Below are 114,019 nucleotides of genomic sequence, written 5' to 3'. Positions count from 1 at the left end.
TAGCTCAGTGGTAGAGCATCTGCTTTGAATGCAGAAGGTCCCAGGTTCAGCAACTCCGGGTGAGGCTAGGAAAAGACTTGTCTGAAATCCTGGAGAACTGCCGTCAGTCAGTGTAGACAAAACTGAGCTTGGTGGAATAATGGTCTGATTCAGTGTATGGTTGCTTCCTATGACATTTTATGCAACTGAACCTGGGAAGTAGGCCAGCCCAATAAAGTAAAACTTGCAGTTCTTCCAGATGTGATGGCAGCCTTGAGTTTTAAAATCTATATATTTTTCTCATATTTGCATACCTCTTCATAACCGATGCTTTCAAGGATTTCACAGCTGTGAAATAGCCCATAAGAAGGTACCTAAATAATTTCACTTTGATGCCTTAAATTGTGTATTTAATTTCAGTAGGATTACTCTGAGTAAAACTCAAATGAATACCACCCATCATATTCAATCAATTTTTTTCTTATGTGTATTAATAGCCCCCAATATGCTTTCATTTCTCCCCCTCAAGATGTTCACTTTAAGGCATTTCATAACAAAAAGGGAAATTTCAGGGATGGCCCCAGATGTTTCCCTCCCTGAGGAAGAGCAGTAAATACCACCTTCTCCCTCTCCCTCTCTTCTGTCTCCTCTCCCCCCCCCCACCCTAAGCCCAAACCTAGCTGGTTTATTTTAGCATCTAAGACATAAAATCCCACAAGCACTTTTCCCTGGGTACAAAAATATAATAAATAATAACTTGTTGCTCTTCCATGACACTCAAAATCCACTTCCTGTGGTCATCAACCCACTCTAGTGCTGATATTTTAGATTCCCCTGCCATTCCCTTCCACAATCATTTAATAATGTTAATATTTTATTTTTATTTAAGCAACAATCCTGACCTCATACACTGTGTTTATTTAAAAGGTGTATTATACATTACCAAAGTATAACAGATAGCTTCCCTAGCTGTCACTGTAAGTGTTGTGTGCCTACTTCCTTTTCCCACAAAAAATGTTTTATAAATGACCGAATTATTTTAGCCGCTTTGTTAGCTGGTGACTTCTCAGCACTTTTATTGGAAATGTAAATAATAATGAATGTTAATATTTTTCCTACACATGATATTTTGCAAATTACTTCAGATAACAATGGCTTTCTTTAGGGAAAAGCTGAGGAAGCTTTGAAGGCGTTTGAAGCATTAGTCAACAAGTATCCCCAAAGCCCACGGGCAAGATATGGAAAAGCGCAGGTAAAAAATGAGCAAGCAATGTATGGAAAGACAAATTGTCTAGTTGTGTGTGTCTCTATTTGTCCTAGACTATAAATCCAGTCATCTCCAGGATGAACACAATGGGAAATGTGAATGATCTTGCAAAAGGCGGCTCTTATTCAGTGAGGCCAGGACATTTCCCCCAGAGCTGTGAAACTTGCAGGTGGTTTACTGAATGTTCCTTAATCCTAGCACTGGGGTTTTTTTTCATGCTCCTGTAACTGCCAATTTCTTCTGAAAGAAGGGAGCAGGTGACACTTCCTTTCATGAATAGAAGAGGCTTGGTAGCTCCTGTCTTTTCTCCTTTGGATGTCTCTCAGCTTCTTGTGTTACATACAATTAAGCAATGGCATTCCCAGTGATTTGTGCTTATACCCCATATTTTGTAGCCTTAAAATAACTTGCACAACACTATAATCAGCTTGCTTGACATTACACGATGGAAATATGGAGGTCTTAACTGTGTCAGTTCTTCAATTGACAGCCATCTTAAAATAAATAAATAAACCAAAGCCAGAAAAGCCAGCAAAATTCACCATATTAACCCTTTGTTAAAACAACTTTCTATTACAACTTTACATTCAGCAAAGTCATTCTGAAGTGAAAACAGATTTATAACTACCTCTGAACAAATACTCATGATTTGGTGAATGAATTCCAGAATAAAACAAAACAAAGCTGCAGGCATTTCAAAAGATGAGCACGGAAACAAAATACCTGTTTATTTTTTCAAGTCAGTGTTGTGGTTGGCTATGTAGAGGCTGTTCGCTAGCTATTAAAATACTTTTTTCCCATTTTCCTTGCTGCACATTTTGGTGTATGTAGCCACCAAAATTCCATTTGTACAATCAGGAATTCTTCTTCTTCTTTAAAATGAAAGCAGTTTGTCTCCTTTTCCCAATGACATTTACCAATCTCAAACAACTACCAATTGAGTAAAAACATGTTTTTAACAAACAAAAAAGTTAAGTGGTGACTTGGGCACTGATGAATGATTTATGGTCACACACAGAGTGAGGATGACTTGGCAGAGAAAGCGAGAAGCAATGAAATACTACAGCGATCCATCAGTACCTATGGTGAAGTTGCTAGTCTACCAAATGTCCCTGATGATCTGGTAAAACTCACATTGAAAAGAAGGGCAGATCGGCAACAATTTCTTGGTAAGGATCTTAAATCTGTACTTACTGCAGGTCAAATGTTCAAAAATGCCCAGGGGTTTTTTTAAAGACTTTGTTGTTTTATTAAATGGATGATACATACAGCATATGTTTGTAAAGTTACATGAACGATAAACAACAAAAGAACTGTTTGTGCAATGTAGCTTAAAGGGTAAGTACACACTAGAGATGTATATCATATAATGCCAAGAAGATTTTGAAGGAGACAAGTTTTGTTTACTGCAACTGAAACCTATTTGGTCTCAAAAAATCCTCCTTGTGAATTTTAACATCATTTTTTCTACAGATACTGCTCAGTTGCTTGAATATTCTTCCAAATGATTTCTATCTGGATTTGACATTGATACTTGGTTTTAATATCCTGATAGGGGTGGGGGTTTTTTGCCAGTATTTGATAATGCATATTCAACAGTATACAGCTGTGTTACCTCTACAGTGGCACCTCAGGTTAAGTACTTAATTCGTTCCGGAGGTCCGTTCTTAACCTTAAACTGTTCTTAACCTGAAGCACCACTTTAGCTAATGGGGCTTCCCACTGATGCCGTGCCGCCGGAGCATGATTTCTGTTCTCATCCTGAAGCAAAGTTCTTAACCTGAAGCACTATTTCTGGGTTTCATTGTGCCAGTTGGGTCTGTAACCTGAAACGTATGTAATCCGAGGTACCACTGTATACAGCTTCACAGAGTCAAATCATATTGTACAGACCACAGATATGCTTGTACAAAAAAACCCAAAACCCTGTGTACATCACTGCATTTGTGTTTTAAACTGTTGGTCTCTTTCCAGTGGCATTAAATCACAGGCATGACTTGAAATGAACAGAAGTAGATAGAAACAGGGGTCTCCCAGATTCATGGAAAGGACAAATGTTAAGCAAATATTGTGAGCAACTGTCTTCCTGTGAGCCAGGAGGTCTGAACATTCCCCCCCCCCACTTGAATTAATTGCAGTTTATTTATACCCTTAATTAATGTAGTTGAAAAATAGCAGCAGCTTTAAACATGCACTTTAAAGAACTGGAGATTAATTGCTGGCATATCTATCCACACTGTGAACCCCCTTATTACCACTGTCCAATGAAAGCTGTGATATGAGGAATGCCACAGTTGTCCACAAGAGGTCTCCATAAGACTGACTGATACAACCCACCAGCTTGCTTTCCTAAGGCATAACTGTTAAAATTAGTAGTAAAAGAGATCAGTGGGAAAAATACTCATATATTTTTACGTGCATATTTACATTTTGAGTTATCGGTCTTTAGTAATGTACACTTTTTATATATTTAATCACTTGAGCCCATTTAACAGCTGAACATACTGTATTGCAGGCATGAGCAACGTGATGCTCTCCAGATGTTGCTGGACTCCCATCAACCTCAGTCAGGATGGCCAATAAGCAGAGATGATGGGAGTCCAACCACATCTGGACGGCACTGGATTGGCTACCTCCTCTGCTATATCCCAGACTACTCCTACTTGTAACCAAGCTGTTGTTGTTGTTGTTTGTCCAATTCAATTAGGTCGCATGAGAGGCTCCTTGGTTACACTGCAAAAACTTGTTAGCCTGTTTCCCAATGATACTTCATTCAAGAACGATCTAGGAGTGGGTTACCTTTTGATTGGCGACAACAGCAATGCCAAGAGGGTTTATGAGGAGGTGAGCTTCTATTAAGAATATGTAAACTTTTTTTTTAAAGTACCACAGGTTGATCAAGGCTTAAGAACATTACAATTTTGAAAACAATAAAAGTATGCATCTGCCTCTTTATAGCATAGGTGGTGAACCAGTGGGCTGAAAGGTGATTGCCGCAGCCCCACCATCCCACAGCAAAATCAGACACATCTCCCTCTGCAAAGGCTCCATTGCTGGGTGGTCTTACCAGACAGGAACCAGGAAGGAGCATTCTGTGCTGTTTCCCCATAGTAACGATTCCCGGCAAGAGGGAGTATGACTTTGCAAATTATGCAGATGGGGGCTTTCTTTTCCATTGTGCCAGTTGGGCCTGAACTTCTCTTCATTACTGCAGTGGCAAAATCTGTACATCACAGTCCTGGGCTGAGAGGAAAGGGTTAAACCTCTTCATGCAGCCCAATACTGTGATGCCCAATACTGCCCATGACAGGGATGAGCTGAGGAGAGTGGTTTAAACTTCCCTGCCCGGCCTAGTGATGGACTTTCAAAGCCCTGTGGTGAGGATGAGTGTGTGTGCAGAGTGTGTGTGTTTTGTATGTGGTGCATGTGTGATAAATATGTGTTGGCAACGACTACCACAGGCATGGATGAGTGTGTGTGCAGAGTGTGTGTGTTTTGTATGTGGTGCATGTGTGATAAATATGTGTTGGCAACACCTACCACAAGCATGCAGTCCTTGGATTAGTTGACTATCAGGGTAGCCCTTCAGCTGAAAAAGGGTAGCCACCCCTGCCTTTTAGGCCATGGTACCCTCATTTTGACCAGTCCAAACACTGCAAATGTTTCCTCTTACGGTTGCGCTAAAGTGTGCATAGGCTATGTGTTGTTTCCCTGTTGTGTAGCTTCTTGTTCAAACTACAAGATACTTGCCTTTTCCTCTTCTAACTCTTCATTCCTTCGCATGGGAAAACTTGGCCTACTAAAAAGCATGTGAACAGGATTGTACCATGACTCTAGGTCCTGCTTGGACTTCTGCAATGTGCTCTACGTGGGGCTACCTTTGAAGGTGACCCAGAAACTGCAATTAATCTAGAATGTGGCAGCTAGACTGGTGACTGGGAGTGGCCGCCGGGACACATAACACCGGTCCTGAGAAATCTGCATTGGCTCCCAGTATGTTTCCGAGCACAATTCAGAGTGTTGGTGCTGACCTTTAAAGCCCTAAACGGCCTCAGTCTTGTATACCTGAAGGAGCGTTTCCACCCCCATCGTTCAGCCCGGACACTGAGATCCAGCGCTGAAGGCCTTCTGGCGGTTCCCTCATTGCGAGAAGTGAGGTTACAGGAAACCAGGCAGAGGGCCTTCTCGGTAGCAGCACCCACCCTGTGGAACACCCTCCCTTCATATGTGAAGGAAATAAGCAGCTATCCTATCTTTAAAAGACATCTGAAGGCAGCCCTGTTTAGGGAAGTTTTTAATATTTAATGCTGTATTGTTTTTAACACTCGATTGGGAGCCACCCAGAGTGGCTGGGGAAACTCAGCCAGATGGGCAAGGTATAAATAAATTATTATTATTATTATTATTATTATTATTATTATTATTATTATTATTATTATTGGTAGACATTAAAATCTGACTGTATGATAATGCCACTGAAGGCAACTGAACCTCATTGAAAGTGAGGGCATTGCTTCCTGAAGCAGTCACTTACATAATTCCAGCCAGCTGCAGTTGTACATCAATTTAAAAGCATATCTCATTTACAAAATGCTCAAAGATGTTACATTTTAAAAGTTAAAGAATACATGTGAAATGGACTGATGAAGAAACAAAGTTAGGTATCCCAGGCGGAGTATCATAACTCATTTCAAGTTTAAATATAAAGTATAAAGTAGCTAGTTCTGTACCCTATAAAATAGGGATGAGGAATGTGTGGTGCTTTGGATGTTGTTCACTACAACTCCTGTCATTTTCTTTGCCATGCTGGTTGGGGCTGATGGGTCTTGGCACCAAACAACTTCTGGAGGACCTCAGGTTCTCCACTGCTGTTATGAATAGAGTCTTGAAATCTGACTAGAGGCATTGCAATGTGGTTGAAGACCCATGAAGCACCGTCTGCTGATGCCCAACGAGAATCAGAAAATCCCTGCACCCTCTCTTCACCTCCCTTCTGTTGGCAAAAGGGTAGCACTAGAATGAGAAGTTGTGGGTCAGCAGTAGGAATAACTTCTAGGAAATCTCTGTGTTCATGGTTGACCTAAATTCTGTTTTCAGCAGTTTGGTCATGTTGAATCTTTTTTCCTATTTCCCCTGCCACACACACCTTCAGCAATGAACCTAAACAGTGAACTTTGAATCAAAGAATTTTATTCCTATAGTTGGAATTCAACCCGATGGGAAACTTGTCCATTCTTGGCAAACAATTTTTTTAAGATCTTCCATTGTATCACAGCTTGAGGGCAGTGTCAAGAAAGGGATAGCATTTCATTTTTCTCCGATTAGCTATTTCCCCTTTGAATCTAGTAGTCTGGCACTGAGACACAATACATTAAATATAGGCTTTGTAAAAATCAAAGCTGCTTTTGTTTTCAAAGCGCAATAGATCTTGGTTTAACTTTCTTCAAGGGATTTCTCTAGTTCAAGAAATTTGAAGGCAAACGCTCTGTCTCCCAATCTGTGCCACAGATAGACGAGTGTTTTGAGGTCAGTCCTGAACTCTGCATTAATTATAGTTAAATGGCTGAAGGAGACACAGTAGCAGGAAGAATTCCCTTCCTTCTCTGCTCCCACAGTTCTGTGTACAGTGGTACCTCAGGTTAAGTACTTAATTCGTTCCGGAGGTCCGTTCTTAACCTGAAACTGTTCTTAACCTGAAGCACCACTTTAGCTAATGGGGCCTCCTGCAGCTGCTGCTGCGCTGCCGCACGATTTCTGTTCTCATCTTGAAGCAAAGTTCTTAACCCGAGGTACTATTTCTGGGTTAACGGAGTCTGTAACCTGAAGCATATGTAACCTGAGGTACCACTGTACTAATTAAACATTCTTTTCATAAAAATCCATTGTGCAAATGTCAAAGCTGATGTTTGGTATGTTGTTTAAAAATGAAGGTCATACCATGAATATCAGCACAGCTTCTTGTCCATGGCTGAGGATGGAACGGCACCTTACATGCAGCATGGAAGTATTGCCAAAAATGGCTCCCGTCCTGTTTGAGTTTCCCCCCTCTACTCCATAACATTTAGGCTCACTTAACCCAGCAGGTGCCCGCCACATATTTTTTTTAACTACAACTCCCATCCGCCTTGGCTATTGACCATGTTGTCTGGGACTGATGGGAGTTCTAGTCCAAAATATCAAGGGGGGCACCAAATTGGGGAAGCCTGATTCAGTCTATATCACGATATCACCAAGTTGTGAGTTTCCCTGCCTTTAGCAATGGAAGCCAATAATATGGAGTGAGACATGAAGTCTCATGACTTGATAAAAACACATCACAGGGTATGTTCCTTATTTTCTTATTTCTTTCTTTCCTTCATTATTTCATCTTTCTCTTCTCCTGTCTCCTAATTTATCCCTTCTCTATCTTCTTTTCTCTTTCTCTTTTCTTTTTAGTTTTTGGTTTTATTTAGATTAACATTTTAATGTTGATAAAAAATATAATAAATAATATTTGTGTTCCTTTTTCCAAACTCTAATAATTTTTTTAATGCAGTTTTGAAGCATCTCCATGTGACACACAATATGTAATTCCAGCCTATATGACTGTGCTGAATTAATCCAAGAAGTCTGCTGCATGACCTTGCAGGCAAGAGAAAAGGCAGGGACAATTCCAATTAGACATACATGTTCAATAATGCATAGTCAAAACCCTTAGCCAGTGGTCTGCTTGTGGACTACTAATGGAAATAAATCCTTATTTTGAGCCAAGAACTAATATATAGCTATGTCTCTGTAAACAATTCAAAATCACTGCAGAGGTAAAGCCCTAATTATTTTTTGTTTTGCTTTTTCACAGGTTTTGAGCCTGGCTCCTAATGACGGCTTTGCTAAAGTGCATTATGGCTTCATCCTGAAGGCAGAGAACAAGATTGCAGAAAGCATTCCCTATTTAAAAGTAATATTTACATTAGGTTCTCCTTCTTTTGGAAAGCACAATAAATGGAGGAAATTATATGTGAAGGGTCAAAATTGTACTATTTAATATTAGAGGGCCGTGAAAACCTCCTTTCCCCATATGAACTGACCCAGATCCTGTGATCACCATCTGAGACCCTTTTTCATGTGCCTCCTCCACGAGAGGTTCAGAAGGTGGCAACACGAGAATGGGCCTTTTTTGCAGTGACTCTCCAGTTGCAAAATGCTCTCCCCAGGGCACCAGGTGCCTTTGCTACTTATCTTTAGGCACAAGGCAAAACAGTCCTCTTCTCCCATACCTTTGGCTAATTAAACAATCAATGGACTTTTTAACTGTGGGGGGTCTTGGGGTTTTTTGTTACAAAAATGGTATACATTTTTGTGTTTTTATATTGTAAACTGCCCTGTGATCCTTGGATGAATGGTGGTATAGGATGATGATGGTTATTGTTATTACTACTGCTGCTGCTATCACTACTATGTTGATCCATCCCCTGGATGAAAGATCTCTTTTCCAGGATGGGGCTTCAGGTCAGTTATTTAGCACTGCAACTTACTCCCTGCCCAGTTCACACAACCACGTTTGAGATGGTTCTTCTGAAGCAAGTTCCCATGTAGAGACATTTTCACAAGTCCATATAATCATGTGAACATTTGTGGGGGAAACACACCATGGCCACTCTCCACCTCCATTAGAAATAGTAGAGTTGACACACAATAGCAGAGAAGACATGGGGAAAAGAGAGTGGTAGATAATTGATTATGCATCCTTTGAAGGAACAGAAAGCGTGCACACTATAATACATTATAGGAATTTTAAGATAATATGTCTTTGAGAAAGAATTATATAAATACAAGTATACTATATAGTAGTAATTGACTTACTGTCTGCATGTGGGTCTTTAGGCAGCCCAAATGACAGTACAATTTAATGTATAAGCAGCCTTGGGGGATCCTTAAAGTTTTCAGAAGTACAAGAAATCTTTATGGTGGAGGAGACTCAAAACAACTTGATGGACATGGAATGATGGAAAAATTGAAAGCTGAGGAAATGGAATAGAGTTTCCTAGTAAAGGGCATAGCTGGCTCAAATCCTGAATAGCAGCTATCCACACTGCTACATTTTGTTAGCTGTGGAACTGAAAAGCTTTTTTAAAACACAAAAATGAATAACTGGTATTCTTTTCTGATCCCTCTAGGAAGGTCTAGAATCAGGAGACCCAGGCACTGACGATGGGCGCTTTTATTTCCATTTGGGTGATGCCATGCAGAGAGTTGGAAACAAAGAGGTAGAGTTTAATGGAGGTTCAATGAGTTTCATCTGAAAAGGCAAATAAGATCTGAGTTGAATTTGACCCTAATGTGTCCAGAGTGTGAGATTGGTCAGGAACCTGAAGCACGAAGCACAGCAAAGAGCCAAACTCCAAATGTCATCAGAGGCTATGATGAAATTGCAGGTTGTTAAGCACACAGAAGGGTTCAAGGGAAGACTTGGAAATAAATAGGGCTGTGGTCCTAGTCAAACCAATTAGAAGAAGCTGACTCTACTAGGGAGCAAGAGCTGGGTATAAATCCAATTCAGTTTTTGCATTAATTCACACAGCCAAAATTCCTAAAGCTTTTTACGTGGACCATAACAAAAGGCTGAATGGTCGGAGGCACCCTGCATAAAGAAGTGGGAAATTCCCAGTGCAGTGTTGTCTGAGATGGCATTGCAGTGGGTGAAATCCAATATAAGCTACGTTTATTTATGAATACACTTAGCTGGATCACACCAAACTGCTTCCTAGTTACTGATGTTTAAGTAGGATTCCCCCACCTCATTTCTTCTGTAAGGAAGTGCATAGAAATGGCTACAGAGAAGAAGCTTAGTTAATTGCCTTTGTTAAAAAAAAATTCTAGCAGCATTGCTGCAAAGACAGCTTAAAACCTATTTCTCTGTACCTCTGTGTCTTTAGAGTCCAGTATATTGAGTTCCTTTCTTTGTGATGTAGTTGAGCGGGTTACTGGTTATAGGATTGTGGATTGACATTAGGGACAAAATTTTAAAGAAAACTTTCAGCATATGCTTTTTGATTAATTTCTGCACTTCTGGTTATTTACTGAAGTAAGGATGAGGAATCAGATTCAGCTGCAAGGCCAGACCCTGGCATCCCACAACTCTCGTGGGCCACTGTGGGTGTGGTTTTGCAAAATGGCCTCACCACTTAACTGCCAATACTGGTATCTTCCCTGCAGATATTATCCATGGAAGGCAGATAGATTTTTTTTTTTACAGGAGGTGACAAGAGAACACTGTATGCTGGTAGAGAAGCTGTCTTTGTTTTTTGTGTTTTATTACAAGATGGGCAGAACTGGAGCAGCATCCTAGTAGGAATTTCTATAGGCACATCCATATTCCACGTGGATGGTGGGTATGCTTGAGTGCCCCTGAATTCTTTGGTGCTGCAGGTTTTCATGGAAAAGATCTGAAATTGTTTGTACAGTGGTGCCCCGCAAGACGAATGCCTCACAAGACGGAAAACCCGCTAGACGAAAGGGTTTTCCGTTTTTGAGCTGCTTCGCAAGACGAATTTCCCTATGGGCTTGCTTCGCAAGACGAAAACGTCTTGCGAGTCTTGTGATTTTTTTCTGCTTCCCCCCCTTTTTCTAAGCCGCTAAGCCACTAATAGCCTTTTAGCCGCTAATCCGCTAAACCGCTAATAGCGCTAAGCCGCTAAGCCGCTAATAGGGTTGCTTCGCAAGACGAAAAAACCGCTAGATGAAGAGACTCACGGAACGGATTATTTTCGTCTTGCGAGGCACCACTGTATCCACCTCTATTCTCTTTTCCCAAATCACTGCATCTCAGCTGGTTATTTGTGATGATGCTATAGGGGAACAATCACTAAGCAGGCTGATAGCATCATTAGCATGCACAGAGGAATTTGCTAGCATATGATATTTGTTATTGATTTATCCTTTTCTGCTGAAGTGTAACAAATGTAAATGAGCTGTTAACAAATTAAAATCTTCTAGGCATACAAGTGGTATGAACTTGGGCACCAGCGGGGTCACTTTGCATCTGTCTGGCAGCGCTCTCTCTACAATGTCAAGGGTTTAAAGGCTCAGCCATGGTGGACAGCAAAGGAAACAGGTTATACAGACCTGGTCAAGGTGAGCAGTATTACTTTATAGATTGTTATCAGCAGAAATTTCTGCATATTGCATGATGCCAAAAAGAAAACTGAGATCATTTGCAAGCACAATGCATACATAGAAAAATGCAAGAGGGAAAATATAGGAGATAAAAATACAAAATAATAATAATCAGGATAAAAATCTACATTTCATTAATTCTCCTATATAGATTTTTGTCTGAAGTAGATTCCACAGCTCCAGTTCTCTGAATACATACCTGGAATTAAATCTCATTAAACACAGTGGAACTTACTTCTCAGTAAGCATGCATAAGATCAGACTTCAGCAGATAGAACAATATGCTGCTTTATTCCTTGTGACTGACACCTAAGCTTGGTTCCAGACTTGAGTCATACTTAGAGTAGACCAACTGAAATCAGCAGGACCTAAGTAAGTCATGTGACTAACTTGATTTCAGTGGGAGCCATAGTCCATTGTGTGGCATTCCTTCTTCTGCTAAGGGAATGAGTTGTGGAAGTGAGCGAACACAAAAAAATGTACATGCTGGACCACTTGAGTTTTTATGGCCATAGTAAGTCTGTAATTTACACTAATTACTGGGAGGCAAGCCTTAAATTGCTGAATGTTGTAATTAGTGGATAACATGCCGGTTTGTTTTCCCTTGTGCTCTCATAACTCTTAGAGGCTTCACTGGGACGTTTAATTGCAGAAGGTAGACAACATCAGACCAACTGAATAAATACAAAACTCAGACGACAGAGAAGAAATTCATCACTGTTTGTAGCCCTTGAGATAGACAGCTAAATTATTTATAATCACTATTCTCTGCTATTGTTAAAATACAATTTAGACTCTGTTATTAAATCATCAATTATTGTTCTTTTTTCAAAACGTCAGTGAGATTTCCATTTCTAGAACAGATTATAGAGGAACTTTAGAGGCTGCCATCTATTTTACTTGTTTGCTTTTTTTTCTTAATGCTCCATGTTAATAAGAAGAAGACTTATTCTCCCTCCCCATTTTAACAGGATCACACACATTATTAAATTTTGTTGTCCCTGTAAAAGGCTAAAACATCTGGTTTTACTGAACATGCTTTAATGTTAGCATGGATAATGTTCCCTTACAAGAAATGTTCTCAAGCATGAATATCCTCATTCATTTTGACCATCACCATGCTTTCTTATAGGAAAGCCCTGTTGAAATCAAAGGTCCGTAGGGTAAGTTTGCACACTCAAAGCTCAGGTGGGCTTCTTAAATCTGCATCCCATGATGGAATAGTCTGGCTATTTTGGAGACTAAATGAACCTTGATTTATTTATTTTTGTTCCCCCTGAGAGAGCTAATGCTTGTGTTTGGCCATAAGGTGCTACATCTAGTTGCACCTAGTGGCACAATGTAATCATGACTAGTTACAGGATGCCAGTCAGAAAAGGGGAAAGACACCCACATCTTCTCATTCAGACACAGATCATGAAACAGAACCCATGGGTGCCTGCTTCCAAGCTGTAGGCTCATAAGCATGTATATTCCAAGATGCTCATTATCAGCCTTTTCTTTCCCAAGAAATATTTATAAGACTAAGGCACCTGCCTTATTCAAGAAGTAGCACACAGACCTGAAAATAACTCAGTTTCAGAGCAGCAGACATAATCCTATTTCTTTGGAAGTGATTCATTTTTGTTCACTTCTACCCACATATATTTATAGGTACCGTATTTTTCGCCCTATAGGACGCACTTTTCCCATCCAAAAATGAAGAGGAAATGTGTGTGCGTCCTTTGGGGCGAATGCAGGCTTTCGCTGAAGCCTGGAGAGCGAGAGGGGTCGGTGCGCACCGACCCCTCTCTCTCTCCAGGCTTCAGGAAGCTCTGCGCAACCCACGGGAGACCGGCTCCGAGGGTTGCGCAGAGCTGCCTGCCGCCCCAGGATCAGCGCAGCTCTGCACGGCCACCGGGAGCCGGGGCGAAGTCCCGCCCCGCTCCGGATGGCGGCGCAGAGCTGCCTGCAGTCCCGGGATCAGCGCACTTCTCCCCATCGCCAGCCCCACAAGCTCTGGGGACAGCGGGGAGGCAGAGCGTGCCTTCCCACTGTTCCCCGACCTGGTTCTTCCAGCCCCGCACCTGGGGGGGGAAATAATTTTTTCCCCCTTTATTTTCCCCCAAAAAAACTAGGAGTGTCCTATGGGGCGCAAAATACGGTACATACAGAGAGAATGAAATTCTTGCCCTGTCTGGAAAAGATTTGAGCTACCTTAAAATACTTGTTGCTTTGAATCTTCACAGGTTTTTTTTTTTTTTTTTTTGCTAACAAATATATCCACAAAAGCCCAAAACTTCTAGAAGCAGAGGTAACAAAAACATTGTCTTGGATCAAGGAAACTTTAAAGAGCCATTTCCCACTCCCACCTGCTCCCTTTTGCTCCCATTGTGGGTATGTTAACTTTTTGTAGACATACTTTTGAACACTTGGGTCCATTACATACAAAACTTACATAGACAAAGACGCAAAGCATTGGAGTACTTGGAAGATTTTTTTTTTAAAAAAAAAATCAGTATATCATTTTCACAAAGACAGACCAACTGCGTGTGGGGGCACTTTCTTCTTTCGTTGCTGATTTTGGTAACTTAGTTTGAGCCAGGTGGGGTCTCATTGTCCAAATTCAGTCTCCCCAAGTCTTCATGATTGTAATTTTCTATTAATTTGTATATGCACCCCCAAAAAATCTTTCTGGAGAAAGTACCAAATAATGCCTTACATCTCCCAGCTCAGATTTTATTTTAAATGAGGGAATTGGACATTATCTTCAGGTATCCTGGTATTCTTTGCAATGTTGCATATTTCATGTTGTTCTATTTTTAGTCAGAAGAGCAAAAAGCTTTTCTCCATGTGGAATCACAGCTTTGTAATCAGTCTAGCTAATATTTGCTAACTATAAAAAAGAGAAATCTGAGTGAGATGCATGAAGCATCATGATGAAGCAGTGCAGTGATATAGTACTAGAGGGGCTGTTCCTTGGGTAATACTGTCAACTGATGTTTATCTGTGCTGTTTTGTATGCATAACAGCCTATGCTTCTGCTGATGCACGTATATATTTTGCTCTAATTGGTGTTATGTTTTAGATGCCTGAAGTAGCTTGCACAGTTGGAAGTTTGCCTAAGGAATTAGAAATATAAGTTGCAAAGACATATGAGAAGAACATTTGTAGTCCTCATGCTTCCATGTTAATGCTGTATAAAATTATTTCAATATTTGAAAAAAGGTAATTCTAGTAATGAGCTGTGTTTTTGCTGCAAGCGAAAAGTGCCATAACGTTCTCAGGAGAGTAGTAACAAGCTTAATAAAGACAGCTGTTTCAGTCATTTGTGCTTCTATTCCTTCTTACTTATTAAAACTGAGAAATCCAGACAAGTTTTCTCTCTGAAGCCCATGCAATCCAAATTTGTGAATTTGTTTGCAGAAAAGGTGCTCAAAACAAACTGACTTGGCGGCCTTTGACCTTATGTACAGTGCAAAGTATTTGTCTTATTCATATTCAGTCTATTCAGTGTTGAGCCCGGTTTATAGACTAATGTTAAAAATGTATTTTAATGTGAGTCTGTCCTATTTGTATGTAAATCTGGCTGTGGAGTGTAAGATGCAAAGCATTGAAGAGGCATAACAGTGCTGACCCTTCCTTGAAGCTCCCACACTCACTTCCAATTGCTTTCTTCCCAGCTGGCCCTACTTCCAGTATCAAAGCCCACTTTGGAGCAAAGCGATTCAAAGGATGGACTTTGAGAGTAGCAGTGGTGGATTCATCACTCCATGATCATATGCCTGTTTGGTCTTCTGAATCACACTCTCCATGCTAGCTTTCCATCTAAATAGGGTGGGTCTGTGTTTGGAAACACAGTTTTGCTCACATCACATGCTTTTTGTGCCTCCGTTTAACATCATGGAAGTTAATATTGCTTAATAGGGGCTTAGGCACAGACTAGATGCCATGGTTTGCACATGACGGGCCCTTATGTGCTTGATTTCTGGGACCAGGATTATTCCTTTCATGGTCCTAAGACAGGTCACTCCTCCCAAGCTATTTAGTAAAACAAAAACCCCCCAAAAAATGCAAGGGAGAAGCATGGGCATACTGTGCTGTCTAGTTTGGCTTTTGACTATGGTTACTGTTTAGCCAAGACTAAACCATTTCACCTGTGCTTCAGTTCAGGTGTATCTGACAGTACTGGTGAGTGTGTTCTGAGAATAATCAACTTGAACCCACTTTGCCCCACATCCAGCCCTTCAAGGGATACATGTCCCAGCCCCAGTGTGCTGTGTATGCCTGCTCCACTCCTGACCAAGCCCCACTGATGTGCTGATGTGAAAAGAAATGCTGCCTTTTACTTTGCCCAAAATGATATGTAAAAAGCAAAGTTTTCAGCCACCCCTCATGGCAGCACTGGAGTGGGGAGAGCTGGAAATGCTGGGTGTGTGTGTGTTTGTAATATATTTGTATACACACATACCTAGCCCACACCCACCGCTATCATGCAGCTCTCAGAAAGGAAGCTGACCATCGGTGAGGCTCTCAGGCTGAAAAAGTTCAGCCACCCTTTGTCTGCACAGACTGGCACCAGCTCCCCAAATTTCTCTGCGAGTGCTGTCTGGAGATGGTTCCTGAGAGCTTTTGCAAGTGAAGTATGTGCATTTTGTTTTCGTATGTTCAGGCTAAATACTTGAAGACGGCTAGCTATTTCATTTATTTTTCTTAAATTCCTTAGAAGTTCAAAGTGCCAACGATTCAAAAAAACAGTAATATAAAACAATCACACCTAATAATGAAATATTAGCATGAGAAACTAGGACCACAATAACAATTACAAGGCAGCCATCAGAATTAAAACATCAGCATACCAAACATACCCCAAAGGAGGAAGTCTTCAGCCAAAGGCCACCCAAAACAGTTACACCCGAGGGAGCCTGGCACAACACGCTTGGCAAGGCAGTCCAGGATTCATCCTTATTGAATCGCAGCACTGCACAGGCCATAAGGAAATCACCATCCTTATCTGTGTTTCAGATAAGGAAAGCTTGCGTTTAACTTGAGTAAAGCTGTTCCCTGTGTTGGTGAATTGATATTCCCTTACCTGATCCTTTCAGCTTCTGTTCTGACATCCTATAGTACATTATTATTGATTCAAGCAAATCAAGTGGTACCTTTGTCAGTCCTCAGTATATTGTTTAGATTACATACAGATCATTAAAAGTACCGTCAGTTTATTCTAGTGTCATCAGAAATATTGTTGGCAGCAAAAAGAAAGCAATAAGGCAGGTAACTTTGTACATTTTCCTAATAATGCTGCTTTGACATTTAGGAAGGATCACAGCAGTGCCATTCTTAGATAATAACCAAGTAACTGGAAATGATTGATTAAACAATGTCCTATATTGTCAGTTTGCAAAGCAATCTGGAATGTCTTTGACCTGTGTGATTGAGTTAGTTACCATGCAGATTTCTTTCTACACTTGAGGAAGGCTCAATAATGGTGCACATATTTCACACAAATGAGGATACCTGAGCTTTCCCCAAGCTTTTCAGGGAATGAATCTCAAGTGACTGAATAACTAGTATCCATGTAGAACTGAAATTCATATCTGTTGACCACCAGAGTTGACCATTCTGCATAAGAGAGACCATGATTCAGTTCCCTTTTCTCCAACACCTTGTTACGTTGGGCATTGCCAGGTGCTGGTATCAGTCATTAACCACAATATATTTGCATGCTCTTTGGAAATGAAAGCAGTGCCCAATTAATTGCATGGCGCATAATCTGGCTTTGCAAGTGCCTCTGTGATGTTAAATAGCAAAAGAATTGCTTGGCAGACTGATGCACAAATTAAATCATTTAGGCAACAGAAGATAAAGATTCTGTTTTGCTGATGAAATTAAGTTGTAAATTAAGAGGATTAACTCTGCTTAACATCAATAAGTACATAGAGAATCTGTGGAAAGCTTTGTCTGGGAAAATGTGATGGTGGCAAGTGCTACTGGTTGCTTGAGTTAAGTTTGTGGACTAAAAACAATGCCATTACCCTTTCTTTAGGGAATTCCTGTAATGCCATTAAACAGTATGTGGGTGAGATAGAGGTGGGAAGGCCTTGGGATCTCAACATTTGTTGAAGTCATATTGCTGTAGGAGTTACTCCTTCTTGATGCTTTAGCAGCAAATCAGAAATTTGAGGGAAGTGCTCTGGAAAAGAGGTGCTCCTCTAACTTTGCACCTTGGGCTATGGGAATGTTCTGCTCTCTCAACTTGTCTGGGGCAAACTCTTGCAACAGAGTGAAGTGGGGGGAGCACTGAGGATTTCACATGTCATTACAGACTTAAAAGACATGTGTACATTGTGCTGTATTTATTTCTGGAATTCAAAGTATTGTTCTCAATGCTCTGTTAGCTCTCTTGGTATTGAAAACTTTGGTGCGCTGTGACTGTGAAGATCGATACTCTTGTTAGCGCATAGTATAAAATGATCTGCTGAACACCCCCCTTGGCTAATCAAAAGCAAATTAAAGTGGAGGCCACTTTGGTAGGTGGCTGGGGATTATTGAAATTTTTATGATGCGAAGGTAATTGAAACTAAGAAACTACATGGATCGTTTTGTTTTAAACCCTTAACTGAATGGAAAATGGAAAATGGAAAGCTTGTTAACGATGCTAAATGCTTTCTTACTGCTGCTGTGTATTTTTAAGGTAAAAATAAATAAATCAGAATGCTCTTTAAATACTAAATTAATGTATTATTTGGTATTTTTTGCCTTTTCAGTCCTTAGAGAGAAATTGGAAGGTGATTCGAGATGAAGGACTTGCTGTGATGGATAAAGGAAAGGGGCTCTTTCTGCCTGAAGATGAGAACTTGCGGGAGAAAGGTGACTGGAGCCAGTTTACTCTCTGGCAGCAAGGTTTGTAAGCGCTAATTTCCCCCTCTCTCCGGTCACTCAGTTTCCATTCTGCAATTTGAATAAAAGCTGTCATTTTAATGGAAATGGGTTTGTTCCTGTGAAGTCAGACTGCAATAAAATGAAAATGCATGGCTGTTCTACAGCAAGTGCTGGATCCAATCTATTTGGACAAGGTGGCCTCAGTGGGCCCACATCCCCCTTGACACTATCACCACTTTTGGTTCACCTGTCCTTTCTCTCTGTGGCCAATACATTCAGCCTCACAAAGGGAGGGGATGAGGCAAGTGGAAGCTGCTTACCCCTTTCATTCTTGCCATTGCCCACTTTTGTGCAAGGACTGGGGGAAAGGGACTGACAGCAAAAAAGAGGAACAGCAAGTCCAATAGGCACTCGAGACTTCCTGATACAAGGATCATGCTTGTCCATATGGCAGCAAAAAGTTAGAAATTGTCCTATGCATGTGACTGTTGTGACATATTTTATAGAGACATAAGAAACAGTCTTCTTTTTCCCTTGATCACTTCCTTTCCAGCAGAGTGATGTACTGACTGTCTCCTCCCCCAGTAGCATCAAGGATCAAAGAAGAAACAAGAAAGTTCATATTTGTGGTTTTATTCAGTAATCGTGGAGCAAGGAAAGCAATCCAGTCCTTAACTCCATGGTGACGTTGCTCACTCTGAGCCCGTCCCCTTCTTTCTCCAGCAACAGCCTGTGGCTCTATGGGAGGCTTCAGGAGTCAAATGTCGTTGAGCCCTTTGCTCTTGAATTCTAAGTGAGTGACGAGTACGCGGTGGTGGAGGAGCTTCTGTTCTCTCCAAGGAAGTCTCTGCTGGCATTTCTCCAACTCCTCCTCCTTCTCCTAAGATCTCATAACTTGGAAGCTCTGCATTCTGCTGTAATATAATCCTGTATCCCTCTTCTCTTGAAACTACTGGAAAAGGAGGGGCGATCCCCCCACTACCTACCCCTCCTCCGCCAAGGGAAGCAGAGGAGGAGGAGGAGGCAATTTCCAAACCTCTTCTTCAGTCCAGTCCCTGACATGTACATAATAACATTAGAAGATTGGGCCCGAGGCCCATCTAGTCCAACAACCTGCTGTTTGCACAGTGGCCAACCAGCCACCTGTGGGATGCCTGCAAGCAAGATATGAGTGCAACAGAACTCTGCCCACCAGTCTTCCTGGTGTACACACACACACACACACACACACGTAACTGAATCAGTTGCAAACTTTGTATACCAAGCTATTTAGATTTATAAGAAACTTGTACAGAATTTACAGAGATACTATGTTTTTGTCCTACTATGTTTTTTGTTCAAATTATTAACAATGAAAAATGTACTGTGGATGGGCTTTCTCATAATTTGGAAGGCTTTTCCCATCAATCCCTCTTTGCGTAGAATCAATATTTGTTTTTGGAATTAGAAGGTCTGTGGACTTGTAATAGACTTAAATAAACTTATGAATTTTACAGAGAGAGAATTTTCAAGTGTTTGAATAACTTTGAAGGTTAACGAAGGATAATTTAAAGGTTGATTAATCTTTTGTTTTAAGAATTCAGATTCCTGGTGCTTAAGTTGTGTTTCCCCCCCTTCTTCTAGGAAGAAAAAATGAAAATGCATGCAAGAGTGTTCCCAAAACATGTGCCTTATTGGAACGATTTCCAGAGGCCACTGGATGCAGAAGAGGACAGGTACTAACTGATATAGAGGGGAAGAGAGAGGTGGAGTGTTATAGGGAATGTTGAGTGTTTAATGTGCATAACAGGCCATTGTGCATATTCCCCAGGCCTCATTGAGAATGTGCACATTATACTTCAGTGAAGAGGGGATTGTGCACATTTCCTGGTTATTATGCATCTTGGGAAATGTGCATATTGTGGCTTAATTTTTAACATTCTTTTGCCATTATGCATAATCCCCAACAGGCCTTGGGGAATGTACATATATTGACTGCATTTTGTACGTTCCCAGGACAATATGCACATTATCTGATCTGTATGCATAGGCTCCAAGAAACCTGCCTTTTTTTCTATTTCTTGTTCAGAAGTGTGCAATCTACACTCCCCAGGTTGCTTCTGGCCCACTGCGTGGCATCTACCTGGGTCACAACACTACTGATCACCTAAGTCCCCTCCCCCATGTAGTTCTCCTTTCCACCACTCTCAGCTGTTTCTCAGTCAGCTGAGCAGCACAAGGGGGGGGGGTCATATAGAGATGCAAGTTTTAAACTTTCCTTCCCACTCCTACAATTCTGATAGAAATACAATCCCCCCACCCCTTATTAAGTGTGCTCCTGCACACTGCAACAAACCGTTTTTGGTGTGACCTGAGGGTGGGATTGTATTGGAGCTCTAAAGTAACTCTAGGAGATTCAGCTCTAATTAAAGCTCCTATCATGTGCTTTGGAGAAGTTAAAGAACCTTTATATCAAGGTTCCTGGACATAGTCATGAACAGGCTTGCTAACACAAGATGACATAGCAGTGCTGGCTTGTCAGCCTGAATTGGTGGTTTGAACACAGTCCTATACTCTCTGCAAGTTAGAGTAATTGAACTGATTTATTTTTAAAAAACAAAAAACCCACAAACTATGCCTCTCTCTGCAGATCAAATATTCTGTCATGCACCCAGGGACTCATGTCTGGCCTCACACAGGGCCTACAAATTGTAGGCTGAGGATGCATCTAGGCTTGGTGATTCCAAAAGAAGGGTGCCAGATTCGGTGTGCTGAAGAAACAAGGTATCGCCCTCCTCCCTTATCCTCCGGTCTGGGGTTTATGGTGGGCACGTTCATGTACTATAAGAGTGGGGACAGGAGCCAAAGGGGAAGAGCTCCCTAGCAAACAGAGTCAGTACTCTGTTTAGGGAAGCTTTTAATGTTTAATAGATTATTGTATTTTAATATTCTGTTGGAAGCCGCCCAGAGTGCCTGGGGAAACCAAGCCAGATGGGCAGGGTATTAATAATAATAATAATAATAATAATAATAATAATAATACAGAACCTGGTGAGTCAGGGCAGAACCAGGTTTTTTTTTGGGGGGGGCTGGATTAAATCTGGAAGACAAATCTGGGCAAAGTTGTCAGCATTTGGTTACTAGACAGAACACACACAAGTTAAAAGCACTGGCTGGTTGACATGCCCTATCATCCATCTATCTATCATCTATCTATCTATCTATCTATCTATCATCTACCTATCATCTACCTATCTCTATCATCTAGCTATCATCTCTTTATTGCAATCAATGACCTCTTTCTTCAATTTTCTCTCCCTCCCTCCTTTCCAAAACCAGCACGTGTATAATTATCATTCATTTATAAATATCAGTCAGCAAATAAACCTTTTGAGGCCTCTCATTCCAGAGAAATTTCTAAACAATGTCACAGTTATGTCTCTAGGCACTGAAGGAGTCCTGAGAGGTGGTAAATATAATACTAGCTCATATGATACAAAGAAGTTATAAAAGCATACAGGTGAGAGCACCAAGAGAAACTGGACCTTTCTTTTGAGGTTTTTCCAGCTGCAGCTCCTAATGCCCCCAAAGGTAATCAATTGGCCATTAAACCTTAAAAATGGCTTCCCTCCTCAGCTCTTGGAAATGCTGATCCAGTTGTGTGTATGATTCTGAACTGCTGACCCGGTGTATGGAAATTGTGAAAAAGGCAAATTCCATCCTAGGGATTATTAGAAAAGGACTTGAAAACAAAGTTGCCGACATCATAATGCCATCACACAAATCTATGGTGCAACCACTTTTGGAATACCATGTACAGTTCTGATCACCTCACCTCAAAAATTATATGCTAGAGTTGGAAAAGGTTCAGAAAAGGACAACCAAAGTGATCAATAGGAAGGAGTAGGACCTCAGCGGGATTTGTTCCGTGGAAAGTGAGCCTAGGATTGCAATTTAAGGCAGTATACAGGGAAAAATCTGAAAAAGCTAGTGTTGTTTTCCAGTCTGCCAATCATGTTTTGGAACTGTTACTATTGTAGAAACCCAGTTAGTGGTTTTTGTGGGGTGGGATGGGGAGGGAATCACATGTGCCAATCATCTTCCTAACATGTAAAAATAAAAATACATTTTCTGGGGGACATGTATTTTGAAGGCAGGATTTTTTTTCATCAATTAATAATGTGATTGCAGCTACTTCCACCAGAAATTTGGGACACTTGCCAGCATATACCTAATTTAAATACTGCACCACACATGTCAGTTTGTGGCAGCCGTTAGCTCCTATTGACTAGTCATTGACAATAATATTTGTTTCCAGGAGTTTGAGCTGAGTTAGGTGCAAAGGGATGTTGCTCAGAAATTTGATAATGAGAAATTTAATGAATGTTTAGCTTCTCCTAGTCATTGTTTGTCATTTCCATTCCAAGTTTTTACTTATTACAAAAGAGAAAGCCATTACACAATCATAATATATTACTGCAGAAAAGCCCTCCAAAAACCCTACCCAGCCCTTTTACAGGGATAAACATGATCTAGATCAGATGCTGCAATTCAAAATGTAATATGAAATATGACAATACAAATAATTTAAACTTAATAAGCTGTCAAAGGAGAGTTCCGTATAATACAGGAGTGTCTAGTGCTACGAGATGGGCATTAGTTGATGCAACCAACATAGCCCAGTGTTGACATAATTCTAATTGTACGATATCATGTTGTGATGATCACATTATGGTACTTTTCATTCACAATATAGTGTGGCATACACACACAAAAACCCACATTTATTTGCATTTCAGTGGTAGGTCCAATTAACGGCCCTGGCAATTCTGTAGCTGTTTTGTTTTGATTGTGTGTGTAGCAATCTCTTTCAAGGCTATGTAAATGACAGAATCCTCTTCAAATTTTCGACAGCAACACTTCCCTTGCACTAGTGTTTTTCTCAAGAATCAGAACTTTTGGTGGCTAATTAATGCAATTTTTAAAATAAAAACAAACAAACCTCCCCCCTTAAAATAGAGTCACTTTCTTACGCAAGTTTGTCTCTTGCTTTCCACCAGAATTAGACAGAAGCTAAATTTAAGACCTGGCATGGTGTTGCCTATAATCCTGCAAACCAGTTTACAGGACTGACTATTTTAATCCTTGGGTTTCGTATATCTGCATTAGAATTAACATTTATTCCCACTTTTCTATTAAAACAACACTTGAAGCAGCTATCCAAAGTTCTGGTGTGTAAATTTAGGATCGTGGTTCCTCATAGCCATCACTTTTTAAAATCAGTTTAAATAAATGAGTTTTCTTTCTTGATTATGACACTTCCACTGTATTGTATTTTCCATTAGTCAAAGTATCAGCCAAAATGTTCAGTGCTATGAATTTAGTTGAAAGAAGGTCCCTTTTAAGTAGGGTGAACAAAACACTTCTGAACATCTTTCCAATTGTGAAGCTTAAATCCTTTCCTCTAATTGCGTCCTCTGTTTATTGCTCTCTCTTGAATTTTCTTCTCTTTAAATCTTTATGGTAATGTGATGTCCAGGGCTGTTTGCAGTATTTAAAGCTCAGTCTTGTTCTCATCAGAGATTAATTATGAGAAGACTGTGGCCTGCTCTCATTGTAGAACTAGGGCAATGTTGGAGTGAGGTGAGCGATGGATATTCTTGCCTATTGCTCTCTGCTTCCATAGGATAATCCTGAAGTTGAGAGCTGGGGTACAAACTCTACTTTCAGAGTACTAATCAGAGACTTTGCCAGTCGCAGACTTTGGAGGACTTAAGAGATCGTCAGGATGCTCCTAAGGTTTCCTGTTCACAGAATCATGAAAAAAGGAGGAAATGGTGGTTAGAAATATAATGTGTTCTGTGTAAACTTGAACCTTATGGGGGAAGCCTTGCAGTGTCCCATCAAGAGGCCCAATTAATGGTGTGAATCAGGTATCAAAGAGAAAACTCATCTGACCCAAAAAGGTCTGTCATTCTTGTGTATGGTAGAACCAGCGAGGCAAGGCAGCATCTCTTTCCAAGAAGGTCGGTATCACTGGAGAATTATTATTTCAAAGAGGTCCAAGGTTGTCACGTCCCGCAAACTGAAATTGGGGGATGGGGAAAGGAAAAGTGGGCCTCAGTGGCAGCTAGATTAGACAACACTGGGCCAAGCTCAGGAAATATGCTATGAACTGATATAATGCAACTCTGCAAAGGGCACGATGAGACCTCTGCAAATACTAAAAAGCCGGTCATATTTGCACTGATCTTCACCATGGTGTAAGAAACTGTTTTCAGAAATAGTGCTTCTTGAATGACTCAATCAACATATATCTCACAGACTGAACACATGTCATAAGCCAAGTTTTAGGTTTCTAGTTGATTTTAAAAAATAGGTAGATGATGACCGTATTTTTGTCACATAGAGGTGACAGACTTTTATTGGAAGTTTTTAAGTAGAAGTTGGATATGATTTAGTTGAAATTCCTGTGTAGCAGAGGGTTGGACTAGATGGCCCTTGGGATACCTTCCAACTCTACAGTTCGATGATTCTATGAAATAATAGCTTCATTGCTCCATTATAGCCCCATCCACATTAGATAAGTACCTCTTGATATTTCCATGAGCCAACTGGAAACAAAGTTAGGATAGAAGCCATATTCCCATTTGAACACTTTTCACTCTAGCTCTGCCCATCATTGACTCTGGCTCCTGTGACACCTGGCATGCAGCCTATGACAGATTACCTTTGAGGACATGTGACCCTCATCGTAGAAAAGGAAAATTATTCATTGGTGGATTATAAGTTTATTAACTTCTGCTTCGGGTTTTGCTAGTAAGATGGTTTCATAAAAGTGAGACAAAGTGAGTCTTGTGTGTTCATTTGCTCTTCTAAGAATTAATTTGTACATATTGCTTTATTAGACTAGATTTGCTTTGGAAAATTACCATACTTGTTTTCTTTTTCCTTGATATTGATCTTTCCTCTCAATGTTTTTCACTATGATGCTTAAACAGATGAACAGTTCTTCAGACTTACCGAACTTGGTTGCTGAATATATTACATTTGCACCCTACCTTTTCTCAGCATATATGACACTATCTCCATTTCATCCTACCCAAACCCCTGTGTAGTAGGTTAGCTTGAAAGACAGGGGCAGATTTGTGAGGGGCACAGCAGAAGAAAGGGGAGATTTTGTGAAGAGCCTTAAGTTAGAATCTAACCCAATCAAACAATAGGTAAACACAGTGTAGAGAATCTGTTACAGATTCTGGATCAATGTGGATGTGCATTCTACCACATATTTTATATCATACATCTGCCTTTATGGAGTAGTGCAATTCTCATTTTTGTATGGAAGAGCTAATATCAAGCTATTCCAGAGTAAAGCTACTAGCTCCAGGGTAGTTTGGTCATCTGTGCATGGTTTTCATCTAGAATGGAGATGTGGTTCTTGAGGCAGCAAATAAAGGATGGCTTCTCTGTCTTTCAGGTTCTGGGAAGAAGGGAAAATCCTTATCTTTGATGACTCTTTTGAACATGAAGTGTGGCAGGATGCTGATGCTTATCGCCTGATATTCATTGTGGATGTTTGGCATCCAGAGTTAACATCGCAACAGCGGCGCTCCCTTCCAGCCATTTGAAGGATGCTTGAGGCCTTCCCTGTTGAGGTCTACATTTTATGTTTGGAAGTGCTGGTCTCATTGAAAAAGAAAGAAACCTGAATTTGTATGTATGAAGTAACCTGGGCATGGACTTTAAAGCATCCTATTCTGTGCTTTATAAGGCACTGATCTGATAGCTCTGTATTCATGCTGCAAGTACAGATTCCTATTCTTTTGTCAGCCAAAGAATATCCTGTGCCATATATCAAAATAAGACCTATGCTAATATTTGTTATGCCAGCATTATGTTTACCACTGCTAAGCACACACTTGGTGTACTAGTCACATAACTACTAATGCTTGTGTGTAAACATAAAGGACACAGATTTTCAGACACTGTGAGTATGCAATTTCTGTTCACATGAAGGAAAGTTGTGCAGCTACAGTACTTGGTGAATTGCATCTCACATCAGTGCTTCTATATCCTTCTAAGGACACTCATAACCAGATACTCGCAAGCATCTTGGAAATTTGTCATACTAGAATGTGTAGAAATGAATTTAGATTTAAGTGAATGAACTGATAGTGTGAGCTGTAGATAATGTGAGTGGATGATTTGGTATTGTATTTTTTAAAAGATCATAGTATTTTTGTATCGTATATGGATACCATTTTCTTTATGAACCACTTTCCTTTTGTAAATTTCTTTTGTAATAATGGCAATCCATGTTAATTTTGCAGAGATGATGCCTTATGGAGCCGCTCTTCATTTTATTGAGTTCGGCCTTTGTCTTTCAAGTGAGAAGGCACAATATGCATTTGCCTTGCTCAGTTTCTGCTGAACAGTACTTATAACCCAGCTCTGATATGTCTGTGTCTTCCTCATAATAAAGGTTTGGTGGCCCTTTCCAATACAGCAAAAAGAATTTCACTTAAATGGGAAGCACATTTTCTTATTAAGGGACTGTGCAGGTTGTGAGGAGGATCACATTTGGAACCAATTTGCTTCCAGTCTATTGTTATGGCATTTCTATTCTCAAGTGCGGTCAGTTTCTTATTGTACAGTGGCGTATGTAGTAGAAGCATTCAGTTTGGATACAGGTATCGTCACATGAAGTGACACCCACATTGTTGTTTCAATCCACCTGAGGGGGGGAAGTGGGGGCTGACCTCCCTTTCATATTCACTTCTCAGTTTTGCCTTTGAATTAGTGAAGTGCGGTGCACAGGATCAGCACCAAAGCAGCTTTGGTTAGACTTTTTACAATTACGACCAACAACAAGACAGTTCACACTCTCTGACCAAAATATACATTACAGTTTTAATTTCATGAGCAGAAACGTGCCAATGTATACATGTGCTGGGTTTTATAGTGCTATACTTTTGAAATTATAGAAGCCGAAGTTCTGAGATGTTACCTAAACTGATGACATGAAAATAAATATTTGCCACGGCCTTGACGGAGTAATATTTTCAAATAGAATGGTCAGTATTTTGTACAGATTGAATCCAGGGCCCTGTTGTTGTCATTTGTTTCATTGAATGGAAAGATTCCTATGTATAATGTTTATAAATAGCTGCCTTTTCTTTCCTAAGTGCAGGTGGAAGGCCTAAAATGAAAGTGTGAACAAGTATGCGTTGTTCCATCTGGGAAACCACAGGCTACATTTTTCTGTAGCCCTCATTAGCTCAGCATTGTTCAGTGTTACCTTATCTCAGTTTTGCCTGAAAACAATTACTGCACGTGGAAGGCAAATGGAATATAGCAATCTACTCTAAATGTGCACCTACAAGCTAATGGTTGCCCATTACGTGCTGTGGTATATTGTGCATTAAACAAGTGCCTTCTTTGTGGCAGTGTGGATTTTTTTTATATATGTTAGTAGCTTCAGCCCTGAAAGTTTCTAATTTTTGCATTGATGGCAAAAATTGCTGTTGCTGCTGGAATAAATGAAGCTTACATAAAAACAAATGTTGTGTTGGCCTTCTTCTGTGTTTTTTCTACCATTCCTCACCAGTGAGAAAAGGAACTGCATTAAAAAAAAATTATCAAAGGAGAGAGGAAATTCTGTTTAAATTCTCATGGGTAGAGTTGGTGGGGGGGTGTTCTCACACTTATTTACTTTTGAAGTAGCAGGAGGTTTTCTGAGTCATTTGTTTCATTCTACATGTCATCTTTCTACAGGTCTGCACTGTACAGACTTGCAAGGGGCCCACACTTCCTGAAAACCTCATGAGGAGTTGTTGTTTTTAAGAATTATTTTTGCTTTGAAAGAAATCAGTGTGCTAAGTTTGTGCTTAATAATAATATAGCAAAAATAAGGAATTTACTTAAAAACAAAACCAGCAAGTACTCCCATCTCAGGTGCTTGGCAGCTACCCTCTCAAGCTTCCTGTACTTCATTTAAACTTCAGGGGAAGGTGCCATGCGGTAACTTCTCCTATGGGCCTTTTTTCAAATCAGGAAACACTGGCAGCCAAGGAGGCTGAGGAACACAGGTGAAATGTTTTAATGGAGGGGGGACCTCCCCCACTGCCATCTGCCATTCAGTGGTGTGCAGTCAGTGGACTAGGGGGACTAGACTAGTCCCCTAAATGCTCCTGGTAAATTAGAGTATTAAATTATTAAAGCCTGGCACCTCCTTCCCAAAGCCCGGGAAACTTCTGCCCAGTTTAGGGAGGGAGGTGCGATGCTCATGCGCACGATGTCAGGACGTTCCGACATCACGAGCACAGCGTCAGTCCCCCCATTGTCCTCGCAAGCTGGCACCTCTGGCCCTAAGTCTTCTCCTATGAAATAATCACTGCATGCCACTACTGCCATTGTACAATGAGCACTGTGCAAGTTCACCTCCAGCTGAAATTATCCAACATGCTGTCAGTGAGGCAGGAAAATGAAAGCTTTCATGGGGGGGAAAAACATTTGAAATTTTGGAGGAGAGGTTTTGGCACTATACTAAAAAAACACCAAATAAAGCCCTGCAGAACACACAAATATACAGTGTATACATGAGTCAACCTTGACCTTTCCTTGTTACCATTGTACGCTTCCTAGTTCTGCATCATGCTGCTAATGGAAGAAGCACTTTCAAAAGCCACATGTCCAACTAACACTGCCAGAAATAACCTTTTAAGCACTATCCTTATGCTAACCTTGGCAGTTGCAAAAAAACTTCCTGTTATGTTCTGTCCTGGCCTTTTGGGTACATTTACAATCCACACAAAGGTCTACTTATTTATTTTTCCATTTTAAGGTTTATTATCTGAGTTGAAATTGCTTGTTTGGGTACCCATGGATGCTATTCCATAATGCTTCTTTTAATACTCTTGGGCTATAAAAATAAATTACATGGATCTTTAGCTAAGATTTTAATACTTGTTGCAACCTTCCCCAAAATTTACAATGCATTTGGTCATCATTTCCAGAGGGTACAAAGTCCATGGTGGTAAGAGTGAGAGTTAAGTACAGCAAACTTTTCTGAAAACAGATACAGTGGTAAAAGCTCAGTTTTTCTGTTATGAATAATAAACAGCTTTTTTATGTTGGCCCCTGTGACAAAGGATTAGTAAACAATCTGGACTTTACCAGCAGAAGCAACAGTCCAAAGTAAACCTGTAATAAAGGTGGAGACCCTGTATTTCACTGAGAAACAATAAAAGGCTGACTTGATAATTACTGATTTGATAGAACTTTGATTTTACAAAAGATACCAAGTTCATTTTTTTATTTGGCCCTCTGGAGCAATAGAATCTGCAACTAAATTATATCTGCTGCAACTCTGTACAAGCATCTTAGCTCTACACAATAGATAAAACAGTTTCTGAATGATATCCCTAACAATGAAACATTATGCCAGTAACATATCATGGCTTTATTCATTACATGTGACTTCTACTAAATGACTGCAATTGTTTCTCAGCTTCACCGAAGGCAGGGATGAAGGATGTGGCCCTCCAGATGTTGTTGTACTCCAGTTCCCATCATCCTTGGCTATTAGCTATGGTGACTGAGGCTTCTGGGACTTGGAGTCTAATGACATCTAGAAGGTCACAGGTTCCCCATCCTTGACTTTAGAGTTACTTGGCCATCCTTGAGATAGCGAGCAAATCCTTCAGGGCATATGGCATAAATGTACTGTTTGGCTAAGGATTGCTAACTGGCTGTTACATACTATTGCAAAATGTCAACAAACATGTTTCCAGCTCTTTGAGGAAATAAAGCCACAGATATATATATATATCTGCTCTGTTCCAGTAACAAGAAGCCGAAAGCACCAGCCTGAAGATGACGAGTGAGACCTTGTCGAAACGTCGCACAGACACCCCGACTCTTACACAGGAAGACACCCGAAGACACCAAAACCTGCATTCCTGTACCCGTGAAAATCTACGAAAGCATATATATATATATATATATATATATATATATATATATATATATATATATATATAGTGGAGTCCCCCCCCTTTACTATTTTCGATGCAAGAATGGGATTTGCTTTTGCAAGTAGAGCAAAGACGGGAATAGCAAAATGATCTTTGGCATTTCAGTTCTATGTTTTTCTGTTCTTCCATGGTTCCTTCTAATGGAGGCACATTGAATAATTCATTCCAAGTTTTCCCTTTCCATTATAAGCATAGCGTATATCTGCAGTCAGCCAGGCCCTCTGGCTACACCTTTAACTGATTGCTGGAGAAAAGATGGTTAAACAGCTCTGCTGAGCTTTCATTTGCCGGAATGACCTAAATGAAAGGACCTGGAGTGGAACATTAATCACCAGTAAGTATTCTCATTGAGCTCAGACACCTCCTCCCCCCCCCCCAACCAACATATCTACCCCACATACTGTACGTAGTTGCCTTGGGGGGGGTGGATCCCACACTGTTAAAATTAAATAATTGCTTTTCAAATTGCCTGTGTCTGTTTCCAACTCCAGTCATTACATTGAGCTGACAGGTTTATAAGGACTTTTAAAAGTTAAGAATTTATTTTCCAGGGGACTGTAATAAGTGACCCCTGCAAATAGCTGAGGTGATGAGATCACATATTGCAGAGTTGAACAATTTTCTGCTGGTGATTGCTTAGTGTGTGCGTGTATGTGTGTTGTGTGTAGATAAAACGCAGAGGAGGCAGCTTTGTAAGGACTTACGGGTTTCAAGGTGTTCTCTCCATGCTGCAAACTAAATTATGCCTGTTGCTGCAATATTTAAACTCAAGACACCTTTACTTGAAATGTATATATATATATTTGTGTGTGTACTGCATCTAAATTTCATTTTAATAAAACTGGAGAATATCCCTGCTTAAACAGTATGGGAAAACCTCAACTGATGTATCTTTGAGTGCATGAACATACAAAGTCATCCCTAACATTTCAACCATTGTTAATATCATAAACCATAAAATTACAAAGGGGGGGCTCTGCTTTGCAATCAGGCTCATTAGCTTAAAACTTGGGCTGCAGGGCATCTCCCCATTGGCTTTGGCCACACATACAGATGGCTGGTGATGATCATTTACTTGCTCTGCAAAGACCGAGAGCCTTGTTTCAAGCTGAATGTGTGTTAATGTGTATTAAACCTGTCTTCATGGGTATCTTGTACCATTGAAGTCTGATGGTGCAGTTGTGCGCTTTGCGGTGAATTCAGACTCAGTCCAGAGCCAGCAGTGGCTGGGTGTTCTCATTCTCATGCTGATCCTCGTGTTTCAACGTTCCAGATTCCACCACGGACTGAGACCTGAAAACAAAGAACAGCGGTTAGCATTGCTTAGGCTTTAAGGCTTCAGCTGCCATTTGTCTTTCCAAGAATGTACCGAGTCTTAGTATTTTATTGACTTTCTCAATATAATCTCAAGGCCATTAACATTTCCAAAAACATCTGGCTTGGTATAAAAAAGGTAGTGGGCTTTGTGTTGATGATTGTGAAATTATTTTGCAAATTCCAACATTTGCAAAGTGCTGATTTCTATCAGCACATTGGTGGGAGTCAGACTGGAGGAGGTCATAGGCAAAATTGGTAGGTTCCTGGTAGTTTACCTGATGTCAGGTAGTGATGTTCCAATTAACACTAAGCCTCTGAGTTAATATGCTATTTTAAGATGAAGTGGACTCTTACTTTGGGGGTATGACAGGTGGGTGTTCCTGCCCACCTGTTAAAATTGACCTGCAGGGACTGGAAACAAGGATCCGACCCACTTGTCAGATCCAGTTTCCAATCCCGGCTTTAAACATACAAGCTGGTGCCCACATGTGCAGCACTGGATTTATTTGTTTATTTTAGACAGTTGTTGACTGCCCATTAGCAACATATTCTGGTCAGTTCACACAAAATTTAAAACAATAATATCGATTTTGAAATATCAAAAAATGTGAAAGCACTAAAATCAATACAATTCCTCCAGCAGCAGCAGCATGAAATAATTCTATAACAGGATTTAAAGCTCAGCTAAAAATAATTTCTCCCAGGTACTAAAATACACTATAACATGGTTCTAAATGGCAAGTGGCACTAAAAAGGACTTTGAGTGAAAGTCCTTAACTCAAGCACCAGGCAAGCCCCTCTGGGGAGGACATTCCGTAATTGGAGCAACAACTCTGAAAAGGCCCCTCCCTAGTGCCTCACCCATCAAACCTCGCCAGATGAAAAAAACCTGAGAATATCTTCCAGCAAAGATCTTTAGGTCTGGGCAGGTACATACAGGAAGATGCTATCCTTTAGGTAACCTAGCCCCAAGTTATTTAGGGCTTTAAAGATTTAATGCAGTACTGATTTCCCCCCTCCCCCCTCATCCTCCAGAATCTCCAAACTGTGTTTAAATTTCTCTCAAATCCAGGAGGAGTTCAAAGACATGGTTTGTGAATTTTTGAGAAAGGAAACATTGGAGCGCAAATGCACCGTCTGCTACCCTCATCCCATTCAATATCTAAAGCATTTGAAGCAGCCTGAGTCACCAAAGAACAAAAGAATTGATGGATGAACGTTACGGAAGAGTAATATTTTAAATGCAGCCCTTTAGATTTCAGGTATCGTCTGTCGCAGGAGCTGAGCACCATGTTCCAGCTTCACTGTGGGATTTGGAACATGCCTTTGAGTTAATATTAGTTAGTGATTCATTCAGACTGGATGCCATCTAAGCATTAGCTGGATTTAGAAAGTACAAATTATGTTCCTCATAAAAATCACCAGCAGTTCCTTCAGCAACACTGCAGTGTAAAAATAGAACAGCTAATCAGAACACTAATGGGAACAGTGTTCTCTCTTCCTGAAACCCCTAATCTAAAAGAGATTAGTATTCGGAATTGAGTTCTAGCTGGCGGTTTCTTTCCAAGGGCAAGTATATGCTTCAGTGAGAGAAAATAAAAAGCTTTTTTTTTTTTCATTCTGGAAGGTTCTGTCTCTCAAAGTAAGCTTGTACCATACGCCATGAACTGAGGGCACCTTTAGCTGGTTTATAAAAGTATCAGGCTTAAACCTGAGTTAGCGGCATTCCAGTAAAAACATGATGGTTGGACAGGAGAACTGGGCTTGCATCCATTGCAGAGCTAACTAGCTGTCTTGACATACAAGGATTTACACCCCCATCCCTTCATAATCCTCCATCACCCTGTATCAGGAAGACTCCCCTGTGGTGAGTGCCTGAGGGCCCTGCTCTTGCCGCTTACCATCTGGCTTGGGGCGGGGCCTGGGGCCTCACAAGGACTGCTCTGCTGCCCAGGAAGACTCCCCTGTGGTGAGTGCCTGAGGGCCCTGCTCTTGCCGCTTACCATCTGGCTTGGGGCGGGGCCTGGGGCCTCACAAGGACTGCTCTGCTGCCCAGGAAGACTCCCCTGTGGTGAGTGCCTGAGGGCCCTGCTCTTGCCGCTTACCATCTGGCTTGGGGCGGGGCCTGGGGCCTCACAAGGACTGCTCTGCTGCCCAGGAAGACTCCCCTGTGGTGAGTGCCTGAGGGCCCTGCTCTTGCCGCTTACCATCTGGCTTGGGGCGGGGCCTGGGGCCTCACAAGGACTGCTCTGCTGCCCAGGAAGACTCCCCTGTGGTGAGTGCCTGAGGGCCCTGCTCTTGCCACTTACCATCTGGCTTGGGGCGGGGCCTGGGGCCTCACAAGGACTGCTCTGCTGCCCAGGAAGACTCCCCTGTGGTGAGTGCCTGAGGGCCCTGCTCTTGCCACTTACCATCTGGCTTGGGGCGGGGCCTGGGGCCTCACAAGGACTGCTCTGCTGCCCAGGAAGACTCTCCTGCGTGAGTGCCTGAGGGCCCTGCTCCTTCTTGCCACTTACCATCTGGCTTGGGGCGGGGCCTGGGGACTCACAAGGACTGCTCTGCTGCCCAGGAAGACTCCCCTGTGGTGAGTGCCTGAGGGCCCTGCTCCTTCTTGCCACTTACCATCTGGCTTGGGGCGGGGCCTGGGGCCTCACAAGGACTGCTCTGCTGCCCAGGAAGACTCTCCTGCGTGAGTGCCTGAGGGCCCTGCTCCTTCTTGCCACTTACCATCTGGCTTGGGGCGGGGCCTGGGGACTCACAAGGACTGCTCTGCTGCCCAGGAAGACTCCCCTGTGGTGAGTGCCTGAGGGCCCTGCTCTTGCCACTTACCATCTGGCTTGGGGCGGGGCCTGGGGCCTCACAAGGACTGCTCTGCTGCCCAGGAAGACTCTCCTGCGTGAGTGCCTGAGGGCCCTGCTCCTTCTTGCCACTTACCACCTGGCCTAGGGAGGGCCTGACAGGCCTCACAAGGACTGCTCCTGCCACTTACTATCTGGCCCAGGGTGGGGCCTCACAAGGATGGTTGTTGCCATTGATGCTGCTACTGCCCAGGAGGACCCGGAGGAGTGCAGAGCCCTTTTTAACATGTTTTGTTTTGTTTTTGTTTTTTAATATTTCCTTTCCTTTTCGATTCTATATATGGGGTGGGATGGATGTTTGGGTGGGCTGGGGAATTTGTTAGATTTTGATGAATTTGTAATTTTAGCAGTTTTTGTTTGTATTGTTGTATTGTTTTCTGGGTTGTTTTTGTTTTTTGTTTTTACTGTTTTAAGGTTTTATTGTTCTAGGCTGCGAAAGAATAATATTAATTGCCATCAATGGAGGCCACTATGAGGCCTGGGATTGCTACCGTGGAGGGGCGAGGGAGGTATGGCGGTGGGGGCAGATGTTACAGGCGAAGGGGATCGAGATATGGATACGCTCGTACCCTTTCCAATCTGCGCCCCATCCCGAGGGACGAGGGTAGGGTGAGCAAGGATTACTCACCTCCGTCACTGGTGCTGTGCAATGCCAGGTCTATAGGCAATAAAACCGCCACCCTGCGAGATTTCTTTATCTCGCAGGGGGTCGACCTGGCTTGTGTGACGGAGACCTGGGTGCGCGAAGGGGCAACAGTTACCTTACGAGAGATGGCGCCCCCGGGTTTCTCTGTCCTCCACCAGTCGCGGACTGTGGGCCGGGGGGGAGGGGTGGCATTATTAATCCGGGAAGATTGTCCTTTCAGGGCTCTACCATCGCCATCGATCCCCGGCATTGAATGTGTTGGCCTAGTGTGGGGCTCCGAGGAGAGCTTGGCTGTCTGGCTGGTGTACCGGCCACCTAGCGCACCAGCAGCCACCCTGTCAGGCCTGCTGGAGGCGGTGGCCGGCTGGGCCTTGGAGTTCCCTAACCTATTGGTATTGGGGGACTTCAACATCCATGCCGATGCCACTCCCTCCTCACAGGCTCTGGACCTGGTGTCTTCCATGGCGACACTAGGGCTCTCCCAGTTTGTTTCGGGCCCCACACATCAAGCAGGCCACACGCTCGATTTGATCTTTGGCGTCGGTATAGATGTGATCATGTCTCCTCCGACGAAGGTGCCATGGTCTGATCACTACGCTCTGAAAGCCAGGATTGACTTTCCACCCCCACCCTGCTTAGGTGGCGAGCCAATTTGGGCTCGCCCGCAGAGGCTGATGGACCCCGAGAGATTCCGCCAAGCCTTGCGGGACCTTGCTCCCCCTGGCGACTCATTGACTGAGCTTGTTGAGGGCTGGAATGCCCAGCTCCAGGCAGCCATCGATGAGATCGCACCTAAGCGCCCTCTGCGACCCCGCAGAAACCGGGCTCCCTGGTTTACCGAGGAGCTTCGGAAAATGAAGCGGGACCTCAGACGGCTAGAGCGAGTATGGCGGGGTGCCCGTGACGGAGCCTCAAGAACATCTTATAGGGCTTTTATGAAAACCTACGAGATGGCGGTGAAGGCTGCTAAGAAGTCATACTTCTCGGCCTCCATTGCATCCGCTAGCTCTCGCCCAGCGCAATTATTTAGCATAATCAGGTCTTTAACGTCCCTTGAGGGACAGCCAAATTTAAATAACAAATTGACACACGGCTGTGAGGCATTTGCGAGCTTTTTTGCGGAGAAGGTCTTGTCGCTCCGCCATGACCTCCCTGCCAATTTGTTTTTTTTTTGTTTTTTTTTGTTTTTTTTTTTTTTGCATTTTAAAATTTTATTGGTTTCCAACCAATTATACATTTTATCCATGTTACAACATTCTTATCCATTTTTGACTTCCTTCAGCGTTACTGACAATCGTTCGTAGTTATCCTTTCTTACACATTCCATTCTTACATATTGCCATTTTTCCTCCCTTCATTCATTATTTCTAATAGACAATACTTATTAAATCTTTACAGTGCCTCTTTAAAACCCACTAGCGTTGTATTTACATCACAGTTATTTTCCAGATAACCCACAAATTTCCCCCAGTCTTGAATAAACTTTTGGTCTTTAGTATATCTAATTTTCCCTGTTAACCTGTCAAGTTCTACATATTCTGTCAATTTTTCTCTCCACTCTTCCACAGTTGGGATTTCCTCCTGCTTCCATCTCTGAGCTAATACAATTCTAGCAGCCGTTACCGCATACTGGAAAAGCTTGCGATCTTTCTTTTCAATATCCTTTCTTACAATACCCAGTAGGAAGGTTTCTGGTTTTTTAGCAAAGGTGTATCTCAGCATCTTTTTCATTTCGTTGTAAATCTCCTCCCAAAAACTTTTAATTTTTTTACATTCCCACCATTGATGGTAGAATGTCCCTTCTTTCTGTCTACACTTCCAACATTTATTGTCTACCTTATACATCTTTGCCAGCTTCACTGGTGTCATATACCACCTGTAAAGCATCTTCATCATGTTTTCTTTCAGTAGGGTACACGCCGTGAATTTTATATTCGCCTTCCATAATCTAACCCAGTCTTCCAATTGGATACTGTATCCAAAGTCCCTCGCCCACTGAACCATCACTGATTTCACTTCTTCGTCCTTTGTATTCCATTCCAGTAGTATTTTATACATTTTTGACAGATTTTTATGTTCATTATTTATTATCTCTTTTTGGTATCTAGATTCTTTTTCCTCATAACCCCTTTCCTTCACCTCTTTTTTAAACATTTCATTAATCTGAAAATAGTGCAGCCAATCGTATGTAAAACCTTTGACTTGGTCGTATGATTTTATTTTCCACTTTCCTCCTTCGTTGGTCACCATTTCTTCGTATTTTCCCCACTTTCCTCTCATATTGATTTTCTTTACCCCCATTATCTCTAACGGGGATAGCCAGTGGGGGGTTTTTGGTTCTAGTATATTTTTATATCTATCCCAGACCTCTATTAACGCGCCTCTGAAAACATGATCACCAAACCCCTTGTGGATCTTCTTTTTGTCGCACCATAGGTACGCGTGCCACCCGAATCTGTTATTATATCCTTCCAAATCTAGAAGTTCTTTATTTTCCAACTTTACCCACTCTTTCAACCAGCACAAACATGCTGCCTCGTAATACAGTCTCATGTCCGGTAGGGAGAAGCCACCTCTTTCTTTTATTTCTGTCAATAATTTAAATTTAATTCTGGGCTTCTTCCCTTCCCAGACGTATCTTGAAATCCTCTTTTGCCAATCTCTGAAATCTTTTGTACCTTTTATAATGGGTATAGTTTGAAATAAAAATAACAACTTAGGGAGCACCATCATCTTAACCATTGATATTCGTCCCCAGAATGATAATTTCATTCTGGCCCAGGTCTCCATGTCTTTTTTTATTCTATTCCAAACTGGGGTGTAGTTGTTTTGATATAAATCAATATTCTTTCCAGAGAGCCATATTCCCAAGTACTTAACCTTTCTAACTACCTCAATCCCTGTTCTTTGCTGCAGTAATTCAATCTTATCCTGATCCAAATTCTTAGCAATCATTTTTGTTTTCCCTTTATTTAATTTAAACCCTGCTATATTACCGAATTTCCCCATCTCGTCCAAGATCTCCTTTATACTTTCTATCGGTTCTTCCACCGTCAGGACCACATCGTCTGCATAAGCTTTGACTTTATATTCATTAGCACCTAATGTCACCCCTTTAATTTGTTTGTTTTGTCTTATTGCATTTAATAGGGTTTCCAGAATTACTATAAATAGCAGTGGCGAAAGCGGGCACCCCTGTCTTGTTCCCTTAGCTATTCTAATATCATCAGATATAACATTATTGACTATCAATCTTGCTCTTTGTTCTGTGTAGATTGCCCTTATGCCATTCAAAAATTCCTGGCCCACCTCCATAACCTCTAAGTTTTTCATCATAAAATCCCAGACCACATTATCGAACGCTTTCTCCGCGTCTACAAAAATTAAACATGCTGGTTTATCACACCTACTGGATAGAAATTCGATGATGTTAACTATATTTCTTGTGTTGTCACTTATTTGTCTTCCCGGCAAAAACCCAGCTTGGTCTTTGTGTATGATTTTTGATAATATCTTTTTTATTCTTTTAGCTAAGACACCAGCAAAGATCTTATAATCTGTGTTTAATAAAGAAATGGGTCTGTAGTTCTTAATTTGTGTTGGGTCCGAATCTTGTTTTGGAATTATTGTAATAAATGCCTCTTTCCATGTATCTGGAATATCCCTTTCTTTTAATATGTTGTTCATTACTTCAATCAGCGGGGCTATCAGCGTATCTTTCATTTCTTTGTAATAACTTGATGTAAACCCATCAGGGCCCGGTGCCTTCCCTCTTTTTAGTTCTTTTATCACTTCTTCTACCTCTTCTCTACATATTGAGGCATTTAATTGTTCTTTTTGATCTATCGGAATCTTCCTCAACATCTTCCCTTCCAGATATCTTTCTATTTTTTCTTTGTTGTTCCTTTCACATTTCCTGTATAGTTGTTTATAGTAGTCCACAAACCCTTTCCTAATTTCTTTCGGGTCGGTAATTTCTTCTCCATTTAGTTCAATTTTGTTAATCAGTTTTTGTTCTTTTCTTCTTTTTACCTGCCAGGCAAGCCATTTTCCAGATTTATTTGCAAATTCGAAATTTTTTTGTCTTAACATTTTTATATTCCATTCGACCTCTTTGTTTATTAACATAGCAAATTGAGTTTGTAGAGCCTTTATTTCCTGCTTTATCTTCTCATTATTGGGCTTTTTAATCAGCTTTTGTTCGTTATCCGTAATCTGTCTCAAAATCTCTCTTGTATTTTTTTCTTTATTTTTTCTTTTCCATGCATTTTGTTGGATACATAGGCCCCTCACCACTGCCTTGCTTGCGTCCCATACAGTACTCAATTTTGTCCCTTTATCTAAGTTATCCTGAAAATATTCTACCAGTTTTTTCTGTATTTTTTCAGCAAATTTTTGGTCGGCCCATAAGTTATCGTTCAGTCTCCATCTGAAAGTTCGCTCTTCAAATCCTTTTAACTCCATCTTAATCGGATTGTGGTCTGAGATAACTTTAGCCTGTATTTCAATGTTTTGGATTCTTGGTATAAGTTCACTCGACACCCATATTTGGTCTATTCTTGACATTGATTGGTTTGGTTCCGAGTGGTACGTAAATTGTTTTTCTAGAGGGTGCCTGAATCTCCAAATGTCAATTAGGTTACAGTTCTTAATCATCGTAAAAAAAGTCTTAGGCAACTTCCCTTCTGTACTCTTTACTTTCCTTAATCTGTCCATTTCTATTGAAACCACCCCGTTCATGTCTCCCATTATTATAATTTTTTTATCCAAGTGTTCAAATAGTTTTTCTTCCAGTAGTCTAAAGAATTCTGTCTTATTCCCATTTGGAGCATAAATTCCGATAATTATTAATTCTTCGCCTTGCCATTTAATTTGGACCGCTATTATTCTTCCTTCTTCATCTTTAAATAATTGACGGGATTCAATTTTATTTTTAATATATAGGACAACGCCTCTTTTTTTCTTTTTATCCGAAGATATAAATTCATTCCCAAACCTTTTATTAATCAGGATTTTCCTATGTTTTTTGGCCACGTGCGTTTCTTGAAGGCATATGATGTCCAGGTTCTTTTTCTTTAGAATATGTCCGATTCGGTTCCGTTTCTTCTTATCGTTCATTCCATTGATGTTCCAGTTCCATAGTTTTAGCGTCATTCTCCTTACCACTATCTGGATTTAGAGATTTAAACTTAAAACTTTTCTGTCTCCTCTCCTTCTTCTTCTTCTCCCTCCTCTTCCGACTCTCTTTCGGTCTGCTCTTCTTCTTCGCCTAATTCAAATTCTTCCCTCCTTCTTGTTCCTCCTTCTGCTCCTCTGCTCTCTTCCTCCCCTTGTTGTAGTTCTTTATATCTTCTTGTGAATTTTCCAATTTCCTCAGGACTTAGCAATCTTCTTTTTACTCCTTTATAGAAGAATGAGACACCTTCCGGAAATTCCCATCTGAAATCAATCTTGTTTTTCTTGAGTAATTGTACCAGTGGCTTGTAGGCTTCTCTTCGTTTCAACAACCTTATTGGAATATCTTTGAATATAATTATATAATTCCCATCAATATAGAGTCTCTTCTCTCTGTTCCTTTGCAAAATCAAGTTTCTCATCTCTCTGTCTTTAAAGGTAATTAAACAATCACCTGGAAATTTCTTTACCCTACTTGATCTGATTTTAATTCTGTATGCATTGTGTATTGTCTTTGCCAGTTCTTCTTCCGATACCTCCATCCACTGCGCCATTTCCTTTATTAGTCTTTCCCTTATATTCTCATTTTGCATTTCCGGTACTTGTCTCAACCTTAAATTAACTTCTCTCTGTTTCAGTTCATTCATTGCGATAGAGTCTTTTATTTCCTCTTGTATTTTATTTAAGTCTGCAATCTCATTTCTCATCTTCTCCTCTTCTCGCTTCATCTCTTTCATTTCCTGCTTTGTCTTCTTAAATCCCTCATCCACTCTCCTAGAAACCTCCTTAATCTGTCCTTTCAGTTCACTAACTGTCTCCTCAATCTTTTTATCCATTTTCCCTATTTTATTGTCTACCTGTTCTAACTTTGTCTCCAAATTCTTTTCACTTTGTTTTATTTCTGCAAACATCCTCAATATTTCTGTTCTAAATTCCGTTTCCTGCTTTGAGGCTCTCCTGTCTGTTGGTGTCCCCCCTTCTGTCCCTTTTTTCTGTGTATGCGACATATTTCTCTGTGCCTCAATATCCAATATATACTGTGTATACACTTGTAATTTTGTGTTTGCGTTGCTATTAAATACTCTCAAACGCTATTAAATTAAACCCCCAAAATATCTCCTATATAAGGGGAAGGGGAAAAGGAATAGCAAGAAAAAGAACAAAATTACAAAGACGCAGTTTCCTTAAGCTTTCTTCTCAATGTCCTAGATATTGTCGCTTCCCCTACCCATATGGGAGGGGGTAGTTATTGATCCTCGTTCTTCTTGCCCCTGTCTGGGCTAATCCAGTTCAAACTGGTCAAGGTACTCTTCTTGCCCCTATTCGGGCTAAATCCCACCGAAACGTTAGACAGGTAGAACTGTGCTTTATATTGCTGAATAGTCCCAAAGACAATATCTAAGTTTAGGGAGTGGGTCAGTTTAAATCTTCCAAAATAGTTTTTGAATTGGTATTAATATTAATACTAGTCCCAAGATTGTAGTTCAATGGTAGGGGAGGTGTCTCACTTGCGTAGTATTATATTACTTGCGTAGTTGTCACCTAAGTATTTCACCGAACCTAAGACACCTCCACCTGTTTTTCCAAATTAGTGTTTAGCTTAAACCAAGCCAAACCAAGAGGGTAGTTCCTTCGACCTAGATCACAAAAAGAGTGGTTCGTCCACCTTGGGGAAGGGGAGTCTTTAAATAATCTTCCGTATTGCCTTTTTTCTAGCTGTTCATCTTAGTTTGTTTTTAAATTCAGTTCACATTGATTGAACATTCCTTGGCAGAGTTTCAAGCAAGGGGGGGTCTGGGGGGCCTCCAAATAGTTCCCTTTTTATTTAACGATGCTTTAGAGTGATCTGGAATGGCGTCGGAAATCCTTCTAATCCTCCAGTTAATATGGCGCCGGAGTTTCTTTCTGACTTAATAGCTTCTTCACAGAGGTTTGACCAATAATCCTCTCTATTCTCCTGTAACCTCAATTGCAGTTGTTACTGGGTCTCTTTTACTCACGAAGCTTCTCTGTTCCCCCTTTAATTTCTTCTTTTCTCCTCTTTCTTTACCGAAAGTTACTTTTTTACTTAGTTAAACTCAAGTCCAAAAAGTTTCGGGGGAAACAGAAACAGTAACCGCTAGCGGCAACTTACTTTCTCTTTTGGCTCTGCCGACAATGCTGCGTCTTTTTCAATGATGTCAGACCAGCCGCTGAACTCGGAATTCTTCTCTTATTTTAGCCGGGAGCTTTCTTGTTATTTATCACTAACTCTCAAGTTTCTTGATAGCAAATCCGGCTTTCTTCGTGTCGAGGGCGAAGCGCTATTCTCTGCAGGCTCGGAGCTTCGCTAGTTAGCCGCTGCAATGGCTGCCCGATTGTCCGCTGCTCGTTCCGTCGCTCTCTTCGCCTCCTTTCAGGGGTTACCTGGCGAACCGGACGAGCGGCTTTGATACCGCCGGGAACCTAGACCTCTAGACACCCTCCAGAGGTTTATTGGGGGGTCTTTGCGCCCTAAGAACCCCCCTTTTCGGCCAAAATAGCTAGGGCTTTCTCGCCGGAAAAAACCCTCGCCTGCAACGGGAGCCGCGCTCACACCGGAAGTCCGACCTCCCTGCCAATTTGGATACAATAAAGGAACTGGAGGCCCCTCGACTGTCCTCGGGTCCAGTATTGGACCACTTCGACCAGATATCCCCAGCCGATGTGGACAGACTCCTCCGAGCTGGAAAGCCCACCACTTGTTCTCTCGACCCGTGCCCGTCTTGGCTGATTAGAGCGTGTCCAGACGAGGTGCGGGCCCTCCTGGGGAATATCATCAATTTGTCCCTTGGCACGGGGACATTCCCAGGGGAACTGAAGGAGGCAGTGGTGCGCCCGCTCTTAAAGAAAACATCATTAGATCCTTTAGATCTATCCAATTACCGCCCGGTTTCGAATCTTCCGTTCCTGGGTAAGGTGATTGAGAGAGCGGTTGCTGAACAGCTTGGTGGGTTTCTGGATGAAACATTGGCTCTGGATCCATTCCAGTCTGGCTTCCGCGCTGGTCATGGGACCGAGACGGCTCTGGTCGCCCTAACAGATGACCTTCGTAGACAGCTGGATCGAGGCGGGTCAGGGCTGCTGATTCTTTTAGATCTATCAGCAGCTTTCGACATGGTCGATCACGAACTTTTGGACCACCGCCTTACCGACGTGGGGATCCAGGGCACAGTCCTTCAATGGCTGCGCTCGTTTCTCTCTGGTCGGGGACAGAGGGTGGCGCTTGGGGGGGAATTGTCATCGCGCCACTCCTTGGTGTGTGGAGTACCTCAGGGCGCGATACTCTCCCCGATGCTTTTCAACATCTTTATGCGCCCCCTCGCCCAGCTTGTTCGGAGTTTTGGGCTGGGTTGTCATCAGTATGCCGATGACACCCAACTCTATCTGTTGATGGATGGCCATCCTGACTCGGCCCCAGACACACTGACCAGATGTTTGGAAGCTGTGGCTGGATGGTTACGTGGGAGCCGGTTGAAGCTAAATCCTTCGAAGACAGAGGTCCTGTGGCTGGGACGGGGCGATATGGGATTGGGGGGGCAACTCCCATCTCTTGCGGGGGCGCAATTAGTGCCAGCACCGTCCGTTAAGAGTTTGGGTGTAATCTTCGACACCTCCCTTTCCATGGAGGCGCAGATTGCAGCTATAACAAAGGCGGCATTTTTCCATCTCCGCCAAGCTAAGCAGTTGGCTCCTTACCTCTCTCGCCCTGACCTAGCCACTGTGATCCACGCGACGGTCACCTCCAGACTGGATTATTGTAACTCGCTCTACGTGGGGCTGCCCTTGAGACTGACCCAGAAACTCCAGCGGGTGCAGAATGCTGCAGCGAGACTCCTTACGAGGTCTTCGCTGCGAGATCACATTCACCCGGTGCTATACCAGCTGCACTGGCTCCCGGTGGAGTACAGGATCAGGTTTAAGGTGCTGGTTTTAACCTTTAAAGCCCTATATGGCCTAGGACCCTCGTACCTACGGGACCGCCTCTCCTGGTATGCCCCACAGAGAAACCTACGGTCTTCAAATAAAAACATCTTGAAGGTCCCAGGCCACAGAGAAGTTAGGCTGGCCTCAACTAGAGCCAGGGCCTTTTCGGCTGTGGCTCCGATCTGGTGGAACACTCTGTCACAAGAGACCAGGGCCCTGCGGGACTTGACATCCTTCCGCAGGGCCTGCAAGACAGAGCTGTTCCACCAGGCCTTTGGCCAGGGCACAGCCTGACTCCCTCCCTCGGCAATCTTCGCAGAGCTCTGGCCCAATGGTTGCTAGTGGCTTGAATTAATTAATTTTTATAATGAATGATTTTAGAATGTTGTTTATGTTGTACCTTTGTACTGTTTTATTGTTGTTAGCCGCCCTGAGCCCGGCTTCGGCTGGGGAGGGCGGGATATAAATAAAATTTATTATTATTATTATTATTATTACACTTGCATAACAGGATTTTACCCCGTTCTGCATCCCCATAACAATTCTAGGCCCCTGCATCCTTCTGGAGCAGATTTGGGGAGGGCTAGCGACATGCAGGGGAGGAGAGTTGGGGAAGTCCCATTGCACCAGCGTAAATCCTTACAGGAAAGTTACTTGGAACTGCATTGGATAGAAGCCCTGAGCTCCACCCCTATTTGAATGGAGCTCCAACCCTATTTGAATCACTCTTCATCTTGCAGAAGGGGACTGTTTAAAAAAGGGAGTCTCTTGCATCCCACAAGTGATAGGTTTGGAACCCTGAGGTTCCAAACAAATACTTGAAGAGGGCTCGGGCCGCGTGTGATTTGTTGGTCCACTATAAATCAAAGGAAACAGTTTCCCTGTAATGGTGAAACTCATTTCAGCAGCAGCAAGACACCTCCCCCTCTTGTACAGCCAGTTCACAGATGCCCCGGGCAAATCCAAAACATTTTCCTGCCTATGGCAACGAGGAAAATAGTGCATTTCCCCACTTATTTCAAAGTGCGTTTCACCCAGGGTCAGTTGAGTGCTTTTGGCACCTGAGAATGAAAATCCCATGAGTGTCATGTCGTCTCCTTGGCAGCAGGCCAAATGACTGACAGTTTGCTACCTTTTCAAAATCAGCTGCCTCAGGTAGCTTCCTCACACTATCTAATGGTAGGGCCAGACCTGGGTTGCCATTTTGTAATCCTGGCCAATCATTTGTATGTCTTAACGAAACATCTAAAACTGCTCCTGATTCTTTGGAATCTCTTCCTCTATATTTAGACCAAATATATCCTTTAGGCTCTCTCTTTCTTCACTATTTTTAACAATGTAAACCACAATTATGGGGTGTATGTGATCCAGAAGCAGCAACGTGTTAGCTCTCTGTTCCATTTGATCCTCAGAATGGAACACAGGATTGGTATTTTGGAGGCTAAGGAAATGCGGCTGCAGGCAAAAGTACACATAGGTCAGCATGCCAGGGGTGGCTGAGGCCACAGGTAAAAAGGGGCAGAACAGTATATACAAATTTTACCTTTGTACTGTAGGTTATTTTCTAAAAACACTCACATACCCCCAGTGGGCATAGCATGGGTTGCTGGTGTCCGGAGCAGGGCAAGTATTACGTTCCCTGGAGAACAGGGCAGCTGGGGTAGAGGTGCACACCGGGGGGGGGGGCACACAGAGCCTGTGAGACACATGGCTACCAATGCTGCCACTGATGGCGGTGGTGGCCATATGCCTTCTCGGCTTGGTGGCTATCCCTCCCGGCTTGGCCAGCCCTGAGGCTGGGCGTGTGGGTGTTTTTTGCCAGCCATGAGTAGAAGGAGCTCCAAGGGCCCAGTCAGGTCACGGCTTGCCTCCCCACAGATCCAGAAGGCAGCAGGAGCTCAGCAATGTAGCCTAGATGAGCATGTCTGTCATGGAGGCACCTGGTTGCACCCCCTCAGAATTTTGTGCCTGGGGCTGCTGCTCCTCTGCCCTCTGCACGCTATTCTACTACATACCCCTCTCAACCCTTCACCCAAATAAGCAAGCAGCATTATTGGAGTTCAAGGACACAATCCAGTCAGTCAAAAATACTTCACAGACAGGGGTGTGAAGCAAGGCCCAGTGAGGGGTGTTTCCTGGGGAGATTTCTGAGAGGCAGATGGAGAGGCCTGGATGAGGCATTTGGCTCCCAGGCCTGTCCTCCGTCTCTGGTAAAGCCATGATGATGGCATCTGCTCTGCAGATGTGTTTCGGGGGCAGGGAGCATTTCACACCAAATATTCTGCAACACACACACCATCTATCTTTATCTCCATCTTTCTATATATACATCTGTACAGACTCAGCCATCACACCCACATTCCCCTTCCAGTGCACTCCTATAGGAAACATGAAGGTGCCTTAAGGCTCTGATTTAACCTGTCAGCTGTAGTCTTGAACTATGAGCCACATTTTTTTTCTTACCTGTGAAAGCTTATAAAAAGATCTATTCAAACATGAAACAATCCCAACTCCACTTTAATATTAGGCTGTATGGGGGGGGGGAGACAACACAATGAAAGCAACCCACATGCTCTCATTCCCAGTCTTTTACTTCTCGTCTTTTATTCTTCCTTTGCGTTATTAACAACCTTATTTGCTGAAATCCATGTGTGGGTGGGGGAAACCCATGACTATCCTGCTGAGCTTTCCCCCTTGAGCTGAGCTTTGTGCCTTTCAAATTGGTGCACTGTAACCAATCAATCCAGCCACACTGCAAAAGATCTATTCACTGGGGCCTCACCTCCCATCTGCACATTTCCCTCTAATTCTTTGCCCATTATACCGGCTCCTCTAGGCTATTATCTTCCAATGATTCATTCCTGCTGCAGAAAATAATAAGGGAAAATGTTTCCTTCCAACAAGCCGCTATTGATTTACTTATTGATAACACGCAAAGCCTTTTTGGTTTCAGTAGCATTCTGGGTTTGTTGCTTTTCAGTATTCAAGCCCTGTCACCTCCACCAGGTGGAGAGGAGGGACTGTAGCTCAGGGGCAAAGCATCTGCTTTGGATGCACAAGGTCCCGTCTTCAACCCCCAGCAACTCCAGGCAGGGCTGGGAGAGAAATCCTGAAGAGCTGCTGCCAGCCAGTGTAAGACGAAATGGAGCAATGGTCTGAGTCGATAAAAGGTGTGCCTGTCCGTGCGGTAGCAAAGAGCTGGATCACCACTTCAGTCCTCAACATTTCTAGGTAGGGCTGGGGAAGACTGCCTGCCTGAAACCCTGGAGAGCCGCTGCCAATTCAGAGTTGACAGCACAAGGCTTTCGTCGATCGTGAGAGAGCTGCCTTAGACTTGCTTCTGCTCTTTTATACATAGAATCATAGAATTGCAGAGTTGGAAGGGACCCTGGGGATCATCTAGTCGAGGCATAGGCAAACTCGGCCCTCCAGATGTTTTGAGACTACAATTCCCATCATCCCTGACCACTGGTCCTGTTAGCTAGGAATGATGGGAGTTGTAGTCCCAAAACATCTGGAGGGCCGAGTTTGCCTATGCCTGATCTAGTCCCGTGGTTCCCACAAAGGGGGAAATTGATTTTAAGGGGGGCAATTCAAGCTTGTTTAGACCAAGTTAACGGCCTTTTAGGCTTCCTCCATGTGAATAGTAGTTCACTTTTTGAATAATAAGAATTATATGTCACAGGGGGGAGAGGGGATCAGGATTTTAGAAATGCTTGGGTGGGGCATGGCCAAAAAAAGGTTGGAACCACTCATCTAGTCCCACCCACCTGCAATGCAGGGAAATGCAGCTGTCCCATAGGGAGATTGAACCTGCAACCTTGGCGTTATCGGCACCATGCTTTAGCCAACTGAGCTACCCAGACTCATACAGGAGCCTTTAAAGTTGTTTTTACTCATGCTTCTATACTTGTTTTTGATGTTTGTTTTTGTAGGTTGCTTTGAGCTCACCTTTCTGTGGGGAAAATGACTAATAATAATAATAATAATAATGTTCATCTTGCTGTTTTCAGCTTTCTAGTGTGACTAGCTTCCCTTGCATTTTCCATATGTGTGGCATACACAGAGGGAAATGGTGTCGCCATAGTAACTTACATCCATTTCTCGAGCTGCAAAGCATATCTCCTTGAGACAGAATAGAAATGCAGAGCACATTTTCCCATTCCTTTAGAATGCATTTTGTCTTCTCGTAACAAACTTATCCTATTGGGCCAAACTCCCAGTGTCCTACATCTCTAATTCTGTGATTGGAATCCCACTCCATTTACATTTTCTATCAGAGACAAACCACAGTACATGATTTGGTATGTGCTTAAAACTACATACCAAACTGCAGCCATGTCTATTCTGTATCACCAACTATACAGCTATAATACCAGACCTGTGTTTATTATGAAGGGGTGGGGGGAGGAGAGCAACCACACAATACAGGCAACATAAAATATGTGTAAATAATGTGTATTGGGTTGTTACTCAACTACAGATTTTTCAATAATATTCATATGTATTTATGGTTACAGGTAAAAAAATACCCCATAGAGTGCAATATTTACTCAAAAGTAATTCTCACTGAGTTCAGGCTAGCTTCCTTCCATGTAAATGTGCATAAGATTGCAACCTAAATCTACTCAAGATTGTGTTTGTGAGTCTGCATGGACCAGTATATAGATTTAGTCAACTTTACCTTTCATAAGCTCATTAGTTTGTGTGAACTGTTTTCCAGACCTGTGAAAAGAGACGACAAAGTGGGGATGGCAGCCACTGGATCAGCTGGCCTCAGTTCTTGAAAAATAGCCAAATTTGACATGACATTTTCCCCACAATGCGTCCTTGGCCTCATTTGTTTCTAAGGGTAACCCAAACTATGACTTACCATGATGTATGACCCAGGCTCTGGTTTGTCTTCTCAAACAAACCATTAGCGATAAACCAAGAAAAAACCTTGGTTGCAGTTCATGTGTTGGATGAGACAAACTGCATGCCTGGGCTCACTTGTAATGCTTAGTATAAGGTAGCAAGGCAGCAGTAGGATGTGGGGGCGGGGTAAAGGAGCCACAATTTTCTCTCCAGGCATCAGCACACTTGCTTGTTCATGGCAAACCATAACTTGGTAATGTTACATGCAAACCGGCCCCATATTTTGCTCTTTTCTTTGCACAGGTTATTCTTTTTCCATTTTGCTGAACAAGTGTGACAGGATGTGCCAAAATCAACGATCATTAATGAGGCCCAGAACAGCCATAATCCTGTTACTGCCTCATGAAAGAGCATTTTACTATGAAATATTTTCATTTCATACACTGGTGAGACATCTTTCCTTTCAACTTGCTCATCTTCATCAGGCCAGTAACTGCTATTATTATTTATAGGGATCCTGTGCCTCTAGATATTGTTGGCCACCGGTTCCCATCACCCCTGGTCATTAGGCATGCTGGCTGGGGCTGATGGGAGTTGGAGTCTAACCACAAGTTCCTCATCCTTTGTATATAGATGCTGTTCTTCCATTGTCATTATCCTCTCTTGAAGGCAAAGCAATCCTTGCATTTCCAGTTTGGCATTATTTCCTTTTCCTGTTTTAAAGCAGATAATTTTTCATTTCCTCTAAATATGTGCTCCGAGGCTGAACCTTACCTTTTCATGAGTTTGGGTGAGCATTCTCTCTCCAAGTTGGACGATGAGTGCTTCACATGCATGGTGTTGTAGGAAGTGTGCGTGTATTCGTTTTCATCATTGTAGTCTGGACCAAGTAAAGTCCGAGCCCAAGTGCCCATGTCATAAGGAGGAAGTGTCCCTCCAAACTCTGAGGGCAAGCAGTCAGGGTGTATAAGCTGGTGAAGGCTATTCAGATTGTTACCATGAAGAAAGATCTTTGAAAAAAGAAAAACAGACAAGAACACAGTTCATTGGCTCTCAGTTTTTCATGGCTGTTAAAATATTAAGGATTCTTAATATTTAAACTTTTTCAAGGTTTGCCGAAGTACAAAAAATATTAGGGGGAGGGAATCTTTGAGGTGGGAGTGGAAAGTCCAAAGCTGTGAGTTTGGAGCATGCTACATGTTCATGGAATGCTGAGTGATTGATAGAGTAGCAGAAATGGAAAACCCGGCTATGTTGAGGGAGGAATGGCAGGGTCAGTCAGCTACAATGGCAGTCAATCAGCTACAAACGGAGCGATCCATACTCCAACATTTTGCTGCAGGTCTGTTGTAGACACTAACACAGCAAAAATAAGGTGATGAGCAGCAACTGTGTTGGCTTTTGGCGGTAATTTTCTAGGTTATTCAAAGCTACTGGTTTTGATATCTGAAGGTTTTCACTTCCTATGAACTTTATCAGAGCATAGGGCTTCGCATAGGATAAATCCCTTCATGTCTTAAGATGGGAAGGAGAATGTCTGATGAAAATTCTGTTTCGAAGGCTATGAAAACTGCTGCCTGCTGATGTGTGGTCTTCACACAGCCATTGCCCCCAACACTATGGCATGGGCTTTCTGGCTGCTGAGATCATAAAGCACACCTTGCTAGCTCTTTTGATTAAAAAAAAGGCAAGCCTTTTCTGTTTCAACATGCTGATGGGGCATTCATTTATTTTATTATTTATCATGGATACTTATTAAGGGTGTGCATCTGCTCTGCATGAACATAGCAAGGGGAACAGGGGGGATTTGAGGGTCTCCCCCCTGAGTTGAAGCATAATGTCAATTATTCCAGCTCCCCGCTGAGTCAGATTGGGATTCTCACAAAAGCTTCATGTCTGTCACTCTGTTTCTATCCTTTTCAACAATCAATGTTTCCCATATATCTCTGTGTTTCTCTAGCTCCAAGGCTTTGCAAGAAGTGGGGCTGCCCAAAATTGAAAGAGCTCTTGGTTGTTGTTTTTTGTTAAAACCCACTCTGGAGGGACTCCTGTGCCTATAAATTTCATTTACTTTGGCCAAAAGGCTAAAAAACCTGTAGTCGTTTTTAGGTTCCCCGTTGTACTAAGTGGAGAAGCACAGGATTTTGTTTTATACAGATCTGTTGAGAACTCGAAAATAGATCAAAGTAGAAAGTGCACAGAGCAACTCAGAAACACACTGCAATGAAAACACACAGACACACAAATGCAGATCTGAGATGACACTTGGGGCTTGTGCATGCCACTCACATTTATATCCTTCAATAGAATTCCAAGGGGAGGGGGGCACTAAAAACATTGGGAAAGCACATTTAAGATGGATGGATGGAATAGAAATTTTAATTGAGGATGATGATGATGATGATGACAATAATGTCTGCAGGAGATGCATTTAAATGCATCTAAGGGAGACTGGTACATTCAAATGCCATAACTTGCTTTGAGCCCCTTATCAATATTCTTTAGCGGTCTGTTATTGCTCATCTTATAATCCATGTAAATGATTCCCTTACTACTGTCTGGGCTTTTTATGTCAGTGTCCTTTCCTGTCCTTTCACTTTTATTCTTTTCCCTACATCTATAGTTTTTTGCAACATCAACCCTGCTATGTGGGAATCCCATGCTGATGACTACAGTGCAGATCATGTCATGTATCCACAGCATTGACCAGAGGAGGAATGACCACTAGGAAGAGTGCAGAGAAGAGAAATGCTTAATTCAGCACCAGTGCCGGATTTACGTATAAGCTGAACAAGCTACAGCTTAGGGCCCCACTCTCTTGGGCTCCCCAAAAAATGTAAAGGAAAAAGCCCACTGGATGTACATTTCCAAAATATAAGATAAAAAACAAATAAAATAAAACCTACATACAGCAACAGTGTTTTGTGTTGTGTAGGCTCCTATGATGTAAGTATTGGGCCCCGCCTGCTAGCCTGTTTCCTAAAATATCACTGGTTTGCTCATTTCTATATATAGGATGCCTACATTCTGCATGTGCAAATGGCTTTCGATACCTATTAGGTCCATAAATGACCATATAGCATATATTCAACACAAAAAACAGCGACAATTTGTTGTTGACAAAGGACAGCTGGACATATAAAGGGCCCCATTACTTTCAGTAGTTTATGGCCTCATCAAACCTAAATCCAGCCCTGATCAGCACAACAGGATGCCTTCATTTTCCACAGCTGCAATAAAACATATCTCTCCCTTATTGGTCTCTACAGCCACAGCAAGTGCTGTAACTCCAACAGCTTGACTTTACCCCTGATGGTGCACTCTTCCCTTTTCTCTTGAGACAGACAGATGGCAAAGTTGATGGTTGTTTGGGTGTATTCTATCAATTACATTTCTCCACTTATCTCACTGTAACAAAACAGGTTTTTTTTGGGGGGTGGAGTGTCAATTTGGAAAGCTTCTCTTTGCATTTCTGTTTGGTACCAAAAGTGTTGCTCTTTGCAGTTTTTCTCCTGGATTGGGAGTATGAAGCTCTGTCTGTAGAGACTTTCTTTGACTCCATCCACACTCCTTTCCTACGTCAATCAAGCATGCCTCTTCAGCTAGTTTTCTAGCCATTAGAGGAATTGCATAGAAAAGTACCTTCTTCAAGCATAGTTTTATGAAGGCTGTAGTAAAAATGGTATATAGTAGGAATCAATATTCCCAAGTCCTTTGCTTCTTCTCCAGCAGTGCTTGGAATTTGAATTATTTGGGTGACATCAGTTATTCCCCCACCCACCCTTTTACAAGAAAAGCAATCTGCTGAGGAAGCAAAATGGGAGACTTCTCTCAAGATGTCTGTAATACAGGGATGAAATGCCTTGTGGGGAAACATCTGGGAGCAGAGGCAGCACATGTCAGGAAGGGGCAGAAGGGGTGCAGCAATGTGTGTGACTCTAACAATTGTATGGGAGGCTTTGTGCCAGCCACATAAAAACCAGAGGTTTCCTTACATACCTTCCCATCCTCTGTCCAGGCAAGCAAGAGGCATTATCACAGTTCAAAGACACATTCCAGCCAGACAAATTCACTTGAGGAAGGTACAGAGCACAGCTAGTTAAGGATGTGGTCTGAGGAGCTGGGGGGAGAAATGTCCACATTCACACCATACATTTAAAGTGCTATGGCAGCACTTTAAACAGTCATGTCTCCCCCCAGGAATTATGGGAGCTGTAGTTTGTTACGGGTGCTGAAAGTTGTAAGGAGACCCCGTTCCCTTCAGAGAGCGACAATTCACAGGGTGGTTTAAGAATCAATCTCTCTTCCCAGGGAACTCTGGGAACTGTAGCTTGGGGGGGTAGGGGGTCTCCTAACAGCTCCTAGTGCCCTTAGTAAACTACAGCTCACAGAATTCTTAGTAAGAAGCCATGACTATGGCACATTAAATGTATTGGGTGAATGTGGCCAGAGAGGCCCCATAGCATGAGGTTCCTCTGCTCATCTGTAATGAGTAGGGCTCTTCAAACAGTTTCTGTGGGTTCCCCACCCCCAGTACTCTACTGTAGCTGTGTGTGTTTATACTATAAAATGGTGTCTTTTTTTGTACACAATGAAAGGTGTGTTTTTCCCCCCTTCTGGTGCCTGGCTTAGATTCTGAAAATAACTGTCTCCTGCTGAAATATTGATTGCATACAGGCTGTTGGCAAACTCCAACTGAGGCGTCAGCTTGTGCTGCCGTCCTGAGGCCATGCAAAGCAAAACCACACAAAGACAAAAGGAGGAGGCGCAGAAAGCAGGGACCCCCTTGTGCCACTGGGGGTGGGGGGTGGGCTTGGGGCTTGCTTCGTTTTCTAATTACCCTTTTCCTTGTCTTGTCTTTGAGGAAGGGCTTGATGAGCGTGTACAGGGCATGGATGTACCAAGGCTGGTTCACAAAATGGACTCCTCCAAAGCGAGCAGGAAAGCTGTCCTGTGAAGAAGAAAGAAACGGAAGCCAATTAACAGAGGCAGCCAGGAGCGGGTCTGCAGGCTGGGATGTTAATTGATGCATTAGGATCGACTACTTTGCAGCACAAACACACACACAAAGCTTCTGCCTTAACAATCTCTTAGCACTTGCACAGTGGGGCAGCTGCAGGGATGTGGGTGTGTGGTTTAAAGTCTCAGACTCATCCCTAGTTCTGTGTGTGTGTGCGCGCGCGCACGCATGTGCGTGCATGTGCATGTATCTTTCTTTGCAAGCAGCGCAGCATGAATGCGGGAGAGAGTGTGTTTTCTAATTCCCCATTGTGTCACAGAGCCAAGTTCCCATACACCTCTGTGAACACGGCTCACCTCTTCACCCCGGATGCCTTCCCTTCCCCCCTCTGCCCTCCCCCCAAGCCATCATTACAATAGCTGAACTTTCTGGGTGAATGAACTGCACATTATGAAGAAGAAGACGGGTGGAAAATGTTGATAAGTGAAGCTGTTGAGTGGGAGCGGCGTGACAGCACCATGGAAACTGACGCAGACAAGTGCTTGCTTTTGGAGGTTTTGTACAGATACCCAGCAAATTAGCATGCAGGTAGAGTCCTTTCTCCCAGAGTTGTCTGCAGTGGTGGATCCTATTTCAGGTATGCAGAATAACATGGATGAAAGACAGGGCAGACTTTTTCCGGGGTCATTTTCTATCATGAATTCTATTTAATCTCAACATTAGATTCATACAGAATAGACAGGGAATAGACTGGTGTCCTCTGTCATTTTGAAACACTGATGCCTGAGTATATGTTGTAATTACACCCACAAAGAAAAAGAAGTTGCCTGCTGTTGGAGAGCATTAGAGGAGCCTTTTTAGTGTTGTTGTTGTTGTTGTTGTTGTCGTCATTGTTTTTTTTAAAAAAGCTGACTGGCAAGGAACTGCCCCTAAAGCATGTTGTCAACTAAAATGCAACAGTGTTGTGACAATGGAGGAGCTGTGCATCAGAGCAAAGTGCGATGAGGGTGAGTTTAAAAGGTTTTTAAATTGCAGCATTCTTTGTGAATATTCCCATCATTACCCCTGAGGGAAGAGGAGAGTATTTCTACGTAAATTACTGTGGCATCTCTCATTGGCAGGAACAGGGCTTTGCTAGAGTCCCAGTGGGAGTAAATCAGCACAGTTTTGCAAAGAGTCAACGGTAAGTTACATTTTGCTTGGAAGGCTGCAGCTCTCTATCACCTGAGAGCCAGGGACAGAGAAACTGCCACACACATTCATTTGTGTATCCCAAGCATAGGCAAACTCCGTCCCTCCAGATGTTTGGGACTACAATTCCCATCACCCCTAGCTAACAGGATCAGTGGTCAGGGATGATGGGAATTGTAGTCCCAAACATCCCGAACCAGAGCAGCTATAGAGAGGTTTTCAGCTGCCTTCTGCTCTTCCTACCACTGCTGGCAGCCAGGGGCTGCCTCCCTGCTCCTTCCCTTCCATAGCAGCAGCAGGAGGAGCTGGTCACAGAAGCTATACTGTGCTTGGCTCTGGGCTTGGTCTCCTCTGCCTCCTTATTTTTTTTAACATTGGGGCAGCCCCCCAAAAAAAATATTTGGGGGGGGGGGGAGCTTGGCTCCCAGGAGTTGGCACCCATACAGGTATTGAATCTGGGACCCTATGCATGCAAACCATGTGACTTACCTGAAGGAGCATCTCCACCCCCATCATTCAGCCCAGACACTGAGGTCCAGCTCCATGGGCCTTCTGGTGGTTTCCTCCCTTCGAGAAGTGAGGTTACAGGGAAACAAGCAGAAGGCCTTCTCGGTAGCCGTGTCCACCCTTTGGAAAACCCTTCTGTCAGATGTCAAGGAAATAATAATAAACAACTATTGACTTTTCTAAAAGTCATCTGAAGGCAGCCCTGTATAGGGAAGTTTTTAATGTTTGATGTCTTACTGTGCTTTTATATTTGATGGAAGCTGCCTGGAATGTCTGAGGCAACCCAGTCAGATGGGTAGGGCAGAAATAATAAAATTATTATTATTACCATGTGAGTAACAGGTCCCTTCTGCAGCTGGATGCCCAATGGGCAGCTTACAGGCAATTTCACATGGATTCCAAGAGTTTCATAACACTACAGTAAAAGCCAACAGGGTGCTCTGGATACCTTACAACAATTTTAAAACACTCCCAAACTCCAGACATACTTCTGCTATCTCTCTCCTCACATAGGCTATCATACAAGGAAACCAAGGCAGTCTCAGTGCCTAAAATGTGCCTGAACCACAACTGGATCCAGAAAAGAAGACTTATTAAAGAGTGCCTGGAGTTGGTCAGTCACCTCTCTCTCTAGAGACTTGCACAGGAAAGGGACATGTGCAACCAGCCTACAGTTGTTAAGATCTTCTGGGTCCAAAGAAAGTTTCTTAAGGAATGGTCCCACTACTGCCTCAGAGGGACATTTATTATCTCATTGGCCCAGCTGGTGGTCCCATCCCTACAAAATGTTATCAGCCACAAGGGAAAAGATCAAGAACACAACGGTTCCCTGCACTTATCAAAGTACCTTATCCACATTCTTGAATCTTATCAATTGAAATTCATCTACCAACACTTGACCAGGCAGCACTCTGCACACTACTGGAAACTGGCCTGCTAGGTTCTTATAGATATAAGCAATTTCATCCTGAAAATGCCTTGCAAATCAGCCACAGTGAGCTGCTGAGGTTTCTACCAATCCACCTCCAATATGTAAAAAGTCCTGTACCAGAATGGAGAGAGTCTTCACTGCCATCACCACTGAATAATAGACTTTCCTTTTAATAAAACATGCAGACATGTTACACCACTGTTAGACTAAAACACAGCAAAAAAAGGTAAAGGTAAAGGGACCCCTGACCATTAGGTCCAGTCATGACCGACTCTGGGGTTGCGGCACTCATCTCGCTTTATTGGCCAAGGGAGCCGGCATACAGCTTCTGGGTCACGTGGCCAGCATGACTAAGCGAACCAGAGCAGTGCACGGAAACGCCGTTTACCTTCCTGCCGGAGCGGTACCTATTTATCTACTTGCACTTTGATATGCTTTTGAACTGCTAGGTTGGCAGGAGAAAACACAGCAAACCATTTCCCAAATAACACAGTAAAAATGGAGAAATCTTTACAGAAATGCCACCCCAGTAAAGTCTGTGGAAATATTTCTAACTATAAGCCTTAGAACACGCATGGGCAAACTCTGGCCCTCCAGATGTTTGGGACTACAATTCCCACCATCCCTGACCACTGGTTCTGTTAGCTAGGAATGATTGGAATTGTAGTCCCAAACATCTGGAGGGCTGGAGTTTGTCTATGCCTGCCTTAGAACCTACATCTCCCCTTCCTAGTTTCTCATTATAATGGCATAATGTGATTTAGCCAACTCACCGTTAACAGGTGTAATTAATTTTCTTGCCTGATTGTTTTGAAAAAACTTTGAACTTGTGTCTTGTTCTATCATGGAGGTTCAGGGCAAGAAACAACAGGTTCAATTAATTAAGTAAGTAAAATGTATTCATCGAAAAGAGTTACTCCACCTTTATTGAAAAGGCAGGTAGCAACACCAGCATTAAAAACATCTTTCTTTCTTTTTAATATGATATTTATTGAAAAAAATTTAGAATTACAAAAGAAAACAAAGCAGAAAAAGAAAAAGAAAAAACAAGAAAAAACAAACCACATCAAACAATACAAGTTCAAAAAACAAAAATACACCACAAACACTCAAAAACAAATCCATCATTCTCAAATCCTCAACTGTCATTACCTTCTTTCTTTGACCTCCTCCTCCTCCTCCCTTTTTTTGTATCCTGGTTATTAATTGTCGCAGCAAATCCTTTCCATATTTCATAATATTCTGTCATTACATTACCTTAATCTATTTTAATCTTATCTTACTATAAAAAACCTTAAAGCTTAAAACTTAAGTCTTATTTTTACCAACTTCTCATAACCCTAATATTCTTACATAATTCTTAAAAAAAAATAAAAAATAAAAACATCAAAGCATTAGCTAAACAAAAAAAACCCTAAACAGTTAAAAAAATGGCAGGATAAAACCTAACCTATAAAAGTATAATTGTAAAGGCAACAGCTGAAAACCAAGCATAACTTCTGGTGGATATTTTAGTAGATATTTAACCAAGTGGATCTTTAGAGGAGGAAAAATATAATGTGGTCACCAACTAGGTTTTATCTCAAGTAAACCTACTGAAATTAATAGAACAAAACTTGGTAAATCACCAATCAAAAAGTGGCTAAATTATACTCAAGAGTTAAACCCGCTGACTTCAATGCTTCTATCCTGAGAATGACTTGGTCAGATACTAGTTAATTAAAATAAGCATTTGTTTGAAGTAGACCTAGATATAATTTTTGGATGTCATTATGAGGTTCTGATTCTGCAGTGGTATATAGAATACATCGACAAATTACCGTAGTTGAAGGCAAAAAAGCTTTTGCTTCATGTGTGTGAACTATGTAGACCTTTCTTTGTGATTTGAGCCTGCCCCACTCTCTCCCTCTTCTCAGAGAGAATGTGAGATGGGCACATTGTATCTCAGTAGGGAAAAAAAGAATTAAGGCACAGGGAGGTGGATGGTGGGGAGGAAGGACCCTGCAAACGCAGTAATTTGTTATTTCACTGTCTAGGAGCCATGGAGGTTTGCTGCTCACATTACTCATTTGTTTTCTGATTTCCCCAAGGTTCTTTTTGTTAACTTGGGAAGTAAAGCCATTACGTGTCAGTATTTCTCTATTCTCCCCACTGCCTCCAGCAGCACGTTCTCTTTCTTGTAGAAGCATGCCGCAGAAACCTAATGCATCTTTGCTGCCAAATGCTAAATATACTACCATGCAAAGCAAGAAAGGTATTTCTTAAAAGCTGAATTAGAGCCAGTATACGTATTGCATCTTCAGATAGTCCCTGAACAAAATCTACAATAGTATAGCTGAACCAAAACTATTTAGGGCCAAGCAACAGACTGGGTTAAACGTACTGTTTGGTGCTCTCTGTTTGGTGATGTTCAATTTTTAATTAGCAGCTGAAGGTGGGCCTGACCCCAAGCAGATGGCAGTCCACATGGAGGGGGCATTTAACCTTTTCTTCCTGTGCTGTAGCCTTTGCAAAGCAAAATTGCTAACTGAAGCGCTAATGATTGAAGCATATTCCCAGGAAATGCCGCAGTGCAATACCGCTGGTATTAGTATAACAGTGATAAAAGTACCATCCTCCAAGATCGAATGCAATCGAAACAATAACTTTTAAAGATTAAAGTTCTTCTATATTTAGGAAGGCATTAAAATCACAAATTAAAATAAATCCCAAAAGATCGTCTTGCTCAACACACAAAAACACGAAAGGCAAAGCTTCTTGCCTTTAAACACAACATGCAATCTTTTCATTTTAAGGATTTATAGCTTTCTAAGGCTAGTAAGTATTATATCAGGCATAGGCAAACTTGGCCCTCCAGATGTTTTGGGACTACAACTCCCATCATCCGTAGCTAACAGGACCAGTGGTCAGGAGCAATGGGAGTTGTAGTCCCATAACATCTGGAGGGCTGAGTTTCCCTATGCCTGTATTATATCCATACAGTTTCTCAAAAAGTTCCTCTTGGTTAGTGGATTCACTTGCCGCCATATGATCCCAGTGCATGCTGACTGCCTTGGTTCCAGCTGATTTATTTCCAGGACATGTGGTGATAAAACATTTCTAGATTGTTCCTCCTTGACCCAGTAAATCCCCATGCCATTCTTTATGTGCATGAAGTCCATTTGTGTAAAGAACAGCACAAGAATCACTTGCAGTGATGTGAGCAATTGCCCCAGACCCAAACTTTTTCTGTCAGCAGATTTATTTTCAGGCTCCAGTTTGCTGCCAAACAATGCAGGCTGGAGCTTTGCTCTACAGGCGCAGGACCTGGTAGTGCAGTTGAGCTGGTACCTTGCCATTTAAAAGGGCAAATCCAGGATACAAATGAATTTGTTTATAGGTGTCACCAGATTGCCATTTTGAACAGGATACTTGGGTGAACGTTCATGTTTTTGTTTTAAATATATCTGCACTTTGGGGTGTTTTTCTACACATCACCTTGAGACGTGTGTGTAGGAGGTGATTAATAATAATAAACAGTAATAAACAATAATATGACTAATTTTAGCTTAAAATTGCTGCAGAGAGCTGGATTCCCTCCCCTTTAAAAACTTAACATTGCACACCATGCCTTGTCCTTTAAAAAATATAGCGTGACTCCAGTGTAAACCTACATACCTTGGCTTGCACCCAAAGTGAGGCAGCAAGTAGGAAACGTTCAGACCAAGAGTGAAATCTAGCTGTCGAATATATCCCTCTGTATCCCTGTATGAACCAGTATATACAGTCTCTGTATCCCTATATGAACCAGTGCTGCAGATGTAATAGTAGAATCATAGAATCATAGAATCATAGAGTTGGAAGAGACCACAAGGGCCATCGAGTCCAACCCCCTGCCAAGCAGGAAACACTTCTAATTACACTGAGAAAAGAATCCTACACCATTTTGAGCCCGGGTTCATTTTTGACACCCTAGGTTAGTTGGTTAGGTGATTGTAGCTGGTATAGTTCAGTGCTGACAATCTGGAAGCATCTGTCCATTAAAAAAAATGTAGTAGTCAGAACTAAAATCAGTACTCAGAACTGAATTTTCACTTTGCTAGTCTCCAAGCATAACCACTATCTTCAATCTCCCTCCTTGCTTAGAAAACAGATTAAATAATAGAGAGCTATAGCAGAATCTGTGTTGTTATTTTTCTACTTCACAAACTCCGCTGGAATAAGTTGGCTCGCACCAGAGAATTATCATATTTAATCCTTTAGCAGACACACCCTATAGATTTTTCCAATGTGTTTGTTTTCTTGTAGTGTTCAGTACATAATAAACTAGCAATTAACAATTGTTTCCCATAATCATTCTTGCAATATAATGAGACGTCCATGCCTTCTGTTTATTTTGCAGTTGACAGATGAGTTAAATAAAGTGAGTTGCAGAGCCAAAGTACTTGCTCAGGAAGTTTTGATCTGCCTTTGCAAAATAACAGTGTCCTATTTTATGATCCATCAAAATAAATCATAGCCTTGAGATTTCTATAGCTCTCTCTAGAAATCATAAATACTGTGTGTGTATATATATATATATATATATATATATATATATATATATATATATATATATATAATGCTAAGTGTGCCACTTTGGAGCTCTCTACATCAGGGGTGGAGAAAATGTAGGCCTTGACCTAATTTCAGGGTGCGGGGGGGGAGCCTAGAGGGAGAAGCGGGGAATGTCAGGGAGATAATGGGAGGAGGAATGGAAGGAGGAAAAGGGAGAAGTGTTTGCCAATAAAGCCCTAAATGACTTAAGTTAGGATATCTGGAAGACTGGCTCCTCTGTACAACCCTGCCTAGAGGTTGGGGGGGGTCATTTACAGAGATCCTGTTAAATCCCCTACCAGCAAAATATGTTTTGTCGGTGGGAATGTGAGGTGTGGCTTTTTCCATGTCAGCCCCCTGCTGGTGGTTCATCCAGTTGAAGGAGATGAGCCTAGCCCTGCCCCAATGCCTGGTGCCATTTTGGCAGGCAGTGAAAACTTTCTTATTCTGTGTGACTATTTAATAGCTTTTAATATATATGAGAAGGTTGAACTCTGCCACTTTTGGTTTTCAAGGTTTTGGTTTTAATTTTTGTAACTGGGTGGTGTTTGGTTTGGTTCTTTCATTCTTGTGGGCCTTTGTTAGGCCCCAAAGTAGTATTAAAATCTCAAAAATAAAATGCTGTATATCAGAAAGGCGTCTGCAAGCGATCAGTTCAGATCTTTAGCGAAAGGGATATTTCCAGGCAGCCCAGTGAGTGGAGAAGAAAAGGGGGCGGGGAGAAAGAGTGAGAGAGAACATAAGAAGAGCTTGCTAGATGGGACACTGGCCCATCTAGTCCAGCAACCTGTTTTCACAGTGGCCAATCGGATGCCTGTGGGAAACTGGCAAGCAAGACCTGGGCACAAGAGCACTCGCCCCTCCTGAGCTTTCCAGAAACTGGTATTCAGAAAAGAACGTGACCCCACCAACATTTAGATTCTGTTTCAGCAGTGCATATTTTCTTTAACCTCCACAGTCAGAGGCAGTATGCTTCTGAGCACCAGATGTAGCAGTTACAATCCCACCGATCCTCCGGTACATATCCTTGTATTCAAGGACACATGGACCAAGGCCAATATACAAAACAATGTCAAAGGCACTCCTTTAGAAGTAAGGCTCAGGCTTGAGAGATGCACAACCTGAAATGGTGTTGCAGAAAAAAAATCCATTCTGAATATTCTCCACTGTTGCCTTCACTAACGGCCACCAACCTGAATGGTTTTAAAAGGGTTACTCTGTGTGCTGCCAACAGCAATGGAGGAGATATTTCTCTCAATATCAGCTGCTGGGGAACAGAAGTCCTGATGCACTTAGGTCCTGGTTCTGGTGGGCCACTGCAAGAACAGGAAGCTGAACCAGATAGCTTGATCCAGCAGGTCTCTTCTTCTTAGGCTTCCTAACAGAATTATAGAACTGGAAATCATCTTGGAATGATGGCTATCCACATTGTCCTCATTCAGAGAAGGCTGTGAAATGAATGCTACTGTTGATTCAGGATCTCGAGTCTTCTTTTAATTTTAACCTCACAATGTCTGCAAGCTAGTAAGCTTCAGGGTCATTGTAACCTATTAGCTTTCCATTGCTCATTTAAAGTCATCAGACCAGCAGCAGATAATTATCTCGGAGAAGTGACGTTTCTAAGCCAAATCAGACTATCCAGGGAATACCAACAACCCTGGAGCAGATTTTGCTTTTCTAATTTACTCCTTGTTTGCGCTGTCATCTTGTATTGTGCAGCATTAAGGACAAGGAGAAAAGTATTAGTGTGGAAAGGGAAGAGACAGTTCCACAGCTACCATGTATCTTGTTCTCTGCTAAATTAATAGAAAGAGTGCAATCAATAGACCGAATCTCTTGGGGCTGATTTGATGCCCAAATTAAGTTTTGGTTGTTGTTGTTCTAAAAAAAAAATCATTTTAGTTCAATCCACTGTTCATGCATTCACATTTCAATCCTACTTTTATACTCATTTATGTTGCCGCATAACCAGCAATGGCTGGCACCAAATACCCCCTACACCCCAAAGAAAAGCAGGGTTACTGCTGTTCCCTGGAATGATCCAAAGGTAGGGACAGGTGGTTCTGAGGTCAGGGCTGCACAAGCACACCGACAGAGCCAATCCAATTCTTACCTGATGGTAATAACATTTTGGTACATGAGTGATTAACAACCCCAAGATACAAAGTAGCTGACAGGGAGTACTCCTGATGTTCTTGGACTCCAACTGACACCACCCCAGACCACCGGCCACTTTGCCTGGGGCTGATGGGAGCTGTAGTCCAATAACATCTGGGGTGCACCAGCCTTGAGACCCTGGTGCAAAGGGTAGCAGCCAGGTTGAGTCAGAGAGAATGAAGGTGTGCAACCAACTAAGGGTCACATTTTGCATGCAACTGGAAGGATAAAAGCAAAAGCTGTGTTTAAAATGCTTTCTCGATCATTTGCCAGTCTCTTTCAAAATGCACTGTGCACTTGAGGCATCTTATCAAGGGGATCCATGCCATTTCTATGCCATTTCTACACCACTTCTATTGTGCATTTTCATGACCCTGGGCCTGGCAGTATCTGTACATCCAAGCATAGGAAAGTGAGCAGCCAGGGACTTCTCCCAAAATGTCACAGAGAGGATAAATGCCCCCAGCTTTGGTTAACATGGATAAGTACAACAAAACAGAACATAATTATGGAAGGCCTAGTGGCACTTGCCTTTCATTTCACAAAAGCCGGCTGACTTAAAAGCAACAGTCTCTCTCCTCCTCTTCTTGGTTCATGCACACGCATTATACAGTATTGACTGATGGAATGGGGCTTGTGTAGTAATCCATTACATTCAGAATTAATTGAACTACATACTCATGGGCAAATTGATTCAAGTTAAATAGAAATTCATCTGAACCATTCTGTGCCAACCAAACTGGGGGGGGGGGAGGACAGAGCAAAAAAAATCAGCAGCTCTAAATGATTGCTGCAAGAAACTTGGGTGGTAAATAGGAAATATGCAGGTACCCTACATACGTGCACACAATTTTCGAACACCCAGTTACATGTATATGGGGAAGCTGGCTAGATCAGGTGTCCAGATGTGCAAACGCTGCTATTTACATGGTATTTACATTTATATGCACACAGGGAAGTGTTTGCCCTACTAAGCAGTGGTGGCTTCAATCTTTAAACTACTGCCTAATATGCAAGACCCTTCCAAACCTCTTCCTCCCCAGAGAGCTAAAAGTATCCATCTTGAAGATACGAGAGTAAGGACAGGAAGCATCGTTTCTTAGGGAATGGCTCTAACTCCATGATAGAGCACATGCTTTTATTCTGTTTGAAGCCCTGATGAGCTGCCAGTCCCTGAAGATACTGGGCTGAATGGTCCAATGATCAGACTTATACCAAGCTTCCCATTTACTAAATTCTGCTCTCATTTCAACTTGGCTTCAATATGGACAGCATCAGAGCTTGGTCTCAGCAAATCCTAGGAGTGCTTAGTTTACTATCCACCTTTGGTGTGTATACTATTGAACTTTCTATGCCAATTCATCACCAGTGGCCACTAGCTGGAAATGGGCCACACCCTGGCAGATTAGATCATCTATTGATTGGACTGGATTCTGTCTTTGTGTGCTGCAGAATTTTATGACACCTACAGCTATCTGTTTCTATTGCATGACCGCCTTGTCTCATTATTTAAAAAATATTGTTCTTTCTCTCTAGTAAGGGTAGCTCTGCTCACCCATGTATGAAAAACTTCAAGCATATGATATACTGGAGTCTGATGCACGATATCTTAACCCTGTCAGGGCCAGCTCTACCATTAGGCAGAGAAGGACAACTAATTTTGAATGTCATGAAAGAGCAGCCAATTGTGATCTATTTGTAGTTGTATTGGTGGTGGTGGTAGTAGTTGCATTTACAAGAAGGAAGAGAGGTGCATGTAAGATTTTCTGCGCCACTTCCCCAAATAACTTGGCGAGCCTGGGGTACTATGTACATTGACATGGGCATAGGCGAATGCTGTTCTGCTTTAAGCAGCAAAATGTCTTCAGCTAAGCCTTTTGTCTCACAATAACTTTGTTATATGTTAAGAGGCCCCAGGATTCCTTGTTGTCTTGCTGAAACTGACAGAGGGAGCCTTCTGATTTTGTAGGAAGATTCAAGTGCATACCTGGAAATTGAGGCTCACACCACAAAAGTAGGTTAAAGTGTTTTGTTGCCCTGGTGCTTCAGAAAAGAAAGAGCCTTTTGGAAGATAGAAAAGTCATGGGAAAATGCCCTGAAAATGAACGAATGATTAACAGGAAGACATCTAAACACCCCAAAGCAAATCAGGATGAATGCTGGTTGTCATATAAACTCCCCACAAACAAATCAGAATAAAAACCAAACATAATCCAACATAATACAAGTGATGAGTGCTCAATAAATAGGTCATCTATTCTAAAGGAACTCTAACACCATCACCCCTCTGTAATTTACAACAGAAAGAGGTACACTGAACAGTGATGCCTGAAATTCTGTCTTTCTGAAATGTAGAAAGCTATGCTTTTAACAAAAGAAATCCCTGTGGTAATAAGCAATATCCTGGGTTCTTTCATATTGCAAAGATAGGAACATTCTTCTGAGCCCTTTGACTCCTCTGAGAGGCAGAGGACAGCAAGCTGTGTTCCATCATTATAACAAAATTCACCTTCATAACCCAAGGGCATGACTTGTGTTTGGATACTAGAAGAACAACCTGTCCCTTTGCACTGAAGATTTCAGGCAGAGATTTAGAACCTGCTTGAAATGTCTGCAAGGAGAGGCTCACTGTGACTAGTGTGATTCCATATGATTCCATTTCCACCCTTTGCTATGATGTTTAATATGGATGTATAAACTTGACAGCTCCTTACTGTGCTTGTAGTTGCAGTTACAATGCTGGCCAGTGAGTTCATTCAACTGATGAGACTTCCAGTGGTGATGGCATAGCAATAGACAGAGGGAAGGTGCCTTCCTATACCTTCCTTTCAGTACTGGAAGGGGAGGGCCTCACAACATATCCCTCAGGGAAGACTTCCCCTGCTGATGACCTTCAGATGTTTTGGACTGCAAGTCCCTTCATCCCTGGCCATGGGCTGTACTGTTTGAGACTGATGGAAGCTGTAACCCAAAATCTGAAAGTAACCAGGTTGGAGAAGGGACTCAGTGAATTCCACCTCACACATCTTGGTTCACACTATTCCACAGTGTGAAGGTTCTACATGGGGGGTGGGGGTGGTGTAGGCTGGTGTTAGTCTATCTTCAAGAAATCCCCCCCCCCAATGAATTTTCATCATAGAAAGTTTGGAAGAGAAAACTGCAGCAAATCTGCCAATATACACACCATCCTTACTGCTTTTGTGACATCAGTATCCCTCCCCTTCCTCTTCTCACACCTCTTTGCATGATTGCAGATGGCTCACTGGCAAGCTGCTGATATGCACTCCATGCTGGTAAATCATACACTGTTTGACCATTCCCTCTGATTGCCGTATTCATGTACCACAACCTTTGAGCATTTGTTTAGAACTCAGAGAACTACGTGCTCCTTTTCACTGACATTTGCAGAACAATATCAAATCAGCATCTACTATATATTTTGACTGTTCGCTATGCATTTGGACACTTTTAAAGATATGGTAACCAAATCAAGGAGCAGGTTTTTGTCTGTGTTTGGATACAACTGGACACCATTTTGAATCAAGATTGTGGACTGAGCCTTTGAAAACTGCAATGGTTTTTTTCATTTCTTAGAATTCCTGAGCAGCAGCAGGTACAATTTTGTGGTGGCTGGTCAAAAAATAAATGGTTATACATGATTGTTAATCAATATTCCAAGAGGTCATGGAGGTGGAAACAGGAGAGCAAGCACCCATGCTTTGACTGGGCCTCAGCAAAAGACAGCAACTGCCAGGAAATAAACTGGGGGGAATGGAGAGCATTAAATATATTTATAACTTTTTGCCTTTTTAGTTTAATCTGAACAAACCTCTGTTGTCATTGTTCATTTTTGATTCCCTGGTTCTTGTCTACCCCAAAGTTCCTGGACATGCGTCATTTTTGTGGTCAACTTTGTTTTGAACAAATAAACATGACATATTAACACATGAAGGGCATCTGGTATTTGGACTTTTGACACACACTCTTTTGCCCATTCAAAATGCCAGTGAGTAACTATGCCACCTTTGCAATCACATCTCCAATGTTTTGTTAAACAAAAAAGGTGTGCCCAATATTCATATCAGCATTCAGGTTGATGAACAAAACTACTGGTCAAAGAACCCAGCTCTTTCTCTTAGCTTAAAAGTTGAAGGCAAAAATACAAAGAACAAATGCATCAGATAAGTATGCAGCGGGTACTTTCTGGTTGTTTGGTCTTAAAATCACTTTGGAGCTGTTGGCAACCATATGCAGTGACCTTAATCTTTCACCAAAGTAACTGTGCATACTCAAAGAACCATGTAGCTGATGCAATTGAACAGTATGACTCATTCCCTTTTCTGACTCAGAAATGACTTTGCAATGAATTAGATAAACTTTTTTTAAGGACACTTAATAGAACAAGAACCTACTGTAACAGGGGTTATTAATATGGTGCCTGCAGGCACACATGTGCCCCACAGAGGTCTTCTCTAGTATCCTGAGTGTCCAGGTCTATCGCCCAAAATTAGGCTTGACAGATACATCCCATTGTAGCAGGGTATGCTTGGTTGCCGAGTGTGTGTGGTGCCCACAAAAGTTAGGAGCATAGAATTGTAGAGTTACAAGGGACTTCAAGGCTCATCAAGCCCAATCCCCTGCAATGCAGGAATCACAGTTAAAGAATCTTGACAGATGGCCATCCAATCTGTTTTAAAACCTCCAATGTAGAAGAGTCACCACCTGAAGGAGTCCGTTCCACCATCCAATGATTTCTTTCTCCATCTTGCAAATGTGTTGTGGATTTGCATCTCCTTCTGTCCTCAATTTCTGCCTTGTAATTCCTGCTGGGTTCTGGCATTCCAATTGCCTCTGATCCTTTAACCCTCATCTGCTTGATTCGTTGCCTCACCTCCAGTCCATCTATGACTGTCTCTATTGCCCTTCTGATCCTTGGATCCCAACAGCAATCTGAAAGCTAGGCCAAGGCTGCACAACTACTCCGATAAGGTGTCATTTCAGACATGAAGTCTCTATAGCCTTTCCTAGGAAGGTCCAATAGCCAGCCAAAGGAAATAGTCCGTAGCCTGAAATGGTCCACTGACAAGAAGACGTTCCAAGCTGAAATTCAGATAGTTCACTACACAGACCTGATATTTCCTGCTCCCTGCAATCCCCATGTAGTTGGACTGCTTGGGGAAAGAAAATTTGTGAATTTTTGATCTGATCTGATCTGCACCTCTCAGACTAATGTGCAGATCAGAACTTAGTTTCCACCAGCAACAGAAACACAGTACATTAAGAAATAGGTCTTTGGGGAGAAAATAGGTTGAGATATAAGTATTGAAATATGTATTTATGAACTCATGTGATAGTGGCATGGACCTGATCTGTCTATCCCTGACAATCATCTCCACCACCAGTAGAAGCCTGTGCAAGAGGAATCTGGTAAGTCAGCAATTCCATGCTTGCTTGGTACTGAGACAAACCAGGCATCCATCACTGCCTCCTAATAGGAACAGATCAGGGTGGTAATTCTTCTTTCCTTTCAGCTTGCCACCACTTCCCACTAGCAAATTATTCCACTGGTTGTGGCTTTAATACCCATTTATTTTGTAGCTATGGAATTTCCTTTCCCAAAGAGTAAGTGAGGGGGAAAGCTGAGGCCTTTCAGGTGTTGGGATAGAAGTCCCATCACCATGCTGGTTGGGGCTGATTGGAGTCAAACAACATTTAAACCATTTTATTTGTTGGGCGATATGATTGGCATCAGCTTGGCTGCAGGAGTTGCCAGAAGGAGGCATACAAGATGCCATCCAACTGCCTTAGGGACTCCACTCCAAATTTGTGTGGGGTTTACTCCTTAGCCTTTTCATCTCCCGAAGATATCCTGCAATGCAGCAGAATTTTCCTTCTCCTAGATGGGCTATCTTTCCAGGTTCCCTCTGCCCCTCACGTTCCTCTTCAGGACATTCAGAAACCACCTTATTGACCTTTGGACCCACTGCTGGTCTTGTCCGCTCAATCCACCTGAGCCTGTCTTCGCATGAAGAGGAAGCCCCTTATCTGCCAGGTTATTAATGTTAAATATAACGGACCAAACGACCCTGTTGTTTGTGTGACACAATTTTCTTTCTATTTTCTGCTTCTGCAGTAGAGTTTGTATTGTTGTGGAGCTTTTCCTTTATCTTTAAATTGAACCAATTTTATCCGAAAGTTATTTGAGAAGGAAGAAACAATTATGGTTACGCTACCATTTGGGGAGTTCCTTTTCAAGGTGCTATCGCAGCAGAACAATTGCAGGCTGCTCTTTGCCGCCCACACACTGCAACCCCTTCTCAAGTACGTCTTTATAAAGAGAAGGCCTTGTTGTTTTGTATGGGGAAATGCGGCATTATTAGAGCATTTTAATGTACTGCCTGTGCAGTATCTTGATGAAAAGAGAGTAGCAAATGCTCTTGAAGAACTTTACCCCTTTTTTGGTTTCTGTTTTTGAGCTCTGTCTCTAGGGAAACAAATGTAGCATCCAGAAAGTATATTATAAATGCCACCTACACTCTGTTTCAGCCTTGGGAAGAACAAAATAATCATCCATTGAAATGGAAATGACACTGAAGGCTGATCTTGTATTGCCTGAAGTCCACAAGAGAGGATTGTGCAGGCAGGGAGACCACCAGAGTCAGATACTACAGTGAACCGTACAACAGCTGAAGCCAGCAAGCTCTTTCTAGTCTGGGTGAACTCAATTAAACTAGGACCCTAAGAACTAAGAATATGCCCTGTTTTTACATTGCTGCTGCTGCTGCTGCTGCTGCTGCTGCTGCTGCTGCTGCTGCTTCCAAATATACTGCTTTTCCCTGTGGTACCTTGGTTTACGAACTTAATCCATTCCGGAAGTCCGTTCTTAAACCAAAGCATTCTTAAACCAAGGTGTGCTTTCCCATAGCAGTGGGGTACTCAATTTACAAATGGAACACACTCAACAGGAAGCGGAATATGTTCTGCTTCCAAGGCAAAGTTCACAAATCAGAACACCTACTTCTTAGTTTGCAGCGTTTTTAATCCAAGTTGTTCGTAAACTAAGCTGTTCTTAAACCAAGGTACCACTCTATACAAAAATGCGCAGATTTACCCAGTGACATAGTCTAGGGTCCTAGAAACAAATATCCACTGAAGACATTAGTGATTTCTCACAAAACTAATAGTCTGTGCATGACTTGGCTATCTAATATACAATTTTCTTTTATATCTACTTTATTACTGCAGTGAGCACTGTAGCTTCATTTTCCTCAGTGGTGATCAGAGTGCCTCAGAAGATCCAGTGGTACTTAGAAGAAGAAAGGTTTTCCTCACTACCTCCTTTTAAGCATTAAAAGCACACAATTTCCCTTAGGAACTAAATTACTTCAGGCTATTTACTTTGTATGTCCATTCTACAGCACACCCACTCAGCCATGAAGTTCACTGGGAGATCTTGGGCCAGTCACTGCTGGCACTGTTGTGAGGGAAAAAATGAGGAGGAGAACCATGTATGTCACACTGAGCTCCTGAGAGGAAAGGTGGGTTATAAATGCAATAATTCATTTATTATAAATATTTTGGAGATCCACTTTTACCTCACTCTGATTTAGGAACATTTCTCCTTATTAGCCTTTCTGTCTTTTTGCCCATCAAATACAGAAGTTTCATATTTCTATCATGTATGGCGCATACTAACCTTCAAAGCAAAGGGAAAGGACACTGTGAACAACAAATGTCCCGTGGCAAACAGATCTATCCTCACTGGATCAATGGTAAAAAGAAGCTATTATCCATTTAGAACAAATGCCAAAGCTAAGCAATTCTGTGGCTACCCATTCATAAATTATAAGGAAAATTCAATCCACTCTTGAAACCAACAGCGCAGAGGGCATGGTCATGACTATGGTTCTCCCAGGCAAAAGAGGGTGAACATTTTCCCACCACAGTCGTCTTATCCCATCTTCCAATTTTATTAGGAATTCTGCTTCAGGACTTTGATCCATGTGGCCTCCATTTAATCATAGCATCTGTGGATCATGAGCATGTAAGTAGCAGCAGTTGCGCGCACAGAGGCAGACTGTGCAGGCAGACTAGAAGTGCACATAAATAGACAATTTGTGAAGGACCTCTCTCTTGTTGCACCCTTTCTTCACCACACATCAAAGCCTCAACGAGGTGGGAAACAAGTCAAGGCCTCAGCAAGGTTAGGGCTAGGCATCTGTTGAGACTGAAGAGGATGCCCTCTGGTCATAGTGATGTCCTGCTGGTTCAGAACAAGGCTTATGTAGTCACGGCAACCTATACCCTGTAGCAGCCAACCAGATGCCTCCAGGAAGCCCACTAACAAGACAGAAGGGAAATGGTGCTCTCATGCTATTGATCCCCAGGCCAGCCATTGGCATTCAGAGGCTGCTATACCTCCATGATCAGGATAACTCTGACCATGGAGGTATAATTTAGTCATCAGTAGTAGTCACTGACAGCCTTATCCTGAAGGCTATTTAGTGCAAACTTGTCTATCTGAACACCTGGGTGCTGTCACTTGTACAAAGGTTTCCTCCATGTTTGCCTCTCACCACACCCACGTCTGGAAGGCTGCCCACAGGGGAATGTGGTCCTCAGGCTGATAAAAGCCTCCCCTCCCCTCGCTCTCCAATAATATAAGTCAGTTGTTGGGCAACGGATGGGGAAATGTTTAAAATATGCAGGCATGAAATGAAATCCAGGCTGCGAGGGAGTGGAGGAGTGAATGAAGCAAATGCCTTATGGCCTGAAGAAGTTTCAGTGTAATCCTCAGCTTTAGCAAACATAAAACACAAAGCTGTTCTTATTCAACGACAATAATGTTGACTAATCTGGAAACTGATTGGAGTGACATTTGGAAAATGTTATGCGAATGTCTGCTACCCCATTAGCATTAGAAATCCCATTAGCATTTCATCTCATCTCAGGAGCAAAATTCTGGAATTCTGACTCAAGCAAAGATTTCATTAGACACATAGGAGGCTTTCATAGAATCACAGAACTGTAGAGTTGGAAGAGACCATGAGGGCCATCTATACCAAACCCCTGCAATGCAGGAATCTTTTGCCCAACGTGGGGCTCAAACCCACGACCCAGATTAAAAGCCTCATGCTCTACTGACTGAGCTATCAGTAGTTAGGATCAGTAAAACATGGTCAATGAGGATACACTTTCCCCTGACCTGGGCTGAGTGGGGTTGACAGGCATGGTTTCCCTAATGGCTGCTTGCCATATGGTTTCCACAAGCGTTGTAGAATATTAGATTATTAGCAGCCATTGATAAGGGGGTGTAGGCTGAGCTATACTTTTTTTTAATCGTCTTAATTTGTGTGCACCTTTATTTTCCCTTTGTCATTTAAAAATTATAACTTTTCAACATTCAAATGTCCTCTCTCCCAACAGTTTATATGTAAAGAGAAGCCCTTGGAAGGTGTCAACCTTTTAGAAAGGAACACTTAAGAGTAGTACTTAAGCACTGAAATATTATGTCGAGAAAGTGACAGGTACAGCAATAAAACACACAAAACAGTATGTTTTCCTGGGCCTTTAGCAAAGCAAACTACCATAAATTTCCTTCAAGTGCTGTCTCCTGACAGGAAGCTTATTAATATTTAACACCTCAATAGGAGGAAATCTGCATAATTTGATGGTTGAAAGAAATAGTGGTGCCACGAACCGTTCTGCTCCATGACGCTTTTGCCTTTAAAGGGTGTGTTCGCAAGACTGCTCATTTTGTGTCATGTGAGAAATGCAAGACTTTTACGCCTTCTTCAAAACAGTGATTCCAAAACTTCCTATAGCTCAAGCACAGGGCTCCCCACCACCCCACTTCCAGAATTTAAATTGAGGCATGGTTCACTCTTACACCTGAAAATGTTTATCTGGCAGCATAAAGCTGAGCCAACATATGTATCAGAACGAAGTGAAGTGGTAAAATGGAATGCTTCCTTGGGGAACAAGAGTTCCCGGCAAGTAGAAAGTCAGCATAGCGGTCACATGACTCCCAATGTATTCATTTCATATTTGCACATTCAAAAGCACGGGACTGTATGCAACTCAAAAGACACCCACTGAAATCAATGGACCTATGATAATCATGTTCGTTCAATTCAACAGGTCTAGTCTGAGAATGATGAACACTGGATGTGCTCAGCAGAGCAAAGGATTCCGATGTTGCTACTATGGAATAAGCTGGTGTGTTTTGGGGTGCTGAGGCTCACATTGTATATACGTGTAAATAAAACCATATATCTTAAAGACACTACAGTCTCTGTTGTGCCTGGTTTTCTGAAGAAAACACAAACCCTGAGTGAGCACCAGGAACCCCTGAAGTCTCATGTACTGCTCTGTGGAGATTGGTGTGGTGTGTAACACTATATTTGCTTGATGGTTGTTGCTGCAGGAGGAAAGAAGATTCCTCTCCTTTTGGGTGCCTGGAACACTAAGGATGCCACATACTCTTGGGAGTTGTAGCTTTCCTCCAGGGCTTCTGTGGATCCCAGTACAGATGCCAAATCTCGTTAAAACAAATGTCTGTGCTACAAACACACAAGTTGCTCAAAGGGGATCATGAGCTCAGGTCTGGATATTTTCAGGGCTTTTTGTCAGCTGGAACTTGCAGGAACTCAGTTCCGGCACCTCTCGGGGGGGGTGCTATTACCATTATAAGAGAATAAGGGAGGGTGTTCACAGCGAGTTCCAGCACCTCCTTACCTAGAAAAATAGCACTTAATATTTTTATGGGATTTGTCATTGAATGAGTTAAGTGTGTGCCTGATATCAGCAACACACTTTCATGTGTAAGCATTTTTATTTTTATTTTTGACATGAATGCACTCCAGCCATTTTCCAGAGTCGACTCCCAGTAAACATGCATGTTACAAATTAATGCTGAGATTCACTTCTACATGGTAGAGTTGCAAGCTTGAAAATGACCTCTGATTTTTGCAGGTTGATTGATATTGTTAAGTTAACAAATGCCCTTGCAAAAGTAACCAAATCATACCTTTCTGATTCTTGAAAACTGCAAAAGAAATTGTTGTTCTTTCTGTTCAAAGACCTCAGGACTCTCATTAATATTCATACAGCATTTCTAATATACTGGAAGCATTAGATTTATGTAATAAGCTAATCAGGTTAGACCACAGGTATTAATCTGAATTGGGCTTCATTAAACCATTTATTCTTTTATATTAACAGTTCTCTTGTATAATTCTATACAATTGTGCCAATGGGCATTTTCAAATACAGCTTTGGAAGAAAGTGATAAAGTAGGAAAGAGGGAAATGAAAGTTTGACCATATAAACATCAGGAAAAAGCTTTTCACAGGAAAAACTGTTTGAATGGACTTCCTAGGTGCTTCTGAAGTCCCTCTGCTGCCCCCAATAAAATATTTTGGGGGGTTGCCCCTCCAATGGGCATTGCCATTCAAATGGTGTGCATGTGCTTTCTCAAGTAAAGGAGCCAGCAGCAGAGATACTGTTGGTGTCCAGTAACTTGCCAAGCACCTAAGCTGGGGAAAGAGGATGGGGTAGAATTTTGTTAAAATTCAGCAATTAAATTTGTGGTCCTGAATTATGTTCCACACATATTCAGCCTAGGATCAGGGCTGTGTGTTTGAGAGTGTGTGCAAATTTTCTAAGTAGTTTGCCCCAATCTCCAAGGAACAAAAGCGAATCTATTGTCTGAAATCTTTTCTTTTTTTCTTCGTTTCATCTTGGTTCCATGCAGTGGCAGATGGATAACCAACATGGACCTTCTCTTGGTGAAAACAAAGTCTGTTCCTACTCCTTTATTCTCTACATAAAGAGTAGATCCTTAGTTTCCTTTCAAAGGTCACTTTGACTGACAGCTCAGAGAGAGCTCCACTCTACCTTACAATACAACAGCTGCTGGAAACAGACGGCTCAAGTGTCTGGGGAATATGTCAAACTGACCTTGTTTCAGCTGGTACCACAACACTCTCCACAATAGCTTTAACTAGTTTCAAGTCTACGTTTATCTCTTCAATACAATTGGCTTCAGAAATGCTTTGAAACAATGCTGACATAGCAAACAAATATTTCAGAATACTTAGGATATCTTCTTGGAACTTATGCATGCAAAAGATATATATCTGTATAGAATGGACTCTGTAGGCCATGGGTAGGGAAACTAAGGCCTAGGGGCTGGATCCAGCCCAATCTAAATTCGGCCTTCTAAATCTGGCCCATGGATGGTCTGAGAATCAGCGTGTTTTTACATGAGTAGAAGGTGTCCTTTTATTTAAAATGCATCTCTGGGTTATTTGTGGGGCCTGCCTGGTGTTTTTGCATGAGTAGAATGTGTGCTTTTATTCAAAATGCATATCTGGGTTATTTGTGGGGCATAGGAATTCATTCATTCCCCCCCCCCCAAAAAAAATATAGTCCGGCCCCCCACAAGGTCTGAGGGACAGTGGATTGGCCCCCTGCTGAAAAAGTTTGCTGACCCCTGCTGTAGGCAGAGAAATGGATTGCAATGAGCAACATTGTGACTGATTAGATATATTTGTCTGATTGCCTGGCGTGCTCTGGTCCATTGGGTCACGAAGAGTCGGACACGACTAAACAACAACAAAGTTTCAAATAGTTTGCTTTCAAACCAGCTAACCAAGTTGCTCTGATAATTAACCTAGTAATGTGAGGTTCATATGGAACATCTTGAGAGCCAGCGTGGTGTAGTGGTTCAGAGCAGTAGATTTGTAATCTGGTGAACTGGGTTTGATTCCCTGCTCCTCCACATGCAGCTGCTGGGTGACCTTGGGCCAGTCACACTTCTCTGAAGTCTCTCAGCCTCACTCACCTCACAGCATGTTTGTTGTGGGGGAGGAAGGGAAAGGAGAATGTTAGCCACTTCGAGACTCCTTCGGGTAGTGGTAAAGCGGGGTATCAAATCCAAATCCAAACTCTGAAAAGTATAGAATTCTCTGAACACAGCCAGCTTTTTTAAAAAATACATAGGCATGTTATATTCCAGAAACAAGAGCAGGGAGGACCAAATGGCCACATTCCAATACCTAAAAGATTATCTCACTCCTTATGTACAGCACAGCTAAGGGCTTCCTTCAGATACTATCAGGATGTCCATTTTATAAAATGTAAGAATCAAGCCTTTTGTGTGGTGGCACCCATCCTTTGGAACTGCCTCCCCTTGAAGAGTACATTGAATTGCATTTGCCATTTTACCAACCATTCACTCAGGGGTCCTTTTGGAGCTCTTCACACAATCTCTTTTTGTTTCAATTACCCTGAACAATTTAGTACCATCAGCAAACTTGGCCACCTCACTGCTCACTCCAAACTGTAGATCATTTGTGGCCGGTCCTTGAGGGATTCCACTTTCTACATCTCTCCATTCAGAGAATGGCCTGATCCTGTCTAGAGTCTATGTCATTCCTAGTAGCTATGTTGAACACTGAATGGAATGATCCAGATTTGGTGTGTGCTATTAGTAGTATGTGGATGCCACCAAACTCAGTTTCTCTTTTTCATCAAAGCCAGTTGAGGAAGTGGAAATGCTAGTCTTTTACTAGCTGCAGTAACAGACTCAATGAGGGCCCAAAACCTGAAGCAAGAATGAGGTCGTGTTAATGGGAGGTTTATCTACCTAGATGAATGGTGTTCAACCAGGCCTTTGGCTATTTAATATTCTATGGCCTTTTAAATGTGTTTGTGGGAGGGGGGTGTTATTGTTTCATTTTGTGTTTGTTCTATCTATTTATTTATCTTGTATTTTTATCTTGCAAACCTTCCTGAGATGTTTGGATGAAGGGCAAGTTAATAAATAAAACAAATAAATCCTGTTCTGGAGGCGATGCACTCCACCTAAAGGATTAGTTAGGTTCGTAATTTGAGGGTACTCAATGATCCATCTCTGCCAGTAGAGACACAAGTGACCCCTGTGGCTTGAATTGCATTTTACCAGCCTAGTTTGTGAGGCCAGCTACTGCCTAACTTGACAGTTAGTGAACTATGCCTCTCACAACCCATTGCACATGCAGTTGCATTTGAAAATAGTCCAAAAATTTCAGTTGGGGCAGAACATGGATGCAAACTGGTATAAACATATTATGCCAGTATTTTGCCATCTTCACTGACTACCAGTTCATTTACAGGCCCAATTAAAAGTGCTGTTCAGTCTTTTCCCCTTGAAAGCCCTTCCTTGTTGGGACCTCAGTACCTGAAGAGTTGCCACTTCCCATATGTAGCTTGACATAATCATCTATGGCCCTTGGTGGCTATGAGTAAAAGGACCTTTTCAGTAGTGGCTCCCATTTGTGGAATGCCACCCGGGGGGTGGAGAGCAGGCGGGGGCGAGGCTGGCATACTGGGGGCATGGCGCCCAGCGTGGGTGGGGGGCCCCCGCGATGGCACCCCACCAGGATCACCCAAGAGCCTTGTCTGGCATCTACTCTGATGCCTTTTTGGCCCCAGGAAAACCCTTTTCGTTCTCCATTTTAATTTAAATTGTGGCTGTTATTATTGTTTACGGCCTGTAGATTTTACTCATTGACTCTCTGCTTTGAATTTATCTGCTTTGATCCTAATCAGTGTCTTATTATTCCCTACATTTTGTCTACTGTGGTCTTTAATAATTTCCTGTTATGGGACTGCCTATAAATAGTTGAAAATGTAATGAATAAATAAGCATTTTGTTGACTTCTATAAACAGCTAGGAAAAGTTATTCTGGAGACATGGAATTCTAAACATCAAAAGAAAGTGAATTTCTTAGTGTAAAGGTCTTGAATAGTAGCACTTCCAGGTAATTGCCTATTATGATGTGAGAGCACTTAACCAATAAAGCAGAGTCTTAGCTATTCCATTGTCTGAAGCCAAGAGAGGTTGTAATAATAAATTTAAACCCATCGCTTGCTATTACATCTTGAGTTATCTTCAAAGCTCAATTCAAGCATTGCGAACAGTTAGGGGTGGACAAATATGTTAGCTTTGTTTTCTCATTGGCTCATTTTTCTAATGCCAAGTTCAGTTTGCAAGACTTCTGGATCAGTTTACATTTTTAGAAGTACAACATATTTCTGCAATGTTTTAATACCCAGTATACCAATTTTTCCCCAAGCAATCTTCCATAATATAGTGCATTTGTATATGTCATTTTCTACTAGTATATCCATTTTGAAGCATATTTTCCCCTAATATATGCATTTACATGCATATTTTGGGCTTGAAGAGCACTGCAGAATTCAAAGCAGTGTGCATTTTGGAGGATGGCTACATATCAGGAAATGTACATTACCTAAGTTCACATTAACATGCATCTTGAACCAATATCACCTCTATGGGTAGTGGGGTTGGCATACACTTTGGAACTTCCTTCCTATTGACATTTAGCAGGTGCCTTCACTGCCCTCTTTTTGGTGCCAGCTAAAAACATTGATTGATTGATTGATTGATTGATTGATTGATTGATTGTTTAAACAAGCCTACCCAGATATGTGCTGATGTGTGTTTTAATCTGTTGTTAGATTATAGCTGATTTTAATCTTTTCAAATATTACAAATGGTTGTTTTAAACTGTTTTTGCCAGTAATTTTACTCTTTTATTCTTTGTGTAAGCGGGTTTTTACAATCAAGCAGTGTACACAGGAGAGGACCTGGTGTGCTTCACTTCCTTAGCCCTTGAAAGGCCTCCACATTCCAAAATACAATCAATCCTGGAATTTAGTCTTTGTTCCCAGGATGAGTAGATAGCTCTACATCAGAGGTGGCAGCCTGTACCCTTCCAGATATTGGTCTACAACTCCCATCATTCCTGGCCATGTTGTTTGCGGCTGATGGGAGCTGGAGTTCAACAACATCTGGAGGGCAATGGGTGCTGACCTTTAAAGCCCTAAATGGCCTCGTCCCAGTATACCTGAAGGAGCGTCTCCACCCCCATCGTTCAGCTTGGACATTGAGGTCCAGGGCCTTATAGCTATTCCCTCACTATGAGAAATGAGGCTACAGGGAACCAGGCAGAGGGCCTTCTCGGTAGTGGTGCCCGCCCTGTGAAATGCCCTGCCATCAGATGTCAAGGAAATAAACAACTATCTGACTTTTAGAAGACATCTGAATGCAACTATGTTTAGGGAAGTTTTTAATGTTGTTTTAAAGTGTTTTTAATATTCTGCTGCGAGCCGCTCAGAGTAGCTGGGGAAACCCAGCCAGATATGCAGGTTATAAATAATCCATAAAATTATTATTATTATTATTACCATCCCCATGGGTAAGCAGAGCTCACTGGGTCATACTTTGCTCTGAAAAACTTACAGAACATTTCTGTTCATGCCTGTTCAGAAGCAAATGTACACATTCAAACTTAAATTCCACACTGAGAGAAATTGCCTACAAAAAAACAAATAACTACAGTAGTGGAACCCATTTTAGAGAGTTCAAACCTGAGGTGAGGTATAAACCACAAGATCTATTCCCAGTATTTTCAGTTTGCCCATAAATCTCCCACTTCAGACATTAGCAACATACCCTATTCTGCTCTGATTTTAATAGTCTGTATTAACTAACACACAAACACACACACAACTGGGCTTTTGGCTATGCAGGCAAAGTGTCTGGTGCTCAGCTGTGTCTCTGTGGGCTTATTAATCCACATTCAGTACATATGCATAGGCCCCGCATGTGCTTGGCGTGTGTTTCATCAGGCAGATGTTGCAGGTTTTTAATCTCCAGGAAGTATCATGTGGATTAAATCACAAATCTCTAAACATTATTCTTAATTGCTGCAGTAAGTAGGACAGGCCTGTGGTAAGAATAGCTCACCATTTAAATGAAAGCAATAAACAAACATTTGAAATTCTGACTGGCTTTAAGCTCATTTACTCAAATGATTATTCTTTTCTTACTGATTTTTCCTTCTTCTCTCCATGCTATATAAAACACAGTACGCCTCCGGCAATCAGCATATCCACATGGCAAGGGAACTCCCAGGGGAAGAAGGCTCAGAGCCTGGGGAGTGGTGGTGGGATGATGCTGAGTGTTCAGCGAGAGAAGAGGGAGCAGACTGGGAGGAGGAAATTTTGGAAGCTGAAGACATAACAGGGTTTAGTGAGCAGGAAGTGGCTGTGGCAGAGAGCAGTCCAGAATTAAAGGCAGAAGCAGAGGGTGGAGAGGAGGGGTGGGGCCAAGAGACAGAGATCAGACAAGCTGTTGAAGAAGCCAGGGGGTCTCCCTGTCTGCTGCAACCAGATCCCCCACCCTTTGGTCTCCCAGGATCAGAAGAGGTGTGAAGAGGATGGAGCAGAGACACATTGTTGGAGTCTCAGATTGCTTGGAAAGGACCTGGGGGAGGAGGAGGCTTAGGCAACTGTGGAAAGGTGGGGACCTTCAGTCCTCCCAACTGCCTCATTGGGGCAAGATCTACTGGGAAGAGTTGCCTTGCTCACTAGGTCTGTCCACCTGAGCTGTTTGTTTCTTTGAATAAGGAGTCAATGTCACTGACACCGTGTGTGTTATTACTGACCAGTTCCTGGTACCCACCCTGATGCTACATTATTCACAGGACATTGTGTACACAATATCCCCATTCCACATACCTGTAACCCTTCAATGGCCAGTTTGAGGATAGAAGGTGTTAATTTGGAAGCTTGCTTGAAGGAGAAATTACTCCAGTCTATAATTAGAACGAAGCCATTTATCTGAAGCTCTTGGTCTTCAATGAGAACTTCTAAGGACAGCAGAATAGCCCGTAAAATGTCTATGAAAGAATTCCTAGGGATGGAATAAAAGAGAGGAGAAAATAATTGTAGTTATCAACAAATCACAAGCCATGAATGAATGAATGAATGAATGAATGAATGAATGAATAAAATTATTAATATTATTCTGGTGAAAGAAGCAACATTTCATGATTTGGATTAATGTTTTCTGAAACGGCAGATATTTCAAAATATTCCAATAAACATTTCTCAAAGAAAATGGTGCTGGTTCCCTGCGGCGTGTTCTGCTTCACCACCTGAGATGAGGAAGGAACTGCCCCCACCAACTTGCTGCCCCCACCACCTCACTCTTACTGAAGCACCCACAAAGCAATGGTGTTAGTGATGGGTTCTAGTGTGAACTTGTGAGATCTTACAGAGCTTGGTGAGATCTCACTGGAAGCCAGCGCTGCTTCTCTACCAGCAGGGGAGGTAGAGAGGTGAGCAGGGCACCCACAGTGGCACTGCCTCCTGGATTTCTGCCATCTGAAGCACTACCTTAGCCCACCTTATGGGCAGGTCAGCCCTCTTGGTTCCTCCTCTGGTTATGAAACATAATCCATCTTGTGTTTCCAAATTCTGGCTTCTTTCCACAAAACAAGAGTCCTCTATGGGACAGCTGGAGCTGATCAACTTATCCAGACTTTTAGAAATTCAATAAAGAACTAACAAATTTAAGACATTTTTAAATTACAACATTACTCCTAAGTCATTCCTGGGGAACAAAAGTCTGCACCTATCCTTGAAAATCTTCCAGCAAATAGATTACTTGGCAGTTTATCTCACTGAAGAAATTCTTCTGCTGTGCAGCATTGCTTTCCTAATGATGAAGATAAATCTATGTTTTGTAATGTAATCCTATTGTTGCATTTATTATCCACAAAGGGGATAGTGACCAATTGTTTTCTGCCTTCTTTTCACAAGCTCTTTTCATTTGAGCTAAGCACCCACCCTATTCTCACCCCATATTATATTGCTTCTGTATGATTTCCAATTTGTTCATCTTTTCACTTCCCTCTATCTGGAACAAATTAGTTTATTTGAGCTTCTTTGGATATTTCTGTTTCTTTTTGGCTTTTGGCTTTTCCAGATCAGATATTGAAAATATGAAGTATTAAAAGTGATAATAATATATAAGTGTGCATAATTGCTCTCATGTTCTCTTTTTCACACTTTGAATTGTTCTTTCTTAATTCAGCCTTGTATCTTATTAACTTCTCTGACCACCATTGTACATTGAGTACAATTCTTAATTGTCTGGCTGACAATGCCTAGACCTTTCCTTTCCTTGTGAGGTTGCAAGTAATACAAAACTGACTGATGCTTATAAGTATGTGGAAACTGTAGCTCTGTATCGCTAATATGATTAGATAAATAACCTAGCGTTTTTCATTGCTGATAACTGTAATACTCTGTTTTAGGACTCCCTGCATTTTATCCTGAAGACCTTGGCCTTTCTTCTTAATACTCTACTGTATCAATCTTTAGTTAAGGCATATTCTACCAATTTTCAAAGCACAGAAATTAGTCCTTCTAGGGTAGTCCAATATGAACCTCTACTGAAGTTTTTAAAGGTTGATGTTTTATCGTTTTTTTATCATTATATATATATATATATATATATATATATATATATATATATATAGTCCAGTAGCCCTTTAGAGACCAACTAAGTTTGTTCTTGGTATGGGCTTTCGTGTGCATGCAAGAATCTTGTCTTTAAGGTGCTACTGGACAATTTATATATATATATATATATATATATATATATATATATATATATTTGCTTTCGTAGATTTTCACGGGTACAGGAATGCAGGTTTTGGTGTCTTCGGGTGTCTTCCCGTGTAAGAGTCGGGGTGTCTGTGCGACGTTTCGACGAGGTCTCACTCGTCATCTTCAGGCTGGTGCTTAACAAGAAGCCGAAAGCACCAGCCTGAAGATATATATATATATCTACTGCATCAGACCAACACAGCTACCTACATGAAATAATAATAATAATTATACCTGATTATGTGCAGCTAGACTTACAGCTATGACTTTGCTATTTCTGTTTCTTTCCTACATTTATAGAATTGTAGAGCTCGAAAGTGACTGCATATGGATGCAACACTAAACCACAGTCGGAGTCTTAACAAGACTTACACATCCCCCCCATCACACATCCCCCCAATCCCTGCTTAAACTGTATCACAGCTGCAAGAAGATCAGAGCCTTTCACATCTGTTTTCAACTAACACCATTTACTCATTATGTCCAAACCTTGGTTGGTGTTCAAACAATGGTTAGTGATCCTGGTTTGTTACTCTAATCCAGGAATGAGTAACTTTTTTTCAATGCAAGGGCCACATGCCCTCATATATACCCTTCCTGGGGCCACATGTCAGTGGTCAGTGAATGTGGCAAATATGGATGATGGGGCAAAGGATATGACTCTTACCATAGGCGATAGTGCAGCCACACAAAAGTCACCGGTTCCTAACTACCACCATCCCACAAAATCTTTCATTCTCCATCAAGGTAAAGTATTATCAGAGTTCAAGGCACATTCCAGACTGGCAAATGCATTCCAGGAGGGCACAGAGCAAAGCTAGAGTGTGAGCTGGAACAGTTCTGAGATCCAGCAATGCCTGCCATGAAACATAGTTGACACTAACCACAGTTTACAGTTCAGGCAAACAAATTCTGTGGTTAGTTGAAAGCTTTTGCTTCTAATCTTGTCCTAAAGGCCACACCAAAGAATGGGAAGGGAAAGGGGAGCACATGAACCTGAAGCTTGTATATGCGATACAAAACTACCAGACGAGGCCACTTTTTAGCCCAGCACCTGCCCTGATTTCCTCCATACATAACAAGATTGAAAGTTTATGTTAATGCCACAAGCAGATTGCACGAGTAGCCAAGGCATACTGTGATAGGATTATTTTAACATACGAAATAATATTCAAGATGATGATTTAAGTAAGGAAGGGGAAAGAGGGAAAACACTGGGATTCATGTGCTAGTATGGGAGAATTTATGTCTCATCCCCATTAACCAATTGTATCTGCAAAACCCATCAGAAGAGTTCCCCCCCCCTTTGTGCTATAACACAATTCCAATATTTCTGTCTTTTATTGCACTAAAGACTGCTATCATAGATATTTCTGTCTTTGTTAAAGTAAATGCTGCAATCTAAAATATTAATATTCATATTCTTGATCTTGATCTTTGTGGAACTTACTTTATTATTATTATTAATTGAATTTATATACCGTCCCATACCCACAGGTCTCAGGGCAGTTCACAGAATAAAATCAGAATATAAAACCACAAAATACATAATCAAAATAAAAACAAGAACCCAATAAGCCCCCCCCCCCAACCCCCATTTTAAAAGAGCATGGGATGTCAATCAAATCAACCAAAGGCCTGGTTAAAAGGGAACGTTTTTGCCTGGTGCCTAAAGGTGTATAATGAAGGTGCCAGGCAAACTTCCCTGGGGAGAGCATTCCACAGATGGGGAGCCACTGCAGAAAAGGCCTATTCTTGTGTTGCCACCCTCCAGATCTCTCAAGGAGGAGGCGGCACACAAAGAAATGTCTCAGAAGATGATCTCAGGGTCTGGGTAGCTTCATATGGAAAGAGGTGGTCCTTGAGGTATTGTGGTCCTGAGCTGTTTAAGGCTTTATAGGTCAAAACCAACACTTTGAATTGGGCCCAGAAACTAATTGGTAGCCAGTGCAATCTGACCAGGATCGGTGTAATATGCTCAAACCATCTTGCTCAGGTGAGCAACCTGGCTGCTGAATTCTGCACTAGCTGAATTCAGATAGGGGTGTAGCTGGGCCACCAGCCAAAGCTGATTAAAGGTACTTCATGCCACTGAGGCCTCCTGAGCCTCAAGCGACAGCAAGGGATCCAGGAGCACTCCCAAGCTACAAACCTGCTCCTTCAGAAGAAGTGTAACCCCATCAAAAGCAGGCGATCTCCCACCCATCCTGTCTAGGGAACCACCCACTAAAAGTGCCTCAGTCTTATCTGGATTGAGCTTCAGTTTGTTGGCTCTCATCCAGTCCATTACCAAGGCAAGACACTGGTCTAGCACTTCCACTGCCTCACCTGCAGATGTAAAGGAGAAATAGAGCTGAGTGTCATCAGCATACTGCTGACAATGTACTCCAAACCTCCGGATGACCCCAACCAGTGATTTCATGTAGATGTTAAACACATTGAAGCTTCCATAGCTTCCCCAAGCAACACCCTCTGGGAATGACCATTCAAGTAGGACTGGAACCACCACAAAGCGATGCCACCCACCCCTAGTTCAGACAGTTGCTCCAGAAGGATACCATGGTCGATGGTATCGAAAACCGCTGAGAGGTTGAGGAGAATTGACAGGGACATGTTTCCCTTGTGTCTATCTCGACAGAGGTCATCATACAGGGTGGCCAAAGCAGTTTCTGTGCCAAAACCATGCCTAAACCCCAGTTGAATTCACACATTTAGGACCCAGCAGCAGAAGCAATATAAGCAACCACACCTAATGTTGATATAATCTAACATACATGTTATACATTAAGGACGCATAACTGGGAATGCCTTAGAGAAAGGGAGAAAACATTTCCCTTTTATGGATCAGAGTGTCTTGATGACAGAAAATGATTGTTGTTTGTTGCTTTGATCAGAGGGACTTGGTGCCACTTTTTATGTAATCTGACTTGTCAAGGCTGTATTGCTTTGGAAGCTATATTTTGTACAATCAGGGCAAAGTACTGGCAAAAAATATAGAACAAGCACAGGACCCTTCAGTTACAACGAAATGAACCAGATCTTCACAAGACTTAATTTACAAAGACTGTAATTTGACTTCAAGATGCTCTTGATCAAATTGGAGGATAGTAATGGTACTATTTTTCCCTGTTCCTGACCTGTCAATACCATTCGGTTGAAATTTTAAAATGACAATTGGGGATTTGATTGCTACTGAATTTAGTACCTGCTAATTTCACATCAAAGCAGAGGTTAAAAATTTCAGAGCAACCACGATATCAACTAGTTTTCACCACTTCAAGAAATTGCAACTTCTCTGAGATACTGTTAAGGTGGAAGGGCAAATTTCAAGCCTAGGGTATCATTGGGAAATGAATTGAAGACAAAATTGACAATATGATAATACAAACCTATGGGCTACATTGGGAATACTACATACAGCTCTGGTTGCCACATCTCAAAAGGGATACTGTAGAACTGGGAAAGGTGCAGGAATTATCAGAATTATCAACTGGCTGTGCCAATTCCTGATGAGGAAAAGTTGCAGTATTGTGTTACCTGGCTTCACAATGTGAAGGGAGGCAGATAAGGGTGATGATGTAAGAGCAGCGGCTGCAGTGGCATAGCCAATCTACTACCCACTCTGAAATCCCCACTGCTTCACCTCTCTCCATCTTGGTTCATGGAAGTGAGCACTGCATTAGGAAACCAGGTAAGCAATGCCACCGTGCCCCACCCCTCCCCACTGGCTGCTACTGGGCTGCGTACTCTCTCCAATATTTGAGATCCCCAGTTGCTGGGGAACAATGCTGGGAGATGACTACTGCATTGTGGGTTTCCCATGGACTGGTCACTGTAGGAAACAGGACACTGGACTAGATAGGCCTTTGGTCTACTCCATCAGGGCTCTATTTACATTTTCATGCAGTGGTTCCCAACTTTGTTTAACCATGGATGATTTAAACATTGCTGATGGTTTTTGTAGATCCTGCTGTAGCAATCGCAATATGTGTGCTATATGCTGTAGGCTTTCCAACTGTATTCACACACACACACACACACACACACACACACACCACCCCTTTCCTTTCTTTTTCATTATTACAGTTAACCTTGCTTATAATTCAAACAGTACTACAATATAGGAAACAAAGGAAGCAATAAAAACACTATCATTTCCCAAACCAGCAGCAGGAATGCAATGCTTACACATTTCTGTTTACAGTGGTGCCCTGCAAGACGAATGCCTCGCAAGACGGAAAACTCGCTAGACGAAAGAGTTTTCCATTCTGGAGGTGCTTCACAAAACGAATTTCCTATGGGCTTGCTTCGCAAGACGACAATGTCTTGCGAGTTCCTGCTGGTTTTTCTTCCTCCCCCCCCCTTTTCTAAGCCACTAAGCCGCTTATCAGCTGATCCGATCAGCAGATAAGCCGCTTAAAGCCACTAAAAGCCGCTAATAGCGCTAATCGGCTAATCCGTCAATGGGCTTACTTCGCAAGACGAAAAAACCGCTAGACGAAGAGAATCACAGAACGGATTCTTTTCATCTTGCGAGGCACCACTGTACTGTGCATCCATTGCATTCCTGCTGCTGGTTTGGGAAGCAGCGTATACAAGATGTTAGTAAAATCCACATCTACCCTGTCATTTCTTATGAATTACTGAGTTTTGATGCATTTTCCTCCAAAGCAGCTTTGATCCGAATTGAGGGGGAAAACAATCTAGCTCTGTTCGAAGGTGGCGATCTATACACAGCCATGGGGAGCTGAACTCCTAGGGCTGAGACCTTTTAGGGGCCCCAATATTTTGGAAGGAAGGGGAGGCCAAGCGCAGAGCCAAGTACAGTGTGGCTTCTTGCCATGGAGAGGAAGGAGCAGGGAAGCAGCCCCCAGCCAGTGGCAGTGACAGGAGAAGTAGCAGTCACCGGCCATTGAAGCTGCGCTGCTCAACTCCCTGGCTCCTCCTGATGTCCTGACATCATACGCATGACTTCGGGATGTCATTGTTAAGAGCTCATCCTACACTCGAGCTCATCCTACACTAGCAGAGACACATGCCCGACTGGTATGTTCTCTCCCTCCTGGTCGATTGTTCAGGAGCTTCTTTCTTCTGCCCGAACATCACAGCGACCGATGCCAACAGACACCAGCACACTTAGGGATCTGCAGAGTCTTTGCAGCTTGCATAACAGACCTCAGCAACTCAACTTAGCATTTTGGCTAATCTACTTTATTTACGTATAAACACACACGGAGCACTGCAACATGGCTCCCTCTCTCTCTAGCATCAGACAGCAAAGAGAAAAAGAACAAAGGACAATAGTCCCACTTTACAGAACACAGTAACACAAACATCCTGTCTCCGTCACTTCCCACTCTGTGGAGTCAAAACATATACTGTCATGTGATAGACAAAAATCCCATGACTGCAATCATGGAGAGGAATTCTAACAGTCACACGGATGTCAGCCACCCCTTTCTCCCTTAGAAGTTGGTGCCTCTGACACAGCCGCTATCTCTCATCCTAACCAACCCCACAGAGGCGTTGTGAGTATCCCTGGAAGGGCTTCTCATATCCTGCCCAGAGCAACTTGGACGAAGAGTGGGATAAAATGGAATTGTTGGGAGCTGCTGGGGCTCCAACCAGGGCAGCTCCCTCATGCGGTGAGCCACTGAATTGCAAGATGGAAGTTGCAACATCTGCCTAAGCAGTGAAGTACTCTTGGGCCCTAGCTTGACTTCATCCACCCATGCCAGTCACTGGATCCTTCTGGACAGGAAGGAACACATGAGAGGATTCCCTGCTCCATTTGAGACTTGTTTGAGCAACATGATCTGCTTGAATTTTGGTGTGCTCTAAAATTGGGCTGAAGTATTCAGAGAACAAGGAGCGAGTAAGGAAGGACTGTGAGCTGATGATTCCAAGAAAGGAGTGGGGTATACAATTGCTCTCTGTATCTAATTGACCTGCTGCTTAGTAAAAGTGCATATGCAATTTGCCTCTACTAATACTTGCATACTGTAAATAAACCGATTATTACAAATGTGCTGTGAGTCTCCAGTGTCTCCTCTCCTTAAGAAAGCCAAAACTCAGGTAGTGCTTCCCCTAAAACTTCTCACGGCTCTGGAAGGTGGGAGCATGTGAAAATGCAACAGCTTTAAATACGAACCAGACATATTAAGCTAATATTTTCTCATTTCAGTTATCCTGTCATGTGTGATGTCTTCTGTTATTGCTCTCCTAGGATGTAAACAGAAGCCATCGAAACCAACTTCTGATAGCCACAAATGTCTTTAATAATTTATTCTTTGCGGTTAAACCCTCCATGAGTTAACACCTCGTGTTATTTATAGATTAAACCAAGCACTGGGTTTGTACCGCAAAAGAAACAAAGGAGACTGCTGATTGATCTGAACGGTAATGAACCAAGTTCATTTAGTTACACAGCCAGAGTTCTTCAGATTGCAGCTTTGACTGGAAGTCTGAAGGAGGCAGAGAAGTGCAGAGGAGAGGATGCAAGACAGGCTGCGAAACTGAACAAACGGGAAAAACTGTTGTAGAAAGTGTTTTTGCCCTCATCTTGGGAATTGTTCTCTTAATCAGGTATTCTTTGTGCAAATATCACTGTTCATGTTCATGCAAAAGGGCAATCATTTATTTATTTTTAACCTTTGGCGCAATATTGAATTTTTCAGGGCTTTCGGGCAGAGTAGAACCTTGATTCTTCCAAACTGTCCCAGGTGTTGTTGTTTTTTAACATTTGATCTTTCACACTTTTAGCCTTGGTTTGTCCATTTCCAGGAACAGTTTGGATTCAAATCATGCTGCAAACTGACTTCAGAGAGGATCTCTGTAAAAAACCTTTTGAACCAAATTGACTCACAGGTGGAGGAAGTAGATCAGTTTCTAGTCCAAACGTCAGTTCCACATATATACTGATACACAGCTATCATGACTGGTAGCAATTGATAGCCTTGTCCTCCAAGAATTTGCCTAACCCTCTTTTAAAGTTGCTATCACTGCCTCTTGTGGGAGCAAGTTCCATAATTCCATAGGTCACAGTCTTCTTCACTATACTGAGATGATGCAACTTTTATGTCTCCTTCCCTTTCACCGATGTGTAAGTGGCCTCCATAGAAGTATGAAAGCAGGGTTGGTAGAATACACTTTGTGTTTGAAAATGAATAATAGAAATATGCTGGCCTACATAGAAAACACCATTTCCCATCTCATTTCAACAATCTAGGGCAATCTCAAACCACTTTTTCTTTCCCTTATACAATTTCAGCATGTGTAAAGAATTAGTTATGTCATCATGATGAAATTGATTTGAGATTGCAGCAGAGAGCTAGAAATGCTTAGCATCAAAATGTGGACTCAAAATCCAGAGGTTTGTTTAGAGCTTTTCTATTAAATTAGAAATTGTTCCCTCTGTTACATTGAGTTGCATTTTATTGACCACATCCTAAATATTTCTGATTTGCTTTTGTAACTTAAAAAAAAATCTACAGTAAAGCCATCCATCAATAGAAGCAGCAAAATATCAGTTGCCTAAAAGCCTGGCTTGCAGAAGTTCCTAAATATAAGCCAAGATAGGCTAAACCAGATTTCTTTAGGTGAATGGGGCCACAACCAAACAGTCCCTGCCTTGAATCTTAGCAATAACAGCAAGTCAAGGAACAATCGAAGATAGCTGTTCAGAACTGGAAGGAAGATTGTCCCAAGCCAAGAGCTGTGGCCTTGGTAACAGTAAAACTACCATTTGTTTCAATACAGATGGCGTATGGGAAGGATACATTTGGTCAAAGTATTATCCATAAATCCAGCTTTTTCTGTCATTCATTGGTCCATTTCTCAGGAACACGAATATGAGCCCATTTTATAGTATGTTTCCACTGAAATCACTACACTACATCAGTCGAAAGGTGCAGAATTGCCATGTTCACAGGCAGCACACCACTGACTTCCCCAAATGCTTGCTTGGGTTGCTTGTGTAATCATTCAGTTAATTAATAAAATGTATTTATAACCTGCCTTTCTCCAAAGTTGGGACTCAGCTGTTGCCATACTATTGAAGGAACAGGTTACCCAAACCTGACTGTGCAGTCACCTGAACCAGGCCCTAAATACCAAGACATTCAAGAACCAAGGTTTCACTGTATAGTAAAAGTTTGGGGACATCTTCTCTAAGGGAGGAATTCAATGCCATGCTCTTCTGCTCATTCTGTCAGAGCAAGCATTTCAGCTTGTTGGATAAAACAATCCCCCTTCTCCTCCACCCACATGCTATTTGATGTGTTATCCCGACCCTCCAGAGTGGATTTGGGAGAGGCGGGGGAAGGGGGTACACATTATGCTCCTGGGAGTCCTTGCACTGGCTTCCACTAGTGTGCCAGATTTGTTGAATTGGGGTTCCATTTTTTAAAAAAATGGAATTCTTATTGGATCCATTTAAAACTGTAATGTAAGTGGTCAGATGACAGCTCATTTAGATTTGTAGCTCTCACACAGGGAGAAAGTCTATAAAATGATTTTTGGATATTTGCAGGCCATATGATTCATAAGCTTGTGAACTTAGTGCAAATGACACTAAGAATGAACTCCTTCCATTCATTTAAGACTGGAACTTTTGTCATCATAAGATAGGAATGGAAGAATAGTCTATTCCAAGACATGACTGACCCCTCTTGACCTGTATGAAGGAAGAACCTTGAATGAATGTTCATGATCTGAAAGTCACCATAGGGTAAGAACAAAAAAATAGTTATATACAATTTTTTTTTTTTACCAAAAAATAAAATAAAATAGAAACTTGTCCTATGAGCATTCCCTTAGAGGTATTTTCAGTAGTGCTCAGCAATTTCCTTATCCTGGTACTTGTCAGTTAAATACACTGATTTTCTAATACTTACAAAATGCAGGGCTCAGGTACATGCTAGGTTTTTGTTGTTTAAGAATTTTCTGGTTGAAATCCACAAAACAGTTACCTGGGAATAAGTCTCATTGAACTCAGCAAGGCTTACTTCTGAATAGACATGTGTAGAATTATGAATTAGCTTTCTTTCCTCCCCATTCTGAACACAGAACTTCCCTGTTCAGAATACTTCAAGAGCATCTACAACACATGAGCAACCATTTTAGAAAACTGAATTTCCTTGTTGAATACAGGTGGCCATTCCAGTCACTGTCAGACTCCAACTCCCATCAGCCCCATCTGGAGGACCACAGGTTCTGCATTACAGAACAAGGCTTGGCTCACTTGCCTGAGCCAAGCAATGCACTCTGTTGGAATTTGCCAGGATGGTGTTTAGCAGTTTGCTCCTGAATTCCCTTGTACTGGATTATGTGGGGAAACATTACAGAGGATTGTTTACAGGTACATCAGGGTTCAATCCTAACCCCACTTACATGAAAGTAAGCCCCACTGAACTCAGTGGGACTTACTTTTCAGTATACATTATTAGGATTGTGCTGTTGGCTTCTGAGATCTTTTAGTCTTTCCCTCTCTCCTAGTTTAGTGAGATACCTCTTTGTCACAGCTGTCTGGTAGGGGGGAGCATAAGGAGCCATCTGTCTGTCTGTGCCATTGAGGACTGTACAAAAGCAGGACAGCAGCATCTGTCTTAAGGGACCAACGACAACTGTCACAACTTGGGCCAAAGGCCCCTACAGGCAGGGAAAGACAAGAGATTATAAGCATATTGCATGCTCCCTTAAACTGCTTTCTCCATATGCTTCTGCCGCTGGCCTGTTAGAACTACCTGTGATTCATTAAAGCAGGACAGGGACAGGTTTAATTTGGATTGAATCAAGTGCATTATCTCATATCTCCTACATTATCCACCTGCACCCCTTCACATGTCATTGCACCAGTCTATTGTTCAGCTTAAAGCTCTCTTTTCTAACCCACAAGAAATTAATATGATGAACTGAAAAATGTAATTGTTTGAAGTGTAATTGGTCTGAACTAATGACTTCAATCTGTCATATGTAACTTCTGTGCTGATGCTGCCGACAACAGTCTTGGCAGCCCTGCATTTAATAGCATATTGCAGAAATAAAAGATGGTCAATGAGGGTTTGGAAAGCTCTTTTACCACTAACATGCCGGAAGCTGGAAAGGAATGGCAATTATTTCTTGGCAGTGCCTTGTAACTTCATTTTACCAGCCATTTACTGGCCTGTATTAAACGCCAAAGATTGTCAAAGAAATGCATGGGAACATTTAAAAATATCCTTCTATTTTGACAGAAGGATGTGCTGGCAATTACACTTCCCAAATTAGAACATCTTGGCAAGCATGTGCGTTTGTCTTGATCAATATCTTTTAAAAGAATTTACACTGATTTTTGTAATCTCACATAGCAGTAATGCTCTGCCCTTTAAATCTGAGTCTCTGTACACTTGCAGTTAAGTGTCTGACATTTACAACTCTTGGGTTAATAAAGCAGAATTTATGGGCACCAGCTGGTATGGAAAGATTGGTTGTGAGCAAAGAAACATTCATCCCCCCTGATTCTTTAGATTATTCAGTTTAAAAGTCTCTGCTTTTGTGATCACATTGCATTTACCAGCATTATGGCATTAAAAACAACAACACACACACGGTCTTGTAACTGTGGCCACAGTTATCATATCACATATCAAGATATGGCCAACTGTGTAATATAATAGGCACTGAAGCACTTCCTGCAAATATTTTTGTTTGAAGCCTGCTGTATGTACAGGAAAATGGGAACTCCATATCGGAAGCAAAAAGGAAGGAAATTCTTAACACACATCTTTGACTATCAGATTCATCAGATCAACTCAGGATTTGAAAACAATTCAAAATAATTATTTCCCCATGTGTGTTGCTATTAACAATCAGTTAATGGTTTGTGTATTATTATTTTTTAAAAAAGATAAGTACACTATCTACATTTACCTACTCTGATCCCAGTTGGCTGCAAAAAGCAAAAGTATCTTCCTGCCGTAGTGATCACGGTTTTCCAGCACTCCCGGGAATCCATCAGTCAGAGCTCGTTTGATCCCAGGATCATCAGCCTTAAAATTTTTGAACATATCCAGGTTCAGCTGACGGTACTGGAAGTACTGAGCCAGTAATCTGAAGGCATCTGCTTGGTGAAACTTTCTGGCTCGGAGAAATCTCAGGATGAAGGGATCATCTGTACGTAAAAACCCAATGTCAGGCCTTGTGATGATCATGTCCCTGACCTGCTGGATGTCCTGGTGCAAAACATCTGGGTTTTCATTGAGTTCAAGGCGGGCTTTCTCTATCGTCTCTGGGCTGAGACCAGCATGTAAATGGGTCATCTTTGCAAAAGTCTCTTTTCCAAATCCTTAACTTCAGCAATTTCCTTAGAAGATATTCTGGTCCCATTCAACTAACAGTCTGTGGTGATCCATCCAAGTGCAATTTGTATTATATTTTGTAATATATTGAAGAATACAACAATGAGGAGTTTTCCATACCCATCCAAGGACTCTCACATTCAGTTCATATCCTTAGATATCCATCCGTAGAAATGAATCACTCGTATCACCGTCATTCTCTGAAAAATACATATATAACAACCACAGATTATATTTGTTTGTAAACAGACTGTACACATTTCCAAGCATGTGTATTTCCCCCTTTTTCTTTAAATTGCTACTGCAGATCTGATTAAAATTTAAAGGCCCAAACAGTTTTAGAATGAGCTACTTAGTACAATGTTATCATTATATATCTTGCATACATAATATAGAAGCCTCATGAACACAGCTTGATGAATTTATAATTGAACCGAGCCTTTAGCAATGCTGAAATTGCACTGATTTAACATTATATTACAATTCCTTATTTAATTAGAATACAAATAACAATGGCACTGAGAGCTCAGTCAATGTCTTCCCAGATAGAGTTATACCCGTTTCCCTTAAGGAAGGCCCCTTCTAGGCCAACCTTAAGAAATGATGCCCCAAATAGTGGCTGTTCCTTACTTATTAGTTGGAGCTCCATTCCAGATGAGCCCACCATTTCCAAGTAGCCTCAGGGCAGCTTCACATATTAAAAAGGAGTTGCCACCAGTCAATGATATGGTAGTAGACTAGTGGTGCTTCTTTGTAGCATATAAAGACATGTGCAGGGTGAACATACATCCGCTGCATGAGCTGGGAACCTTTTCTAGGTCAAGGCCCATATTCCCTCAGGGCCAATTTTTCTGAGACACATGCCAGTGGTGGGTGGGGTCAGAGGCAGCAAGAGTCCAGAGTGGGCAGAGCAATAGATGTGAATCTTGCTATTATATATTAAGCTCCTTTTCAGCCACGAGAAAGCCAGAGGTTTTGACACACATCTACACATCTCCCCATTCCCCTGTCCTTCATTCAGGCAAGCAAAAAAGCATGATTGTAGTTCAAGGATACAGTCCAGTGAGGCAAAAGCACTTCAGCAGGGCCTGGGAGAGTCTTGAGGGCCCTACCCCTGATCTACAAATTGCACATGTCCTCTGTACAAATGTCACCAGCTGAAGATGCAAAAGCCCTTGCACACCAGGCTTAACTTCTTTGCCCAATTACTGCTCCTAATTTTTTTAACCAACCTACCACTGTTACACTGGTGCCTGCTGTGGCAAACATGCAAAATACAAAAAGCAGACCACCTTTTCTAGTCACACAGTGTGCATGCATGCCCCAGCAATGGCTTCTCAGAGCATCAACCTGCAACAGGTCTACAGTTTGTATGTAGATGTGCACCTCTCTTTCATAACATACACATTCATTGCAGAAAGCAAAGGTATAACCTTACTAAAGATAAACTACCATGCCGTTTGAAGCATCAGCCTTATAGGTTATTCCAGTTCCCTGTGCTGGCCTAGATACTAAAATTGATGGAGAGGTTTGGTTTGGTAAAGCCGAGAACTAGTTTTGTGCTGCATCCTTTACTGTATGGATGGAGGAGCATTTTTCAGCCTGATGGCAACCTTCTCTCAGGGACTGGGAGGACCAGAGGAAAAAGTGGGCAGAAGAATGGACCTGACTCTTCCTTTGTACATAAGGCTACATTCCAGCCACAGAAAAACGTGCTTCTACACATATGCTCCAGCACACATTTCATCCTCTGTCCAGGCAAGCAAGCAGTTCAAGGGCATGGAAATCAAGCCCGGAAAATCACTTGAGAAGGGCATGGGGCAGGACCAGTGAGTGGGGTGAATGGTCTGCAAGAAATCCTTTGGCAGGATAGAGAGGTGTGGAGGACCCCACTTGGCCACCAGGTGTGAGGTCTCATTCCCTGGTATAATGCATGGATCAGGAGACTGTCTTGCTCCAATGAGAGTGTTTTTGCCACTTTTATAAAGTAATGGGAGATGTGTGCTCCAGCACTGGAGACTGGTGCCCCAAAATAAAGACTGCAAAATTGCCAAGACTTCCTGCAATGGGCACATGGTGTGGTAGCTGTGCATTTCGGCTTGCAAGAGGGAACGACCCCCTCTCTGCAACCCCTGCATGCTTCCACCCACAAGTCTGTTTAGCGGGTGGGACACATGAGGGGGAGGAGAGGGGAGAAACTCCATTGCACATGTGGAAGTCCTAGTGCAGGACTTCTGCTGATGGGACTCACTAGTTGAATCTGGCCCAGTGGACTATGCACATGGTATATACTATTTCTTAGGGGTGAATACATAGTGGTGCATTGCTGAATGAGAGCCTTGGTGGGTTTTTCTTTAAGTAAGTCTCAAGGGAAGACTTCAGTAGAATTTATCTGCAGATCATGGTTGTTGAGGTTTACAGTTCCTGTGAAATATCCCACATTACATGTGCATACTGTGGTAACTAGACCACAATGAGTATTAGAAAGAGATTCTATTGTACACACTGGTGCATAATTCATTTTTATAAGCCTTCTTTCATTCTAACATCTGGCTTTAAAGCAATATGCAGGCAGCCAGAATAATCAATATTGCTTTGAACAGCAGGGCTGTTTCCTGGAAGCATTACCAGGTGTTAACTACTATTGCTCCATTGAGATATTCTTACCTAGTGGCTGAAGACTTGCCTGTCATGGTGTTTTCATTTATAAAAATGTTTCCATGCCCAGTAGACCATTTCTCACACAACCTTCCCCAGTTAATCCTTTAATTCTATTTTCAAAAAGCTTGTTCAGTCCACTAAGGGGCACATTGCCAAGGTATGGAAGGATTTCCAGGGATAGCCCTCCAGATGTTGTTGCTTGCTTGCTACCATCAGCCCCAAGCAGGATTGTCAGTGGTCGGAGATTATGGGAGTTGTAGTCTGGCACCATCTGGAGGGCACCACTTTAGGTGGAGCCTTCTAGGTAAAGGATGGTGTAGTTTCAGGGGGCATCTCCAGCTGCCCTGTAAACTGATGTACATTCATAGACTTGGAACAAATTCCAGAAGTGCTCCAGAAGTTTGCACAAAAAGGAAAGTCTCTCCACTTCCCAGTCATCATAGAGCAGCCTACATAATCCAAATCAAAGTGCCCTAGAAATAATATTCCCAGGACAAGTAACTCCAAGGTTGTAAACCTATTTATAGGTTGCTTCCAGACTGTTGTGGGATGCCATTGGTTGTCCCCAGCACCCACACAATATCACTGTCATCAAAATGTATTTCCCCCCTCAGATTTAATCTGGATTTACCTTTTGCAGGGGAAAGCCAGGTAATATTTTTTTTAAAATTTGCCGATGATTGCAGTATTAAACTGCTGTCTGGAAGCATCCACAGTTATCTAGGATTAATGTCACTGAACTCAATGGAACTTGCTTTTGAGTTTACATCCATAGGTTTGCAGCATCAATGACTTAATAAAAAACAAAAATTATATTTTAAAAGTCTTTGGAACTATTTATGAAGTGCAGACTGTCTTAGGATACTTGGAATATTGAAACAGTCTGGGCCTCTTTTCCAGAGGCAGTGCAGGTTGTAATTGCAGGGATAAGGTGATATTGGAGGATCATTTTTTTAAAAAACCCAGCCTATGTTTGCTTGGCCAAGAAACATCTTGGTGGCACCATCTTAAAATATCTTCTGGACCATTGGTACTACTTTCCTCTCTTCGGATTATGATCCCACATGTGCTGCTGCTTCCCTGCTGCCCTTCCCACCTGATCATTTTCATTTCTTTTCTGGTTTCCTCTGCCAGAGCTAACAACACGACACAATGCTCTTCCTTTTCTCTGTGGTGTGAGCAATGCATTGAATCATTTTAAACTTCTAGTTGTGGTATGAGCAAGACATTGGGTGTGTGTTTTTTTAAAAAACCCACTAGTCTGCAATTCTACCTGGAATAATAAGTACAGTGGATTATATTAATTAATTAATTATTTTTTAAAAAATAGCATAGACCATAGGTGGCCAATTTAATTCCTTCCCTTTTGTTGTAGACTACAACTCCAATCACCTCTGAGCATTGGTCATGCCGGGCATGGCCATGTACCACATCACTGGGCTTGCTGGGAAGAAGAGGGGGAGGGCTAGGTTTCAGGTAGGCTGGTTCAGTGCAGGTGCAGGAGCAAGAACAGAAGAGTGTCTCCACCACTGCATACATGCACACTTACAACATTTTCTTAGCATGCAGCATTTCCATAGTTAAAACCATGCTCAAGACAGCTTACAACATGAAGAAAAGCGCACAATTAAAAATATAACAAAAGTCACAAATGATAAATAAAATGCATCAAAAAGTACACAGCCAAACTGAGCAATGTCCACCCCATGCCACCCAGCCCATTATCCCTCCCCATCTCCCGCCCAGAAAGCGGAGAAATATGGCTGATGGGAGGCCAGGTGCATAGCACTGGCTGCCCCTAGGGCATGCTGGCTGGGGCTGATGGGAGCTGGAGTCAAACGATACCTGGAGAGATGGATTTCCCTGATATATATGGTGGTGGTGGTTCTTAATGGAAGGAGCATAGCCAAAGAGGCAAGGAAAAAGCATTAAATGACTCTGGTCCTTGGCCCAGCTGAAGCCCAGCGCCAAGGGCCTCCTGGCGTTTCCCCCACTGTGAGAAGCAAAGCTACAGGGAACCAGGCAGAGGGCCTTCTTGGTGGTGGCGCCCGCCCTGTGGAACGCCCTCCCATCAGATGTCAAGGAAATAAACAACCACCTGACATTTAGAAGACTTCTGAAGGCAGTCCTGTTCAGGGAAGTTGTTAATGTGTGACATTTTAATGTATTTTAAATCTGTGTTGGGAGCCGCCCAGAATGGCTGGGGAAACCAAGCCAGATCAGTAAATTTGGAGCAATAATATACTGGAATTTTCAACAGTGAACAACCATTCGCACTACATAAAAGAGCAAGCAACACACACAGAGAGAATGATCTTTTTACCCAAGTCCGAAACAAAATCTCAGAGCAGCTTCTTAGGAGATAATTTTGTAATGAGCTTCAATATTTGAATCCTAAAGATAAGATTGCTGCATAAGAGGTGAAATGCACACATACCGATATGTTTTATTTGGTGCTTGCTTAAAGCTTAACATTTAAAGCGCATGTGAGAAGGCAAGGTATGTCCTCACCTTTGCTTTAAAGGTTGCCAACCAAAAAGAACATACGTACACGCCCTGTACATGGGGTACAGCATGCATATCCATTTGTTAGGATATTGTGTCCCCATTTAGAATTTGTCATATGAGAAATGTGATGACCCACAACTAGTGTAAGTTCAGGTGACTCCAATTAATATAATGAAATTTCATCACTGAGTGGTGCCAGCCAAGCACTTGCAAGTGTGGTTGTTCAACAGGACGTTGCCAGAAAGGAAGTGTGTGGGCACGAAGGAAAACCAGACGGTACTGTAGGGTGACTCAGTATTACAGTATATAGTTCCAGTGGGGGCATTATGTTAATAAATTACTTTTAAGCTCTTTTGATTTGAATTGTATGAAGTATGCAAGACAAAAAGCATCTGTAATTACTTTGCAAAGGAATATGTATGTTATTCTCTGTGGTTAAGAGACCACAAATACTACAAACACTAGAGAGAAAAGCCAGAAAATTCTAACACATGCAGAGCATAATACAAATTTTGCACATGTTTCCATACTTAACTAGTGAATTGTTTAGTGGTAAATGTCTGAAACAAACCATGATGCAAACATTTCTAACATTTACTGGTAAATCTCTAGGCCAACAATCAAAGATCATCATCATGTCCATCCTTAACCTGCACATGTGGTATTTACCAAGGTACAACTCAAAATCTCTCAAATGAATTTTGCAATACAGCCATGTCTAACATTTACCAGTGAATTTCAAGAACTACCAAGCAAATGCTATGACTTCACCCTCAGTTCCTCAGTTGTCTCTTCTTTTCCATAGTAAGCATGTGTCTTGTGAAAAATTAACAATTGCATACACAAAATAAAGACTTTGCAGTGGCTGACATGGCTAATATTTCAGTCTTTATTTACATGGAAGTAATGACTACTGATTTCAGGATAACTTACTTTCATTAAGTGCTTTAAAGAAGAAATTGTACTATGTTTCTTTGTGATGGGGATAGGGGATAAACTACTTATCAACAAAGCAAACAAACCTTTCTGTATTAAAGACATAACTTCAAATTACATTTGGAATTTTCCTGAATATGTATCATTGTGTGAACCACTGATCTGCAAGCCTAATTCTGCACTTTCTAGTTACTGAACACAATACTTAATTAGAGTACATAGATGAGCACTGCAAATAAGTGAAAGCTGGAGAGCAAAGACTCTTTGAAAAGTGAAAACAATGTTTTGTGATCACACATTCAACCATCATAATGCCTATTTGAGAGTAGCAGAGAGCTTTATCATTCCTTTGAAAGCTCTGGTTCCTATAAATTATCTGTGATTTTTAGAGCAGGGATGAGTCAACAAAACTGGGAGGATTATAAACGAAACTGTCTAAAATGACTAATTTCTTTCTTTTCTTTTTTAAAGAAAACTTACTAAACTGTGACTTAGGCCCCTGCAAGCAAGTCAGCAAAAGATTTTCAAAATGATAAACAACCTACTACCAGCTGAAAGAGAAAAGTCATACCTTTGCTGTTTGGTGCATGACATCATGCTGTTACATAACGTCATTTTACTTGTTGGCACTGCACTAACTTTTAATGTACCAGACCAGAAAAATCTGTGTTATCATCTGATTAGACCACGAAATCCCAGGAAATCTCTCTCTGATCTGCCCTTTCCTTCCAAATATAAACCAATCACTGTCTACTTATGAACAAAGAACAGCCATCTGTTCTTTAACTTTAATAATATTTTCTCTCCACCCCCCCCACCCGCCCCCATTCCCAGTGATATATCGAGCCACTGGCAGAGGCCATTAGAAAATATTTTCAGCAGCAGAAATTGCTTGTGAAACAACGCCAATATAACACTTAGATGTGTTGGGAATGGGTGTGTATGTTAAAATCCTTCCATTTGCTTCGTAGATAGATGATAGAAGCACTTCCTTACTTTCTGCAGTAAATGCTACAGAGAGGAATGGGTGGAAGTGAATCACTCTCCATCCTCCCTGTCCCATATTAATAGGAATGCTTTCTCGTCGAGAAGGAAATTCTACTGACCCTGTTTGATTTCCCCAGTACATCCTTCAGCTTCTGTTTTAATATGCCTGAAGGAAGCAGACGACGATTTGCTTAGGCATCTCTGCAACTACCCCGGGGAGGCACCGCGCTATCCTACCCCTCGCAACTCTCTCAGGCTTTGCTTTCCCTTCTCTAAATGGGTAACCTTCACCTGAACTTCCCCTCCTCAACTTGTGCCTTCTCTGAGGTTTGGGGGTGGGAGGGCGGCCGATAAGGATTCTTCATCCCCTCCAGCCCTGTTTTTCAGTTGATCCCTTGAGAATTGCGGGATGCTCAGTTTAAGCAGATTTTTTTTTTTTGCTGGGGGGGGGGCGTTAAAAAGCAGGAAAGGGTAGCCGAAAGGCAGGGAAGAAAAATGGGTGGGGGGAAGGGACGTTAAGCGCAGATGGGTTGCAGGCGAGCGCTGTCCACGCAGGATAGTGCTGAAACGCCGCAGCCATAGTATTGCAACAAAAAAGAAGGGAGAAAACAGAAGCTACTGCAGACACAAGAAAGATCGTCCCAAATACCTTTAGAGAGCCGTAAGGAAAAACGAAGCCCCGCCTTGAGTGAGGTTGTCTGCAGGAACCCTTGCCTCCAAGATGGGTGGGTGAGAAGGTAGCTGACTGTCCGCCTCAGCCTAGGATCTCTCTCCAAAGAACTGTGAATGAGTGAGCTCCGGCTCCACGGGGCGATGCATTTTTGGGTAGCATGCGCGCGTGTGCGCCTTCTCCACGCAGTGGCCTGCCGCCCCCCTGGGTCCTAAAGACCTTCTCCGTTCAACCCAATATTGTAACGAGAAAGCACAATGTGGGAACACTCACATAGACGCAGAGACCCCCTTTTGTGACAGATGCTTCCACGAATGTTCTTCACAAAGCGTTGACTGCAGATTTGACCAAATCAAAAACAGGCTCCCTAAAGGGGGGGGGGAGGTAAGCCACCTGATGCATCGCCCGGGGCAGAGCTCCTGAAAAACCCACCATTTCCAGGTGTTTGTAGTTAAAGCGGTAGCGGAGGGGGGGGAGTGGAAACGGCAACCGAAAACCCACCTTTGTTTTCCTGTGATTTCATGGAAGAAACGGCACACACACCTCCTAAACCTTGAATGTAAAAAGAAAGGAGGGAAATAAAGAATGGCAGCCTGCATAGGAGCTGTAAGAGATGATTGCTGCTCCGCACCAGCAGCTTAAGATGTTGTCACTATTAAGCACTGTTGTTGTAACATAAAATCTTCATTGAACATCTTCCCTGTTTTCCAGTCAGCAGGGACTTAGAGGCCTTCTAGTTATAATTTCTGTGCACATATGGACTGGGGAGCTGCTGCCTGTTAAGTGTTTTCTGATCTGTGCAAATAGATGGAATCCTGAGGTTTTGAGACATACATGGAGCTTGCAAGCTACAAAGAGCCTTGGGTCTGCTTTTCATTGCTGGGGAGTAGTGCTGTGTCATCATTTTCTCTTCTTTGTGTGTGTGTGTTTTATTATTCTCCACCAGTTATTAAGAAAATAAATTGCATTTGAAAATTATTAAAGGAGAGAACATTTGAGCTAAATTCTCGTGCCCAGGGTGCAAGGGTTTTGTTGTGTTTGCCTTGCTTTCAAGGTAATCGAGGGGTCTTTGTGGGTGCCCTTTCCTTCATTCTACAAATAAGCCCAACAGTTAGTTGCAGCCTTGCCAGGCGCCTACACTTCAGCTAAAACCCAGGAGAGAAGATCATGAGATACCTTCTGCCATAGAGCTTTTTCAGAACAGGAAGGATGGGCAATCAGGGAAGCTATGGGCTACTGGATGAACATTTACTCAAATAAAACACACACAATGCTTCCAGCCATTTCACAATACTAAAGTAAGCACAAACCCCACACCAACATACTTTTTAAAAAACCAAAAAAAGAAGCTCATTTCATGGGGAAAGATAATGTCTGAAAAACTGGAGGATAGATTTCAGGACAGCACTGTTTGGAAATCTAGACTAGGGCTCACTTGCAATTAGGGATGTGCCCCCAGAACCTGTATCCAGTGCTAGATCTCAACTCATTAATGTGGAATAATAACCACAGAAGAAAGCAGGTTTCATGAATGTTATGAGGTTCCATCACTATGAGTAACCATAGCATTCCTAAATATCTGGGGTGGAGAATCTATACGTTAGTGTTGTTGGACTCCCACCTTCCGTCATCCCTGATCATTGGCCATACTGACTGGGGATGTTGAGTCCAACATCTTGAGACCCGCAGGTTCCCCATTGCTGCTCTATGACATAATGTGTGAAACTGAGTGAATTTGAGCCTCGGTGACATCAGTCCTTTTAGAAACAGACAACATATGTACATATATCAAGCATCAGAAGGCCTTTGATTTAACCACAGCACCTGAGCGAAATGCAGTGGTGCCTTTTTTTAACCAATGCATACTACTGAGAGCCAAAATATATTAGGCCTTGCCAAGTAGGAAACCAAGGCAGCATCTGCATTCCTTTCTTTCTTTTCCATGCAAGAATCTGAATAAGAGCTGGGAAAAGTATGTTTTCCCAAAATGATTCCTTTCCATAGATTATAAAAACTGATATTGACTCTGTTCAGCCATTGTCTTGTAGATTGTACAACACAGGCAAAACCTGTACCAGTCCTCAATACTCTGGGTCCAATGTTTTACTTTTTTTACAAAATGTATATACTAATTGATTATAATAAAATCTCTAGGCAGTTTGCAATAAATATTACAATTATCAATAAAAATATTATTAAACAATTTAAAACATCTACGATGACACTTTGCATGACTGACCACACCAATGGAAGAGTTTATTTGTCCATTTCTGTCCCTAATCTCCAATAATGCAAGGGGTGTTACAATACTTGAAACAATAAACAACAATAACAGCAAGTCTCACATGACACAACTATCCTTTCCTTTTCCACCCTCCCATATACTCCTTCCACTGATCCATATTATCCTTGTTATATATGAAGATATGAGTGGGCTTCATAAGTATACACCATGTGTATATACTGAAATACTCCATTTACAGAAATAAATTTTTAAAATTTCCAAATCCTGAACAACCCTTAACTACTCCAAGTAACCAAGGCCTACACAACCATCTTGAACAGACTCATCCTGATCTGAAATATAAATTGATATAATCTAATATATAAATTAAAAGTCAATGCAACGTTTATTTCTTATTACATATCATTTCAATGGGCAGCTTCATAGCCACTGATGTCATGTGAAAGAAAGTAACTTTAACTTACAATTGTAACTATACTACTAATTTTATTGATTTTCTTAATACTGACGTTATATGTCAAATTCTGCTCTCATGTGGCTTTTTCACAGCATGGATGAGGCACTAGAAACTCACAATGTCTTTAAAATATCCACTTGGCAGACACCACCCTATTCCATGAGCATACACAGAAGATACAAAGCAGCAACTCAGAAACTTGCAAAAAGTTAGTATTACACACTATATGATACACACCACTATATCATACACCCCTTTAGATCAGGGATAGGGCACCTCTAGCTCACAGGTTGAATGCAGCCCCAAGACTTCTCCAAATAGCCCACCTCCCTCTATCCAGGCTACACCCTCACCAAGTCTCCCTGAGTGCCCTGTGATCAGCCTGGTGAAGCAGAGTATCCAGCATTGTCCTGTGAACCAAAAGATACTCCCAATCTTTCTTCTCCTTTACTGAAGTGATGCTAGGGCAGTTTTAAAAGGAGATCTGCAACAGAGTTAAGTGTGTGCGCGCAGAGGGGAAACTACAGCAATAAATACCAATCTACCATCCTCCTGTATCTTTCAGCGTTTGTTCACAAATGATGAGCAGTGAGAATCTGAAACTAATGACTGCATGCTATTAATTAACTAGAGTATTCTTCTTCCCTAATGTACAGTTGTCACTTGGAATAATTTCCTTTCCAATTAACTCCTTTGAAGGGTTAGATTTAAAAGGACACTCACAAGTGTTTAGGAATCAATAACCGATTCTTCTTCAAAGAAGTAAGACTTTCAGCCACCTTTTACAGTTCCAAATCCCTACCTGTTTTTCATTATTGAAAAAAATAGTCTTTCGTATAATGGGGAAAATACATGTTAATGTCAGGATGCACTGATTAAATTTAAAAGCAGAGGACCTTATTCCTCCATTTTTACTCAAGATGAAGCAGGCTGGACAATGGCAAATGTGCAGTTGGTGAAAGACACACTACAGAGCCAACCAAACACAAGTGAGAGCACATAATTATGGCAGTGAGGGTGTCAAAGAAGGCCAACTTCTCTGCTTCCATTGTATCACCAAGTAACCATCTAACCATCCAACATTTTTTGTTTTGTCTGGGGTCAGTTAACATCAACTCCAGGAAATGTAACTTGGGTCTCTTCAGAAGCCCTGCATGAAATTTTGAATGCACTTTAAAGGAATAGTCACTCACTTCCACAGCTGACATTAGGCCACATCCACATTCACTGCAGCCTTTAGTGAGGTATCCAGCACAATGTCAGCTACAAAATGGTGGCATCAGTTTCTGCTGCTGTGGCCCAATGATGTGGACAAGGTATTTGTGATGATGTGGCCAACGATATGTTCCCTTGCTCTTCTTGGTTTATTAAAGTATGCTTTATTATTGTTATCATTATTATTGATTAAATTTATATAGTGTCCTTCATCCAAAGATCACAAGGCAGTTCACAACATAAAAATACAACATGACCACACAAAATGCATAATAAAAGGAAGAACAAAAGCAAATCAATACACACATTTAAAAGGACATAGAATGTTAATCAGTCAAAGGCCTGGTTAAAGAAAAATGTTTTCACCTGGTATCCAAAGATATGCAATGAAGGCACCAGGTGAGCCTCCCTCACAAATGGGGAGCCAGTGCAGAAAAGGCCCGTTCTCATATTGCCACCCTCCAGACCTCTCATGAAGGCAGCACAGAAAGAAGGGCTCCAGTTGATGATTGCAGGGTCCGGGTCAATTCATATGGGAAGAGGCCATACTTGAGGTATTGCAGCCATTTACGACTGATAAGGGATGCCTGGCAGATCCAAGGTATGGTCAATGCATCCTTGCAGGTGAGACTGGTCCTGGCCATCTTGAAAGAGGCAGTGATCCAATCACTCATGAAAAAGCCCACCCTTGACCCACTGGTTTGTGACAACTACCACCTGGTTGCAAATACTCTCTTTGGGGGGAAAGGAGATGAAGACTATTTCATTATGAAATTCCTCACAGTAGAAATGAAAGTGTCTCAGAAGAACTGTACCTACCAAAGTGGTATATTTGTGTGGTGGTGTGTCTAGCTCAACCCCAAGAGGAACATGATTGCCTTTCAGGGCCAATGCATTTCCCCAACATCCCACCCTCATTTTGAATTTCAATAGTTGCAAGAAAGCTGTACCACGTCTTTCTGAATGCATACACCTGCTTTTCATCAAAAATAAAATTCACAAATAACCAGCTGGTTGTGGATTTGTTGCAGGGCAGAGATTCTTAGGGGATGTTTCCTAGAATTTTGTATGCCTTGTAAAATTCATCAAGCTTTGGCTGGAAACATCATAACTGCATGATGCTTACTCCACAAAGATCTTGTGTGTACATGCAATGTAACTTCAATTTCTGTGAATGCCCTTGAGGATACTAAATAATTTTGCCTATTTGAGGAACTGCATTGAGGAATTATGTCACTGAAATAAGCAGATGGAGGACATGATCCTATTTGAGAAAGCTGTAGTTTGTGTAATTGAGGTTGTACAGCCTGTTTGCTGTACTCCAGCACCAGTTTTTAACGTGTGAATCATAGAAAATCAATACAGCTCTACTGATTTACCCCTCCCAAGGACTGATTTATTTTGCTTGCCCTCCTCTGGGGAGAAATAAAGTCACCACTACAGCAGCTCATACGATAGGAGCTGAAGGGGACAGCAAACTATTCAAACTAATTATTTTCATTCTTCAAGTATACAAATTAGAAGCAAAGCATATAAGACATTAAGAGCAGCACTGTGTTCATGAAGCTGAATGGCTTTCAAGAACCCCCTTGTGTCCCCTCCATACAGTATAGGAGATATAAAACCTGGTCGCCTGCACAAGTACATCTCATTGATTTTGATTGTATTAACTTCCAGGCAAGTGCACTTAGGATCATGGCCTCAGGGGCCAACAAAATGGCAAGGGTCTCTTTATGCTCCCCCCGGTTGTAGAAGGGACATTTCCACATTTGACAAGCCTGGCAAGTCCCTCTAGAGCTCAGGCTACAGCCATTCCTGATTCAGGCGCATGCTGATTCAGCCATTAAAATGGGCATTCATCTTCCTTGCGGCTGACATAATGCTGCACAGTGGCTTTAACTAAATTGCCAAAAAGAAACTGACTTAAATCATCTGGAGTCCTGACTTGCAGCACTGCCAAGCCACACACTAGTAGATCCCAAGCCATATGGGCTGCGGATGGAGGGGGGATTATTCAGCGACACAATGGGCTTTATATCGTTTGTAAAACAACAGACATCACCGCCCACCCCCATTATAGATAAGCAAACAGGGAACTAAGGGAGACTAGGGAGCTGTCAAAACAGATCTAAAAGCATTATGAGTCTGCAGGAAAATATCTGACTGCTTAGTTCAACTCCATATGTGAAATTTTCCTTTAAATTCTGTGTCTTTTGCTTCCTTGGCCCACAGTCCTTGAACCCCAAAACTCAGTTCCCATCCACTCATATCCAGGGAGCAAAACAAAGCCCTTTTAACCACACCATCCAAACTGGCTTCTCCCACTGGTTCCTCTGACCATTGGCCATTGTGGCTGGGGCTGATGGGAGGTGGAGTCCAACAGCAGCTGGAGGGCGCCACGTTGGCTACCCCTGATCATCTGTCCTGTAACACAAGCAAACGATACAAGCACAGCCTGACACTTTGATCTGGAAATGCACCTTATTGACTCAAACACCAGCACTTTGATCAGAATTTACTTGTTAATTTGCTTTATGGATCAGGTTGCTTCCCTTTATGCATAAACTACAACAAAATAAGGGAAAATCCAATAACAGCATATTTCCTGAAAACCTCTAATTATATGCTTAGATGCCTCTAACATATTATTTACCAAGCTCGCTCATTGTTGGCTTGTTCCTGTGGGCTGTGATTTTCCCTCTGGATTACCTTGCCACCTGTCTGACTAGCTGTTGGCATAAGAGACCGCAGTCATTGAAAGGTATTGGGTGTCAGTGAGTTTTAATTCATTCTTTAGAAAATTCATCAGGAGAGATTTGCTTTTATTCACAAAGGCCAATTAATTGGGGTTGGGGTGAACAAACAGATCCAGAGATGACAGATCTTGAAAGCTGGAATAGGCAACATGTTTTGCATAGGATGTGCATTTCTGCAGCGCATTGCCACAATGCTGAGTGTTCATGCTATAGATGGACAGAAGTTCTACAGCAGAACTTTCATTCCCAGCAGTTAGGAAGGAGGCTGGTGATACATGGTATTAGTACACAGCCATAGAACAATGCTAGGAAGATCAACTAGAAGTATATATACAGGTACATCTTAATATCACTTCTGATGTTACCGGCTTACAATAAAATCCCATACATGTCTATGCAGAAGCACCATTAAGTCAGTGGGGCTGAGTCCCATGTAGGGAAAGGTGGATCTTTCAATTTTGGTTCTCTAAGTTCCTCATTTTCCCCCAGTTTGTTTTCAATTATCCACATTTCTTCAGAAATCTTTGATTTCACACACACACACAAATTAAAACCCTCATTAAAATTATTCAGCATCTGAGTGCATATTTCTCCTAATAAACACATTTTTGTATGCAATGTTGCCTCATATGCACAAACATTTAATACATTTTATTAAATATGAGACATTTTTGCATATTATTTCCACAAATACATGTGGTTTTATGCATACGTTACCATAGAATGTGCATTTTTGAATGGCGGCTGTGTTTTGGTCTGTGTATTGTTTTAGAAAATGTGGACTTGGTAGGTTCACCTTTAAATGTGAACTCAATAAAACATTTCTCTTCCATCCCTATCCAGAGATAGGTGGGTACAGGATTGCTGAATACTTAAACACACACATACCCAGATTCCATCATGTTTCCTGGGGTTTTTAGCACCTCCCAGCAGTTGCATCAAGTGTTCCTATAAGTGAAAACAGGCTGCAATCACCTTCTGAAATTTCAAAATGAGTTGGCTCTTTAAAGCAGTAAAGCAATTATTTCCTGCACTCATTAATCTACTTATCATGAAAAGGATTGGTTTTCCTTTCATAATTGTGACAAGACTGCTTAGTGGCCAACAACTACCCAAGAATATTAATCAATTATTACTGTAGTGTGGAAGCTGCTGTAATTTACAATTTAAAGCAGCTGGAAAGAGAATACACTAAAGGCCAAATTCATTGCTGTATTAGTACGGGAGATATTAATTCCAGTGGAGGAACATCATCCTAAAATGTTAATGGTATGGTGGGTAGGTAGAAATATGTGGGAACGCACAAATCAGCCTTTTAGCTTTATTTTAACCTTGAATTATTTCCCTGGCAGATTCACAGTTGTGGAACTGGTCAAAGGGAAACCAAAACTCTGCTGCCCAAAAGCAAAATATATCTAGAACTGGGAAAATGTTAAAGGAAAAGTCACTAGCTTGGATTCCCAGCAGTAAAATTTCATGTGAATTTGAGCTTAATAGCTTGGTTTGCATTTCTAAAATGCTGTATTTCCCCCCAGGTTTTCCAAGAGGAGTTTCCAAAATTCTTGAAATACAGTGCCTCATTTAAAAGATCTGTAATGCCCAAATGCTTGCATGTACCAAACTAGTCTGAATAAATACTGATGATTTTGAAAGGGATAGCCAAAAATAAGCTCTCTTTCCGTGTGTGTGTGTGTGTGTGTGTGTGCGCCACACTTGTGCGTGAGGGTAGGGTGGTGGGAATGCCAGAGTTTGTGTGACAGTAATTCAGAGGCAAGATATGGTCCAACAGAGTTTTCAATAGAGGGAAGATGCAGCCTCTCAATTAATGTTATTTTTGTTTTCAGCCCAGGAGCTATTCTTGGATAAATGTCAGGAACTGGTCAATATTCAAGGGTGAACAATTCTTAGTAAGTACTATTAGTTTATGTCTTTGTTCATGTGCATTATAATTTTCGTCCATCATCCATGCTCCTGGAGAACTAATATCCTCTCCTTTGTGACAGGCTGGATGAGAAGGGCAGTTTTTGACAAATACCTCCCAATCAGTGTCGGGGAGGGGCAGGCATTGATTTCAGTGTGAGGAAATTCATTTTGAAAATGATAATCAAGATTTTGAGAGGGGAAAGCAGCGCAAACAAACATTTCAAAAGCAGTGGAGTTTCTTTTGTAGGAAACGTCACACCGCATTAAGCTCACTTTGAAACTTATATGAAGAGGAGATGCTTTAGATCATGAACAGCCAAGCCTTTGGCTAATTAAGCCATCTATGGCCTTTTAAACTGTGGGGGGTATTGTTTTTGTTTGTTACTATGTGATGTATTTTGTGTTTTGTAAACAGACATGTGATCGTCGGATGAAGGGTAGTATAGAAATTTAAGAAAATAAATGAACGAATAATTCTACAGTGATTTCTACAAGATCTACAGTGATCTTGTAGAACAGAATATATGAAACATCTGTTTGTGTAAAAGCAATTTTGAAAAGAAAATAGGGTGAAAGTTTTTTTAAAAAACACTACTAATCGACTCGATCTTAATCGACTCAGTTATTTATTACTGTGATTTTATAAGGTCAAAAGGTGAACATGCATATTTCCCATTGATTTTTCTCTCCCCACTTTCAAGGATTTATTGATAGCACATTGCCTGGTCACTTCACCATGGAAGCTAAGTAGCAATCTAGCATGATGGTGTTGGCCTGCTTATTGTTCCATAGGTTACATGCCTATGATAAGGCTATGTCCATAAATATTGAATCACACGTTCTTCATTGTTATCAGTGTACATGATACATCAGTAGAAGAAACTGCCTTTGTCAATGGGTGTGATAATTTGGAAGGACATGGTGATATAGCCTATCTCCTGTTAAACTAATTAAGGAATCGCCTCATTGCCGCCACCCAGTGGTTTGTATCCCTATTGTGTGTTTGTCTGCTTTAAAAAATTTTAATTAATACAGTGGTACCTCAGGTTACATACACTTCAGGTTACATACACTTCAGGTTACAGACTCCGCTAACACAGAAATAGTGCTTCAGGTTAAGAACTTTGCTTCAGCATGAGAACAGAAATCATGTCCCAGCAGCGCGGCGGCAGCAGGAGGCCCCATTAGCTAAAGTGGTGCTTCAGGTTAAGAACAGTTTCAGGCTAAGAACGGACCTCTGGAACGAATTAAGTACTTAACCCGAGGTACCACTGTACCACATTTTATTGTGTTCAGAGTTCAGAGCACAGGTGTTATATGCTTACAAGGCCTCACTGCTGTCAGCAATTGTGCTGCAGCATATTATACTAACTGCACCTTCCTGATCAAGCACAGAGTGCATTGCAGTAATCTAGTATTGAAGTAACCAATGCATGAACTTACTGTGGCATCTAAGATGGTAGGCTTCACACCAGCAGCATGGGAAACACTCTGTAAAAAAGACAAAAGGGAATTTTGTCTCTCCAATCACTTCATCTTCTTTTCCGTGGGGGAGAAGGGGGAATTAATCTAAGGTAAATATCTGGAAAGGGTGAAAGAAGTAACGCAGAACAAGTGACACATCTAAGAAGAAGAACAATGTAATATATTTTATTGCATCTTTAAAAAAAGCTTTAAAAGTTTGTTCTAAGTGAAAATGCTTGATCCTTTACCAGATGCAGTTGTGCTTAATATTGTACTGTGACCTTGTGCAACCTTTATCTTTCTGTTAGCTGTCCTTTGAAAAACTGTAAAGAAGGTGATGCACCATAATGCGGTTAGCTTTTTCCATGTCTATTTGAGCTGGCCACCTTCATGTATCCGTAGACATATCTGAAATAATCTTAGCAGTCTCCTGTGGAGAAATACAGTCCTTTGAGAGCTTTATGATGTACAAATGCCATTTTGGAACTACTCAAAGCAAGCTTGCCATGTTGCTCTCATTCACAGCCATCTGCCTCTTGAATCATACATGCTGCTGCAATTTAGCATTAACAGGCATGGGTTGCGTCTTCTAAGAAGTGAATAAATTTGCTTCATAGGCCTTTGTTCCATACAGGAGATGGAGCTTTTACTGCCATTTTCCATTTGTATGGCCTTCTGCTGCTCTCTTTGCATCTTCCCACGTCATTTTGATGAAGTTCATTTTGTTTCATGTCACTGCTTGATCTCTTTGACTTTCCTCGTCCCTTCTCATCTTTGGGTTTTCTTTGAAAGCTTGCTCTGTTATAGAAGTCATGGTTTGCCACTGCTTTCGTGTCTTTGACATTTCTCTTTACATCCTATAGGGATTCTCTTGGTGTTAAATTTTGCACGATTAATGTAGATTCACCATAGATGCTCCAGACATCATTCTGTAAGGGATGGCTTCTATTGTGCACATTAGCATTCAAATATTCTCTATCTTCATTTCCTCCTTCCTTTTTTTATGAGAAAATGTGAATTTTTCGGCAGCTCACAGATCCATTATGGCTGCTAATGCATGAGTATCACAGGAAGGCACAGATGGGTTAGTGCATGTGACGCTGCTGATTAATGAAAAATCTGTACCTTCATGGATTTGTGATTTATTTGTTTGTTTTCTTGCTGGTTTAGATGCTGAGCAAGACCTTGCTGTACTACTTCAGGATGGGAGCACTCATTGTATGAGCAAATGGAAGATTTTAGTTTAACTTGCCCATTCAGTATTTCATTTGTTTATAGCATGGTATCTTCCTTGAACATTGGAATGCACCAAGTGAAATGAAAGTAAGCACGCATATTCAGGACATAATTCCAGGATTCATGTTTGAACACTTGACAGCTTCACCACTTTTCCAGAGGGGACTTATGTGATGCAAACTATAATGAGATATAGATGGATTGCGTCTAAATACCAGTTATAGTTACAAGTTGTAAAACTATTCTAGATACTGCAGATAATTACTCAGTTACTTTTCACATTCTGGAAATTTAAATTAGAAATTCCATATTCTGTTTCAAGGAGCTGTCTTGAAACTCACTAGCTAGTTTCAGTTTTACACAGCTGCTGCATTGCTGACTTGTCTCTGTGTTGAACTTATTTTCCCCTGTCCTCCATGGTTGATATAGTTTATTCCCTCTAACACCTCCTCCCAAACTATTGACTAAACAAGTACATTGATGTATTCAGTAATCTTCTGCATGCACAATTAATTAATTAAATCACCTAACATAGATCCCTTGTAAATTATTTATTGATTTCATCTTTTTCTTCTTCGCTGTATCCACCCCAAAAACTGCTGTAGTTCACCCCCTTTAAATATATATGTATATTATTGTATCATGATTTAACTCCAATAGATTTCAGCTGCTGTGGTTTCTACTGGCTCCCATTCTT

General features: G+C 41.9%; 1 protein-coding gene across 1 annotated transcript; it reads right to left on the bottom strand.

Annotated features, from left to right (window-relative positions):
- Positions 1-30,268: 30,268 nt before the first annotated feature.
- On the bottom strand, positions 30,269-102,306 carry CLVS1 (clavesin 1). Its single transcript, XM_082233961.1, has 6 exons — positions 102,006-102,306; positions 93,837-94,464; positions 80,991-81,165; positions 53,918-54,028; positions 49,852-50,087; positions 30,269-31,572 (listed from the first exon to the last, which is right to left on the bottom strand). The coding sequence occupies exons 2-6, from the start codon at positions 94,223-94,225 to the stop codon at positions 31,485-31,487; spliced, it is 999 nt and encodes a 332-aa protein (XP_082090087.1). The 5' UTR covers positions 94,226-94,464; positions 102,006-102,306; the 3' UTR covers positions 30,269-31,484.
- Between the last annotated feature and the right edge of the window lie 11,713 nt (positions 102,307-114,019).

The sequence above is a fragment of the Podarcis vaucheri genome (assembly GCF_965113315.1).
Source record: "Podarcis vaucheri genome assembly, chromosome: 8".
NCBI lineage: Eukaryota > Metazoa > Chordata > Lepidosauria > Squamata > Lacertidae > Podarcis > Podarcis vaucheri.
Note: the sequence above shows the minus strand (reverse complement) of the source record. Positions and strands in the feature narration are given on the sequence as shown.

What these genes read in the sequence shown, in the direction of transcription:
- CLVS1 (XM_082233961.1), bottom strand. Translation starts at nt 94,225, where the DNA reads ATGACCCATTTACATGCTGGTCTCAGCCCAGAGACGATAGAGAAAGCC. An exon ending in TGGCCATTGAAGGGTTACAG is followed by an intron (nt 54,029 to 80,990) that starts GTATGTGGAATG and finishes TCTTCTTCACAG; the next exon opens with GACAGCTTTCCTGCTCGCTT. An exon ending in TCACCCAAACTCATGAAAAG is followed by an intron (nt 31,573 to 49,851) that starts GTAAGGTTCAGC and finishes CTTTGTTTTCAG; the next exon opens with GTCTCAGTCCGTGGTGGAAT.